This window comes from Aquarana catesbeiana, linkage group LG01 (assembly GCF_042186555.1).
Source record: "Aquarana catesbeiana isolate 2022-GZ linkage group LG01, ASM4218655v1, whole genome shotgun sequence".
NCBI lineage: Eukaryota > Metazoa > Chordata > Amphibia > Anura > Ranidae > Aquarana > Aquarana catesbeiana.
This window is the reverse complement of record NC_133324.1, coordinates 25,595,461-25,739,639: the sequence shown is the minus strand read 5'-3', so window position 1 is coordinate 25,739,639 and position 144,179 is coordinate 25,595,461. Positions and strand designations below refer to the sequence as shown.

The following is a 144,179-nucleotide window of genomic DNA, read 5'->3' as shown; positions in this document are numbered from 1 at the left end:
ACCCCAGAAGAAACAACATCCAGTACGATCTTGTCTCCACAGAACTTTCTTTTGATTCAACCTGATCTAAGGTCTTCTCTTGAACAGGCCTCCCTCCAATGCCAGGAACCAGAGACTTCCTCTCTAAGAAGCCAGGGGGGTATCTCTGGTATCGGGACAAGATCTTTGTCCCACAACAAGCCAGAATCCAGGTCTTACAAACTTTACATGATCATCAACTTGCTGGCCACTTCGGTGTACGGAAAACTTTGGATCTTATTCAGCGATCCTTTTGGTGGCCTACCTTGAAAACTGATTGCAAAAAGTGTGTAAGCTCCTGCACTACCTGCCAGCGAAACAAGGGGTCCAACATTAAGTCTTGGGGTCTGCTACGTCCTTTGCCGGTACCAGAACAACCATGGAGGAATATATCTATGGACTTCATAGTAGAGCTGCCACCCTCTGAAAGATTCACCATGATTCTAGTTGTTGTAGACCGTCTTTCCAAGATGTCACACTTCGTGCCTATGATAGGTACTCCTTCTGCTGCAGACACAGCAAAGGTCTTCATAGGAGAGATAGTCAGATTTCACGGCCTTCCTAACAGCATTGTGTCTGATAGAGGCGTCCAATTTACTTCCTAATTTTGGAAAGAGCTCTGCAAAGTTTTGTCTATTGAAGTTTGCCTATCCTCTGCCTATCATCCCCAGAGCAACGGTCAGACTGAAAGGACTAATCAGACCTTAGAACAATATTTACGCTGTTTTTGCTCCACTTCCCAGGATGACTGGTCCTTGTTACTCCCCTGTGCGGAGTTCACATACAATAACTCAGTACACTCAACCACTGATCAATCACCATTTTGGGCCAACTATGGGTTCCATCCTTAATTTCTACCTAATGTCATTCCAGAGACCTCAGTTCCAGCAGTTCAAGACAGGATAAAACCATTCAGACTAACTTTCAAACTCTCCGATTAACCATGCAAAAGGCCCAAGAGGACTACAAGGAACAATATGACAAAAAGAGGGGGGAGAGCCCTAGCTTTAAGGTTGGAGATGAGGTTTGGCTCTCCTCAGCAAATCTTAAACTTCCTTGTCCTTCCCGGAAATTGGGACCAAGATTTATTGGTCCATTCAAGGTTAGACAGGAGATTAATCCAGTAGCTTTTAAACTGTCACTCCCGAGTTCCTATAAAGTGCACCCTGTTGTTCGTGTCTCCTTACTTAAAGCTGTTATCTCTAGTCCTTTTTCAGGAAGGAAAGAAGATCCTCCGCCTCCATTTTCTGTGGAAGGTAAAACAGAGTATGAAGTTGAGGCCATCTTGGACTGGAGAGGTAGGATCATTCAATTTCTTATAAAGTGGAAGGGTTGCCCAGCAGAAGAAAGTTCTTGGGAACCTGCAGCCAATATACATGCTCCTAGACTTTTGCAGAGATTCCGAGTTCGTTCCCCCGAAAGATGGGCCCATTTGGGCATCTGGAGGTTGCCCCTTGGGGGGGGGGCACTGTCAGTGTAGTGGTCAGTGTTGTGTAGTGGACAGTGTAGTGGTCAGTGTAGTGTAGTGGACAGTGTAGTGTAGTGTAGTGGTCAGTGTAGTATAGTGGTCAGTGTTGTGTAGTGTAGTGGTCAGTGTAGTGTAGTGGACAGTGTAGTGTAGTGGACAGTTTAGTGGTCAGTGTAGTGTATTGGTCAGTGTAGTGTAGTGGTAAGTGTAGTATAGTGGACAGTGTAGTGGACAGTGTAGTGGTCAGTGTAGTGTAGTGGACAGTGTAGTGGTCAGTGTAGTGTAGTGGACAGTGTAGTGGTCAGTGTAGTGTAGTGGACAGTGTAGTGTAGTGGTCAGTGTAGTGTAGTGGACAGTGTAGTATAGTGGACAGTGTAGTAGAGTGGTCAGTGTAGTGGTCAGTGTAGTGTAGTGGTCAGTGTAGTGTTTTGGTTAGTGTAGTGGTGAGTGTAGTGGACAGTGTAGTGTAGTGGACAGTGTAGTATAGTGGACAGTGTAGTATTGTAGTCTGTATAGTGTAGTGGACAGTGTAGTGGTCAGTGTAGTATTGTAGTCTGTATAGTGTAGTGGTCAGTGTAGTATTGTGGTGTAGTGTAGTGGACAGTGTAGTAGTCAGTATAGTGTAGTGGACAGTGTAGTATAGTGGACAGCGTAGTATTGTAGTCAGTATAGTGTAGTGGTCAGTGTAGTGGTCAGTGTAGTGTAGAGGACAGTGTAGTATTGTGGTCAGTATAGTGCAGTGGTCAGTATAGTGCAGTGGTCAGTGTAGTGTAGTGGTCAGTGTAGTGTAGTGGTCAGTGCAGTGTAGTAGACAGTGTAGTATAGTGGTCAGTGTAGTGGAGAGTATAATGGTCAGTGTAGTGTAGTTCTCAGTGTAGTGGTCAGTATAGTGGACAGTATAGTGTAGTGGACAGTATAGTGGTTAGTGTAGTGTAGTGGACAGTGTAGTATTGTGGTCAGTATAATGTAGTGGTCAGTATAATGTAGTGGTCAGTGTAGTATAGTGGACAGTGTAGTATAGTGGTCAGTGTAGTATAGTGGTCAGTGTAGTGTAGTGGTCAGTGTAGTGTAGTAGACAGTGTAGTATAATGGTCAGTGTAGTGTAGTGGACAGTATAGTGGTCAGTATAGTGGACAGTATAGTGGTTAGTGTAGTGGTCAGTGTAGTGGTCAGTGTAGTATAGTGGTCAGTGCAGTGTAGTGGACAGGTTAATGGTCACTGTAGTGTAGTTCTCAGTGTAGTATAGTGGTCAGTATAGTGTAGTGGACAGTGTAGTTCTCAGTGTAGTGGTCAGTATAGTGGTCAGTGTAGTGTAGTGGACAGTATAGTGGTCAGTGTAGTATAGTGGTCAGTGTAGTGGACAGCATAGTGGTCAGTGTAGTTCTTAGTGTAGTGGACAGTATAGTATAGTGGTCAGTGTAGTGTGTAATGGTCAGTACTATTGTATTTGAAGGGACTTGGGGAGTGATAAAAGTCCGCAGGTTGGGGGGGGGGCGCAAATTACTTGCCTTGCCCCGGGTGCTGACAACCCACGCTACGCCACTGCCACGAGTTGACTAGATGTTGCATTAGGCCGCGTTAAAGCATCAACAAATTGCACCGAAGCCATTCGCTATTTGCGATATAATTTATTTCGGATTCGGTTTTATTCGTAATCGCTTTGAATGGAAATTCGAATGCTTCTGAAAGTTGCAAAATTTAGACTAATTTCGATTTCAATTCAAATTCATTCGTTATTCCTGATTAGGGATGAGCCGAACACCCCCCCGGTTCGGTTCGCACCAGAACCTGCGAACGGACCGAAAGTTCGCACGAACGTTAGAACCCCATTGACGTCTATGGGAATCGAACGTTCGAAATCAAAAGTGCTCATTTTAAAGGCTAATTTGCATGGTATTGTCCTAAAAAGGTTTTGGGGACCCGGGTCCTACCCCAGGGGACATGTATCAATGCAAAAAAAACTTTTAAAAACGGCCGTTTTTTCGGGAGCAGTGATTTTAATGATGCTTAAAGTAAAAAAAAAAAAGTGAAATATTCCTTTAAATATCGTACCTGGGGTGTGTCTATAGTAGGCCTGTAAAGTGGCTCGTGTTTCCCGTGTTTAGAACAGTCCCTGCACCAAATGTCATTTTTAAAGGAAAAAATCTCATTGAAAACTGCTTGCGGGTTTAATGTCATGTCGGGTCATGGCAATATGGATGAAAATCAGTGAGACAAACGGCATGGGTACCCCCCAGTCCATTACCAGGCCCTTTGGGTCTTGTATGAATATTAAGGGGAACCCCGCACCCAAATTAAAATAAGGAAAGGCCCTATATACTCTGAACAGCAGTATACAGGCGGTGCAAACAAGACAGGGACTGTAGGTTTGTTGTTAAGTAGAATCTCTTTGTAATTTTGAACGGGTACATTTTTAAAGCGTTTAGCTCCAGCCAAAAAATCTTTTTTAAGCTTTTTGGAAAACATAGGGAAGGGTTATCACCCCTGTGACATTTGTTTTGCTGTCTTTCCTCCTCTTCAGAAGATTTCACCTCACTTTTTGTCCCAATGAAAAATGTTTTTTGAAAATTTGGGTTTTTTGTGGAACAAGGATTGGAAAGCATCAGTGGAAAGGAGAAATTGTTTTCCCATATTAACTCTTACAGGAGAGAATTTCCCTTCCTAGGGGTAGATTTCATCTCACTTCCTGTTGTCTCCTTCCGTTTGCAAGTAGGAGTCGTTTGTAAGTTAGATGTTTGAAAGTAGGGTCCTGCCCTATATACTCAGCAGAAATTTGGGCCTTAGGTGTTGCTGTGGCCACAACACTGTAAGCCCTCACAGGGCCCTGCTGTGAAATATTAGATCAAGAATTGTAATGACATGCCCCTGTTGAACAGGAGCTGAAAAATTAGGCCTTAGGCACTGGTGCTGGTGCCACAACACTGCAACCCCTTACAGACACTCTAGTTGGAACGCAGGAACGAGCCCTGCTGCAAAGTATTGCATCAAAAATTGTAATTACACGCCCCTGTTAGACAGGGGCAGAAAAATTGGGCCTTAGGCACTGGTGCTGGTGCCACAACACTGCAACCCCTCACAGACACTCTAGTTGGAACGCAGGAACGAGCCCTGCTGCAAAGTATTGCATCAAAAATTGTAATTACACGCCCCTGTTAGACAGGGGCAGAAAAATTGGGCCTTAGGCACTGGTGCTGGTGCCACAACACTGCAACCCCTCACAGACACTCTAGTTGGAACGCAGGAACGAGCCCTGCTGCAAAGTATTGCATCAAAAATTGTAATTACACGCCCCTGTTAGACAGGGGCAGAAAAATTGGGCCTTAGGCACTGGTGCTGGTGCCACAACACTGCAACCCCTCACAGACACTCTAGTTGGAATGCAGGAACGAGCCCTGCTGCAAAGTATTACATCAAAAATTGTAATTAACACGCCCCTGTTAAACAGGGGCTGAAAAATTGTGCCTTAGGCACTGGTGGTGGCGCCCAGAACCAAAAATGTTCTTACAAGCTATCAGCGTGATGATTGAGGAGGAAGAGGATAATTACTCAGGGATAGTCACTCAGCATCAGCATAGGCAGTCTTTGAAGGGATCTGAGACTTCAAAAAAAATTATTCGGTTACATCAGCATCAGGTGCTTGGTAGCTGGTGGTGATCCAAGACTCATTCATTTTTATGAAGGTCAGCCGATCGACCGAGTCGGTGGACAGACGCACCCTGTGATCGGTTACCACGCCTCCAGCAGCACTGAATGTGCGTTCCGAAAGAATGCTGGATGCAGGACAGGCCAGTAGCTCAATTGCATACTGTGCAAGCTCTGGCCAGTGATCCATCCTCAAGACCCAGTAACCCAGAGGATTTTCGGTGGGAAAGGTGTCCAAGTCTGATCTTGCCCCTAGGTATTCCTGCACCATGTAAAACAGACGCTGGCGATGGTTGCTGGAACCGATCATACCCTGGGGCTGCGGACCAAAAAATTGTCTGAACGCATCGGTCAGACGGCCACCTTCTCCACCGCTCCTTCTTTGACTGACCGAAGCCTCAGCAACACGTTGTCCAGAAACAGGAGTTTGTAACCTCCCAGTCTCTGGGAACGCATTGCACAGACCTTTCTGCAAGGCCTCCCGAAGATGTTTCATCCTCTGCTCCCTCTGCGATGGCAAGATAAGGTCCGCAACCTTACCCTTGTAACGTGGATCAAGGAGGGTTGCCAGCCAGTATTGGTCCTTCTCCTTGATACCACGAATACGAGGATCCTTACGCAGGCTTTGCAGGATCAGGGAGGCCATGCAGCGTAGGTTTGCTGAGGCATTCGGTCCGGAGTCCTCTGGGTCACTAAGGACGACAACGTCCGCAGCCACCTCCTCCCAGCCACGTACAAGTCCATGTGTTTCTTGGGACTGATCCCTTAAAGACTGCTGCTGATGCTGAGTGCCAGGCTCCACCTCCATACTGACACAATCTTCCTCCTCCTCCTCCTCCTCCTCGTCCTCTTCCTGTGTGATCAGCGGGCACGCAGGAACACTGTCTGGATAAAGGGGGCCTTGAGAGCTAAGGAAGTCCTCCTCTTCCTGCCTCTGTTCTGCCTCAAGTGCCCTGTCCATTATTCCACGCTTCCACGCAGCGTGTGCTCCAACAGGTGGACAAGGGGGACAGTGTCACTGATGCATGCACTGTCACTGCTCACCATCCTCGTGGCCTCCTCGAATGGTGACAGGACAGTGCATGCATCCCTGATCATGGCCCACTGGCGTGGGGAAAAAAAACCAAGCTCCCCTGACCCTGTCCTGGTGCCATAGTCACACAGGTACTCATTGATGGCCCTCTGCTGCATGTGCAGCCGCTTCAGCATGGCCAACGTTGAGTTCCACCTGGTGGGCATGTCACAGATTAGGCGGTTCTTGGGCAGGTTAAACTCCTTTTGGAGGTCCGTCAGCCGAGCACTGGCATTATATGACCGGCGGAAATGCACACAGACTTTCCTGGCCTGACTCAGGACATCCTGTAAGCCCGGGTACCTGCCCAAGAACCGCTGCACCACCAAGTTAAGGACGTGAGCCAAACAGGGCACATGGGTCATTTGTCCCTGTCGGAGGGCAGCGAGGAGGTTGGTGCCATTGTCGCAAACCACCATTCCTGCCTTAAGTTGTTGTGGCGTCAACCACCTCTGAACCTGCCCCTGCAGAGCTGACAGAACCTCTGCCCCAGTGTGGCTCCTGTCCCCCAAGCACACCAGCTCAAGCACCGCATGGCATCTTTTGGCCTGCGTACTTGCGTAGCCCCTTGAACGACTACGGAGCACCGCTGGTTCCGAGGAAGAGACCATGGAGGAAGAAGAGGAGGGGGTGGAGGAGAGAGGTGTGTCACAATCAGCATTTTGGAGGCGTGGTGGCGGAACAACCTCCAACACTACTGCACCTTGTCCTGCATCCTTCCCAGCTGCCAGCAGAGTCACCCAATGTGCCGTGAAACTTAGGTAACGTCCCTGTCCATGCCTGCTGGACCATGAGTCAGCGGTAATATGCACCTTACCGCTGACCGCCCTGTCCAGCGAGGCATGGACATTGCCTTCCACATGCCGGTAGAGAGCCGGAATCGCTTTCCGTGAGAAAAAGTGGCGTTTGGGTACCTGCCACTGAGGAACCGCACATTCCACAAACTCATGGAAGGGGGCAGAGTCTACCAACTGAAAAGGCAGCAGTTGAAGTGCTAGCAATTTTGCCAAGCTAGCATTCAACCGCTGGGCATGTGGATGGCTGGGAGCAAACTTCTTTCGGTGGTGCAGCAGCTGGGGCAAGGAAATTTGCCTGGTACAATCTGACGTTGGTGTACCAAAAGCAGATTGCCCACAAGTACTTGGCTGTGACACACCTAATTCTACACCTTCATTCCTCTCACTGCAGGTCTCAGAGAGGACTGGAGGTCTAGTGGGGTTGGAAATCTCAGCTGATGAGGAGCAAGGAGAGATCCTCTTTGTTCTTTGGTGTGGGTCTTTTAGATACGCTTGCCAACGAACTGCATGGCAGGTCAACATATGTCTGGTCAAGCATGTGGTACCCAAGCGGGAGATGTTTTGGCCACGTGAGATACGCTTGAGACATATGTTGCAAATAGCAGCGGTGCGATCTGATGCACTCGTCTCAAAAAAGGCCCACACCAAAGAACTTTTTTAATAATGCGCAGAGACTGCAGCGCCCTGCACATGTGGAGCTTTGGGGTGTGATGCAGTCAATGTGCTGCCCTTAGGCTGGCCCCTGGAGGGCATCCTGCCTCGTTGGTGATGTGCCGCCTCCTCCTCCTCCTCCTCCTCCTCTCTCCTATCAGGCACCCACGTTGAGTCAGTGACCTCATCATCCCCTCCCTCCTCATCACTGGAGCAAACCTGGCAGTATGCTGCAGCAGGGGGAGCATGACTGCCAGATTGCTGTCCTTCTTGGGCACCCCCTCTGTCCGTGCTCATGTTACTGCCTTCATCGAGCTCAGTATCATCATCAGAGCCTTCCAAACGCTGGGCATCCTCCTGGAGCATGTACCCAACACTGTGGTCAAACAGTTCGAGGGAATCCTCATGAGGACATGGTGGAAGAGGTGGAAGAGGCCGCTGCTTTGCCAGACAAAGCACCCTGGGCATGGGTGAGAGAGGATGAGGAGGATGAGGACGGCTTGGTCATCCACTCGACCAAGTCTTCCGCATGTTGCGGCTCAACACGGCCAGCTGCCGAAAAAAAGGCCCAGCGTGTCCCATGGCCACGTGCTGATGAGGATGCACCGTCTCCACGACCAGCACTAGACACAGAGCCTGCTTGCCCTCTCTTATTGGCTTGTGACTGTCTGCCTCTCCTTCTTGGCCTTCCAGACATACTAATGGCCTGTAGCTGCACTAAGCTGGCATAGAACACCAGTAATTTTCTTCAGGTAGCTTTATATACTGTAACCAGACAAGCCTGCCTGTCAGTAGGAAGATAACAGGAACGGATCTAGCTGAACACTGTGAGCAGGACGCACTGTACTAAATGTAAATAGTCTAGCTGCCTGACCGTGGTACTAATAGGATCTAATAGAACACCAGTAATTTTCTTCAGGTAGCTTTATATACTGTAACCAGACAAGCCTGCCTGTCAGTAGGAAGATAACAGGAACGGATCTAGCTGAACACTGTGAGCAGGACGCACTGTACTAAATGTAAATAATCTAGCTGCCTGACCGTGGTACTAATAGGATCAAATAGAACACCAGTAATTTTCTTCAGGTAGCTTTATATACTGTAACCAGACAAGCCTGCCTGTCAGTAGGAAGATAACAGGAACGGATCTAGCCGAACACTGTGAGCAGGACGCACTGTACTAAATGTAAATAGTCTAGCTGCCTGACCGTGGTACTAATAGGATCAAATAGAACACCAGTAATTTTCTTCAGGTAGCTTTATATACTGTAACCAGACAAGCCTGCCTGTCAGTAGGAAGATAACAGGAACGGATCTAGCTGAACACTGTGAGCAGGACGCACTGTACTAAATGTAAATAGTCTAGCTGCCTGACCGTTGTACTAATAGGATCAAATAGAACACCAGTAATTTTCTTCAGGTAGCTTTATATACTGTAACCAGACAAGCCTGCCTGTCAGTAGGAAGATAACAGGAACGGATCTAGCTGAACACTGTGAGCAGGACGCACTGTACTAAATGTAAATAGTCTAGCTGCCTGACCGTAGTACTAATAGGATCAAATAGAACACCAGTAATTTTCTTCAGGTAGCTTTATATACTGTAACCAGACAAGCCTGCCTGTCAGTAGGAAGATAACAGGAACGGATCTAGCTGAACACTGTGAGCAGGACGCACTGTACTAAATGTAAATAGTCTAGCTGCCTGACCGTGGTACTAATAGGATCAAATAGAACACCAGTAATTTTCTTCAGGTAGCTTTATATACTGTAACCAGACAAGCCTGCCTGTCAGTAGGAAGATAACAGGAACGGATCTAGCTGAACACTGTGAGCAGGACGCACTGTACTAAATGTAAATAGTCTAGCTGCCTGACCGTGGTACTAATAGGATCAAATAGAACACCAGTAATTTTCTTCAGGTAGCTTTATATACTGTAACCAGACAAGCCTGCCTGTCAGTAGGAAGATAACAGGAACGGATCTAGCCGAACACTGTGAGCAGGACGCACTGTACTAAATGTAAATAGTCTAGCTGCCTGACCGTAGTACTAATAGGATCAAATAGAACACCAGTAATTTTCTTCAGGTAGCTTTATATACTGTAACCAGACAAGCCTGCCTGTCAGTAGGAAGATAACAGGAACGGATCTAGCTGAACACTGTGAGCAGGACGCACTGTACTAAATGTAAATAGTCTAGCTGCCTGACCGTGGTACTAATAGGATCAAATAGAACACCAGTAATTTTCTTCAGGTAGCTTTATATACTGTAACCAGACAAGCCTGCCTGTCAGTAGGAAGATAACAGGAACGGATCTAGCTGAACACTGTGAGCAGGACGCACTGCACTAAATGTAAATAGTCTAGAAGATAACAGGAACGGATCTAGCTAAACTGAATACAGTGTATATATATATATGCAACACCTGGGATGCATATATATACACAATACACTGTAAGTGCAGCTAACTGACTGACTGTTCTGCCTAATCTATCTAACTCAAATCAAATGACACTGTCTGTCTCTCTCTCTCTCTCAATGAACGCCGGAACACACACTACACAGGGCCGCCGTGCAGGCGGCCTTATATAGTGTGGGGCGTGTACTAAATCCCCTGAGCCATAATTGGCCAAAGCCTCCTTGGCTTTGGCCAATTATGGCTCTTTGTTCAGGCGGCGCTGTGATTGGCCAAGCATGCGGGTCATAGTGCATGCTTGGCCAATCAGCAGCAAGCAATGCACTGCCATGCCGCAGTGAATTATGGGCCGTGACGCGCCACATGAATTTGGCGCGAACGGCCCATATCGTTCGCAATTCGGCGAACGGGCGAACAGCCGATGTTCGAGTCGAACATGGGTTCGACTCGAACACGAAGCTCATCCCTATTCCTGATATTAGAGAGTTACAGTTTTTTACCAATCAGCTGATTCATTGCGGGCTGGATTACTGGCATGGAGTAATTTACAGTCCAATCAGCTGCTTTATTTTGTGCTGAAGGTTGGATTAAGGGCAAATGTTCACTGCATTCTTGGGAACTGAGTGAGAAAGGGAGTTTGAGCAGAGGAGAGGAGACAATATTTGAGAAGCAGCAGAAGAGAGTCCAGTCTAGGAAAGTTGTTGTCAAGATGGATTCAAGCTCTCAACATAAGGTTCCTCCTCCTGGTACTAGCAGCAGCAGTGACACAGCAACAACAACCACCACCAGCACCTGTGAGTTTGTACCACCATTGTCTGTGTCATGTATGTCAGCATCTGTATTGCTAGGCCCAGACAGTCATACTTCCACCACAAGTACTACACAACGTTCCAGTAGTTGCGTTAGGCCTCACAGGAGTGGCTTTTCAAAGGGGAAGCAAATGAAGCAGCAGGAGCAGATTTCCTGTCCTGATTCAGGCTGATCTAGCAGCTGCAAGAGGCCAAGCTCTGATACTTTGACTAGCAGTAGTGCTATGCTAAGGCCACCCTCCAAACAGAAAAGGTCAGGGAAGGAAACTGTTGATGGTTCAAAATCCCCTACTAGCAGGGCTGAGAGGTCCTGCTCTGAGACAAGGAAGCAGTCGGCATATATTGCATGTCGTCGTCTTTTTCAGGATCTTCCCCCCAAGAACAACCTGCACAATTACTACTAGTGCCAGTTGTGTCACCACGACCTCTACTATAGGCACTTTGAGAAATGTGGTGACACCAAGTATTTTTTACAGGAAAAGCCTGACAGTACCACCAACACAGGCTTTTGATTCTGAACATCCATTTAAGCAGCCTAAAAGTCAAATATTAGAATATGAGCAAGACATTTTGTGCGCTCATAGTCCCACCACCACCACTCCCATTGGCACCACCATCACCACTGAAAAAATTACATCTGCAGGTCATAAAAGTAATGAGGGAGATTTTTTAGTCCCATTTCCCATTAGCTATGTGAGAGAAAAGGGAATTCAGGAGGTCCCCCCCAACATCTGATGGTGATAAATCCTCCTTTGCAAACATGGAAGATTCAGATTATACCTTACCTTTTAATCTCAATCAGGAACCAAATATTTATCCAATAGAATATTCCCCTTCCCATATTAAATTTGATTCCCTACTGTTGTATTCCCCTGAAAGAACAGACCGGTGGCACCTGCCTCTCCTGTTCCGGTTGAGTCTCCCATAAACATTAGAGCCGCCAGCACAACTGTTAGTCAAGTAACCTCCTTCACTATCCCTGACATCAGTCCACCTCCTGTTTTATCACAAAAACACAGCAGCATAGCAGAGTGTACAGGTCGGCCAAAGTCAATATTAAGGAACTTGCTCTAGCATCTGCGGCTGAAGAGGAAACTCTCTCTAAAAAATCTTCACCACACAGTGACAGCGCACGTCGTGTTAAAATTTGGGAGCATTTTGTGACAGTTGGTGATGGCCGCACAGCTGCCTGTAAACTATGCGGCAGAGAAGTCAGCTGTGGGAGACTGTTGGGTCATCTCACGAACGCTGGGATGAAGCAACACATCCTTAGCCACCATAGGCCAGTAGTGCTGAGGGAAGAAATGGGTGTGGCTCCCCATCTACCACAACTATTACCAGCAGCAGTGTCACAGTCACAGCCACTTCTGGAGCTGCAGGTCATACTAAAATGCAAAATAAATCCATACAGCCCACTATTGAACATTTTGGTGGGTTACATTACCGGGGAATGTCAAAACAGCAGTCACGTAAAATTACGCGCCTCATTGGACAGCTTATAGCTGTTGGGGGGCTTATTTCAATTTTGTGGAAGGGGAGCCCTTCAAGCATCTGATGCAGGCTGTGGAACCACAATACCAGGTCCCTTCATGCACCACAATTAGTAGAACTATAGTGGCCACGCTGTACCGGTCACCTGTTGGGGTTTTGAAGGATTTGCTGGGGAAGGCCACTGGCCAATCAATGCACTTTACAACTGATTTATGGAGTGCTCCAAGTGGCCAGCATGCCTTCCTGTCCTTGACTGCCCATTGGTGGAAGCCCAATGTATAGCAAGATTTACAACCACCTCCACAAACAATTGCAAGGTCAAGAAAAACCTCAAGTGCTATGGTCGCTGCCACCGTGCACAAGACAGGATTGCACTCCTTCCTCCTCCATGCTGAGGTAATGGATCAGCAGCACACATCACAGAATATTCTAAATGCACTTCAGAAAATGATAAGGAAGTGGCTAGGGGAACAGGCAGGCATGAATGTCAAAATGGGATTTGTTGTCAGCGATGGTGGAGCTAACATGACAAAGGCTATCCATGATGGAAGATTTGTTGGTGTGCGCTGCTGTGCACACATCCTGCATCTAGTCGTTAGGTCTGCTCTCAAAGATAACACTAACAGTGGAAGGTTAGCAGCACTTCTAGAGTTGTGCCGCAAAATTGCTGGTCACTTCCACCGTAGTGTGAAAGATAGATAGATATGCTAGAGCGTATACTTGAGCAACAGAGGGCAATTCAAGCAATGGCATGCAAACATTTTATTTGTATTGCCAGACCACTAGGCAGGGAGTAATGGGTCCTGATTGACCAAGTTGTCACAGTGCTCAGGCCTTTTGAGGATGTCCCTGACAATTTAAGCCAAGAGAGCGCTAGCCTGGCACAAATGGTTCCCCTCTTTGCACACCTTTCAAATAAAACTGATTCCTTCCTTTCCAATAGGGAACGATTGCCTGGTGCCAAAATACTTGCTGAAGTTGATGCCCTTCTGAGGAGGCTGAAGGAGCAACTCAGTTGGCGCATAAAAGAGCTCATTGACTCTCACCCCGAGTTCATGTTAGCCACAATTTGTGACCCCAGAATAAACGGCAAGATAGCACTCTGCAAAAATACTCTCACCACCTGGAGGGATAGATTAATAGAGAGGGTACGTGAGAGGGAAAGGAAAATGGGAATACAGTTAGAGGAGGGAGAAGAAGAGGAGCTGGAGATATTTCATATTCTGTTACCTGATACTAGCAGCACTACTGCCAGTGCTCACTCCACCAGAGCATCAGCTTTTTGGGCTGAGGCACTTGACAGTTTGGTGGGACCCACTAAACAGCCCCCTAGAAAAGAAAAAACGGCTGGTGACATAGTTAGGACTTACCTAGCGGAACCTCCTTTGCCCCCAGTACAGATCCCTTGAGTTTCTGGGATGAGAAGAAGGGTGTGTGGCCTGCTGTGTCCTCGGTAGCCCAGGAGCTTCTTTCCTGTCCCTCAACCACGGTCCAAAGTGAATAGGTGTTTTCTGTATCAGGAAATATATTATGCCCTCAGCGCTCACAATTGCTCCCCCAGCTCTTAGAGCAAATGGCTTTTTTAAAAGTCAACCTGCCACTTCCGGTTCCGGCGCCACATGAGGAGGAGGTAGCGAGCTCCAGCTCCCGCAGCGCTCCTCACTAATCTGCCTCTCAAGCCGGCTATTGCTCCGAGGAGACCCCCCATCACAGTGCGGACATACAGCGGGCTCCCATGGATCGCTTTGTGGAGCGATCGTACGCTCGGGCGGTCACATCCACGATCCCCACCGGAGGAGATACAGCGGTGGACACAGCCAAGATGGCGGCCGCCCCAGGCATGATGGAGCAGGCACACACGCAGCCACAGCCACAACCACCGCTCCCCTCAGCTCCTGACATACAAGGTACAGACCCTACCTCCCCTGCTGGAATTGCACAGGCTGTAGTCACGCTGCTGGGCCCCACTCTCACAGCTACAGTGGATGCAGCAGTCCATAGAGGGTTAGAGCAGTTACATATTGACCTACAAGCACAGGCACAGAGAATCAATCAGGTAGAGGATAGGATTTCCTCCCTGGAAGATGAACTCACAGCCTCATCTGCAGCAGTAGCACGTCTCACAGCTACTAATAGGGACATATGGGACAAACTCGATGATTTGGAAAATCGTTCGAGAAGAAACAATTTACGCATCATTGGTCTGCCTGAATCAGTTTCCACACCACAGTTAACCAATATATGCGCAAAAATTATCCCAGAACAACTGGGCCTTCGCATTCCCTGCACTATTGAACGCGCGCACCGCATAGGTCAATTCTCAGAATCACGTGCCAAACCCCGCCACGTTATTGTAAAGTACCTCAACTACGCGGACAAGAATGCCATAATGCAAAAGTTTCGTCGCTCACGGTCTTTAATGGTTGATGGCGCAAAACTCCTACTTTTTGCAGATTATTCCATAGAGGTAATGAAGCAGCGTAAAGCGTTTTCACCGATCTGCTCCACCCTTCATCATAACCAAATCCGGTTCTCTTTAGCCTATCCGGCTGTCCTCCGCATCCAAACACATGAAGGAGAACACCTCACGTTTCATACCCCTGAGGAGGCGGAACACTTTCTCGCCACCCGAGGCACAGAAATGGAGCATAGCAACATTGAAGAGAATTCACCATCATCATCACCATCGACAGCGAAGGTACCACCTAAACAGCAACGCAGCCCCACAAAACCTCCATACAAGCGCAGCCGCTTTACTAACCAAGACGACCGCTCTGCAAATCGATGAAGGACTCCAGGAACTTTATCTAACCATCTACATTTCCTCGGATGGGTAATTTTACCCCCCATTGTCTCTAACCTGTTTTCTTCCTATTTTTTTATGTTAGCCTGTTTTAGGTGTAATGTCTTACACGGTTGCTAGTATTTGTTAGCTAAAGGCCCTGTTATTATGCCTCCAAGCCTGGTTTACCACTACCCACCGCCCACATACTCTGTTTACCCAAAAGGTTAACATAATAACTCAGGTGATCTCCATGGCTATAGACCCCTAACGGGGCAGACCATTTGATTAAGTCACCCCCTTATTTTTGCACTTCATTATTTTAGCTGAGCCCTTTATTTGACACAGATACAACCAACACTTCCCCTAACCCCATACCCTGATCATACCCCTCCCTCCCTCCCCTCTCTCCCCCCTTTTCCCTCATCTCTTCCTCCCTTATCCCACTCCTCCTAGCCAAAATCATGCTCATATGTGAGGATCTGGCGGGTCGCTGAGAGGCATTATGGGTAGTTGTATCCCATGTGGAAAAAAGTGAAGTACACTGTTTGTAGTTTGTTACGCCATAACTGTAATCCTGCTTTGTTACAGCTTAATACCTATTGCTTAATACATTTGCAATTCATGTTTGCCTTACTAGTACCTTTTCTCCTATGTGACCTACAGTTTTTGGGTGATTCCCGTATGGTTGACACTGTACATGTCAGGAGGCTCCCTGATCAGCCTCCCATGTATCGCAACTATCATATCCAACCATGTCTTTTTCTGCCGACGGGAGTCACCTGAAATTTATATCATGGAATGTTAAGAGGCTCCGATCCCCAAATAAACGTATGTCCATTCTCAGACATCTACGGCGTCTTCGAGCAGATGTGGCCCTATTACAGGAGACACATCTCTCCGCAGACGATTTAACACGCCTTCAAAAAATGTGGGTAGGTTCTGTATACGGGTCCCCTGCAATAGGCCGCAAGGCCGGTGTAGCTATTTTAATTCATAAAAACCTACGACACTCTGTCAGAGAAGTGAGGGCTGACGCCTTAGGCCGCAAACTGACCTTACATATGACCATAGGTGACAAAGCCGTAGCTATCACTAATATCTATGCTCCCATCTCTCCAGACACTTCATTCTTTCAGGACATGGTTCAACGGATTCTCACGGGCTCTGAGGTATTGCATTTAGTGGGCGGGGACTTCAACTCTGCCATGTCCACACTGGCAGACCGCACTTATCTCCCTAAGCAAAACACAAGGCCCGGTCCCTCCCATACACCAGACGCGACTCCCTTAGCACACTCTATTGAATCTATGCAGTTTGTAGACATCTGGCGCCTGACACATCCAACTGACAGAGAATATAGTTTCTTCTCGCCCCCACATAATACCTTCTCTCGTATAGACTACTTCTTTGTCTCCCCGGCCCTAGTATCTGTAATAAACACCCCAGACATTTACGATGCCAGAATCTCAGACCACAGCCCCATCGCAGTCCATATGACACAACTCACACCCTCAACTCCTTCCCCTATCTGGCGTTTCCCTTCATATCTGGCGGATAATGAAGACTTCCGACAAGTCTTGCACCAAACATGGGAAGAATATATTTCCACAAATGGGGCACATATCTCTGACCCAAACCTCTTCTGGGAAGCAGGTAAAGCTTTCCTACGGGGCAAAATCATCTCGTACACCGTACAATTTAAAAAACACACTCGACAACAGTATATGCAAGCAAGCGAATCTCTACGCCTAGCTCATGACAAGCTAACATTAGACCGCACCTTAGCTAATATACAGGAATGGAAGCGGGCCAAGTGTGCCTTTGATCTCTGGGCAGAACAGCACGAAGCTGCTAAAACCTCGTACTCTACCCTTCACTTTCACAAATTTGGCAACAAGGCAGGCAGAATGCTAGCCAGACTATGTTCAGGACCAAGACGTCCTACACATATCCCAACCCTGAGAAATGCTTCCGGCTCGTTAGTTACCTCACCTACCGAAGTCAGCAAACTACTTGCAGATTATTATACTGATCTGTACCGTGCAGACCCAATGGATCAACCTGCCGTGGAAGCTCTGCTTGACAAGATACGCCTGCCCAGGCTTCAAACGTCACACTTGGAGGCACTTAATGCGCCTATTACCTTAGAAGACATACAACACATGATCAAATCTATGGCCTCTGCTAAGGCTCCGGGTCCCGACGGGTACACTGCGGAATTCTTCAAATTAACGGCCGACTTCATCCCCAACACACTGAAGCATGTATATGCAGCCATGTGGGACGGAGGTCCTTACCTCCCCACAGGGACACAAGCTCATATTAAACTAATCTCAAGGAAAGGAAAGGATCCCTTACTTCCAGGCTCCTATCGTCCAATCTCATTAATAAATGTAGATGTAAAAATCCTGTCTAAAATTATAGCATCACGTTTAGCTCTCTTACTTCCGTCCCTCTTACACCCAGCCCAATCAGGTTTTGTCTCAGGACGATCAGCCACACTAAATATACGTAAGGTCTTAATGGCGCTAGAATACGCTAAAACACACCCCGATCAAGATGTAGCAATCATGTCCCTAGACGCCGAAAAAGCCTTTGACAATATTGGTTTTTCATGGCTTTTTACGGTAATGGAAAAATTTGGTTTTTCAGGTCAAATCACAAGGTTCCTCGCACAAATGTACGCCTCACCAACGGCACGCCTTGTTACCCCGAACTTTATTTCAGACACCATCCCCTTAGCGAAAGGAACGAGACAGGGATGCCCCCTATCCCCGTTGTTATTCAACATTGCGATTGAACCCTTATCTAGAATCCTCAATTCAACCGAAGGGGTTAGTGGCATCACCTTGGGAAACCAAATACTCCGCTCTGCACTGTTTGCGGACGATATTTTATTGTTCTCTACTGACCCCGTATCAGACTTTGACAGACTTAAACAAATATTTACGACCTTCTGACTCTGCTCAGGCTTTCGTATAAACTTTGATAAAAGTGAAATCCTAACACTACACCCTCGACTATCCACTAAATGGATACATTTGTCCCCGCTGACCATTGCACCTCATCATATAACATACTTAGGAATACATATAGGCCGAGACCCATCTTCCTTATATATACTCAACTATCCTCCCCTGGTGGCCAAAATTGTTCGGGAATTGGAGGCTTGGGGTGCCCTTCCCCTCTCGCTTTTTGGGAGAGCTCATCTTTTTAAAATGGTATCATTTGCACGCCTACTGTATCCCATGCAAACCATACCTCTACTACTGAGGCATTCAGACGTGCAGAAACTTCAGAAGGCTGTGACAGCTTTCCTATGGTCTAGCAAAAAACCGCGCATCGCGCTTCAAAAACTATGTCTCCCGAGGAGCGAGGGCGGGGCGGGGCTCCCTAACATTCATTTTTATAATTTAGCCTGCTTACTTAGACAGGGTCTAGACTGGTTAACAGGAGGGTCCAAATACTCCAACTTTGCCCTTGAGGACTCTATGGCTTCTCCATACGACCTTGCAGGCATCCTCCACTCCAATCCTAACAGCCTGCCGCACCACCTCAAAACCAGCATATTGTTCAGGGACACTGTCATCGCCTGGAGGGAGGTCAGAAAACTACTTGGTCTACCTTCTAACATCTCGAAACATCTCAAAATACAAGGCAACCCTATGTTCTCACCTTCCACTCTACATAAAGCTTATACCCAATGGCAATCCAAAGGACTCATGAAGATAACCTCGTTATACCAAAACAATACAAGCAAGCTCAAACCATACCAAAATCTGATGCGGGAATTCTCCCTGCCACCAACTCACAGCTTCTTCTATTACCAACTCACGAATTATCTGAAAACCTGCTATGGTCCCGAGACTGATCCTTTTAAACCATCCTTTATTGACAACCTACTGCAAAGCAAAGATTACTCTATCTCCAACATCTATTCTCACCTCATTCAGCACCAGTCACGGAAGTACCGCCTCACGCCTTTCCAAAAATGGTCTCATATACTAGGAGATGAGGACCTACCCGACAAAATCCTTGAGGGATATAGGCTCATCCGGAAACTTACGATCTCTGAAACATGGCGTGAAACTCAATTCAAGATTATCCACAGAGCATACTTCCCATTCCGTTTCAACAAAGAGGACCCGTCTCAAGCTCTATGTCCATGGTGCTTACTGCCACGTCCTACGCTGCTCCATAGGCTTTGGGAGTGCTCTGCTATTAACAGCTACTGGAACGATGTGATAGCCTACATTAATAAAATCTGCAATATCAAATTACATAGAGACTGCCTACTATGCCTGTTTAGCATCACCCCTCCAGCATCCTCTTCGTCCGCATTGGACTTTTCAAACATACCACACTGGGCCCATATCTGCCTTCTTGTAGCCCGCAGGACTATTATGTCCCACTGGATAACGACATCGCCGCCCAGTCTGCCTGCGGTTATAAAAGCCTTGACTTCATTATTCTATCTAGAAAGATTGGACCTCATCAAGTCGAATCTCCGCTTTACCCCACGATTTTTTAAATGCTGGAGAAGATTTCTGGAAGCCACATTTCCTCAACAGACCATCCAAGACATAATGCACCCATTTAGATATACAGAATGGTACCTGACGAGAGACATCACTAACTCACTCGGCAAACTTAAAACTCCTCCGGCCTCTGATCCTTCTTCATTCAAACCACCGTAAGCGGCCTACAATCACTTGAAGCTCCTTGGCATCCATCAACTTCAGCTATTACACTCTGGGACTATATTCACCCAAATAAAATGTATTACCTAGACCATATTGTAGGTTATCTAGCTAGATAGGCTCATAAGTCGCCTCCATTCCCTAAAGGTACGAAAATGTAGGATGAACCTTTTTGGCAACTTCTTGCCCAATGTTAGTGACAAGCTGGCAAATGTGAATTGCTTACCCCCCTCCCCCTCCCCTCTCCCCTCCCTTTCCCCAGCGCTCCTTATAAATATGTTTATGTTTAGATAGAACGTGCATTCTATATAAAGAATAATTGTGTATATTCATGCCTTACAATTGTTCTGTACAATGTCTTCTATGAATATATTTTGAAAAAATCAATAAATATTTTTCAAAAAAAAAAAAAAAGTCAACCTGCCAAAGCTTGGTTACCCTGCTCTTGACTTTACTCAGTCTACATCATCTATGGTAACATAATCTCCACCTAACCCAGTCCCACCGTCTCCCCTAAGGTCATCATTCCATGCCAAATCATCACATGTCGCATTCTGACCATTTCCGTGAGGGCTTAAATGTCAGATATGGTAGTTACTGTATGTCTGACTTGTACCATCCTATGAAATTTAATGAACATCTGAGGTGGTCAGGATGAAAACAAAGTTCCATTTGGTTTGTTTGTGGTGATTTGGCATGGAATGATCCCCTACTTAACATGTCCCCTACATGTTAAACTTCAAACCAGGTATTAATGAATTCAAATAAAGGTTAAACAAGGACAGCGAATGCAAGTCACCAGTCCATATAGCAAAGGCGTCATCAATGAACCTGTACCAAACTGTACAGTGTTTATGGAATAACGTACAATTAAATATGAACGCTTGCTCAATCATGTCTGTAGATGCATTATTGTAAGGGGGTGCTACATTACTACCCATCGCTGCCCCGGCTAGTTGCAAATAATAAATATCCTTAAATAAGAAGAAATTTTCCTCTAGTACAATAGTTAATAAATCCAGGAGAAACAAAATCTGGGCAGAGGTGTATTTTTTCGAATTAACTAGCAAACGTTTGCAGGCTTCTATACCTAGACTGTGTGGTATAGCTGTATATAGATTGGTAACATCCCATGTAACCAGCAGTGCATCAGATGGAATAACAAGAGACTGAATTTTATTTAAAAAAAAACAGAGTGTCTCTTATATATGAATGAGTCCTTATAATGAACGGCGTTAAACATGTATCCAAATATTTAGCCAAAGGCATAGTCACTGATGCAGTGCTGGACACAGTGGATCTGTCCGGAGGATTAATGGGATCTTTATGTATCTTAGGGAGCACATACTGTTAGGGAAATTTGGCTGTAAGCTATGCACACAGCCATATCTCCTGTGCTAATAAGCACCCATTTCCGCCTTAATGATATAATGTACCTTACATATCAACCCACGCATCCAAGTAATCAGACACCATCACACTCTTGCGTTCTCATCTCAGCATGGCTGCCTTTTCTCAGCCAGCCAGCCCTTTTATTTACACATCAACAGGAAGTCCCAAAACTACAGGGTTGTGCCTCCAACAGCCAAACGCCTCCTACAAAGTTTGTGACCTCACAGGAAATGAACAACACAGGATGTAAGCACAGGACATTACCAAATAAGGACATGATACAATAGACAATATTACAGTTCCTTGTGGATGGGACATTATCTGCAAGTGTACGCTCATGGCACCCCAAATATGTTGATCAGGCATACAGGGGTGACAAGAGCGCACATCCACAAAACCGATAATGTGTGTGCAGGGTGAACAAATCCCCCCAGACGATCGTTCTGTGCATTGCACAGGGGCCCTTCGCTGGCGGACATGTCCTCACTCCGCAAACACCTCTCTCCAAACAACAGGAAGTTTTCCACTACCTAACAGGTTTCAACCAGTGTCAGTCTGCCCCAGTCAGCTCTTTAGAGCGGGCTGTAAGAGAACGAACACTGGGAGACTTATGACAATACATTAAAATACATCTCCATAAAATTTTCCATACCAATACATGATCGGTGTTACAGGATGTTCCGAAATGAAATAAATTTGTGTATTGACATCAATGATATTATTTTGTACTGCCTGACCAACAACCTTTTTAATCCTATTCAAAACATGCTGTGGGATTAGTTTGCAGATGTCTATACACCTTGGGATCTGCCAACTGTCTGTGAATTTCCCGCTCATATTATATAGTATTTGTATGTTGTAATATGTTGGCCGATTTATGTAGGATATTGTATTAAAGTACCATATTGACCAGAAATTCAGTTGAGTTGTCCAAGGCAACTGAATTTTAACATATCAAAGGGACAGCTGAAGACCCTTTTGATGTGTTAATCTTATGCAAGTCTACCTAGGTGTGTGAGGTATGGCCTGTTATCCTAAATGAACATTTCAAAGGGTACATTGTTTACATACTTAAGGATGATGTAGGACCATAGAAGAAGTATTTATTGATGGTAATTAGACTTGAGGGGGTATTCATGGGAAACATTTGGTTGACCTAGTAGAACCACGGCACCAATGTAGTGATATAGTATTGTGGGTAGATAATTAATTAGTAGTTATTATAATGATGATGTAAGTACTCTTCCACAGCAACCCGATTCTTCCAGAGAGTGCAATTTATTGACTTCCAACACAGAATAAAGTCCAAAGTCCACAGATGACAAAACTCCAACAGAGTAAATATAACTCAGAGTCCCATTTTTCCTAGACCTGCGCCTTCATAATCACACACACACAGTACTGACTGAATGCCAGCTTGAATGTCCTCTCAAGTACTGGTCTGACACTTGGGGGGGTTCTGTTAGGTCAACTAAATGTTTCCCATGAATACATCTTTGCTTTAGGACTAAAATTGAGCCCCTTGTTTAAAACCTGCAATTCAATGTCACTCAATGAAACAGAAGAAATATTGTGTACCGCACAGGTGATTAAGTCCTTTGTCTGTTCCTGCTCCTTGTTGCACCGGCTCTTGTTGTAACGCCTTCGGTTTTTCTTCCTTCCTCTCCTGCACGGGCGTTTGTAGAGCCCCGTTCCAAAAAAGAACTTCTGGAGGCATTCGTTGAAGACCTTCACCTTCTTTCTTCTTTTTTACCCCTCTTTTCCAATGTGCACTTTGCACATCCGCATTATCTCACATTTCTCACTACAATATTCTTTTACCATTCCACACTTCACACATCCACCTCGTTTCCAGTCTGGCAACTCCAGTATACTCAATCCCTTACTTTATCTACTCAGATCCTTATCCGTCATGTTTACAGCTCCCCCGGGTCGCCGCCGGAGATCACCTCTCGGCGGCGTAGCCCTGCGCCTGGTGTCTGCTGGGACATGGTTAAGCGAATTTGCTCCCTCCCCCTTCTAATTTTTTATCAATACCTAGCTTAATTTTGATGCTTTATTACAAGATTTTACTGCTCATGTCTTTTTGGCAATTACATTGTGTTCTCCTTGTTTCTTTTTTGATTAAACAGTTGAAACTTATCTACAGATTTCCTCCTTATGAAGCGGCTCTGGTCCGAGAAACTAGTCGAGGATAATGATTTCTGTGACTAATCACTCTACTGCATATTTTCCCCCTTTGGGGCTAATGATTTTACTGGTTATATACTGGTTATAAATCTGTACTGTTATCATGTTTTATCGTGTAACTGTTGATTGATTTTTTCTGCATCAATAAAATCAACTGTACAATTCTTACATTATTGTTTATCACCCATTTTTGTATTAATTTTTACTGTACCGCAATAGTCCAAATGCCCTTATGTCCTTTTGGCAGCCTGATTGGGGACCAGGCTCCCAACTTCTTTAAATACTAGATTCCTGGATGATGGTACAAGCTTTCAATATGTCTACCCTAGCAACTTACCATAGAGGCCATTAATTTCCTTATATTCATTGGGTGGATAACACACCCGGCACGCTGACGAGTGAGATCTATTGGGGAGTGCTTAGAGCGGATGTGGTTATTTCCTTGCCCTCCACCTTGTCACCCCCATTTTTTCCCCACCCCTCCAGTCTCAATAAACCCCCATTGACTTATATGTTTTTCGATGGGGGGGCTTCTTATTTTACACATGATACCCTCAGTATATTACTTCATAAACAACTAGCCCCGACGCAACCATTCAATTCAGACGCCCATTGGTTTGGCTAGACATAATCTTACATTATTTTATGGGCTACCCGCCCAAATTTCACATGATTTATTCAATCATGTGTTTTATGTTCTCAGCCCTTGTACATATATTGTCTATGTATATTCAAGTTTTTCCATTGGTCTCTGTCATGTTTGTGCTTGTATCGGTCTTTTAGGGTATTTTTCCCTAATTACGTATTACTATGTTTGATATAATATTTTCTATCTTTATTATTGAACAATTTTTACATAATCTACATTGTTGACTACTTCATTTTTATATATTTACACTGGAGCCTTTCTGCTTCCCCCTTTTTCCTGTCCTGACGGGCACCGACGCGGGGCCCTCCGCCTGTGCTCTTCCACGGCGGCCCGGTGGGATCCCTGACGGATGGGTCGGTCCCGGAAACGGGGCCGATCCCTCCTCTTGCACTGGCCCTGGCAGAGATTCTCTCCCCCTTGGCCTCAGGGATGGTGCGCAGGCGCACGCGATCCCCTAGTGCGTGCGTCATGTGGTATCCCTGGCCCTGTGACGTCATGCGCCGGCATTCTTCCGGCGTCTGGTCAGCGTCACACGGTTGGGAGCTACAAATAAAATGTTCATTGACGGTCTGGACTCTTGAACCCGGGATCACGTATAGCAGCTAGCTCCCCATAAGTTATCTAGGAACAATTAGCGCAACCATTCTTACTATTGCAGTCCCTTAATTTTAGGTACTGATATTATTGTTTACCTGCTATTGCTTCCTTTTCCTATAGGTGCCTCGGATTCGGTGGTTATATTCTATTATGTTTCCACCCTCCGCTGGTAGTCCCTAGCGTTACTTTTGACATCCACACTACGGCATCCGCCCTTCAAGTGGTGCCTTTCCCGGGAACACCCAAAATTCTTATATCATTATCAGGTATCATCGTTGCCTTTTACTCACCCTATCCTTCAACATGATCCCCTTCTCCCTCCTTCTCCCCCCCATTCTTCCCTTCCCCCTTCCGTAGCCTCTTTCTTTTCCCCTTTCCCCCCCTTTTCCTCCCCCCCTCCACTCACCATCTTGCTCTTCTTTTTCCTTTCCCTTTTCTCCCTTCCCCCCCCTTTCCTTCCTTCCCTTCTCTACGCCTTCCTTCACTTCCATTGTCACCTAATTCCTCAATGTTTCACATATATTTTATAATATATAGTATACAATTTATATTACATCATTATTTTTTAATTTTCAATTGTTTTCATATTTTTTTTTCACTTTTATTCACATACTATTACTTTCACCTTCTTTCTTCTTTTTTACCCCTCTTTTCCAATGTGCACTTTGCACATCCCCATTATCTCACATTTCTCACTACAATATTCTTTTACCATTCCACACTTCACACATCCACCTTGTTTCCAGTCTGACAACTCCAGTATACTCAATCCCTTACTTTATCTACTCAAATCCTTATCTGTCATGTTTACAGCTCCCCCGGGTCGCCGCGGGAGATCACCTCTCGGCAGCGTAGCCCTGCTCCTGGTGTCTGCTGGGACATGGGTAATCAGATTCGCTCCCTCCCCCTTCTAATTTTTTATCAATACCTAGCTTAATTTTGATGCTTTATTACAAGATTTTACTGCTCATGTCTTTTTGGCAATTACATTGTGTTCTCCTTGTTTCTTTTTTGATTAAACAGTTGAAACTTATCTACAGATTCCCTCCTGATGAAGCGGCTATAGTCCGCAAAACTAGTCGAGGATAATGATTTCTGTGATTAATCGCTCTACTGTATATTTTCCCCCTTTGGGGCTAATGATTTTACTGGTTATATATCTGTACTGTTGTCATGTTTTATCGTGTAACTGTTGATTGATTTTTTTCTGCATCAATAAAATCAACTGTACAATTCTTACATTATTGTTTATCACCCATTTTTGTATTAATTTTTACTGTACGGCAATAGTCCAAATGCCCTTATGTCCTTTTGGCAGCCTGATTGGGGACCAGGCTCCCAACTTCTTTAAATACTAGATTCCTGAATGATGGTACAAGCTTTCAATATGTCTACCCTAGCAACTTACCATAGAGGCCATTCATTTCCATTCAATATTATAATGGATCCCTACCAGATTGGTTTATATTGGAAGTCGTGGTTGCTGTACCTCTCCTTGGGTTTGTTACACCGAAAGCTCGGTTGTCTCATCAGGCATATGCCTAGTTGGGTCTAACCTGGTAAGCCTCTTTCCTCACGGTGGTGGATTATCTATAGACAACCAGTTCACACAGATTCATAGTCATGTTATTTATTGCCATTATTATATGGACTATATGCACTTTATATGCAATTTTATCACCATTGTTGTGTATTATTATTTTTGTTGTGTATATATGATATGCACATTTATATACTTTATTCATTTTTGATTGGAAAATTTCACTGTTTATTCCACCATCATTAGTGCTGCACTATATTACTTTACATGATTACTGGATAGGCATGATTCTCTGAGGAAGGGCGTGATCTACAATAGCCTGAAACATTATATATCATGTTTGCCTGAATATAAGCATGTCGTGTTGATGTATTTCATAATTTTTTCCAAAAAAAGATATTTTGTGCAGCAATCCCATCAACATTATATATATATATATATATATATATATATATATATATATATATATATATATATATATATATATACATATATATATATATATATATATATACATATATATATATATATATATATATACATATATATATATATATATATACATACATATATATATATATATATATATATATATATATATATATATATATATATATATATATATATATATATATATATATATATATATATATATATATATATATATATATATATAAAAAATATTTATTAATTGATCAAACATATATACAGTACATAACCCCCCCCCTCTATTTTTCGTTCTCCTTTTTTATTTTATTTTATCACATTTGGGTTGTGGTGTTTGTATTTATTATATTTAAGGAAATTAATATTTATTTAATTAACACACTTTTCTGGTGGTAAAGCCCATTAAAGTGGTCTGCACCTGATTCAAAAATCCCTGCCCTCATTACCAAAACATGAGACAGATTATATAAAAGATTGCGCTGTCTCATAAATACAGAAAAAACTCCTATCAGAAAAGTTATAACAAACACAGTTTATCAACTAGTGATTAATGAAAAGTTCAATAAACAAGTGTCCATGGGTATCAGAAAATCCCAAGCAGACGGTCTAGTACAATTCTGTTAAAAATGTATTAAAAATCAAGGTTTGCGTTTGGCCTAAATTAAAGCAACACTGCTGCACCAAATAGGACCTGAATACTGTACCACACAAATTCTGTAAAAAATATCAATGGTGTGCTATCTCAAAAAAGCAAAATTTGAATGTAAAAATCACCTGATACTTATTGACTTTATTTGGATGTTTATGTTTTACCATTTATTTATGAATTATTAATCATTTATTACAGATGTTATTCCATTGGTATTTCTGGCATTTCTAGTTCTGGCACAAACTAAAAATAAATAAATAAAATAAAAATATTTTTTTTTTATTTCCAGATATAATATTCCTGCTTAAAAGAGAAGTTTGTTGTGGTGTTTATGAAACCTTTACGCACTTTCACTTTTTTCCTTTGCTTATTTTATAAATGGTGTTTTGGTTCTCGATTGTGTTGCAATGTCATTGTTTCCTCTCAACTGAATAAATAAAAAAACAAAAAAGAGAAGTTTGGGAATTGAAAAAAAAAAAACCCAAAACTCATACTCACCTAAATGTCTACAGCACCAATTCAAGCTGCAGCTGTCCTCCACCACCTCTAAGACCAAGATCAGAACAATCAAACAGTTTTGTAATTATATCTTCTATTAGTAAGCCATGTGGTTATATCTTACTACTCTATGGTCCTTTGTTCTTTCTCCTACCCATTATTATTCTGAGGTGCTGCCTTTGGATAACTATTGAAGGACCGTGGAGGTGATGGAGTCAGTGGTATCCAGAGTGGTGGCCCCTCAATTGGATGATTCCTGTGCTGTTGATCTCTTATCATTTGGAGATCATTACAATTTGGTAAGGGAACTGGCACGCTTGTCTGTGAGGTGGTTTGGGATTTTCACACATGGACTTTCATCATTTTCAAGATTCACATTTGGATTTTTATGTTTCTCTATGTTTACTTCTTTGTTATGCACAAGTGAATTATATTATGTGACTGCTTTTTAACTATTTATGTGATGCACATTGTTTAAGTAAGTTTTATTAAAAGTTAATTAAATTTTTTTTGTACGGTGACATAACGTATAGGGAGGAGGAGCTGGTGACATCACGCCACAACCGGAAGTGAGCGGAACACCATTTTGTTGGAGGTACACAGAGGTTGCATTCTTAAGGATACACACTATTAACCGGCATTGAACCAAGCCTATTTACAATCTGCTCATCCTCAGTCAGTTTCGTGGACGTCCAAGGCCACAGGCTCCCTAACCTGTATCCCTGAGGGAGAAGCTGTAAGATTTATTAGCTGTAGTAATATGGATGCTAAATGTTTTAATGCCTGCTGAATTCAGAGATTTGACCAAACATCCATGTAGTTCAACCATTCTCTGAACCTCCATTCAAGCAAAATTCACTCCAATGGTAGGTTTAGAACAAACTGGGAACCCCTTCCATACTTTTATGTTTTTTGTTTTTTTTTTATAAAAACAATTCTAAAAAGTAAATACACCATAATGTCTGTTTATCAATATTTTCACAAAAGATTCAAACATCTTTCACCCAATAATCACACATTTTGTATAATAGGTTTTGAATTGAAAAATGTGTAAATCATGTCAAAAAAGCATGAATCTTGTGTGTGATTTGTGAAATTTATAAATAGTAAGAATAAAAAAGTGGGTACATTATCTTTAAACAGTCTATTTCAAGTTTCTATTCAGATAATTTTTATATTGTCTAATAAAGGGTAACCTCCCCCCCCCCCCCACACCACCACCACCACCAAAAAAAAAAAAACAATAAAAACATATAGAAGCATTTGAGTACGTGAGTACATTTTGTGTTTTGCTTTTTCCATCTTATTTCCTACATGTTTTGGTATATTTTATTATTATTTGTGGTTCTTTAGACTATAGCAAAAAAAGAGAATTGTTTGCGCGTTTAACAAGTGCATGCTTGTGTTATTATCATTTTTTTTTCAAGTTGCTATTTAAACTTTTTTACCCTATTAGTAAACAACAAAATACACCCCACAATAACTGAAAAAAAGACCCCCAAACAATTTTTCATTTCACAGCATTCATGAAAAAAAAGCAAAACAAAAATAATATTTAAAAAAAAATGGGGAATTACTATGTTTATATAAATTATTAATATGTTTTAGTTTTGTGTAACTTTTAAAATATTTTGGTGCATTTTTATGATTCTGAGTTTTTTTTAAACAGTAGCAATATTGCAAAAAACAACATTTGCACAATTTTATACTGGGCTTTTCAACCTGTTATTTGAACTCTCTTTTGCTATTTAAAAAAACCTCAGGCTACAAAGTTACAAAAAAATTGTAAAGGGAGGGAAAGCACATTCAAATTATTTTAAAATTATTTTATTGTATTACCTTTTTTGTAAGTTTTGAAAGTCTCTGCTGTTTATTAACATAACCCAATAATTCTAACGTGTTGTGAAATGACAACATGGCGAGCCATCAACTGGTCCTTAGTTCATGATCTCCATTCTAGGCCAATAATAAACCCTGAAAGATGTATCAATAAAACTTCTTCATCAATGGCATGAAAAAAAACAATTGATTAAATACAATGCAGATTCTGAGAAGGTGAAATTAGGACATGGCTACCCGCCATTTTGTCATTTCATAGCAGAATAGAATGAGCAGGTTGAAAAAAATGAAATCCTATTGCTTCAGTAACATTGGGAAAGCAAGATCCTTGTGTCATATTGACAATGGCTTCCCACAAAGAGTATGGGGGTGACAATGGCATAGCAAATATGATTATTATTATTATTATACAGGCTTTATGTAACACCAATAGTTTGTGCTGTACTTTACAAAATAATGGGATACAAGTACAATTACAATACAATCAAATACAAGAGTGTTAGGCAGGCCATGCATGGAGTAAATTTCATTCCTGCAACCATCAGCCATTACATTCTTCCTGTGGGGGGGGGGGGGGGGGAAAGCAGTCCCCACCAAGAGAAGTCAGTGAATATTGCTAGAGGCTGTACCAGCCGCTAGCGATAATCGCATATAAAATCTGTCAGTAGACATGTGCATATCGTTTCGTTCCGAATTCTTTTTTTAATGAATATCGACAAATTCGTTAATTCAGAAATATCCGAATTAACAAATTTTTCTGCATATTCGAAAATTTGTATATTCGCACATTCGTACGTTCCCGAATTAGTAAATTCGTAAATTTGCACATTCGTAAATTCGCACATTCGTAAATTTGCACATTCGTAAATTAGCACATTCGTAAATTCGGACATTCGTAAATTAGTAAATTCGTACATTCGTAAATTCGCAAATTAGTAAATTCGTCCATTCGTACATTCGGAAATTCGGAAATTCGGAAATCTGAAATAATTAACTAATAATAACTTAACTATTACTAACTATTAAATTATAGGTATTGTAATATCTTTTCAAATTTGGCTGTTAGTGAATGTAACAAATACAAATTTATCCGAAGTTATGAATTATCAGAAATAACGAATGCCGTATCCAAATGAATGGAACGTAATTAATTAATAATAATAAATAACAATAACAATAATAAACTTTTTATTATTATTATTTATTAGTAATTTGTTCGGTTCCATTTGTTTAGATGCGACATTCATTATTTTGGATAATTCGTAACTTCGGATAAATTCGTATTCGTTACGTTCGCTAACAGCCACATTTGAAAGGAAATTACAATACCTATATTTTAATAATTACAGTAGTTACTATTTCAGATTTTCTAATTTTCTGGTTTTCGAATTTCCAAATTTCTGAATCTTGTAATTTACGAATATACAAATTTTGTAATGTACGAATGTAGAAATTTACGAATGTGCGAATTTACTAACTGCAATCATAACGAATGACCCGAAAAATGAAAAAAAAAAAAAAATGAATGAAACGAAAACTAAAACGAACACATTTTTTGGCAGTGCACAAGTCTATCTGTCAGGCTGGTTGTACCCAAGTTAATTGATCAATCAACTTGGTACATTTAGCCTGCCTATATAGTAGTTCCTCAGTTCCTGCTGAACCGGCTCAGATTCGAACCATCTATGGACGGCCTTAGGAGGGACCTGCTCATGAGATCTTACAATCTAAAGGGAAAGGCACATGATACAAAAGGTAAAAACTGTGTGTGTATGGGTTGTTTGAGAAAGTAAAAAAGTTTAGTTGTTAGGCAGATAGGCTTGCCTGAAGAGATCAGTTTTCAGGCAGATAGTCTTTTCGGTTGGGGTAATGAATTCCAGAGGACAGGACAGGTTCTAGAAAAGTCCTAGAGGGGAACATGAGCAGAAATGATGAGGGAGATAAAGATAAGGGGATCCTGGGAGGAGTGTGGAGACAGTTTTGTTGATTTTGAGACATGGTTGGTGATGCAGCTGGGGGCAGAGTTATAGATGGCTTTCTAAACTGGTAATAGTTTTAATTTTATTTCTTGGGTGATTTAAAGCCAGTGGACGGATTATCAGAGGGGGTTGGCAGACACTGGGGGTTTATTATTATTATCAGAGAGGCGTTGGAAGACATTGAGTATTTTTATTATTATTATTAGTAGTAGTAGCAGATACTGAATTATTACATTTATATTGGCTAATTTTGTTGGAAGACACTGGAACCAAGGAGCAATTTAGTAATTTTTTTTCAAAAATGTCCCTGTTATGATTTTAAAATGTACAGTATGTAGTAGATTTATTAAATTGTAATACCAGAGTCAAGGGCAAAGATAGCAGATTATTGTGGTACATTGTGTGATAGTCTTATGACAATATTTCACAAAAAATGTGGAGATGGGGACAAAATAGAGTCTGAAATTATGTATTTTAATTTTAATATAAAGAAATGATTGAAAAATAAACCAATGTACTTTTGGCATACCAAATTCCTTGAAAGATACATTGAGGAAGGCTACAACCCCTTTGGCCTTGAGGTTCATGTGTTCCCAAACATATCTAATATTGGAAAGTATTTTAAGACTTGATGAGAGGATAATTTGAAATTATGTTCACAGAACATGATGATCCTCCTAATTTCTGAATATTAGGAATACATGAAATGAATTGACACAAAGCTATAATATTTGTTCACTCAGGGAATCAGCCTCATGTCCCAAAGACTATTTTCTAAAAAGAATAAAGAACTTAAAGAGGGACAAGATGGCTTTTTCCCAGGGCAGGGCCTACCAATGGTTGAATCAAAGACAATTAAATCAATATACCAAAAGAAGGGATGCGCACAGACAAACCTGTGCATAATGATTCCTTCCTGTCTCATATCATTGTCTCCTTCTCAATCTTCTCAAATTTCTTTCTCCCAGAGCAACAAATATCCAAGGAAAAGCAAACATCATAAAGGTCATGGGTCACTTGCATGTGATCAGGACAAAAAAATGCAAACAAACAGGTGGGGTTCTTGCGAGCCACAAGTGGACCAATGCCTCTAAGGAGTAAAACAACTATGTTTAAAGCAGCAAACACTTCACCACATTTCATTCTGTGTATTTGAATATAAATAAAATCAATTGTGCTCGCGCTAAAAATGTGAATTGAAAAAAAATATGAATATATATATAAACTGAGTATAAAATATAAACTAATTGTGAAAAAATGTTAAACCATAATTAGTATGCTAATAAAAACATACATGTAAAAATATATATATATATATAATGTGCAATCCTTATATATAAAATTCACAAAGTGCATCCACATAAAAGTGCAATCCTTATATAAAATGCTGAAAGTGCATCATGCATGAATATAGACCTAATTAATAAGTGCAAATCCTGTGACAATCAAGTGTCCAAACAAAATACGATCAGTAGATTCAAACTGAAACAAAGAAGTGCAAGAAAACAGTGTCCATGAATGAAGTGTTCATCAAGCTTCTCCTGAAAAGTGTCCAAATCACAACAAGCTGGATGTGCTCTCCCGTGATCCCCCACTTGTGCTTGTGCTCACCTCTATTCCTGTGACATGGTAGTTAAACAGTGTCAAAACATGCATTGGGGCCACTACTGGGCTCACTCAGGATGCAATGATGTATGTCCAATCCTCACAGGTAAAACATCATTCATAAAAGAGAAAAAGAAAGCTCCATGGTGTAATATAGTAAGGGATTTATTTAAAGTAAAAGAAGTTCCTCCAGGAGGGTACTCATAGTATGCAGGTGCTACAGTGCACCAAACTATACAGGTGTATTTCGTTTAGCAGCGGCTCATATGGCGTGCGGTGTGGTGTATATTCCTCTCCTTCCCTGCTGACAGCTCCGTCCTACCCCTCCCCGACGCGTATTCGGCACAGGGATCACGTGCCTTTCTCTGGGGGATATCGATATATCGATTGCACTTATTAATTAGGTCTATATTCATGCATGATGCACTTTCAGCATTTTATATAAGGATTGCACTTTTATGTGGATGCACTTTGTGAATTTTATATATAAGGATTGCACATTATATATATATATATATATATATATATTTTTACATGTATGTTTTTATTAGCATACTAATTATGGTTTAACATTTTTTCACAATTAGTTTATATTTTATACTCAGTTTATATATATTCATATTTTTTTTCAATTCACATTTTTAGCGCGAGCACAATTGATTTTATTTATAGGACAAAAAAATGACCACCCTTTTGGAATTAATTGGGGGTGATAACATCACACGAGGGGACACACAATTCAGTTTTCACACAAAATAGAGAAGGTCATTATGGTGGTGGGACATCTGGTAATTCTGATGGAAGGACACAGAGACACAAACGTGAATTGGGCACAGCCCGGATATACCACAATCACTCCTTCTCAATTCAAAACTCTCAATGGTTTTACTGAGCTTGGATTTCACAAAACGAACACAGGAAAAAAAAGAACAGGGATCAAACAATTCATTGTGCATGTAGCTGGGTTCTGCCACCTGTGTGCCGCTCTCTCTTTCACAACCCCGGCTGCTGTGTAAGTTTCTTAGAGGAGCACAGAGTAGGGTTGCCACCATTTCTTCAAGCCAAACCTGAACACTTTAGTGGCACACAGCAATTGTTTTTTTTTTAAGGGGGGACACTGGATCTTGGTATAAAATGGAACTCTGATGTAAGGGGTTTCCTACTCACCAAAGCCCCCACTTACATCAGAATTCCCAGCATTACACCTTAACTGCTTCCCGACCGCCTCACGCAGATATACTGCGGCAGAAGGGCTTGTACAGGCAGATTAATGTACCTGTACGTTGCCCTTTAAGAGGTGGCTCGTGGGCGTGCCCACCGGGAGCTCCATAACCGCGGTCGCGGGTCCCGCGGACCCGATGTCTGCGGGGATACCCGTGATCGTCTCACGGTGAGGAAGAACGGGGAGATGCTAATGTAAACAAGCATCTCCCCGTTCTGCCTAGTGACACTGACACTGATCTCTGCTCCCTGTAATTCGGGTGTGGTGATCAGTGTAGTGTCACACACAACCCCTGCCCCCCCACAGTTAGAAAAACTCCCTAAGACACACTTAACCCCTACAACGCCACCTAGTGGTTAACCCCTTCACTGCCAGTGACATTTTTACAGTAATCAATGCAATTTTTTAGCATTGATCGCTGTATTAATGCCAATGGTCCCAAAAATGTGCCAAAATTGTCTGTGTCCGCCATAATGTTGCAGTCACGATAAAACTCGCTGATTGCCGCCATTACTAGTAAAAAAAAAAAATTATCAATAAAAATGCCATAAAACTATCCCCCTACTGGAAGTGACGCTGTGGCTCTGGGGAAAGCACTGCCCATGTCCTACAGTGGTGCCAATAAAAAAACTCCAAGACAAGGACAATGGCTTTAAGATGGGAGTGTTGCAGCGCATTGCTTTGCACCACAAGGACTCCCAAAACCAGGCAAATGCGGCGTCTCACCTGCAAATCACGTGATTGCATAGACACCATGCTGCCCATAGTGCACTGCGTCCGGCGCCCGTACACAGTAGACATGTGCGCCATCAATAAATTCATTTAATTTTGTTCCGTTCCATATTAAAATTAATTTGTAATTCATAATTCGTGTCCGAAATTCAATTCGGATTCGTACGAAATACACATTTTCGTTAGGTTCGTAAACTTTTCGTAACAATAATGAAAGTTCGTTATGATAAATGTATCATTATGAGGGGCTCCCACCATCCCTGTGCTGTGTTGACTTCCTGGGTTTTTAACTTTTAGGTTTGTTAACTTTTCATAGCAATAACGAAAGTTCGTTATGATAAATTTATCCGAAGTTCGTAAACGAAATTTCGTATTTCGTACAAAATTTGTAAGCATAAAAATTTGTATTTCGGATCCTCACGAATGTACGAATTTCCGGAAATTTGTACGAATTTCCGGAAATTTGTACGAATTTCCGGAAATTTGTACGAATTTCCAAATCGTACGAAACTAATCACACATGTCTTGTACACAGTGCATTTAACCACTTGCCGACCGGCTCACACCGATATACATCGGCAGAAGGGCGCGGCTGCGCAAAATGCTGTACCCGCGGCAATTGGATTAGTTGCAGAACTGATCAGTCTTCAGGTCCAGGCCTGACCAATAAAATGCCTCCTCTGCCTGTGAATTGTAAACACAGGCAGAGGAAGTGATGTCACCTCCCCTCCTGGAATCCTTTTCGGTTCCAGAGAGAGGAGAGAGGACATCTAAACATGAGTTGCACTAACACTACACTGACAAAGTATACGTAGGCACACATTTCACCCCCCAATAGCCCCCCAGCTAACCATCTTCACTCCCTGTCACTGTGTCACCAATTGCAGTTTTCAGATTTTTCACTGATCACTGCATTGGTGTCACTTGTGACACTAAGTAGCGTTAGGGCAGCTAGTAGTAGTCCCAGGTAGCTTTAGGTTACCCCCATTAATCTCCTAATAAAGGTTTAACCCCTTGATCACCCCTCAGTTAACCCTTTCCCCTATTTTCTGATCCCCGTATTAGTGTCACGGGTGACGCTAGTCAGCCAGTCAGCTGGTTAGTTTAACCGTCAGGTTTTTATAGCGTCAGGGTACCCCCATATATTACCTAATAAAGGTTTTAACTCCCTGATTGCCCCTAGTTAACCTTTTTACCCTCTCTCACCAGTGATCACCGTATTAGTGTCACGGGTGACGCTAGTTAGTTAGTTTGTTTTCTATAGTGACAGGGTACCCACCGTATATTACCTAATAAAGGTTTAACCCCCTCATCACCCGGCTGAGCATGACAGATGAGAGCGAAGGGGGAAGCCACCTCACTGGCAGATTCAGGCTCAGTATAAGAACCAGTAGACAGTAGCAGCACCCTGACAGATAGATCTGATGACGGAATAGTGGTCCCTACTAAGGTCAGGCGTACCCGACCCCGTTCTTCTGTTGTTGAGGTGCAAGAACCGCAGGGCTCTCGTATGGAGCAGAGAGCCAGTACTAGCGCTGCTCATCCTTCTGGTGAACTGACAAGCACCAGTGGCCTAGTACATCCTGGTCGTACATCCAGCACTGCAGTATCATGTGGTGATGTGGCGAACCCTATAAGTGCAGTTCAAGCTGGTGTGGTGGCTAGCACAAGTAGTGTCCCGCAGCCACCAAGAAGACAAAGACAGGCCCATAAAGCTCATAGTGCCCTTCCTGCAGAAAATGCCAACCCTAATTGGGAGCCTACCACTTCTGCAGCATCCATACTTCCCCCATTCACTGGCCAACCCAGAATTCAGGTAGAACCAGTTGATTTTACGTCACTTGATTTGTATTCACTGTTTATCACGGAAGAACTCTATAGATCCATTGTGGACCAAAGCAATTTGTATGCTGGTCAATTCATTGCTGCTAATCCCCAGTTGACCCTTGCCAGAGATTGGAAACCTATTACAGTTTCCAAATTTAAGACCTTTCTGGGCCTATCCCTCCTCATGGGCATAACTAAAAAAGTGAGTTGCGGTCATATTGTTCCACTGAGCCAATTCACCATATGCCTGTGTTCTCTGCTTCCATGACCAAGGCTAGATACGAGCAGATCTTGCGGTTCATGCATTTTAATGACAATGAACCCTGTCATCCTCAGGGTGACCCTGGATCTGATCGGCTCTACAAAATTCGGCCCCTTGTAAACCACTTCAACCAACAGTTTGCAGCCTTGCTTACTTTCGATCAAGTTGTTTGCGTTGATGAGTCCCTGATTACATTTTCTGTCTGCTTGTCTTTCAAACAGTCTCTCCCCAGCAAGTGTGCCAGATATGGTGTCAAGTTGTATAAGCTCTGTGACAGGGCAACAAGCTATACATATAGATTTATGGTTTACGAGGGAAGAGATAGTCAAGTGGAACCCGAGAACTGCCCAGATTACATAGGCAAGATTGTTTGGGACTGTTTGAGACACACACACACACACCATCATGCTTTGAAGATCAGAAGCCGCCACTCATGATACAAGAGATTTGCCAGGAGATCCATTGCCAATGGAGATCACAAACATACAATAACAGAATATAAGTAACTTTTAAGTGTATTTGTACTGATATAGTCTATAGGCTGGGTGTCACCCTTATTTGGAAAGGGGTACCACTTGTATGTGAACAATTATTACATGAGCATGCCACTTTTTAGTCACTTGATCATGGAATTGGCACATGTGGTACCGTACAATCTAAGCTTGTTGAATCCTGACTTAGACTGGGGGAGAGAGCCTGCTTGAAGTGTAATAATTTGCTTGCAGTGAAGTGGAGGGATAATCAGAATGTTTTCGTTCTGTCCCCCCTTCACACAGATACGACAGTCCAAATTGAAATGGCAACTGGTGTTGTGGAGAAACCCCTCTGTATCCATGAATACAACCTTAATATGGAAGGGGTGGACCTCAAAGCCCAGTTGATGGCGCCCTACTTAATATACTTATTCCAGTTGGCTCTGCTGAACACTTATGTGCTATACAAAGTGTCAGGATGAACTGGATCCTTCCTTAAATTCCAGGAAGAGCTCATCACAGCCCTTCTGTTTCCAGACGGTGCTGTGGCCCCACTTCCCAATCCAAATGCAGTGAGGCGGCTGCATGAGAGGCATTTTCCGTATGTCCTCTCTGGTACCCCTACCCAACGATCACCCCAAAGAAGAAGATGTGTCTGTAGCAAGCGCGGATATGGGCATGACACCCGCTATTATTTTCCCTCCTGTCCTGGCTAACTTGGTCTCTGCATTGGTGAATGTTTCCAATGCTACCACACACTAGTGGAGATGGCACACTAGTGAAGATGCCATCTCCACTAGTGTGTGGTAGCATTGGAAACATTCACCAATGCAGAGACCAGGTTGGCCAGGACAGGAGGGAAAATAATAGCGGGTGTCATGCCCATATCCGCGCTTGCTACAGACACATCTTCTTCTTTGGGGTGATCGTTGGGTAGGGGTACCAGGGAGGACATACGAAAAATGCCTCTCATGCAGCCGCCTCACTGCATTTGGATTGGGAAGTGGGGCCACAGCACCGTCTGGAAACAGAAGGGCTGTGATGAGCTCTTCCTGGAATTTAAGGAAGGATCCAGTTCATCCTGACACTTTGTATAGCACATAAGTGTTCAGCAGAGCCAACTGGAATAAATATATTAAGTAGGGCGCCATCAACTGGACTTTGAGGTCCACCCCTTCCATATTAAGGTTGTATTCATGGATACAGAGGGGTTTCTCCACAATGCAGTGGATGCAGTGTGGTATACTAATGGTGGGCATACCCGCCGATCAATCTCTTTTTTTCATGCAGCCCACAGGCTGCATGAAAAAAAGTTTACAATATATGCCCAACAAGGACCAGCAACGTACTGGTATGTTGCTGGACTTTGAGTGGTTATACCAGAATGATGTCTGCAGGTTTAGGTATCATCTTGGTATCATTCTCTTCAGCCAGCGTTGGCTTTCATCCTAGTGACTAATTAGCCGCTAGACTGCTTTTACAAGCAGTGGGAGGGAATGTCCCCCTCCTCCCACTGTCTTCCATGGTTTTCTCTGGCTCTTCTGTCCCACCGGAGAACCTGAGCATGCAGCTGGTGATTCCGCCAGCTGACCATAGAGCTGATCAAAGACCAGAATGGCTCCAATCATCTCTATGGCCTAAGAAACAGGAAGCTGTGAGCATTTCATGACTTCAGTTTCGTGGGATATAAACAGCACTATTGGGAAATTGGGAAAGCATCTTATCACACAGATCTTGGTGTGGTCAGATGCTTTGAAGGCAGAGGAGAGATCTAGAGTCTAATAGACCCCATTTTTTTTTTTTAAAAGAGTACCTGTCACTACCTATTGCTATCATAGGGGATATTTACATGTGATAACAATAAAAAATCTTGTGTCATATGTAAACAGCTATTGCACCATGCATGTGAGGTATCACCGCGAATGTGAGATCGAGGGTAGTAATTTTAGCAGTAGACCTCCTCTGTAAATCTAAAGTGGTAACCTGTGAAGAAAAAAAAATTGCGTTCGAAAAATATCTGTGCAAATACTTTGTGAAAAAAAAATTGCAACACCCACAATTTCAATCTGTAGGGCCTTTACTTTAAAAATATATAGAATGTTTGAGGTTCAAAGTAATTTTCTAGCAAAATTTTTTTTTTTTTTAATGTAAACAAAACGTGTCAGTCTTTGTCTTCAAGCGGTTAGAAGAGTGGGTGATGTGTGGCATAAGCTTCTAATTTTGTGCATAAAATACCAGGACAGTTCAACCCCCCCCCCCCCCCAAATGACCCCTTTTTGGAAAGTAGACAGTCCAAGCTATTTGCTGATAGGCATGTTGAGTCCATGGAATACTTTATAATTTGCCACAAGTTTCGGGAAAATTACAATTTCGTTTTTTTACACAATTGTCACTAAATGATATATTGCTCACACATTAAATAGGTATAAGTGGAAATACACCCCAAAATACATTCTGCCATTCTGCTGCTTCTCCTGAGTATGGGGATACCACATGTGGGACTCTTTGGGAGCCTAGCCACATACAGGACCCCAAAAAACAATCACTGCCTTCAGGATTTCTAAGGGCGTAAAATGGTGGTTTTACTCCTCACTACCTATCACAGTTTTGGAGGCCCTGAAATGTCAAGATAGCACAAACCCCCCACCCCCCAAATGACCCCATTTTGGAAAGTAGACACCCCAAGGTGTTTGCTAAGAGGCATGGTAGGTATTTTGCAGCTCTCATTTGTTTTTAAAAATGAAGAAAGAAAAGGAACACTTTTTTTCTTTTTTAAATTTGTCAAAAAGTGAGATCTGCAAAATACTCAACATGCCTCTCAGCAAATAGCTTGGGGTGTCTACTTTTCCAAATGGGGTCATTAGTGGGGGTTTGTGCTATCTTGGCATTTAATGGCCTCTGAAACTGTGATAGGCAGTGAGGAGTGAAATCAAAAATTTACACCCTTAGAAATCCTGAAGGTGCTGATTGGTTTTTAGGGTCCTGTACGTGGCTAAAAAGTCTCACACATGTGGTATCCCTGTACTCAGGAGAAGCAGCAGAATGTATTTTGGGGTGTAATTTCACATCTGCCCATGGCATGTTTGAGCAATATATCATTTAGTGACAACTTTGTGTACATTTTTATTTATTTTTTTGTCATTATTCAATCACTTGTGACAAAAAAAAAAAAAAAATATTCAATGTGCTCAACATGCTTCTCAGCAAATTCCTTGGGGTGTCTTCTTTCCAAAATGGGGTAATTTGGAAAGTTTTGTACTGCCCTGCCATTATAGCACCTCAAGAAATGAGACATAAAACATAAACTAAAAGCTGCATAAATTCCAGAAAATGTACCCTAGTTTGTAGACGCTATAACTTTTACGCAAACCAACAAATATGCGCTTATTGATTTTTTTTTTTTTTTATGTGGCTGAATGCATTTTGGCCAAAATGTATGACTAAAACTGAGTTTATTGTATTTTTTTATAACGAAAAGTAGAAAATATAATTTTTTCTAAATTTTCAGTCTTTTTTTTTGTTTATATCGCAAAAAATAAAAACCGCAGAGGTGATTAAATATCACCAAAAGAAAGCTCTATTTGTAGGGAAAAAAGGATGCAAATTTCATTTGGGTACAGCATTGCATGACCGCTCAATTACCAGTTAAAACAGCGCAGTGCCAAATTGTAAAAAGTGCTCTGCTCAGGAAGGGGGTAAAATCTTCTGGGGGCTGAGGTGGTTAAAGGGCCTTTTTATTTTTTGTTTTATATTTATTTTTGGTGACCAGCTTTGGGCTTTGCCCGTGCGCCCCCTATGGACGGGCCGCCATTGGAACATGGAGTGGTGAGTGGAACTACAGAGCATAATCCTTTACTGCCCACAGTTAATGCAATAGAAACTGATCCTAACTTAACAGCCCATCAGCCATACTTTGTATACAGCCTTAAAGAGACAGGTTTATATGCATCACCTTGCCGAAAGGCCCTAATGATAGATAGCTAATACTGACTATTAGGCGCCGAAAACTTGAAGTCACCTCCAGGCGTACCCCTTGTCAAGAACACAACACTGCGCTCTTCTAAAAATGCACAAAAATCTGGAGAACCCCCCTCCCGCCCTAGTGAGACCAATAGTGTCAGGCAATATTGCCGGGTAATGGACTTACTTCTCAGACCCTGTGTTTTGACTTTTGAGCATACTATCATATTTAAGATACCATTCATTTTTAAAAATTATTAATGACCTTCACAATATTGCTGGTTGCTGTTCATGTAGAGGCTCTCTATAGCAGCATACCACATCAGAAAGGTATTGAAATAATGTTCTTTTCTACAATGATATTAACAGTAACAATGTAACTACAATGATTTCATTTTAGGGGCCCTTGCTTTCATCCCATACTACAACTTCTTTAGTTTTGGTGGGTGCAAAGAGGGGAGGAAAGAAGATAGATACAACACAGAGGGGTGACATTTTGAGGGAGGACAGAAGACTAAAGAGACCCCAGGGAAAGGGGCAAATGGCTGACCCAACATGAGACTCAGAGTGTATGCTCCGGTAAGTATATTATAGGAAGATAGTAGTGTTTTGTCAAAGTTAGCCAGTAAGTAATGAACCATCCATGGATTCCACAGTTGTTTGTACTTACTTATCCTATCCAGGAGGACTGCCTCAACTTTGGCATGTATCATAGCCCGTGTGATTCTATGCATAGTTTTGAGGATGCTAAGTTGGGGTGATTTCCAGGCCTTTGCAAAGGTTTGCTTCGCTGCAGTGGTAACATGCAGTAAAAGTATGAATTGATGCTGGGTCAAGTCCAAAGGTTTCTTATTTAGTAGGGCCATGGCTGGGTCAGTGCTTACAGGGCAATTAAACAAAGTGGTAAGGATATGAAATAATCCAACCCAGAAGGTATGGGCTTTTCGGGGAGTCCCACCAAATATGGTGGTGTCTACCTGCTTTAGGACATCTATGGAAGCAGGAAAGGTGTAAGATGGAATAAATCTAGCAATTTGGGCAGGGACCAGATACCACCTGATAGGAACCTTGTAGTTTGTTTCTGTAGCCACCATGTTTTGCAAAGAGAATTTTAGTGGCGGACCATATTTTGGCCCAGTCAATAGCTTTCAACTGAAGGCCCAAGTCTCACTCCCACTTGGCAACATAAGGAAGAGTTGTGTGGGGTGGGAAGGAGGGGTAGCAGTTGAGCGTATAGGCTAGAGATAAGACCTCGAGCGCGGGGATCATTTTTGCATGTTCATTTGAAACCAGTCATAGGAAGGAAGGAGTCTATTCATAAGTTAGGGGTGAGAAAGTGCTTATTTTGAGGTAACGGAAGAGTTCTGGGCCTGGAATTCTGTATGTCCCACAGAGGGCAAGAAATGGCCTAAAGCTGTTTTATAAATTGGTCAGTGGAAAACCATAATCAAAACTAAGTAGGAGCGGTCCATGCAGGGTAAAAGGCTGGACTGGGCATAAAGGACAGAAAAGGGTTATGAGGGGACTTCAGGCAATAATGAGATTTAATGCTGTCCCAAAGATTCAAGTAATGTTTTGGAGCGGCCGGCAATCCCCAGAACATAGCCACAACAGGCTAGCAACCAACAGAGGATTGCAGTCCAAAGATTCTAGGGCAACCCAGAGTGGGATCTCATGCACCTCATGGTATTTAGGGGGTTGTGCCAGGTGTGTTGTTTGGTAGTATTTAGTGAAATTTGGTAACCCCCAGGTCACCTTTGAGGATGGTTTTGGACACACGGGGTCTGCCCTTGCCCCATACATAGAAGAGCACTCAGTACTGTAAGATATGAAGAAAGTAGGATGGGACTGGAATGGGAAGGACACAGAAAAGATATACAATTTTTGGTAACATTTACATTTTGATAATATTAATCCTTCCTACATCACATCAGGGGTAAAGCAGACCAAAAGGTCATAAGATTAGTGAGGTGAGTTAGCATGGTGGGGTAGTTAAGAGGGGTCGGCAGTCAGCTTAATGCCTAGGTAAGAGGTAGAGTGTTGTGACCAAGGGAATGGCAAGGTCTCACACGGGTGGTTGGGGGTAGAGGAAGGCAAAGTTATATTAAGCGCTGTGGATCTGTGAGGGTTCACAGACTGCCGTGAACTGGTTCAAGGAAGTTTGGGGCAGTTTAGGGGAAGACAAGAAGACGAGAATATCATCTTCGGATGGATACAATTTATGAAGTTTTCCACCAAGCTCTACACCCTTAATATTGGGTTAGCTTGAATTAGCTTGAATTAATTGGGCCAAATGCTCGATAGCCAGGGCAAAAAAGGAACAGAGACAGAGGTCACTGTAAGTATGACCCAGAGACCATGTTGAAAGCCTTCCTATTGTCCAACGAGAGAAAACAAGTGGGGGTACATCTTGAGCAGGCTGCATGTGTCAGCAGAATTGTCTTGCGGACGTTATCCTGAGCTTGTTGGAGAGGTATGAAGCCCACTTAGTCGCTGCAGATCAGAGAGGTGGTGACAAGATTCAAGTGGGTAAATAGGACTTTGGCCACAATTTTGATATCAGGGTCAAGGAGGGGGACTATTAGTCCATGAGCTATCATCAGAATGGGGTTTAGGGAGTATGGAAATGATAGCCATCAGGGTATACAGGGGGACAGAATGTCCATCTAGAAGTGAATTGAAGGCACCTACTAGCAGCAGTGCTAACAGAGTAGCAAACTGTTTGTAATAGGTGACTGTGAAGCCATCTAGACCGGGACGCTTGTTAGACTTCAGCAACTTGATCATATTAAGGATCTCCAGTTCTGAGATATGTTTCTCAAGGTCTACATGCTGGAGCAAGAGTCAGGAGGGCAGTTTTAGAGAATAGTGTGCTCGCTTGGGCTTCACCATGTTTACGGAATACTTGGAGTGCTCTTGAAGGGTTACTGGAGTAGGAGTCTCTGGTGATTTATCAATTTTTGTTGTTGATTTGTGCTAGCAGGGTGTATGTGGAGGTCCGAAAAATGAATTATGAATGACTCATTCACCCCTATTGGGCATTCACATTCCATCCTGTGACGTAAAAAATTTCATTTTACCAAAAAAACATCTTTGAGAAGTATACTGTATCTTAAAAACGAATAATTCTATCTAACTACTGAAAGTGTACAGGATATAAAAATAAAAGAATAAACTAACTCTATTAGATCAACTACGCTACCTGTTAGAGATGTCCTATTTTCAGATTGATGTTACTATATTTCTGTTCCTTGTTCTGAAGTGTAAATTGGTCCCAGTCGATGTTACTATTATTGTGTTCTTTGTTCTGTAGTGTAAATCGGTGTCAGTCGATGTGTATAAAGCTCTGGTGATTGTGTCTCCTCCCGGGCAGAGCTGCCGGTGACTGAGAGGACCTGCTGTGTGTCATGAAATGTTCTCCTCTCCTCTGTGTCTGTTATCTGCTGATACTCGTCCTTTTCATCACATACTATGGAGTTGTATGGACCCGGAGCTCAGCACTTCAATGTAGACTTCATATGTCAAAGCCAAGGTTTGAGTATGAATATCACAAGGAAGGAGATTTCATTATTGGAGGATTAATCTCTGCTCACGTGTACAGCCAGTATACAGCTCGTTTCGCTTTTGGGAGTGGAGGTATAACTAGTCCACCAGGCGATTATGTGTGTGAAGAGTAAGTCTCTTTTTCTCATATTTGCTCTCTCTGTATAACTCAACAAAGAAAATTACATTTTTTTATTGTCACTGTAAATATTTTATGAGCATTTAAAGCTGTTTTTACTGATGTTTTATATATTTTCTCATTATTTGGTTACAGTCTGTGTTGCACCAATATACAATGATTACATTTGTCTTCCATCATTTTTCGTCTTCAGGCCATGCTGGGATTTCTAAAAAATAATAATGTCATGTATGTAGTTATGGCTCCTGCAGACTGAAAATCTCAATGGTTCTTTCTTGCCAGGAGAGAGGGAGAGAGGGATAGAGGGAGGGAGGTGTGCAGTCATGTAATAGCTTGTGTGTATGATCTTCTACTTATCAGGGCAGATCACAGTAAAGACTATTCACAGAATAGCAATAAGCCAGCCTGGAGAAAACTGGGATTGGATGTATAAATCAGTGGATCTGACACTTAACAAATACTCATTGCACGTGAATATTTACTGCAGCTAAATGTGTTTTTAAATGACAGTGATTGATTAACCAACAGTGAATGTTTGTGAAAGTCACTTGTACTGCTTTATAATGATGACCCTTAGGGTTTCCTCATGCTCACCATATGCTGTCACCAGGGATGAGCTGAAATTGAGGTTTGCATTAAACTTTCAGCCTCCTGTGTGACTGGAGCCAAGCATTGTATACAGAAGTTGTATTTGCACGTTGTAATAATCTATATTTTATAACTTTCTACTTTCAGTGGTTCCTAAGAAAGCAGAGGGTGCCAACACCTGGCACTTCCATAGGAACTGTTGGCATCAATGAATATTGCCTTACATTACCATATTTGTTGAATGATGGAACCACTCTCCTCGCTTACCCCTTAAATACCGGTAGTTAGAAAGTTCACGTAGCTGTCATTGGGTCAGGAGTAGCCATGTTCTGTGCCAGGTCCATCAGTTTTTTTTTTTTTTTCGATGAGTCAGCTGGCATCTTGATGATAGATTTACAACAGGGGACATTTTTGGGGGATTTTTTTTTTTTAAAAGGACCTGTAAAATGTTTTGGTTTCTATATTTCTAAGTTACACCCTTTTTTTTTGTGAATGACTAGGGGTACTTTCTAATGTGGGGGGGAGCATCAGGGGGTTTCTTATTAAAAGGGGTTTCCAGATCCTGATAAGACCCCTGCTTTCAAACCCCTCACAACCACTGGGTCAGTAATATGGGAATAAGAATCTTTGCCAGGGGGTGCCCTGGTATGGTATGGTCCAGGAGGGGGGCTCACCCCTTTTCAAGTCAACCAGGCCCCATGCTTAGATTAACCACCTGACATCCGCGCTATGGCCGAATGACGGCCACAGCGCGGACCTGAATTCCCAGGAGGCCGTCATATGACGGCCTCCCCTGTGCACGTGCCCTGGTCTGGATAGGAGGGGTGTTTAAGTGCCCAGTAAGCAAGTGATTAAGAGTTTGGTACACATTTTTAGGGGGGACCCCATGCATTTTTTGTTTTTTTTGTTTTTATCTGTACCGGACTCAAAGAATAAAACCTTTTTTCATTCTTGCTGTAGGATGTGCCAGATTTACAAAGAAAAATATGCGCCTCAAATGACGTCTTGATGACGAAACGCGTAAGGCGTGGTCACGTTGGTACTCATACGTCGCTGTATAGTCTATTGTTGGTTCGCTTCCAGTTTTTGGCTGATCGGCTGTGGAACGCACGCCGCTGCCTCGCCACTGTCTCCACTATCGGCTCTCCACTAGCCGGCGGAACAGTGCCATCTTTCAGTTAGACTTTATTGCTTTAACTTTTTTAATCATTCCATTTTTATGTTAGCTGATTGGCTATAATAAATAAAAATATAATTTTGGCTTTACACTATGGGGCTCCTTTCTTCTCCATATATACGGATACGCTCTGGTGGACTATTTTAAAGGAGCAGTGACTACCCAAAACAGGAAGGGGATCGCGGATTTGTAGAAGGGGACACCGATCGAATTCCATCAATGGATTTATTTTCACTTGCCCATTACCCCTGCAGGGGTTGGGTCTTCCGGTGAGTGGGGACACAAGTGGGGGTTCCAGAAGAAGATTTTACACTACGATCACAATAATTTTCATGGGATCTTTTTGGACTGCCAAGACACTTTTCACCGTTTTTCTTTTCATTTTTTAGAACTTTATTTTGCTTGGACACTTACACTATTTGCACTTGATTTTTTTGACAATTTTGGTACACTATTATACTAAGTATTTTTTACACCATTGATGCTATTTGTGCATTTTTTAGACATTTTTGTGCATTTCTCTTGCATTTTTGTTTACTCACGCTATTATTATGCACATTTATACATTGGTATATTTTACTTTTTTGAGTGCATGTATCTCTTTTATGATTATTTACAACGCATTTGCACTTTTGTTTTTTATACTATGTGATGTTTTATATTTATGATATACACATGACATGCTTTGTTTAACATTTGTTCATTATCTTTCCCACATATTATCACCACACATTCCTTGTTAATACACACTTTTGAACAGCGCCACATTCCCCACTAGAATTGGGCTAACTTTACTGTTTTTTTTTTTTAAAGCACAAAACTGTTTTGTTTTTAAAAAAAAAACAAAAAAAAACGCGTTCGAAAAATTGCGAGATAAAAAGTTGCAACGACTGCCATTGTATTTTCTAGGGTCTTTGCTAAAAAAAAAAATATATAATGTTTGGGAGTTCTATGTAATTTTCTATCAAAAAAATGATGGTTTTTACATGTAGGAGAGAAATGTCAGAATTGGCCTGGTAGGCAAAAATGGTTAAAAAACAAAGTGGGTAAAATATGTTTGCCATAACTCCATCAGTATCACCAGTAAAGCAGCTTCATTATTATCCTATTAAAGAAGAAAAGAATGTGCGCTGCATTTCAAGACTTCATCATTTTCCACGCCACAAATGTTAATTCTACAATACGAACGATGGTTTACAAGACTGAACCAGTCGTTCCTTGATTCTGAGCATGCGTGTTTGTGCTTTCGACTTTTGTGTGAGGATTTCTGTACTGACCATCTGAAAATCAGACGTTGAGTTCACATCCGAAAAAAATGTTATGGTCTGCACATCCAGCTTTTGTCTGACGAAAAAGTCAAATCGTTTGTCGAAAGCACCGTACTAACGATCCAAAAATCCGCACACAGCTCATCGTACAAATTTTCCCTTCTGATTTTCCTACCGTGTGTAGGAGGCCTTAGTAGTTGTGATGATATGTACAGTTTGTCTAACACATGTCAAAGTTGCAAAATTGTGTTTAGGCATTAACATGTGTTTTACCCTTTGTTGCAAAGGGGTTCAATTGTGGGAAAATTACGCTGCTAGCTTCTTTTTAACATTAAATCAGCACACAGATCCAATGCCGGCTGGTGGGCAACAATTTTTTTGGGGGGGAGGGGCGCAAACAAACTGATAAATTAAAATCTTAGTAATGCAGGACTGTAAATAGCCATTTATCAGGTGATTATGTTTTATTACTGCTAGATAAAACTGTCCCCAATATATGCAGCCTCACTGTGCCTGTCATGTGCAGCCTCACTGTGCCCGTCATGTGCAGCCTCACTGTGCCCGTCATGTGCAGCCTCACTGTGCCCATCATGTGCAGCCTCACTGTGCCCATCATGTGCAGCCTCACTGTGCCCGTCATGTGCAGTCTCACTGTGCCCATCATGTGCAGCCTCACTGTGCCTGTCATGTGCAGCCTCACTGTGCCCGTCATGTGCAGCCTCACTGTGCCCGTCATGTGCAGCCTCACTGTGCCCATCATGTGCAGCCTCACTGTGCCTGTCATGTGCAGGCTCACTGTGCCCGTCATGTGCAGCTTCACTGTGCCCATCATGTGCAGCCTCACTGTGCCCATCATGTGCAGCCTCACTGTGCCCATCATGTGCAGCCTCACTGTGCCTGTCATGTGCAGCCTCACTGTGCCCATCATGTGCAGCTTCACTGTGCCCATCATGTGCAGCCTCACTGTGCCCGTCATGTGCAGCCTCACTGTGCCCATCATGTGCAGCCTCACTGTGCCCGTCATGTGCAACCTCACTGTGCCCATCATGTGCAGCCTTACTGTGCCCGTCATGTGCAGTGTCACTGTGCCCATCATGTGCAGCTTCACTGTGCCCATCATGTGCAGCCTCACTGTGCCTGTCATTTGCAGCCTCACTGTGCCCATCATGTGCAGCTTCACTGTGCCCATCATGTGCAGCCTCACTGTGCCTGTCATGTGCAGCCTCACTGTGCCCATCACAGTAGGCCAATCACATCCATATTTCAAGTAAAAGAAAAGAAAACACACTCTGTCCCCATCAGAGTCCCCCTTTACATTTCATGTCCCCATCAGAGTCCCCCTTTACATTTGATGTCCCCATCAGAGTCTCCCTTTACATTAGGTGTCCCCATCAGAGTCCCCCTTTACATTAGGTGTCCCCATCAGAGTCCTCTTTTATATTAGATGTCCCCATCAGAGTCCTCTTTTACATCAGATGTCCCCATCAGCATCCCCCTATACATCAGATGTCCCCATCGGAGTCCCCCTTTATATCAGATGTCCCCATCAGAGTCCCCCTTTACATCAGAGTCTGCCTTTACATTAGATGTAATCAAATATATTTTATTGAAAATGTTTTTAATTTATATCTACATACAGTACTGTATATTCCATATATACAAATAACATACCCCCTCCCCCTTCCCACACATACATTGATGCATCGCTCTCTTACCCATATTATTAAACCAATTAGGCCATTTTTCCTAAATATAAACATATTGTACATTTATTTTTTATTTCCACATTTACACACCAAAATGATGCGAAAGCTCTATTCACCACCCTCTCATTAGAGGTCAGTCCTAAAGTATCCACCCACGGTCCCCAAATTTTCTCAAATTTCCTAAACCTCCTTTTTTTGTAGACAAAATTTTCACTTGTTACAGTATTTTTTGCTATTTTAACCCATTCTATATTTGTTGGAGGGTCTGGTACCAGCCATCTCTGTGCAATGAGCTCCCGAGCCTGAAATAAACACCTAAGCACCACAATTTATATATTATATGACAATGTCTCCTTATCCATATAGCCCAATATAATGACTTAGGATCCAGTCCCAAGGACTCCTCAAACACAGAATGTATGCTATCAAGGATATCTAACCAATACCTATTCAATTTTTGACATATTCAGACCATATGGATAGGGTCACCAGTCAGATCCCCACTAGGGATGGGCCGAATGGACCCCTGTTCAGTTCGCACCAGAACTTGCAAAAGTTTAGACCCGAATAACGAACCCCATTGAAGTCAATGGGACCGTCAAGAATCAAAAGTGCCCTTTTTGAAGGCTTATATGCAAGTAATTGGGTGTACAATGGTTATAGGGGTCCGGGTCCTGCCCTGGGGGACTTGTATCAATAAAAAAAAAGTTTGTGAAAAACGTCATTTTTAAATGAGCAGTAATTTTTTGATTTTTAAAGTGAAAGCCTAAAAATGAAAAATTCCTTCCAATATAGTGTCTGGGGGGGTCCCCTTAGTCTACCTGTAAAGTGGCAGATCTGTACCATGTCTAGAATCTGCTGCAGCAATAATTTCATTTATAAAGCCAACAAAAAATTACATTTACCCTGCAAGCTGCCTTTATTTTGCTCAGCAACAGCTGGGGAGCCAGTCTGTATGATGAGGCCACAATGTAGTGCATTCGGAACAAAATTAGAGATTTTTTTGGATACATTCGGGTGTCACTTTGACTTTGGATAGAAGTAACGGGTGCGTAAAAATTGGTCTTTGGGTGTCGGTGGCGCCTTCCCACCGTAACCCTATAGAGGTACTCTTGATGAAAGCAAGAATTGGCCTTGCTGTAAAAAATTGCAATGATATGCATCTGTCAAAGGCCCAGAAAAATTTGTCTTTGGGTGTCGGTTGCGCATTGACACTGTAACCCTATAGAGATAAATGAAAGCAAGAATCGGCCTTGCTGTAATAAATTTCAATGATATGCACCTGTCAAACAGGTGCAGAAAAATTACTCTTTGGGTGTTGGGGGCGCCTTCCCACCGTAACCCTATAGAGGTGCTCTTGATGATGGCAAAAAAAATTGCAATGATATGCACCTGTCAAACAGGTGCTGAAAAATTGGTCTTTGGTTGTTAATTGTGCCCATGAAACCTATTACAAAAACATTCTTCCAGATGAAATGATTGAACACCCTCAAAGCTAGGCAGCCTCAAAGTCCTGCAGAAATTCCACATCCCAAAAAGACTTAATCAGTGACATTGGCATCAGGGGCTTCATAGCTAGTAATCTTGGACTGATTTATTTTTTATAAATGTCAAGCGCTCCACGGAGTCTGTGGACAGACGCGTTCTATGATCAGTAACGAAACCTCCTGCAGCACTGAATGCCCGTTCTGAAAGCACGCTGGATGCAGGGCAGCCCAACAACTCAATAGCATACTGGGCAAGTTCTGGCTCATGGTCTATTCTCATGACCCAGTAAGTCAGTGGATCGTCAGCTGGAAAGCTCTCCATCTCTGTTTTGGCCCCGAGGTAATCATCCACCATGTGATGCAGACTCTGCCGATGGGATGTGGAAGCTGGAAGCTGGAAGCTGGGTGGGGAGGACTAAAAAAATTCCAAAATGCCTCACTTAGGCGGACGCCTTCTCCAGCGCTCCTCTCTTGACCAACAGAAGACTCAAAGCTACATTTTCCATGACACTGTAACCTACTGGAGTCAGGAAAAATGTTCAATAAAATCCTCTTTAATGTGTCCTCAAGAGATTTTATCTTCTGCACTCTGTAGGGATGGGAAGAGTTCTGAGGCCTTCCCCTTATAACGGTGGTCAGGGAGGGTTGCCAACCAGTAATCATCCTTCTCCTTTATGCCACGTATTCTTGGGTCCTTTCGCAGGCTTTGAAGCATGAGGTTGCTCATGCGCCTCAAATTTGCCCAGGCTTGAGAAACAGACTCTTCGGGGTCACTCAGGATGACAGCATCTGGAACTTCCTCCTCCCAGCCACGTACTACTCGCAAGGGTCCTGGTATTGGAAAGCCATCGCTTACAGATTGACGCATGTCTTCCTCTTCTTCGAAGCCTATGAAAGTGCCAGAATCCTCCTCCTCATCCTCCTCCCCTCTCTCCTCCTGTGTGTTCTGCGACATAGGAATGATGGTGTCTGGATAAAGTGGGCCTTGAGAGGAAAGGAAGTCCTCCTCTTCCTCCTGCTGCTCTGCCTCCAGTGCCCTGTCCATAATGCCACGCAGAGTCTGCTCCAGCAGGAACACAACAGGGATTGTGTCACTGATGCATGCACTGTCACGGCTCACCATCCTTGTGGCCTCCCCAAATGGTGACAATACAGGTCATGCATCCTTAATGATCAGCCATTGGCGTGGGGAAAAAAAGTCAGGGCCGTCTGAGCCTGTCATCGTGTCATATTCGTACAGGTATTTGTTGATGGCCCTTTGCTACATGTATAGCCACTGCAGCATTGACAGTCGAGTTCCACCTGGTGGGCATGTCACAAATCAGGCGGTTTATGGGCAGATGGATTTCCTGCTGAATTTCAGCCAACGGAGCACTGGCTGTGTATGACCGCCTGAAATAGCTACAGATTCTTCTGGCCAGCATTAGCAAATCTTGCAACCCTGGGTATGTATTCAGGAAAGGCTGCACCACCAAACTGAGGACTTGTCGCAGGCATTGCACATGTGTCAACTTTCCCTGTCTTAGGGTGGACAAGAGGTTTGAGCCATTATCAGACACCACCTTTCCTGGCTCCAGCTGGCATGTTGTGAACCACCTCTGGGCCTGTCCCTGCAGAGCTGCAAGAATCTCTGCTCCGGTGTGGTTCCTGTCCTCTAAGCACACCAGCTGAAGCACTGAATGGCACCTTTTAGCCTGACTCTGGGAATAGCCCTTTGAACGTTTAGGGGGTACCTGATGTTCATATGAAAATTCTGCAGAGGAGGGCATGGAGGTGGCAGAGGAGGAGGGGGTAGAGCTCACAGGTCTGGCATCATCACCACCAGCTGTATGGAGACGTGGGGGCACAACAAGCTGCAGCACCGAGCCCTGTCCTGCATTCTTTTGAGTTGCAAGCAGTTACCCAGCGTGCTGTGAACAAAATGTATCCTCCATGCCCATGCTTGCTGGACCACGTGTCAGTAATAAGGTGAATTTTACGGCTGACTGCCTTGCCCAACGATGCCAGAACATTCCCTTCCATGTGATGGTAGAGAGATGGAACGGCCTTATGTGAAAAGTAGTAGCGACTGGGAACCTGCCATTGTGGTATAGCGTGCGAATTCACGGGAGGGGGCAGAATCCACCAGGCTTAAAAGCAGAAGTTGGAAAGCCAACAGCTTTGGCAAGCTTGCATTTAGACACTGGGCATGTGGGTGGCAGGGACTGTATTTTTTTTTCTGCTGCAGCAGATGGGGCAGAGAAATTTTCCGGCTACAGTCTACAGCTGGTGGTGTGCTTATGGCAGATGTGCTGCTAGGACCTCGAATACCCTCTGCTATACCATTATCCCTGTCAGTGGAGGCTGCTGAGAGGTTATGACTCGGTATAGCAGGGGCAGACTGAAATGGTTAAGGAGGAGGAGGAGGGACAGATTTGTGCCTCTTTTGTGTGGCTTTTAGGTGCTCTTGCCAATGGGCTGAGTGGTTGGACGTTAAATGCCTTGTTAAACATGTGATACCCAAATGGTTGGTGTTTTACCATGTTTGATGTGCCTGAGACATAGTTTACAGATAGCAACAGTGCGATCTGCTGCAGATGTGCTGAAAAAGGCCCAGACAGCTGAGCTTTGGGGAGTGGGCCGGGAGATAACAGCTGCAGAATGTGATGGAATAGGGTGACTGCTCTCTACTCTTTCTTGATGTCAGCCTCCTTGGATTTGTGCCGCCTCACCTTTGGTTTCCTCTTCTGCTCTATCTGGCACCCAAGTGGCATCAGTGACCTCATCATCAGCATCATCTCCATCTCCTCCATCTTCATCATTACCACTGGAGACAACTTGGCAATACGCTGCGGCTTGAGGAATGAATGCCAATTTGTCTACCAGTGTTCCTCCCTCTCTCTAGGCTCATGTTCCTGTCATCCTCAACCTCAGAACCAACATCTGAATCCAGTAATGGATGAGTATTATCAAGGAGAAAGTGGCTGACGCTGTGGTCAAATAACTCAGCTGACTCAATGACTGATGTTGGGGCTATGGCAGGAATAAATGTGGAAAAGGAGGCAGGTTTATCCACTTTTGGCAACTGCAGGGGACTGAACAATTGTCTGCTTGCATGACAGAGGATGAGGAGGATGAGGAAGGTTTAGTAAGCCAGTCCACCACCTCCTCTGTATGCTGTGGCTGGATAGCACAGGCAAACTCACTAAACAGAGGAAATGATGCCCTGCCTGAGGACTGACCACCACGTCCACCTTTGCCTGTGGACACATTTGTTGCTGGCCCCCTTACAGTGCCAAGGGAACATCTGCCTCTCCTTGTTGTCCTCCCAGACATTATTGGGAGGGAGGGGGTCGTGCTTATAAGCAAATGTAAAGGAGAAGTTGAAATCTGTATGTAGATGCACTTTAATCAATGTAAAGAGGTGTTTGGTGCATTTTAATTTGAGTATTCACACTACACAGACACACTCCACGGATACACTATAATATAATGCAATATAATGAGTTAAACGTACAGTGACACACAGTGTCCTAAGACTCCCTGGCCAATCGGGTCTCAGGACCCACTTCTTGATTGGCTGGGAGAAGAATCAGGAAAACAATAGTAAATATTAATTTGCATTTGTCACACTCTGCACCCAAGCCCACCCTTTTTTGAAGCCAATTAGAGCCTCAGGCTCTAATCAAGTGCTTCAAAAAAGAACAAACCCCATTGAAATCCATGCATCCGGCAAACTGCATGTAGATTAGGGGCCAGGCGCATAGATTAGGGGGGTGGGCCGCCACTGCTGGGGAGGTGAGGGGACTCATCAATAGACAGAAAACTCATAGGGATCCTAGGACTCCTGGGATCAGTGGCAATGCTGGGGGATGGGGGGATGTGATCAGTGGCAATGCTGGGGAAGTGATGGGATCAGTGGAAGTGGTGGGGGGGTGGGATTAGTTAGGAGGCAGTTCACTGTGGAAAATTCTGAATCAAGTAGAGCCAAGCTGGCATTCTTTGGCAAGTATATGGTTGTATGGTTGGGGATTCTACACTGACCACCAATGTAATGGGGAATTTACAATGAACAGCAATGTGAGGGAGGATTTAGACTGACCACCAATGTGAGGGGGGATTTGCACTGACCACCATGTAACGGGGAATTTTACGCCACCCACCATTATAATGAGGGATTTCTACACTGACACCAATGTAATGGGAGCCTTTACACCAACCACCAGTGTAAGGGGTAATATACAATGACCTCCGTGTAAAGGAGAATTTATCCTGACAACCATTGTCAAGGAGATTTGTACTGACTACCAATGTAAGGTGACACTTCTACACCGACCACCAATGTTAGGGGGATTTACACTGACCACCAACATAAAGGGGGATTTACACTGACCATCACTGTAAGGGCAATTCTGCACTTGCCACCAATGTAAAGGGAAATGATCACCAATAATAATGGTACATGGTACACTGATCACCAATGTGATGAAGAATTTACACAGATGACCAATGTAATGGGGGATTTTACATCAGCAACCAATAAACAGGATTTCTATATTGGCCACCAATGTAAGTGGGAATTTACACTTACCACCAATTTAAAGGGGGCTTCTGCATGGACCACTATTGTAAGGGAGGATTCAAAACTGACCACAAATGCATGTGTAGCGCTGACAAATTTTTCCTTAATTTAATGTAAAAGTATGGTCAGTACATACCTTGGTATTTGGCACCATCTAGTGGCCAACATGACTTCCTTTTGCTTTTGTTTTAAGAACCTAGGGAAACGTTACAGGAAGTGACTGTTTACATTCTACAAAGATTCACCTACCCAGAATGCCGATTGATTTCCCCAGGAACACTCAGTACTGCATGGCATGCTGGGTAGGTTATAAAAGGGCTCTTGGGTCTCTTTTGGATGCGTGGCCTGCCTGTGAAGACCTGTGCGGAGGTGTTTCAGAGAGCGCGGCCTACACCTACTGCGGATCGGCACAATCAGCGACTCAGCTGTGTACCAGTGAGCTGTAGAGACACTGGGACAGAACTGGGAATGATCCAGAGATGCCTGTTAGAGCCATCAGAGGGTCCCGGTCTATCTTGCAGGGCAGAGCTGTGTAACGGCGCCGGCTGGCGGAAAGCAAGACCAAGTGCACCGGAGCGGAGCTGTTCTATTACACAGACCTGGTTGGGTGAGAGGGCTGCTGCCCAAAGTTTTCCTAACGCACTTTTACACACCTGAATCTGTAACACAGTGTGCTGGCACCTGTAGTCCTACACAGGAGAATTGAAGGAACTAGAGACTGAGTTCAAATAGGCCTCAAGCCTACCCTTTACTGCACTATTAGCACTGTGTTACGTGAAGTTAATTGCATCGGAGACAGTTGCAGGTTACTATGCTACAAGGATAATTTTCAACATCTACTTTATCTAACCCTGGTTTATTTAACTATTTGGATTACAATTTATAATTCATAAATAGCTAGCAGAAGACAGAAGACAAAGAAAAGACTGCCTCTTTCATTGCAAGGCCTTGCATCCTATTTCTGGTTAATAGAGAGTTTACACTCTAAAGCAGGGGGAGCTCCCTGGGGATTGCATTTGTGCTTTATTTAATAACGTTGTCTTCTTGTGGTTACAAGGGCGCACTGGAAGTGGGAAGGTGCCCAGAATTAAGGTATTTCCCATTCTGGCATCATTGCACTTGGAGATGCACTTCCAGGGACCAGTTAATATAACTTGATGTGTACCAATTATTGTGTGCACTTATTGGGCTATTGCACTATGTTTGTGTGACAGACCAAATATTGTAATACTACTTTTATACCAATTTCAGTAAAATTACATTCCTGGTTGAGTACAATTTGTGTGGAGTGTTGTTCCTTTTACAGCAGGTGGAACTTCGGATACCCAGGCAATAACAAAGGTATACTATTGTTGTATTGTACATTGTGGGGTCCTTTACTATTAGCTTCAGACTAACACTGCACCACAGCTGTGTCAAGGGGATTGAGTCAAGTCATTGTGGGTGTCAAAGCAGAGTACCGGCCCAATCAAATATCAGCAGCTCCTTCGGGGTCAGTGCTACACACGTTTGGATTTTTTTACCAATTTACCAATATAAAGAGGAGTTTCTAAACTGGCCACCAATGTAATGGGGATTTACACTGATCACTAATGTAATAGGAGCATTCACAGTAACCACCAATGTAAGGGGCAATCTGCTTACCTTTGCAGAACAGGCTGATGTTAGGCTTAATGACCACAGTTGTAGGCATGACTTTCCAGCATGCCCCATTACCTCCCAGTGGGCAGCATTCAGCAGACTTGATGGTGGATATGACATGTAAGGTCTGCAGGTGAGTCATCTGTACACAGCAATAGGGCAGAACTAGGCAGCATTAATAACAGAACTTCACACTGAGATATCGGACACAGCACGGGTCTAAAACTTCAAGGGACAAGGGCATTTAAACTAAGATAGATGGCAAGTATGAGGCAGCTGCTTTGGGCCCCAGAACAATGATGGGGCCCAGGGCAGCTGCCTCTTTTGCTCTGTCATAAAGATGGCCCCGGTAGCAATAAACAGAGCCCTGTTCTATCTCTTTCCATGACCATATCACACTGAAAATGGTAGCTTTGGGGAGAATATTTTTATAATATGGGGTGGGACTAAGAGCAATGAGCCATGATTGGGCACAGTCATCATTACTTTTTCCAACCATGGCTTTGACAGTGCTCTGTGCCATGATTGGGCAAAGCTTTCATTGCTTCAGTCAATTAGGGTTTCCAATGCACTGTGCGGCGGAACAGTGCATTGTGGTCGGTCAAACTGATACCCTCCAGTGCTGCTAATCAGTGCCCACCAGTGCCATCTATCAGTGCCCATCAGTAATGCTAATCAGTGCCCACCAGTGCCACCTATCAATGCCCATCAGTGCTGCCAATCAGTGGCTCCTGATCAGTGCCCACCAGTGCTGCCTATTATTGCCCATCAGTGCCACCTATCAGTGCCCATCAGTGCCACCTATCAGTGCCGCCTATCAGAACCAACCCTCCACGCCACCTATGAGTGCCAATTAGTGCTACAGTAAATTTTTGTTTGTTTAGCAAAAGATAAAAAAAAACCCAGTAGTGGTTAAATAACACCATAAGAAATCTGTGTAAAAAAAATGATAAAAATTTCATTTGAGTACAGTGTTGCATGGCTGCGCAATTGTCATACAAAGTGTGAGAGCGCTGAAAGCTGAAAATTGGCCTGGGCAGGAAGGGGGTGAAAGTGGCCAGTAAGAAAGTGGTAAATGTACTGCTCCAGTAATACAATGTCCCAAGATGCTTGCATTTCCACCATCATGACATTTCTCAATCTCATAAAGATTCCTCTACATAAAAAATTACTCTCATAAATATTACTCTACACAAAAGCCTGGATAAACCACCGAGAAGGCCAATATTTAGTGGCATAGTCTCTGTGACATCACATATCGGAAGGTACATTGTTTTTTTTTTTTTTTCTGCAGCCTATGGTGATGGGGACCCCAGATTTCCTTTAAAGATACCATGCAAAGTATTAATGAGCTTTCCCAAATTAGGATAGAGGGAGATGTTTTGCTAGTGACAGCGGATGTCTCCTCTTTGTATACCGTTATTCCACATTCTAAAGGGTATGAGGCAACTAAACATTTATTGGATTTAAATGAGAGGGTTCCTTAGAAACAAAAGGAGTTCATCTTAGACATATTACAAATTGGAAAGGAACGTAATTATTTTTATTATAACTTCTTCCTAAAGCGCAAGGGCATTGCTATGGGGGCTAAGTTTGCCCCCAGCCACAACAATTTATTCATGGCACTGTGGGAAGAGCGGGCTATCTATGCCACCAGGCACCCCAAATTGCTGTTTTGGTTGCCTTATATAGATGGTGCCCTCTTTTGATGACAGGGTGACGACATTTCATTACATGAATTTATATGACAACTGAATTCCAATACCTGGGGTATTAAGTTTACTTACAATTGGGACCACCAGTCAATTAACTTTTTAGATTTGATAATCTTTAGAGAACAGGATCAACTTCTAACCAAAACATCATTTAAAACTATTGATAAAAATGTATTTATACCCACTGACAGCTGCCATCATCCCTCATTGTTGAAAGCCATTTCAAGGGGACAGTTCAGGCGTATTCGCCTGAATTGTTCTAAATTTGAGGACTTTCAACATCAGGTGAATACTCTCAAGGAGAGATTTTTACAAAAGGGATATGCACCTGAATCTTTAGAGAAAGACATACACATTGTCTCCCAATTGAATCGCCAGAATCTCCTTTTTCCTAGGAAAAAAGAGAGGTTTTACTGCTTTTACTGCTTTTCCAAAACAGCACAGATAGGTGAACAGGATCCTGGCCAAACATTGAAAAATTTTAAAGGATGACAAGGTTTTAGGCCCTGTGCTTCCTGATAGACGTCAAGTTGTCTTCAGGAGCGCATGCACCCTGAGAGATTTAGTGGCCGAATGTAATAGAAAGATCGCTCAAGGTTAGTGTGTTTGAGAATTTAACTGTGTTTTACCCATGTAGGAGGTGTAACATCTGTCTCCACTCTAGAACTGTAAGGACTTTTAAGTTCACTTCAAGTGTCACGTCCAAGGAATATGCCATCAAGGATTTCATCACGTGCCAGATTAGGGGGGTGGTTTATATCCTAACTTGCCAGTATAGTCTCCAATATGTGGGGAGGACCACACGGACACTGATGGCACAGGTTAGAGAACATCTGGCCAATATCAGGAAAGGTTTTGGGGGACATAGTGTGTCCTAGCATTTCTCTCAGTGTCATCATAATCTCCAAGTTGGTAGGTTATCACTATAGAAAAATACACGTCCCATTGGCGCGTGAGTAATATGAAGAGACAAATCTCCCGCAGAGAAATCCAATGAATTTTTTACCTCATATCCTTTCATCCCCTGGGGCTTATTATAGAGTAGGACATCTACTCCTTTATTAACAATTTTTGGGGTTTTGGGGGACATAGTGTGTCCCAGAATTTCTCCCAGTGTCACCATAGGGACCCCTCCAAGTTGGAGGTTATCACTAAAGAAAAATACATGCCCCATTGGCACTGGAGTAATCTGAAGAGACAAATTTGCCACAGAGAAACCCAATGGGTTTTTTACCTCAAATACTCTCGTCCACTGGGGCTTTTTATAGAGTAGGACATCAACTCCTTTATTAACAATAGTTGAATTCCATGCAAGTGTCTTTTCTCTTTCTCCTTTTTCCTTTTTTACGGCAGATTTTGTGTACATCGAGGCTTATTTTTAGAAAAAGTATAGATGGCTTGAATATTATGCATCATTTATTTTTTGCTTCCCATTTATTGTATTTTTGTTCATTTTAGTCATTTTCATTAAGCCTGTTATAGCATTTTTTATTTTATTTTTATTTATGGAGGAATTACTCAATGAGTAGAGGTTAATTACCCCCACAGGAGAGCGTTTAACACCCATCTGAATAAATTGTATTAGTCCTCTGACTCTATTAAATTGAGGTATATAATGCTGATCCTGCTATTCTTTTAGCTTAGTAGATCATAGATGATTCTAGGACGTTTGTGTCCCCATATAAAGTATGTACAGGCTTTTCTATAAGCTAGGAAGAAGGTTTTGGAAAGTTGAATGGGGATTTTCAGAACGTAGAGAATGCGGGGAAGAATATTAATCTTTATTACGGCAGCCCTACCAAACTAATAAAAAGTCCCTTTGTGCTAAGTATGGAGATCATGTTGAATGTATTTCAGTAGAGGTAAGTAATTCAGTCTAAATCAGTCTTTCAGATGTCTAGGGAGTTGTATTTTGAGATACATAATGGATTGTGTCTGCCATGTAAAGGGGTATTTGAATACATTGGAGGTTGGTAGTGAAATTTTTAAGGCGTAGGATTCAGAGAAGTTAATTTGTAAATTGGACAGTACTTTATAATGGGCAAAGTCACTGAGTAAGTTGAGAATGATAAGGTGTGGTTCAGACAAAAAAATATGTCATCTGCAAATGCCGTTATTTTGTGCATTCGTCCCAAGACATCAATTCCTTTAATGTTGGGATTAGCCCTAAGGCGTCGCAAGAGGGGACAGCCTTGTCTGGTACTTTTGGAGCATGTGACAAATGAACAGTGTTGATTCTCTACTGGTCTTCTTCAGACACTTTGAAAAAAAGGTATTAAACTGACCTCTTTTCCCTACGTATTTTTGTTTGACATTATAGTTGAGTATAGGTTTCCTTAGCCATATGACATCCCCATTAGTACTAGTTATCACAATACTGTACCTATGGAGACCTCATTATGGAATTTCCAGACCAGGATGTCTATACTTTAGTGACTCAATCAATTTTATATTTTCATATCATTTCTATTCTTTCCCATTTCTCTACTTCAGAGGCATATTTCTTGACAACACTTGATTCCACTAACAAACTAATCCCCAAGTGTTGTATTGTCTTACCTGTTTACTACATTACTATATCCGTACCTTATTGTGCCACTTATACTGCAATAGTCCTGGAATATAAACCTTGTATTACACCTCATAAAATTTCTCTTCTGTCTTAAAAACTGTCAATAAAAATATACTAAACACTAAATTTAAATCATTATTGTTTTAAAAACATTTTTGTGTTAGTTTTGTGGGATGTGGCTAAACTGTAATCTCATAAGCAACCATTTTTGTTTCCATTTAAACTCTCTCAATATCCTGCAGGTTGGACTTTGAAGAGTATAAAAACATCTTGGTGATGATCTTAGCTATCAATAAGATTAACAAGGACCCCAATCTTCTGCCCAATATTACCCTGGGCTATCATATATTTGATACTTGTAATGACCCAATTAATATTTTGGGATATGCCACAAAGATATTGTCTGGAGAAAAAAATGCTCATAACTATTACTGTAAGGAACATGGAGAAATGGCTGGTTTTATTGGTAACAGTGAATTCTATTCAAATAATGCACTGGCTCAGTTACTTAGTCTATATCGGTATACACAGGTAAGTGATTACTGCAATATATTATGTATGCAATATGGTGTGTCCAATAGATGACTCAGTACAGTCTAGGTGGAATTTTTTTTCCAGTCTTACTTTTCTAGAATGAGTACAGATCAGAATTAACAGAGCTTTGAAAAATGCAGGTGCACAAAACATTGCAACCCCGGGGACATTATTCGGTGATCACTATCCTCACAGTCCACTCAGTCCCACCACTTTTAGTTACTAATTGCTTGAATGAGAGAGCCATCCAGGTGGCTCAATCCCACCATGTCTCTTTAGTAGGTTCTTTGAGTTGCTTTCTGGTGTTTTGGATCTAGTGCCCAGAATATTAGCTCAACAATCAGAAGCTATAAGAAAACTATTTGTTTACATCTTCTTTAAGTAGTTGCTTTTAAACTGGTCAGAACTGTATGTAACTGGACATCTACCAACATTACTGTATTGTATGTGTGATGGATCTGTACAGGAAATCATTTACCTTAGTAAAGTAGTCAGTGACTCCCAGTGATGGGAGTAAGTCACACATGTGCAAGTCACAAGCAAGTCTTAACCTTTGACTCGGTTAAATTGATGATAGGCAACCCCTATCCTCATATTGATTAGTGGTTCCAAATTAATAATAACTACTACAGTAGGGAACAGACACAAAAGATACGCTCAGCATCTTTCCAAATTACTGTTCTGCTTTATTATGATGCAATTGAAGGTTTTTATGCACATGATTATGTAGGTATCACATTAATATTACAATTGTACATTTATGGTAACAAGGGGCGTTACATAGGCAGGCTAATTCTAATCAGGACTCGAAAGAATGTAAACATTTACTGAAAACATTATTAGTGCCGTGTGCACAGTGAGGGCAGAGTGCAATACATACAAAATACAATACAATTATATACAGAACTTACAAATTTCCATTACAGTCTCCCCTCTTTTGATCAATATTTTGATCACTAACCATACCTGCTATCACCTTTAACCTGGAACCTCCACACGCTTAGGTGGAGGTAGTCCTGGCCAAAGAGGCAAAAAACTCCATTGTGGAGAAAATAATAGCTGAGCAACTTTTTCATTACAAAATGACTTTTCATTGTGAAAAACAATTGATTGATAAGACATATTTACAGAGTACTGGCTGTACACTCCTGTGGCCAGAATGGCCTTCTAGCTGAATTGTGGACATGCTGACTTATCAGCATATGTAAACACAGACAATTCTACATATAATGGAAGACATACAAAAGACAAATATGACTTCAACATGGCTAAACTATTTTTCAAATATATATATCCCTTACAATTAAAGTAATTGAATCAAAAAGTACCCTAGACTGTGATCACAAGAGGGAAACAAATCAAACACAGAGATTTCTTTAATTTAGTCATTTTTGCAGTGTCTGGTGTGGATCCAGGTGACTTTTCCTTCAAGTTTTGCAAAAACTGTACATGAAATAGATGCTGTATTGTGTCTCCAAATATTTCCTTATATATAAATGTCTCTTAACAATCCAAAAGTCACCTGGCTTTAGTTTTAGATCCTTCCAAACATTTAGGATCTGGAATTAGGGAGAAAACACATAAATAAGTTTGTAAAAAACCTTAAAAGATCATCAGCATTCTCCGTGAGATCCGAATGGAGGACTTCAGCTGCTGAGACAAAATATAAGCAAGTGAGTAACACACTCCCAAACAAAATCTCATAGGGAGAGAGTCCAATATCCCCCTTAGAGGCCTGATAAAATTTAAGAAAACATTCAGGCAAAAGTTTTCTTTTTCTTTACTTTGTCCGCTATATTGTAGACAGTAGGGGGTGTAAAAATAAAACCTCAAAACTTCTAGTAAGGACTCTCCTATAAAAATTATTTCCTCTGTTACTCTCTGTACTTTCTGCCCTCTGTACTTACAAACTACTTCTGATAACACTTTTTACTGTGGCCTTTGCAGTAGCATTTGCCACTGGACATCCAAGAAACATGTCCATACAGACAAATGCATACTTGTAAGATCCTAACTTGGACATCTGGATATATCTTTTTTGTAACCTCTGGAAGGGATGTTCAGCTTTTGGTAACACCTTTGGTAACAGGTAAAACAAGAAGTGGTATGTTATAAAAACAACTGTGGAGAACTCTGGCTCTATCCCATGCTCATTTACTAAGGCAGCCATAACTGCTTGTGACTGATGACACAGTCCATGTGTCAAGCTGGAGGGAAAAGAGTGGCTGGCAGACATAAATGATCACCTTTTCCAAAGTCCTGTTTCATAAGAAGTTGCCCCCTGTGGACCACTTGTTCTTCTCGTTCTGGGGTCCTTAAAGTTGAATTATTAATCCCAGCTATACTGGGCCAGAACTAGGGTGGAATCTGTGAGTTGCACAGACCCATCAAGTGTCCGGGGCTGTAAATGCAGCATCCTTAGTCACCTGGTCTGCTTCCATGTGTGAAAGTTAATATGGCTACCTCAGCAAGAACCTGGAAGGCTGAAAACAGCCAATCAAATTAACTTGGCATGCTTGGTTGGTTTACCTGCCGAAGTAAAAACAAACTTCTGGCCCTTCAAATGGAACCAAAAGCTCTCTATATCTCGACTATCTATATAAATATACACTCTTTTTATAGCTCACAGGCTTTGCTAAAACATGGAGCTCTGCTTCTTGAGCTGGGCAAAAAGGATCCAATGACTTTGAATACAGAGTATCCTTCTGGGTGATAAACTGCATACTCAAATCTACAAAAAATTAAATATCTGGGTCTTCAGGGAGTGTGTCCTGCACTGGACTCGCAGCAGCTGATTCCTATGTCATCAATTTAACACATGCGTCTTTTCCTTTCTTTTGAATAAATGTACGCATTTTTCATTGTTAGATTTGTACATAAACAAACTCATATTTTAAACCTTTCATTAGACAAACATTTAGTTAGCTGTAAATTTGGTGCACAGAATGTCGGACCATTGACCAAAACAATATCTAACTTTGTCTAATAGCACCTTTGCATAAAAGCTACAGCTCTGATATATCAGGGTGAACCCTTCATTACCGAGTCCAGATTGCATAAATATATTACAATGTCTTGTTTTCTATCACACTATTTGTGTAAGAACTCCAGTTTCATGTTTCAAAAGACAACTTTTTCCTGGCAATATTATAATAAATGATAACAATACCCTGCGGTCTCATGGAGAGATGTCCATAAATCCAAAACTATTCTTCTGCTTATACCACTGTACTTACAAGAAAAAGGGGCACATCATTTCACAATCCACACATTCTGCTTTGGATTTCAAAAATAAAAATAAATAAAAACAAAAGGACCAATCTGTATGATGGACCAGAAAGCATCAAAAACTATAAAACAACTGGCTGCAGGCGGCATCTATCCTAACAGGGTGTGTGGACTTGATGTGATGGGTCTGTTATATTTAAATTTTATTTATTATTACTCTCACATCATGGACCGCACATCAAGTTTTCATCAAAAACCTTACAATATCATTTTTGTAGAAAAACTTCTTATGTATCCCATCCATCTTGGCTTTGTTAAATATTATGGCAGCTTTATTCAAAATAACAACCTCATCTTAATCTTTTTTTCTCTCAATAAGGGCTTATTGAATAAATGTAAAATTACAAAATTGTTATCTTAATCTAAACTAATCCCATTTTTACAAATTTCCCCAATAACCTGGATTTCATTTCCAACCAAAGGTTGTCTAAACCAGTTTCATTATATCTATATAATTGTTAAACTCATATTAGAAATGAATACTCATTATTACTTAATTTTACTTAATTTCCCTTTTTTAAATGCACTGTTTCCACTATCAAAGGATATTCAATTTGTGTAATACACGGTTAAATGTAACCTTCATTTTACCATGTTTGGAAAACAGATTCAAAATAATTGTGATCACATTGTTTACCATTAGATTCGTTAACCCGGCACATTTTGTTATAAATGTTTTGTCTAAAAAACAGAAATTGGCATGGTGTCCTTCCAGCTTATCACTGACCTCTCATCCCAGCCACATTTCTTTCAGGAGAGCACAAAGGAGGGGGTCACATCTGCGTACATGACACACACAAGCAATAGAACTAAAGGTCCCAGCATTCGCACACACATACACCAATATCTCTCTAAAATCGCTTACATTTTTCCCATTTGTACACAACACATGCATATCATTCTCTCACTTTCTTTTAACTCTTTAATATTTCCCTGCCTAAATTCTGCTTTTCTATATTTTGTTTAAATAACTTTTATATCTAGCTTCTATGATTCTATGATCAGATGGGCAGCCACAGTGCTCATCCCATCTTCCCTCTCTGACAACATATAAAGTATTCTGTTTTACCTCTCATTTCTCTGTTTCTGACTTTTACTAGTTGTAGTGCCTGATCCCAAATTCATCCCACAACTTAACATGAAATTGTCCCTTTCTGTCTAGTTCTAATGTCACCCTTGATCCATCCTGCTCACATAGATAGCTGTTTCTCTAGCTGTTCACTCTGCATGATTCTTAGTCCCTGTGAACCTTGGTAACCCAGTTACCCAATGTGGATCACTGTCAACTTTAACCATTAATCTAGGGGCTCAGTATAGGCGGAACCACACCTTTGGCTTCATATATAGCGCTCCTCTTGCGCTGGGCATTTTTGAGGGTCTCTTACCCTTCATTCCCTTACTTAATTCAATGCCCATAATGACTGGCCAGTCTTCTCTCTTCTCTACGTGTGCCTATACCTTCTTGCCTCTAAACTACTTTATCTAGCAGATGTACTACATATACCTGTGAACAGCACTATTCTTCCCTTTCTTATCTATAACACTCCAATGGACAATAGACAGTGACAACATAACATATAACCACCAATCAATACAGTTTGATTAAGAGGAGTAAAATAGGTACCCTTTGTCCCGAAAATGCCTTACCGATCAAGGAAGTCTAATAACTCAAATGTAAGCAAAAGGCTTACCTCAGTCGGCTGATTATCAGAAATTCCCGGATTGTCTCAAGCTCCTCGTTTCGGATACTCAGGGTCACCTGGAATCCCCTCCTAAGGCAAAGCTCGCCATGCTGACTCGGTTAAATTGATGATAGGCAACCCCTATCCTCATATTGATTAGTGGTTCCAAATTAATAATAACTACTGCAGTAGGGAACAGACACAAAAGATACGCTCAGCATCTTTCCAAATTACTGTTCTGCTTTATTATGATGCAATTGAAGGTTTTTATGCACATGATTACGTAGGTATCACATTAATATTACAATTGTACATTTATGGTAACAAGGGGCGTTACATAGGCAGGCTAATTCTAATCAGGACTCGAAAGAATGTAAACATTTACTGAAAACATTATTAGTGCTGTGTGCACAGTGAGGGCAGAGTGCAATACATACAAAATACAATACAATTATATACAGAACTTACAAATTTCCATTACACCTTCAAGTCACAAGAAGTCCCAAGTTACTGTGGCGAAAAGCAAGCAAGTCAAGTCGAGTCCCTGCTAGAAGTCAAGCAAGTCAAGTCAAGTCATTTATTTTGGTCAAGTCACAAATTAAGTCAAAATACTGATCTACCCCGAAGCCGGGACTCGGGGGGAGCTTTCTTTTGTGGGGGGGGCAGCTTTTGCCTAGGCCAAGACACAGCACTGGTGGTAACCAAGTCATTGCAAGTCAAATAGCCCAAGTCAAAGTCAAGTCGCAAGTCATTAGTGACAAGTCAAAGTCAAGTCGAGTCATTTATTTAATTTTGTCAAGCAAGTCGCAAGTCCTCAAACAGGTGACTCGAGTCTGACTCGAGTCAAGTCATGTGATTCGAGTCCCCCACCTCTGGTGACTCCCTTCACAATTAAGCATCCTCACCAGGTGCCACCATTACTTCCAATTTGGAATCTCACCATCCATGGATGGCAGCTTTAAACAAAGTCTATCCCACACTGTGAATCTCTTGCAGCCTACATATATAGGGATGGGGGGGGGGGAGCAAAGGGATCACAGATCCAAGAAGATAAAGTAGAAGCCAGTACATCAATTTACAAGCAGTAAAAATCTTGGTTTCCTGAGGCATAACACCAATGAAATGTCATGTCAGCACAGGGACCCATACATTGTGGTGAGAAGCAATGCCAAATAGTATGAGAACTAAATATAGCACAAATTAATCAATCAAGTGATGGCATTTGTTCATGTAAGTAATACACATAGCTGCTGACTGAAGCCCCATTTATGAGTAAAAGTTAGGAGGAAATCAATAAGAAATGCCCACACTGGGTGTAGAGTTAGAAATTTTGGTAACATATAGTTTCCCGTTCACACCTCCACTCCACCCGTTAATAGGTAACTGTGAGTGATCACCTGGTGTCATTATATGGTGCTAGTATAGGGCAAGGGGGTGGACCCCCCAGAATCTTGTGGCTTTTGAATGCAAAGGAAGAGAACCAATAGATCATCATAATTGGAGAAGAAAAAAAAATGAGGTATCGGTCAATATGCATTAAAAATGGTTATCCCATAAAGCAAGCAATAATGGCATTTGGTGCAATTAGCAATGCAAAAAATGAAAATGTGCAATGCAGAACCAAAGGATAGAGGAAACAATGTGAACAGGAGAACACACAGAGCAATATCATTAAATATGGAAAAACACACAATAACCAAAATAATAATTACAAAAAAAAGTTTTAGAAAATTGAAAAAGGAAGCAAAACCAACAAGGACATGTAGGAAAGATAAGTGGATGTACATAAATTTACAAAGTAAAACCTATGTAGGTTTTAGTGAACAAAGAGAGAACAAGACACAATCAACTAGAGTATCAACTGCTCTTTCCCAAACAACATTGGCTAAAATGAAAGATTATACCCCTTTGGGACTTTAATTTCAGCTTAATGTATACTACAATAGTTGTTGAGTGAATGGTTCGGCCCGAGCATGAGTTTGAGCTGAATATAGGCTGTTCACCTGTTCGCTGAACACTCAAATTGTTTGGGGCGTTCAACCGATTGTTTGGCCCGCCGAACGACCTCAATGCATTGCGCTGCCGCACAGTGCATTGGAAGCTCTGATTGACTGAAACAATGAAAGCTTTGCCCAATCAGGGCACACAGCACTGTCAGAGCCATGATTGGATACTGTCATGATGACTTCATCCAGTCATGGCTCATTGCTCTTAGTCCCACCCACACTATAAATCTATTCTTTCAATAGAGGCCATTTGCAGTGTGATATTGGCATGGATAGAGATAGAACAGGGATCTGTTTAGCGCTACTAGCGAGTTAGTGTGCTATAGTGCTTCTATTGTCAGTGTAGAGCAGGGATCTTCAAACTACGGCCCTCCAGTTGCTCAGGAACTACAATTCCCATCATGCCTAGTCATGTCTGTGAATGTCAGAGTTTTACAATGCCTCATGGGATGTGTAGTTCTACAACAGCTGGAGGGCCACAGTTTGAAGATCCCTGGTGTAGAGTATCAGTTAATGTGAATCTAGGCATAGTTCAGTGTGATTGTAGTGTAACAGGGCAGGTTTACTGCAGTATATTTCAGTGAATTAGTGCACGTTTAATGCAGTATATTTCAGTGCAGTATATTTCAGTGCATTTGATTTTAACCACTTGGCTACTGTGCACTTAAACCCCCTTCCTGCCCAGACCAATTTTCGTCTCTCAGCGCTATCACACTTTGAATGACAATTGCGCGGCCGTGCAACACTGTACCCAAATTACATTTTTATAATTTTTTTCACATAAATAGAGCTTTCTTTTGGTGGCATTTAATCACTGCTGGGTTTTTATTTTTTGCTTAAAAAAAAACAAAAAGAGACCAGAAATGTTGAAAAAAAAAAAAACAGTTTCATAGTTTGTTATAAAATTTTGAAAACAGGTAATTTTTCTCCTTCATTGATGTGCGCTAATGAGGCTGCACTAATGGGCACTGATAGGCTGCACGGATAAGGCGGCACTAATGGGCACTGATAGGTGGCAGAGATAAGGACTAATGAGGTGGCACTGATAGGTGGCACTGATAAGTGGCACTGATAGGTTGCATTGATCGGCACAGATGGGTGGCACTGATGGGCACTGATAGGCACTGGTAGGTGACACTGATAGGCAGCACTGATAGGTGGTACTGATGATGAGGCACTGATGGGCATTGATTGGCAGCACTGGTGGGTATTGATGGGTGGCACTGGTGGACAAAGGTAGGTGGCACTGTGGGCACAGGTAGGTGGCACTGGTGGCACTGGTGGACACAGATGAGGCAGCCGCAGCTCTCTGTGTGAAGGACCAATGTTCCTCTAACAGAAGCCAGTAATCTGCTTTTTTTCCCCCTTATGATCACAACGTGAGGGAAAACAAAAACAATTACTGATCTTCTGTTTACATCACGTGATCAGCTGTCATTGGCTGACAGCTGATCACATGGTAAGGAGCCAGGATCAGCTATAGCATGGGCGGCAAGTAGTTAAGCATCAGTAAACCACTGCTCATTTAAAAATTATGTTTTTTGTAAACTTTTTTTCAGTGATACATGTCCCCCAGGGAAATACCCGGACCCCCATAACAATTGTATGCCCAATAACTTGCATATAAGCCTTCAAAATGGCACTTTTGATTTTGCCAGTTTGGGTCCCAAAGACTTTAATGGGGTTTGTTATTCGGTTCCGAGCATGTTGTTCAAAAGTTTTGCTGCGTACCGAACAGGCGGTCTTTCGGCCCATCCCTATACCACACATTAAAAAATTCCTAAATTCATCATATTTGTGCTAAAAAACCTATATGGTAGCTCTGACAAAGCCATAAACATGATCCCTCATACTGAATAATTCATCCATACAGAAACATGTAATAACCATCCAATGAATACCCTTAACAGCCCCAACACATTTCAATCATTCCAATCCAAGATCTTCTTCAGGGTGCCTTTGGTAAGAGGGAGATCTCTAGGTAATAAATATACAAATAATTGGCATGATATCATGTTTAATTACAAAAAAATTATAGCAACAAACTACATGCTCTTATACTTACAAAACTTCAAATCAAGAAACCCTTGCCCATCAGAGCATCCTTAAATGATAATGTTCACCATTGCGTCCTGAACTGTGGTGGATGAAGGTGTTGTCTGGGGGTACATGGGTGATCACATAAAAGTTGAGTCCCAGGAGCTAATCACAGAAAAAAACACATAATGCAATATATATTCAGCTGAACCATGCTGCTGTCAAATGTCAAAGGATCAGATGCTGCAATGCTGAAGACAAAAAGGGTTGACAGTGCTAAGGAACTGAACTGGAATTGATGGATAATGGCTGCAATGAACCACATGTATACTCAAAAATAGGTATGAGCCTAACACCCCCCAGTTCGGTTCGCACCAGAATCTGTGAACGGACCGACAGTTTGCGTGAACTTTAGAACCCCATTAAAGTCTATGGGACTCGAACGTTTGAAAACAAAAGTGCTAATTGTAAAGGCTAATATGCAAGTTATTGTCCTAAAATGGGTTTGGGGACCTGGGTCCTGCCCCAAGGGACTTGTATTAATGCAAAAAAAAGTTTTAAAAATTGCTGTTTTTTTGAGAGCGGTGATTTTAATGATGCTTAAAGTGAAAAAAAAGTGAAATATTCCTTTAAATATCATACCTAGGGGGTGTCTATAGTATGCCTGTAAAGTGGCGCGTGTTTCCCATGCTTAGAACAGTCCCTGCACAAAATGACAATTTTAAAGAAATAAAAGTAATTTAAAACTGCTTGCGGCTTTAATGTAATGTTGGGTCCTGGCAATATGGATGAAAATCAGTGAGACAAACGGCATGGGTACCCCCCAGTCCATTACCAGGCCCTTTGGGTCTTGTATGGATATTAAGGGGAACACCGCACACAAATTAAAAAAAGGAAAGACGTGGGGCCCCCAGGCCCTATATACTCTGAACAGCAGTATATAGACGGTGCAAACAAGACAGGGACTGTAGGTTTGTTGTTAAGTAGAATCTGTTTGTAATTTTGAACTGGTACATTTTTAAAGTGTAGCACCAGCCAAAAAATCTATTTTAAGCTTTTTGGAAAACATAGGGAAGAGTTATCACCCCTGTGACATTTGTTTTGCTGTCTGTGCTCATCTTCAGAAGATTTCACCTCACTTTCTGCCCCAATGACAAATGTTTTTTGAAAATTTGGGGTTTTTAGTGAAACAAGGATTGGTGACAAAGCATCAGTGAAGAGGAGACACGTTTTTCCCATATTAACTCTTACAGGAGAGAATTTCCCTTCCTAGGGGTAGATTTCATCTCACTTCCTGTTGTCTCCTTCCGTTTGCAAGTAGGAGTCGTTTGTAAGTTGGATGTTTGAAAGTAGGGGCTTGCCCTATATACTCTGCAGAAATTGGGGCCATAGGTGTTGGTGTTGCCACAACACTGTAAGCCCTCACAGTTACTCTTGGTGGGTGCAGGAACGGGCCCTGCAGTGAAATATTATATAAAGAATTGTAATTACATGCACCCGTTGAACAGGGGCAGAAAAATTGGGCCTTTGGTGGTGGTGGTGGTATTGTTGCCACAACACTGTAATACCTCACAGTTACTCTTGGTGGGCGCAGGAATGGGCCCTGCTGTGAAATATTAGATCAAGAATTGTAATTACATGTCCCTGTTGAGCAGGGGCAGAAAAATTGGGCCTTAGGCACTGGTGTCACAACACTGCATCCCCTCACAGATGTTATAGTTGGAGCGCAGGAATGAGCCCTGCTGCAAAGTTCATCATCCATCGCACTTCCATAGCCACGCTGTACACGGAGAAGCCGCATCATTAGCTGGGCATTTCGGATCTGGGTCCGCATACAAGCTTAACTAGCTTGCTTTTTGGTAAGCGTGAATCTCATGTGGTGGAGGATCACTGTGAGCGGTGTTTATTTCAAGTTTTCCACACAAGCTTTTACTGTGAATTATTGAGGGAATTTTTCCTTGGGACTTTCCTTAATTCCATAGAAGATTTCTTGGATTTCCTATTCTATGAACTTTGATATGCACTAATAGATTTGTATGCACTCATATATTTAATCATGTTATAGCGCAGTTTTTTCCTTGTTTGTTGACGTGAAAGAGATGATCCACCCAGTGGATTCCAGCTGCTTCCTATTGTTTAAGCGAAATATAGGGTAAGATCCAGGGTTCTCAATGGGTAATGGATATGATGTTGTAAAGGTCCCTTGAGGGGTTAGGTTATGGGTTTCCTCAATGCTAAGATGGAAGCATGGGTAGGCAAAGGGAGGGATTTAATATTCTGTAGGATCCAGGAATCTGCCAACAGAAGGTAATATAATTTACCTAGTGTGTGAGTGCAGTTTCAATGTCTTTCCATAGAATGTCTTGGAGAGTTTGGAACCCAGTGGCATTGGGATGCAAGTTGAGAGGCATAGAAGTAGTCCTTTATGTCAAGTAATCGGAACCCACCCACCCGTCTATGTTTAACAAGGTGATGATAGGCACACCTAGCTCTCCTACTCTTCCATATGAAGGTTTTCAATATCAATTTTAATGAAGATAGGTAAGGAGAGGTTAATGGGATCCGTAGTGTGCGGAAAATGTACAAAGTTTTGGTAAGGACTTGCATTTTAAATGCTGCCAACCTCCCAAGACATCTTAATTTTGGCAAGTCGTTGTGTATCTCCTCATAGTGTATGAATCAGAGTTATAAGACTGGCATCTGTTAATTTTGTGGCAGAGGAAATCAAAGCGATTCCCAGGTATGGGATGCTCTGGTCAGCCCATGAGTATGGTAGTTGGGATGAGAGGTGTTTGCAGGTTGTGATGTGGACACCTAGGTATAGAATTAAGGATTTTGAGAAATTTACTTTATAAGATACACTGCTAAAATCTTGTAAGACTTGTTGGGCAAATTGGAGTAAAGTCAGGGGTTTAGCCAGGATAAGAATTACATTGTTTGCAAAAATATTTATCGTGTGAGGTCTGCAAGGTGATGATAGGCACACCTAGCTCTCCTACTCTTCCATATGAAGGTTTTCAATATCAATTTTAATGAAGATAGGTAAGGAGAGGTTAATGGGATCCGTAGTGTGCGGAAAATGTACAAAGTTTTGGTAAGGACTTGCATTTTAAATGCTGCCAACCTCCCAAGACATCTTAAGTTTGGCAAGTCGTTGTGTATCTCCTCATAGTGTATGAATCAGAGTTATAAGACTGGCATCTGTTAATTTTGTGGCAGAGGAAATCAAAGCGATTCCCAGGTATGGGATGCTCTGGTCAGCCCATGAGTATGGTAGTTGGGATGAGAGGTGTTTGCAGGTTGTGATGTGGACACCTTGGTATAGAATTAAGGATTTTGAGAAATTTACTTTATAAGATACACTGCTAAAATCTTGTAAGACTTGTTGGGCAAATTGGAGTAAAGTCAGGGGTTTAGCCAGGATAAGAATTACATTGTTTGCAAAAATATTTATCGTGTGAGGTCTGCAGTTGCATTTGAAACTGTAAATATGTAGATGAGACCACATAGATTCTGTCAATGGCTCAATCATAAGATTGAAAATTGACAGAGATTAGAGGCATTCCTACCATTGTAGATTGAAGAGGACTTAAAGAGGAGTCCAGATGTGAAGAAGTGGGCAGATGGGGAAGAGTAGATAGCTAAAATCGCAGACATAATTGGACCTGAGAAGCCAAACTTGGTTAGCTCTAGTGGACCTGATCAAACACATTCTCTGCACCAAAGCAGCAGAGGGGGAGTTTGACTCAGCTCCATGTGGTGAATGAGGTTGATCAGTTGAATGGTGGCCTCAGGTGCCTGTCTGCCTTTGATAAACTCTGATAAACCCTAATAAACCCTAATAATCTGGTGGCTAGAAGTTTGGTATATATGTCTGAATTTAAGAGAGAAATTGGGCAGAAATTTGCAGTCGTGTTTGGGCCTTTTCCTGGCTTCGGAAGAGTCACAACATGTGCCATTAACATTTTAGAGCGAAAAGAGGCAGTTTTGGTCACTTTGATAAAGACTGAAAGTAAGAAGGGGGTGAGAGTGTCTTTGAAGGTTTTAAGGTGTTCGTTGGTGAGGCTGTCTGGGCCTGGTGATTTCCCTAGAGAATTAATAATTTTATTTTTTTATGGTTCAGTTAGAGGGCCATTTAAGGACTGTAGTTGAGAGTCATTCAGGGTTGGAAGGTTAATACTAGAAATTGATGGATATCTACTTCTTGAGGTGTATTGGAGTCATGGTTCAAGTTATAAAGGGATTCATAATAGTCAGCAAATGGGATCCATGTCTTTGTTCTTTGGGCTTTCAGTCTGTTTGCTAGGAACTTACCCATCCTATTAAGTGCATAATAGTTCCGTTTCATATGATGCAGATATTTGTCATGGTTCTCGCACAATAGCCTTCTTAGATTAAGCCTCAGTTGTGTTAGTGAGGTTGACGTAAGAAATGGGTGGAGAGGCTTTGTTTAGAGCATCTGAGTGGATTTTAGAGATAATAATATACATTTTAACAGAGCTGGAGCCGAGTCAAATCAGAAAACCTTTTTATACAGGCCTTATGTGCATTCCACAAGGTGAATGGATTAGTATTAGAAGACTATTGTGTGCAAAAAAAACTCCTGCAAGTGTTTGGTAATAATTTTTTTAAACCAGACATACACAATGGGCCGTTGTCCACTGCCACAAAGGGCATAAATATAGCAGCATTGTCTGACCATGCGATGTCAGAGATGGTGGATGAGGACACCTTCTATAATAATAACTTATCAACCAGAAACATATCAATACGCATATACGTGTTGTGTCGCTGGGAGAAGTATGCAAAGTCGCGTTCATTTGCATGAAGGCAACGCCACGCATCATGAATGTCCTCTGCATGAAGAAAACCACACAGTGAAGGCGAGTGACCTTTCAACCGTGGCATCCATGCTGGGATCAGCCACTAGATTGAAATCCCCACACACAACCAGGTAACCCTGTCGCACCTTTGAGATTTTGGTAAAAAGCTTACGCAGAAATTTTAATTGGTGCGAGTTGTTAATAGTTGTTAATAGTGCAAAGAAGTATAATATATCTGCCTTCCGGATCTAGAATAGCTACAGTTAGGGATTAGGATACACAGTCACTGATGGCTATCATGACTCCCCTCTTCTTGGCGTGAGTTGAGGCCATGATAATATGAGGAAAGCTTCTGTGGGAACAGTGAGACATAGAGTCTTTATGAAAATGGGTCTCTTGTATAGCCACAATGTCAATTTTGTTGGAGAGTGCTTCTTTCCAAAAGGAGTGGCACTTCGCTGGGCGGTTCAAAACAGACGTTTAGGAACTAATTTTCAGCTGATATGGAAGGTGATGATGCAAATTGAAAGGAAAGAGTTGACAAGAGTATGAATCACCATGGATGGTAGGATGAGGGTTTTCAGGAACAGGGATGAAGGAATATGCTCCGTATAGATGAGAAGATACTGTGATGGGAACTGTCCATGATGTACAGCCAAAATGAAGTGTAGAATTGAATGAAGTAAACAGATGTAGCGCTAAGGTTTGCAACTACCGGGAACAAACCCTGGATCGTAGTAGGGAGGAAACTGAGCAGAACTCCAATAACACAGTCAGAGACTGCCAAGAGTGAATGAGAAAAAAAAGCTGCTAAAAGGTAAAGGGAGGTAAAAAACAAATAAAAAGAAAAAATACACCTGGGCCCACAAGCGCAGTGGTAACTGCAGAAAGTCATGGGGTATAGGGTACAGTGAAATCTACTCCTAATGATTCCAGAGTTCCCCTCTGGTAACCGGGCTAGGTTTTAGAGAAGAGGCCTCTAGGTGATTCACAAGGAAAATTATTTCCTGGACACAACTTGCCATTCAGAATGCACGTGTTTAGATGGATGATGTGGAGAACCATTAGGAGATGTTCATGTTTCTGGTATGATTCCCTAGTTCTTAAGGAGTTTAAGACCTTCGTCCAGTGGGGTGATTATGTATAATTTCTTGTTGTAAGTCACACTCAATTTTGCAGGGTACTTCCATTTGTATATGCGTTTGTTATTTTGCAGGATTTTGGTTATGGATTTCAGGTTGCGGCAAAGTTGCAGGGTGTATTGGGAGAAGTCCGGAAGGACCTGAAGGTTCACAGCTTGTGCTGGTAACTGATCAACACAGCAGAAGTCCTCTAGTAGTTTTTATTTCACTTGAAAAAAATGTATCCTTAGTAGAATGTTATATGGCACTTCTGAAGGGAGGAATAATGGTTTTGGAATATAATGTATTCTATCAATAGTTAGACTTGCGGATGTAAGATTAGGCAGCACCTCATTGAATGGATTGTGAACAAAATTAGGTAATTGAGGGGTCAGTACTGATTTGGGAATACCCCTGATTTTTAGATTGTTGTGGCATGATCTATCCTCGAGGTCAGCCACTTTTTCTTTCATAGAGCTCAGTTCGTCCTGGTGAATTGCGTGGAAGTCTACTAAGGCATTTAAAAAAGTAGTGACTTCACACATTTTGTCTTCCATGTGGCCTACTCTGCCCCCTATCCACTGCAGTTCAAGCTTGTATTGGTTAAGAGAGGAGAAATAATCAGATTACAGTGAGGCTCGGAGGGAGGGTAGCATTTATTTCAAGGTAGTGTCAGACCTGTTGTAGGAAAGGTTGCAATTGGGTCAGGCCATGGGATGTCAGCCTGCAGTTTGGGCTGATCGTTACTCACATCCATTAGTTGCTCTTCCTCCTTCATCCTGCACAGCTGATGCTAGAGGTCTGGGACCAGTACTGGAGCTTTGGTCTCTGACACCAATTTGGCTGAGTCAGGCACATGTAGAAGGGAAGAAGCTGGGGAGTTTTTTAACCTGCACTCATCCTGTCAGCGCCGCTGCATAGCGATGGAGGCAGCAAGTACTCAGCTGTCTAATGCCCGGGAGCAGAGTGGAGCTCCTTAATTAAGGGGCCATCTTACTGAATGGATGCCACGACCTCCCGAAAAACATATTTTTTAGTTATTTGGGATGATATGAACTATTATCATGTTTCATAGATTATGTTAATTTTGTGGTAGTATTAGGGTCATTAACTTTATTTGAAAAAGACCTTTATTATATTGATTTATTATATTACCCCAACTTCTCATAATCCTGATATGTGTCTGTTGTATCTGTGTGTTAAATTGTATTCTCTTTTCTTTGTATTGCTTTATTTGTGCAAAATACTTTCCTATTGCAAAAAAAAAAAAAAAAAATCGCTAGACATGAGAGCACCCCCATCCCAGTGTGGTCAGTTTTCTGGTTGTGCTGGGAGAACAGTCTGCCCGTCCTACAATGGCCAAGACTTGTGCTAATATGCCCCCTCCCCCCTGCCCAGCTCTTCACTGGGAAGGAGCATATCCCTCTATAGTGTGTACTTGTCTCAATCCAGAGCACTAAGTTTAATTTATGTCTGCTGCCTCCTTCCTCCCTCCCTGCTATCTGTATGAGTCACTTCTGACATGTTTTCCTGACCCCAAGATAAATTGGTGATGGGGAGGGAGCTCCAGTAGATTGACAGCCTCAGCTCTGTTCCTGTGTGCTAACTAAAGGGGGGGGGGTCCCTTCCCTTAAATCAGCTCTAAGAGCTCTCCTTACTGAGCTCTGCAGAGTGTATCTTCTGCTCCAGACCTTTTTTCTAAACTCTCAGACAAGATTATAAAGTCAGCACTTTGAATTTATGTAGAGAAGAGATACTGGCGGTAAACAGGTACAACTTATGTGGAAGGATTTGTTTCATCTCTGTGTATCGCCCGAGGCCAGCCACTTCACTGGGTGTATGGAATGCAGTGTGTACTCTCATAAACCTAGATCTCTATGAATAAAAAATCTGACAATTACTTCTTTTTATTAGAACAGAAAAAAATAAATATGATAAAGAGATCTTTGTGTGCCATTTATATATTACTTTTCTCATGTTTCATTGCTTGAAAAACAGGGCAGCACAGTGGTTTAGTGGTTAGAACTCTCACCTGGCAGCCACAGCACTACTGGCTTGGAGTTTGTATGTTCTCCCTGTGCTTGCCTGGGTTTCCTCTGGGTACTCCAGTTTCCTCCCACGTACCAAAGACATGCTAGGAGGCTCATTGGCTCATGTCTAAATTGGCCCTAGTATGTGTATGTACAGTATCTCACAAAAGTGAGTACACCCCTCACATTTTTATTATATATTTTCATGTGACAACACTGAAGAAATGACAGTAAATTGATTCAATGTAAAGTAGTGAGTGTAGAGCTTGTATAACAGTGTAAATTTGCTGTCCCCTCAAAATAACTCAACACACAGACACTAATGTCTAAAGCTCTGGCAGCAAAAGTGAGTACACCCCTAAGTGAAAATGTCCAAATTGGGCCCAAAGTGTCAATATTTTGTGTAGCCACCATTATTTTCCAGCACTGCCTTAACCCTCTTTTGGTCATGGAGTTCACCAGAGCTGTTGAGTGTGTTGCGTTATTTTGAGGGGACAGCAAATTTACACTGTTGTACAAGCTGTACAATTCTGGATACGACACTGAGCACGTGCACTTAACTTCTTTGGTCGACCATGACGAGGCCTGTTCTGAGTGGAACCTGTCCTGTTATACGGCTGTATGGTCTTGGCCACCATGCTGCAGCTCAGTTTCAAGGTCTTGGCAATCTTCTTATAGCCTAGGCCATCTTTATGTAGAGCAACAATTATTTTTTTTTTCAGATCCTCAGAGAGTTTTTTGCCATGAGGTACCATGTTGAACTTCCAGTGACCAGCATGAGAGAGTGAGAGCGATAACACCAAATTTGACAAACCTGCTCCCCATTTACACCTGAGACCTTGTAACACTAATGAGTCACATGACACCGGGGAGGGAAAATAGCTAATTGGGTCCAGTTTTGGACATTTTCACTTAGAGGTGTACTCACTTTTGTTGCCAGCGGTTTAGACATTAATGGCTGTGTGTTGAGATATTTTGAGGTGACCGCAAATTTACACTGTTATACAAGCTGTACACTCACTACTTTACATTGTAGCAAAGTGTAATTTCTTCAGTGTTGTCACATGAAAAGATATAATAAAATATTTACAAAAATGTGAGGAACCTTAGATTGTAAGCCTGTTGAGGGTTAGGGACTGATATAAATGTACAATATACTGTATATATGTGAAGCGATGCGTAAATTGATGGCGCTATATAAGTACCAATAATAAATAACATCACATTAAAATATTTCCCAACATATTATCCAGATCACTTACCGAGTCACTGACACTAGTCTGAAAGATGGAAACATATATCCAACTTTATTCCATATGACACCAGATGATCGGGTCCGTTTGAAAGCTGTTATTAAATTATTGCAGCATTTTGGGTGGAACTGGGTTGGAATAATAATATCAGAGGATGGCAGCGGTGATGAGGAGTCCCAAGAACTGAACAAGATGATGAGAGAACATGGAATCTGCATAGATTATATCATTCAACTCAAACGAAAAACAATTAATGATTTTCGCACATCAGGAATAATTACCAAATCAAAAGCTAAGGTCATCATAGTGTGCGGAACTTCCATAACTCACTTTTATCATTTTGTTTTTCATTTACACTCTTTTGCAGAAAATATCACATTTATTTTCCCACCATCATGGATTAAGTTAACTGATTTATATTATTTGAAGTATACATCACTTAACTACAGCTTCATATTTGTGTGGCCACGAGAACAAAAACTAAACCTGGATGTTTATACCAAAGGTGTCACCTTCTCCAGCTGCCTAAATGACCCCCTACTGGAAGATATTTGGGTTTTATGGTTTCAGTGCCTTTCCCCAAACCCACATAAAAATTTCTATTTTCCAAAAGCCTATCAATGTACAGGTGTAAGAGATGTTTCAACCTTATTGGCTTCTCATACAACTCATCCCTCCTTTATATACACGGCTGTATATGTTCTGGCCCATGCTTTACATAGAATGTTCATGAAGAAAAATAAATCTGAGCAAAATGGATTCCAGCACAGAGTAAGTTGGATAATAATTGTTTAGATTACTATGATATACCGAAATACCAAAAAACAAAAAAAAAGAGCTGTATAGACAACCAATAGCTAACTCTTTATAATTTATTAGACAAATACAAAATTCTAAACAGCACTTAAAAGGGGTTGTAAAGGCAGAAGGTTTTTATTTTAATGCATTCTATGCACATCTATGCAATGTATTCTATGCATTAAGATAAAAAACCTTCTGTGTGTGTAGCAGCCGCCCCAGCACCCCCAAATACTTACCTGAGCCCCATCTCTATGCAGCAATGTAAACAAGTGCACGACTCTTTCTCCTCTTTGGCTTAGACACAGCAGCGGTGCCACTGGCTCCCGCTGCTGTCAAAGTCAGTTAGCCAATGAGGAGAGAGAGGAGGTGGGGTCAAAATGGACACACAGAGCTGCAGCTCTGCTCGGGTGCCCCCATAATAGCAAGCTGCTTGACAGGAGGGAGGGGCCAGAGCACTGAAGATGGACCCTAGAAGAGGAGGACCCAGACTGCTCTGTGCAAAACCAACTGCACAGAGCAGGTAAGTATGACATGTTTGTTATTTTTAAAGAAAATTATAAAACAACTCCCCTATCCCCACTAACCCACCCCACAATGAAATCTCCTTATTCAGATCACTCAATGTCCCCCATAAAGCAAAGTGATCCTCCCACCTGGATCTGGGACAGACGACTCTTATGCCGCGTACACACAACCGGACTTTTCATCAGAATAACTTCTGACGTTTTTTTCAACGGAATTCCGACAGAGTTCCGCTGAAACGGACTTGCCTACACATGATCACACCAAAGTCCGATCGTTTAGAACGCGATGACGTACGACAGGACTAGGAAAAGGAAGTTCAATAGCCAGTAGCCAATAGCTGCCCTTGCGTCGTTTTTGGTCAGTCGGAAGAGCATACAGATGAGTGGTTTTCCCGATAGGAACTGATTCCATTGGAAAAATTTGAAACATGTTCTATTTCTAGGTCCGTCATAATTTTTGAAAGAAAAAGTCAGATGAAGCCCACACACGATCGGAATGTCCGACGGAATGATTCAGTTTGACCTTTTCTGCTGGAAAATATCCCCCTAGATCAGTGGTTCTCAATCTTTCTAGTGCCGTGACCCCTTGATAAATTTCCCAAGTTATGGGAACCCTTAACAGTAAAATTATTTTTGTAGCGTGGGTTGTCAGCACCCAAGACAAGTAATTTGTGCCCCTAACCCATGGACATTTAGCACTCCCTAAGCCCCTTCCACTCATACAGTATTAAAACCCCTTATGGTACATTTTAGGATGTACCACTCTTTCTCTTTGTTCTCCTTTCTTTCCCTTTTATCTCTCTCTATCCTAATTTCTTGATTTTTTTCCTCATCCCTCTGTCTAGCCGTCTTTCTTGTTCTTTCTCTTATTCTTTCTCTCCCTTTTTCTTTGTTCCTCCCCCTCTTTTCCTCTTCCTTCCATGTATCCTCTATTTTTATTCCGTCTCTTACTCCTTGGTGGCGGGGAGTTTGGATGAGTGGCAATGCTGGGGGGAGTTCTGATAAGCCAACTTAGGTGCTCTTGATCAAGGTCATCTGCTGATCTGAGAACTGTAGTGAGGACTTTTAATGGCAACTATAATCACAGGTAGTGTTACTCACTGTGTCTCCGGCTTCACTGTGTCGTCGATTTTGTGGTGTCTTGTAGCAGTGACACCTATGCCGAAATCAGGAGATAGAGTCTCCTCCAGCCCCTCTCACTTGGCATTCCTCACCAGTCAGCTGACCTCTAGTCTTTGCTCCCCCCCAGCCATGCTGTGAACTGAATGGGCGGCTGCGAAGAGGCTCCAGGGGCAGCTCTGCTGGGTGGCTGCAAAAAGGCTAGGAGAGCGGTGTGGGCTTCAGGAACAACCCAGGATTCAATGACCCCTGGCAAATCATTATTCGACCCCCGAGGGGGTCCCAACCCCCAGGTTGAGAACCACTGCCCTAGATGGACCCTAACTAAAGCACCTGCATGTTCATAGGGCATGAACCCCCTGTGAGTCACAGTGCCGGATAACCTCCCAGGGGATCGTGCATCTGGTCCACACTGCACCTTAAAAAGCTTGATGGGCATGTACAGTGCAAAACCCTAATGCCAGGAGTCCCTGATGGAAATCCGATTTGGTATACCACCGCTGGTGACAACACTGAGATAATAAAGGCTGACTAGATCCGTTCAATGAATACAAACTGCCGGCTGACTCACATAGTGTATGTAGTATATGATAAATCCCAGGAAAACAGCAGGCTGACAGTATGGCCTAAAAACAGAAATCAAAGTGCAATTGTCAGCTGAGCTAAAGTTCATAAAGATTGCATGGGTGTGTGAACATAGATATTAGGCAGTCCATCCATTTAAGTAATGTTATATGCAGGGCTTTTTTTCTCAGAGAATAGGTGCAGGAACTCCCCCTTTTGGGAGTTACCCATTGTCTTTGCCCCCACCTACCTCTGAGCATCTGTTCTTGGTTTCACCCCCTACCCACCTCCCAGCACTACCCCTTTTAGAGAATACAGAACCAAGTAACATTTGTGGTAATTAATCTGTATGGAATTTGTTATTGATAACAAGAAAAGCAGTAAAATAGACCCCCACAGCCAACAACAATAGACCCACCAGCAACAATAGATCCCCCCTGCAACAATGGACCACCTACAACAAAATACCACCCAGCAACAATAGACCCTCTAGCAGCCAGATATAATAGACTGCTCCCTCAACAGTAGATCCCTCCCAGCGACAACTGATGCCCCAGCAACATAAGACTCACCCCAGCAAAAATAGATCCCCACTAGCAACAATAGACCTCCCTAGCAGCAATCAACCCTTCTGCAGAAATATATCCCCTACAGCAACAATAGATCCATCAGCAGTCATCATCAATAGACACTGTAGCACAACCCAGCACTCCTTGCCATTACATACATTCAGTGGTGAAGGTGCCAGAACTGCGTTCCCCTGTGTTCTCACTGAAAAAAAGCCCTGCAAAACTATCACGGTAAGTACATGCTGTATATACTGCAATTAGTGTGGTCATGATTCAGACTCCCACCTGCATTTCTGGTCTGGCCCATGCTGCTGGGTACATCCCAGTATGTGGGTAATGTCCTAGCACGGCCGATGGGACCAGTATAGAGGCGCAATGGGGTCAATTACTCACTGTCCCACCATGATGGATCAGATTCCGAGTCATCTGACATCCAAATAGATCCTCCAAAAATGGAGAGAGTATGTGGTTGTCTCGCTGGCAATGGCAGATGTAATATCAGTCTGCAATACATGTGGCGGCTTCATAGTTTCATGTGTCTCAAGGTTCAAGCAAGTGCTGTATATGGTCCAAACCATGCAGTGCAGCAGGGAATGGGGGATCAGTTCCCATGTCTACATGTATCGCTCCACCCCTGGTAACTTTGTCAGGACATATAGAGCATTAAGCTGCTGCTGAGTTAAAGGAGGACTCCACACCATTTTTTTTTAAAATTTTGGCTGGGGTTCCCCTTAATATCCATACCAGACCTGAAGGGCCTGGTATGGAATTTAGGGGGACCCCCACGTCATTTTTTTAATAAATTTTGGTTCGGGGTTCCCCTGTGGGGAATTCCCATGCCGTTTTTATCAATGAACTTTTATGTGTATTGTCGGACCGGCAATTCATTAATAGCCGCGAGTAGTTTAAATGCCTTTTTTTCCTTTGAAATGTCATTTTGCTGTCAGACTGTTCTAAACACGGGAAACATGCGCCCCTTTACAGGCATACTATAGACACCCCCAGGTACAAAATTTAAAGGGATATTACAATTTTATTGTTTCACTTTAAGCATCATTAAAATCACTGCTCCCGAAAAAACGGACGTTTTTAAAACTTTTTTTTGCATTGATCCATGTCCCCTGGGGCAGGACCCAGGTCCCCAAACACTTTTTATGACAATACCATGAATATAAGCCTTTAAAATTAGCACTTTTGATTTCTCCCATAGACTTTTAAAGGGTGTTCCGCAGCATTCGAATTTGCCGCGAACACCCCAAATTGTTCTCTGTTCGGCGAACTTGCGAACAGCCGATGTTCGAGTCGAACATGAGTTTGACTCGAACTCGAAGCTCATCCCTAGTGATCAAATACCACCAAAAGAAATCTCTATTTGTGGGAAAAAAAGGACGTCTATCTTGCTTGGGTGCAACGTCGTATGACCGCGCATTTGTCATTTAAACCGATGCAGTGCCGAATCGCAAAAAATGGCCCGGTCATTCAGTAGCCAAATCTTCCGGGGCTGAAGTGGTTAAAAATCACCCCCTCCTGCACACCGAGCCCCACAAATCTCTGAAATCCATAGGGCGGGTCTATGCTCTGGAGCTAAGTGGGTGGAGTCGTGATGTCACCACCTCTACACTCCCCTTTGGCCAGGCAGCGTCGCGAAGGAAGCAGAGCGCGTTCACGGCCTCCTATGACTCCTGCACAGGTGCTACACAATGCAGGCTGTAGTAATAGATGTGAGACACTATGAAAGGGGGATGATGATGCTGGGAAAGTACACTGAATGTCTCTCTCATACTAGTGCATGAGATAAGGAAATGAGCTGTCACTCACAGCAAGGGGGAAGAAGGACTGGTATGTCTCTGTCTGTCCGTTTTTATCTCACTGAAAGAAGATAAGAGGATTGCTCAGTGCTGAATTAACTCTTTGTGGGAATGCTGGGCACAGATGACATGAAATCATATGCTGTACCAGGTACAAGCCTTAATTAAAAAAATGTTTGTAGGGTTTACATCCACTTTAATGCATTCAATGCATTAAGATGAAAAACCTTTTGTTCTGCAGCTGCTCCCCAGACATGGGCAGATCCAGGGAGAGGGCAACGGGGCAATTGCCTCCCCCTGACAAATTAGTGATAAGCCGGCAGGTGAGTGAGTGCCGCGGCTGGGCCAGCCCAGTCAGGGGGTGAGTGAGCGGGCGGATCGGTGGGTAAGTGAGCGGGTGGGCCAGTCATTGGGTGAGCTGGCAAATAGGACAGTCAGCAGGTGAGCGGGTGGGCTGACCAATCAGTGGGCCAGTGGGCGGTGGAACAGAGAGATGATATCACTGCAGGTTCACCCTCACTGTGTAGCCGCAGGCAACAGAGAGATCACATCATCTCTCTGCTGCCTGACTTCACTCTGCGACACAGCAAGTGTCAATCCGCACCTTAGCAGACAAGTGACAATTCTCAACGTGTGGCAGGTAGCGTGGCAGGTGACGTGGCAAGTGACAATCCGCAACTTGTGATAGGTGACGTGGCAAGTGACAATCTGCAATGTATGACAGGTGACGTTGCAAGTGACAATCCGCAATGTGTGGCAGGTGACATGGCAAGTGACAATCTGCAACGTGTGGCAAATAATGTGGCAAGTGACAATCTGCAACACATGGCAGGTGACAATCCGCAACGTGTGGCAAGTGACAATCCGCATCTGGTGGCATGTGATGTGGCAAGTGAAAATCCGCAACGTATGGCAGGTGACATGGCAAGCGAAAATCTGCAACGTGTGGCCTGGCATGATTCAGGAAAGGGGGGCACTCGCTCGTCCCTCTCCTTTCCTGACCTGCCAGGCTGTGTGCTCGGATAAGGGTCTAGTATTGATTGACCGCAAGTCAATTGAAATGTGATTTGACTAATTGTTTTTCTTTAGAAATGTATTTTTTGCTGCAGCATGTTCTATATAAGCTACAGATGTGCCACTTTAAAGGCAGGCTAAGGGGACCCTCCAGGCACTATATTTAAAGGAATTTTTCATTCTTATTGTTGCACTTTAAGCATCATTAAAATCACTGTTCCTGAAAAAAATGATTGTTTTAAAAAAAAATTGTTTGCATTGATACATGTCCCCCAGGGCAGTACCCGGGCCTCCATACCACTTTTATGGCCAATTACTTGCATATAAGCCTTCAAAATGGGCACTTTTGATTTTTCCTGTTCCGCTCCCATAGACTTCAATGGGGTTCACTGTTCAGGTTAGAACTTTTTCCCTGTTCGGGAGTTCTGCTGCGGGGGTGGGGTCGGCCCATTTCTAATGGTAATGTGTGTTCTGTTTTCTATGAAAAGCTGCACAAGTATGTGAGAAATGTTCATTACACCGACCCAGATGATGGTGAGATCTTCTTTAATGAGAGAAGAGAAATTCCAACCGATCTTATTTTACAAAGCTGGATTTCTTTTACCAATGGACGTCCTTCATACAAAACAATTGCCACCATTCAAAGCCCAGATTATGTTCCTGAACAATTTCCCAATGTGAGTGATCCCGTCTTCTGGAAAAAAGGCAAAGTAAGAAATCACTTTATTTTCTGTTTATATTGTTTGCTGATAAGGTTCATAATTCAGATTTATAGAGATTTTCTGGTCTTAATTTAAGATACGCTAGCCAATGTGCCTCTCCATGAATGGGGTCATTTTTGGAGCCATTGAATATTTTTGATTGTAAAAAATTGGTGTACATAAATATTCTTTATTTATTTTCTATGTGAATATGTATGTGTTATGGAATAAAGTTGTCAGAGGAGGTACTGGAGGGGCTGTAAATCTCTGACATAAATGACATATAGGTGTGCACACCCTATTGCATTAAGGTGTGCACCCCAAAGCTCAAACACACGTGTGTGTGTGCATGTGTACATATACTGACAGTGTCAGTAGAGCAATTGACGGTGTCAGTAGGGTAGAGTTTGATGTCAGCAAGGCAGTGGATGGCGTCAGTAGTTTTTATTTTTATTGTTTTATTTTTTTATTATTTTTTACAATTTCAAAAAAAAAATTGGGAACCCTGTTAGGGTTTTTTTTGTGAAATATCAGGGGTCTAAATAGGGGGAATCTGCTCCACACGGGGTGAATAGGGTGTGCCCAGGCACACCCGGGACACCCTGTGTGCACGCCTATAGACATGGAATATAATTATTAGGGATGGGCAAACGGTTCGCAAAGCATAAGTGTGGACCTAACTTTGGTTGTTCGGAGAACAGCGAACAATATGCGGTGTTCAGAGCAAATTCGAAAGCCGCAGGAACACCGTTAAAGTCTATGGGACATTAACATGAAAAAACTACAGACAAATGGGCTTACCTTGTACGTCCCTTTGAATTTGCCACCTTGCGGGTACATGCCCACTGCACGCCACGGGAGCGTGCCCGTGGGTCTCACAAACTCAATGTTCGGCGGCGACCCGCGATCATGAGATGGAGAGGCAGAACAGGGAGATGCCTATGTAAACAAGGCATTTCCCTGTTCTGCCTAGTGACATGACAGGAAGCTAGTGCTCCCTGTCATCGGGAGCAGTAATCGCTGTCATGTCACTGGTAGCCCACCCCCCCACAGTTGGAATCACTCCCTAGGACTTAATCCCTTGATCGCCCCCTAGCGTTTAACCCCTTCACTGCCAGTGTCATTTATACAGTAATCAGTGGCTATTTTATAGCACTGATCGCTGTATAAATGACAATGGTCCCAAAATGGTGTCAAAAGTGTCTGATGTGTCCGCCATAATGTCACAGTCCTGATAAAAATCGCAGATCGCTGCCATTACTAGTAAAAAAAAAAAAAATAAATAAAAATGCCATACAACTAACCCCTATTTTGTAGACGCTATAACTTTTGCACAAACCAATCAATATACGTTATTGCAATTTTTTTTTAATAAAAATCAACATGGGGACAAGATGCTTTGGGGAGCTACCCCAAAGCATCCTCTCCATGTTGAGGGCATGTGGCCTGGTATGGTTCAGGAGGGGGGGCGCTCTCTCGTCCCCCCATTTTTCCTGCAGCCTGCCAGGTTGCGTGCTCAGATAAGGGTCTGGTATATTAAGCCATTTTTTTTATTTTGGTGCAGGGTTCCCCTTAAAATCCATAGTATGGATTTTGGGGGGACCCCTATGCCATTTTTTGGGGGCTTCAGGGTTCCCCTTAATATTCATACCAGACCCAAAGGTTAATGGATCCATGCCCTTTTTTTCCTTGTCAAAAGAAGTTTATTGAGTATACAATGTTATAAAGATACATAAAGTAAGTTTACAAGGATCTATAAAGTAAGCTCATTGTTTTACAGTAGGGTTTATATAGGTAAATATCATGAAATTTCAAATATTAAACATTGGGTTCACGTAAACCTAAATTAAAGATATATATCATTTCCTTAGTTACTTTTGTAGGTATTTAAATGATTTATACCTACTATACATATTGTTTACAAGTAGAGTGTATATAGGTCAAATAAATTCTGATAATGAGCTTTAATCGTAAGGTGGAGAAAAGGAAAGAGAAAGAAGAAAAAGGGTTGAAAGGTAGAGGTATGGTCCACAAGGTTGTCCCGCTCGTTAGTTTATTATTCTTTTTAGTTCTCTTTGAAGCCTTAGAATGGGTGTCTCTGTAAGTCATTTAATCTGTTACCATGGCAACAGGACAGAGTCATTGAAGTTTGACAGGAACTGTTGTTTTATCCAAGGATGCCAAAGTTTTTCAAATTTTGTAATTTGATTTTGATCGATGGCTACCATCTTAGCATGGGACATTGCATTATTCATTCTGTGAATTGTTTCTGCTAGTACCAATGTAGGAGATTTCCATGCCTTGGCCACTGTTTGTTTTGCAGCCGTTATTAGTTGGATCATAAGTTTGAATTGAGAGAGTGTTAACCATTCTGGTTTTAGATTAAGTAAAGTTAAATATGGATCTGGTTGTATTATTTTTTTAAATATTTTAGATGCAATCACGAAGACTTCCTTCCAGAAGGTTTGGATTACTGGGCACGTCCACCATATGTGTAAATATGTACCTATTTCTGGGCATCCTCGAAAACAAAGAGCTGAGGTATTAGGTGAATATTTTGCCACTCTAGCGGGTACAAGGTACCAGCGAGTTAGGACTTTATAATTTGTCTCCAGTGCTAAGATGTTGGGTGAAGATGACTTAGATGTGAGCCATATGTTAGACCAGTCCGTGTCTTCTAAAGTTCGTCCCAGGTCCTCCTCCCACCTCTGAACGTAAGAGGGTCTATTAAGATTTGCTACTCCATATAATTGATTATAAAGTGATGAAATTGTACCTTTAGCAAATGGATCTTTTGTACAGATTGATTCAAAAATGGATAATTGGGATAATGGTGTATCCCCCTTTAGGAATGGTGTATAGAAATTTTTGATTTGGAGATATCTAAATATCTCAGAGTTTGGTAGATCATATTTTTCTCTAAGCGATGGGAATGAAAGGAATGATTTAGATGCTATGAAGTCATTTAGTGTCTGAATGCCTGATGTTGTCCAAGCTTTAAAAGAATTTGGGTAGATCCATGCCGGATAAAAGGCCGGATTTCTGATAAAAGAAAGGAGAGGATTGTGTGGAGATTGTAACTGATATTTGGTTTTTAGTTTATCCCAGAGAGATAAGAAGTGTTTGGTTATGGGATTATGAATTTTAAAGCGGTCTTTAGGATCAAGCCATTATAAATTTGATATTAATAGAGGGTAATTTTCTGAAGCCTCTATAAATACCCATAATGGGATTTCCTGTTTTGCATGGTATTTGGACAGACTGGCCAAATGTGCTGCTCTGTAGTAGTTAGTAAAATTAGGGTATCCCAGGCCTCCTTTATTTTTGGGAAGATGTAGTGTGTGTATAGGTATACGTGGTTTAGAAGAGCCCCATATAAACGAAGTTGCTCTTTTTTGTACTATTCTCAAAAAATAGGAAGGAATTGGAATAGGGAGGACTCTGAATAGATAAAGCAATTTGGGTAGAATAGTCATTTTGATTGCATTAATCTTCCCTATCCAGGATAAAGGAAGTTGCGACCATTGTTTTATTAGATTTGTGATCTGTCTTAATACAGGAGGATAATTGGTTGAGAATAAGTCAGAATGAGATGCTGTTAAATGAATTCCAAGATATGGGATTGATTTTTCTGCCCATGTGAATGGGAGTGCAGCCCTAGCCGGGATCAATTCCATGTTTGTGAGTGAAATATTAAGCACTAGGCATTTCTTAGGATTAATTATAAGGTCGGATAGGGCTGCAAATTCATCAAGAGCTGGTATTAAGTTAGGACCAGAGACCTGTGGTGATGATAGAAAAAGTAATATATCGTCTGCAAATATACATAATTTGTGTGTAATACCTCCTACTTCAATGCCAGTTATAGTTTGGTTTGTTCTGATGTATTGGGCCATGGGTTCGAGTATAAGGGCAAATAATAAGGGAGATAATGGGCAACCCTGTCGGGTACCTCTTTCAATATTAAAGGCTTCAGATTTGTATCCAGCATATTTTATATAGGCTTTGGGTTTATTATATAATGCTTTGATCCATGTTAAAAAGTGGGGTCCAAAACCCCATTTTTGTAATGAATATTGCATATATTGCCAGGATACTGTGTCAAATGCCCTCTTAATATCGAGAGATAGAAAACATAAAGGGATTTTCCGTTTTTTAGCAATATGTGCCAATAACACTGCCCTGCGTATATTATCGCCTGCCTGTCTATTTGGCATGAAGCCTACTTGATCTCTATGTATTAATTTTCTTATAATGCTATTGAGGCGTTTTGCTATTATTTTTGCTAATAATTTAATATCGAGGTTTAACAGAGAGATAGGCCGATAATTCACACAGGAAGTATCATCAGAAAGGGGTTTTGGGATCATACAAACAATTGCCATTAGTGTTTCTTGCCGAAAAGAATGTCCATCTAGAAGTTTGTTAAAAGTTTCAGTGAGAATGGGAGAGAGTATTTCTGAGAATGTTTTATAGTATAAAGCCGAGTAGCCGTCTGGGCCTGGTCTTTTGTTAAGTTTTAGGTCTTTTATGGCATTAGCAACTTCATCTATAGTTATAGGCTCATCCAAACTGTTTTTTTGATTCTGAGATAACTCAGGTAAGGTTATTTTTGAGAAGAAGGATTCAGCCTCTGTAGGATTAAATTCATTGTTTGTCTTGTATAAAGTTGCGAGATGTGAGTGAAATTTATGGACTATTTTAACTGGATTACAAGTGTAAACATTTTTTGATAATTTCAAACGTATTGGTTTGAAAGATTTGTTAGTTGAATTTAATGCCCGAGCCAAATATGTACCTGGTTTGTTTGTATTCATGTAGAAATTGTGTTTGGAGCGTTTGAGGGATTTATCAACTGACTCAGTGAGAAATAGATCGTATTCCAATCTAGATTTTTCCAGATGAGATTTTGTACTCTGAGATGGATTATCTTGAAATGATATGTAGGCTGCATTAAAATTGAGTTCTAGTTTTTTTGCTAGATTTTTGCGTTCCCGTTTAAATAGTGCCATTTGTCTTTGTATTGTACCACGCAAGACAGGCTTATGAGCTTCCCACAGTGTTATTGGGGAGATGTCTGTTGTATTATTAATTGATATGTATTCCTTTAAAGCTTGTTCAATGGCCATCTGATGTAGTGGGTGTTTGAGCATTATGTCCGGTAAGTACCACGTTGGGTCATGCGCTTTTGGTATGGCTGAGGCTATAGTAGTGTATACTGCATTATGGTCAGACCACGGAATCGGAATTATATCTGATGCAATAATTTCTGGTATCATTCCTATTGTTAGAAAAATATGATCTATTCTGGTGAAGGTTTGATGAGGGTGCAAGAAATAAGTGAATTTCTTTTTCATTGGGTTACTTTCTCTCCATGAATCTACCAGATTGTATTTGGAAAGAAGTTGAGAAAAAGGTAATCTAGAGGTTATTTTGGATGGTGTAAAAGGTGATTTATCTAGAAATGGGAGGAGGACCTGGTTCGAATCCCCACACATTATCACTGTTCCTATTTTGTGTGTATTAATCACTTGTAATATATGTGAGAGGAATGGTGTAGGTTGTTTGTTAGGAGCGTAGTAGGAAATCACCGTGATTGCTGTATCCATTATATAACCCATGAGTATCAGGTATCTACCTTCTGGGTCTTTAATTTCTGATGATAAGGTGAATGGTGTGGATCGGTGAAATGCAATTAGAGTTCCCCTTTGCTTGGTACAGGCAGAAGCCGTGTAAATTTGTTGATAAAAAGGAGAAATATATTTTGGAGTAGAATCTTTGGTGAAGTGTGTTTCTTGGAGGCATACTATGTGAGCCTTCTTGTTATGGAAAGTACGGAAGGCTTTGGTCCTTTTTTGAGGGACATTTATTCCCTGAACATTCAGGGAAAGTATATTCAGTGGTGCCATGGCAACAGATCAAATAGTTTTGACTTACTTTTTGTTATGCAGAGCTGACTGCGCAGATCAACCTGTGTGGACTGAAGAGATGAATAGATAGAAAAGAAACCAGTGAATTCTGGAGTAAAGAGTAAACAAAAAACATATGAGATTAAATGATACATTGTATAAATTATTTTTTGCAAGTAATCACAATTTACCCGTGAAAGAGAATAAATATCTCTCTCAGGGGAATAAGTGCCTTCGTCACACTCCCACATAATATGATTGGGAGAATGAGGAGGGCTAATGGGGGTACACGGATCTTCCGCTTACAGGAGAGAAGTGCTATGTCAAAAGACATCAAAATGATGTTTCATTAATTGGAGTGCAGAATATAGTTTTTGTTGAAATTATTTATTCCAGGGTGGTTGTATATGGTTAGTTTTTCCCTAGGCTAAATAATTCAGTTAGAAAGGTACTGTTAATAACTTTGGTATTGATGAAGATAGTTTGAATTATTTTGGGATTTTAACCCTTTTAGAGTAAACAATTACATATTTTATTCATATGTAACTGTTTAGATATGTTAACTCATAAAATTGAGGTTGTATTGCTTCAGATTAGAATAAACAAAAACATAATTCTAGGAACTAGTTAGGTAATAATATATTTGTTTTAAGAAAAGAAAGAAAAAGCTTCCATTACTTCTGGATTATTGAACATATTTGTCCTAAAAAGTAATAAATCTATTGTTATTACCTGATAATATATAACTGAACAAGAATTTCCTTATTTCACTTATATATTCTAAGGCTATATGAATCAGAAGTAATAAGAAATATAACTGGAATGTAACATGATCCCACACAGTGTGTGACTATCAGAATGCAGTTACATTCAGTTATAAATATAGGTTTTTTATAGAGAACCATCTCTTAGTATAATAAATGAAGAGATATCAGGAATTAGGATGTCAGTCCATTGAATCTTCTTGGTCCATGGATGATGTGGCATAACGGCCTCTTTTGTGAGAATGATGATTCCCATTTTGTTCTGAAATTTTCTGGGTGCTGCCTGAAGGTGAAGATGATGCCATTCTTCTGCGTGTGGGAGAGTTGCTGCTTGTGGGTTCTGTCAGATTTAATTTTAAAAGGGTTTGTTGTAGTTCATCTGCTGATCTGCTTCTGTAAATTGTACCTTGGTAGTTAAATCTGACTGAAAGGGGGAAGTCCCATTGATACATAATGTTGTGGCGTTGCAGTTCCATTAGTTGGGGTTTCATGGATCGTCTTTTAGTAATAGTAAGTTGGGATAGGTCAGCAAAAATTTGATAATTGTGTCCTTGAAAATTAAGTTCCTTTTTTTCTCTTGCAGCAATTAGTATTTGTTCTTTCGTTCTGTAATAATGAAATGTTGTGATTATATCACGTGGGGGTCCATCTTTCTTTTTGGCTGTGAGGGCTCTGTGTACTCTGTCCAGTTCTAAACGTTTAATAGGGATATCTGGCTTTAGTTCTTGTAATAGAGCAGTAATAGTAGATTGCAGGTCTGTCACAGATTCAGGTATTCCCCTTATGCGCAAGTTTGAACGTCTGGCTCTATTTTCGTAATCTTCTAGCTTAGTTTGAAGTATTAAATTCTCTTTTTTTAATTGTTCCAATTCTGTTATATTTTCTTGGGTAGTAATTTCAATTTCATCCATTTTTATTTCTAGGGCTGCGGTGCGGTTTCCCAGCTCTCTTATTTCTTTGGTTAGGCTTTTTGTTATTTGGTCTGAGGTTTGTTTTAAAGCCTTATGAAGCATCTTTTCAAATTGTAATAATATTACTGGGGATACTGAGGAGGCTTGTGGAGAAGTTTGTGAGAGGATTTGTTCTGTATCTGACTCAAATGGAGAGTCTTGCTATGACATTTTCTGTCTGTGAGAGCGCCCTGATGCTGTATCTTGTGAGGTGACTGGAGCTGCTTCAGCTGCAGTGAGTGCCTGTGAGCTCTTTGTGAGGTGATTTTTATTTCTGCCACGGTTTCCTCCCAGTACCATATTTCCTGCCCAAACTTTCACAGTTTGTTCCCTGGGGCAAAAAGGTTCAAATGGATACCTTTTGAGCCTGCAGGCTCCGCTTTGTCCTTCTCTTCTCTCCTCAGCGGTGTGGAGCTCTAACAATGCATGTCTGCTCCGCTAGGCTCCGCCTCCTGCTCCTCCATGCCCTTTTTTTCAATGAGCTTTATCTATATTGTCGAGACCTGACAATTCATTACAGCCGCGATCAGTTTTAAATTACTTTTTTCCTTTAGAAATGTCATTTTGCTGTGATACTGTTCTAAACACGGGAAACATGCGCCACTTTACAGGCATACCATAGTCACCCCCCAGGCACAAAATTTAAAGGAATATTTAATTTTTATTGTTTAACTTTAAGCATTATTAAAATCACTGCTCCCGAAAAAACGTCTGTTTTTTAAAACTTTTTTTTGCATTGATACATGTCCCCTGGGGCAGGACCCGTGTCCCCAAACACTTTTTATGACAATAACTTGCATATAAGCCTTTAAAATGAGCATTTTTGATTTTTCATGTTCGTGTCCCATAGACTTTAACGGTGTTTGTGTGTTCTCCCACATTTTTCGCCTGTTCGGATGTTCTGATGCAAAACCGAACCGGGGGGGGGGGGAGAATAATAATTAAACATGCAATGGTGGAATCGAGAAGTTCAGGATGTCCTTATAACATGTCCTCAGCACCCCATGAAAAGTATTGAAGATATATAAAAATAAACTAAAGGTATCTATCTGGTTGCCTCTTTGTGTTTTCCAGGTTATTGCTGAAAATAAATCCCATAGGAACATTCAGAGCTTCTAGAGGTGTCTCCTGAATAAATGGTGTCTGATCTAATTTGACCAAGCAGGAACACCTCTGCTAATTGGGGACAGATTATATACAGTGACATTAGTAGATGTGACAGTTGTGGGATATTATTAGGTGTGACAGTTGTGGGATATTATTAGGTGTGACAGTTGTGGGATATTATTAGGTGTGACAACTGTGAGATACACAGAACAGACACAGTAATACAGACATTGGTGAGAGCCAACCGGAGAACTTAATGAACCAGCAGTTGGAGACCTCAAGACGGTTGTGTGCAGGATATCGAGCTACAGGAAGATCAAACAGCTGCAGAGAAGCTGAGCTGGGCAAGGCCAGCGAGAACTGCACATTTACTGCCCTCCGTTTCCTGGTCACCCAGGCTGAATGCCGAGATAAGGGTCTATTATGAATTATTTATGGGGACACCATGCCATTTTTTTCTTGTTTTTTCTTAAAGGAGCAGTATACTTTGTTTACCTAAAATATGTATTGTGCCATAAAAAAAACAATATGCCCCCCCACCCCTAGAACCTTATCAAGGCATGCAGTCTAGGTGGCCAGGAAAAGGGGAAGCAACAAGCATGCAGCCCGCCTTTTGCACTATACTGTACCAGACTACATATGCCCCCCTTTCAAGGCACCAAAGGGAGACAATGATCTCATTGGAGGGATAAGTACCTCATCTCCACATCCATTGCCCCAAAAAGATGTGTTTTTAAGAGGACTTATCAGAATCTGGAAGCTCCCTTTGGAATAAGGATGTCCCCAGATACCCCAGCTCCTGGGTCAATTAGTGCCGATGATATACTATCCCTCTTTACAAAAAAACTTACAAAGTAAATCAAAACTAAAAATATAAAAAACAAACAAACAATGTTTTCTGGTGAAAATCCAATTTCAATTATATTGTCCAGCTACCACCATGACCCACCAACATGATAATCCATCATGATTTTAACCTATTGCAGTGCCACTGCAAAATTACCTATTCCAGCCAGCTGCTGTACGTAAACCAACTGACCAGAGATAATGGGTGCTCAGAGAATAAAGACAGCAGAGAGCAGGCAGATTTCATCTGGAATTAAGTACTTCAGCCCCGGAAGGATTTACCCACTTCCTGAACAGCCCATTTTTTGCAATTCGGTACTGTGTCGCTTTAACTAACAATTGCGCGGTCATGCGATGCTGTACCCAAACATTGTAAACATGGTATTTGATCAGCTCTGCAGTTTTTATTTTTTGCGCTATAAACAAAAAAAGCAACAATTTAAAAAACAAATATTTTTTACTTTTTGCTATAATAAATATCCCCAAAAATGTTTTTAAAAATCAAATTTCTTTGTCAATTTTGGCTAATATATATTCTTCTACATATTTTTGGTAATAAAAATTGCAATAAGAGTATATTCATTGGTTTGTGCAAAAGTTACAGCGAGAAACTGTAGGGGGATGGAACTGACTTAAGGAGAAGACAGATCATTGTTCCTAACTAGTAGAAACACAAAATCTGTCTCTCTTCTCCTCACAGAACAGGGATTTGTGTGTTTACACACACACGTCCCTGTTCTGGCTCTCATGCCCGCGATCGCGCATCGGTTCCCCGCCTCCGGTGGTGCACACGCACCTGCTATCCCTGCTTAAAGGGCCAACATACAGCTATGACGGCTCACGGGAATGTGCCGACATGCCACAGTATAATGACGGCCACAGTATGTAGTTACTTTTACTAGGATGCAATTCCAGAGGAAGAGAGCGTTCTTTTTTTTTCTGGAAGTTAAAGATTTTTGTCTTTTTTTCCAAGACTGATGACAAAAAAAAATTGTACAGGTATTTTTTCTAGCATGAAATTTCAGGGGCAGAGATTAAGCAGATTTTGTATAGAAATAACAAATGTGTGTCTTTTTCAGAGACTGAAGGCAGAAAAATTGTCCAAATTGGTAGCACAGCTTTTAGTCATTTTTGATAATCCAGGGATGTAGAGAAGAGGTGCTTTAACAGAGGGTCCACTTGGGAAGGTTTTCTCTCCATGTTGAGAGCATGTGGCCTGGTGTGGTTTCAGAGGGGTGCACACACTCATCATTCTCTTTTTCTGGCCAACCAGGTTTCATGCTCTGCTAAGGGTCTGGTATGGATATTGTGGGAACCTTACTATAACACTCATCAAAACCCTCTTATCCAAAGCTTTTCTGCCCTTTTCTGCCCTTAATTCCTTACTTCACCACCCTCCACCCACCAACTTGCTTACTGCCCAGGAAATTGCCAATCATTTCAAAAACAAAATCAACAGAATTTGTGATGAGATATCTAGCGTCCAGCTTTCTCCCCCAGCCAACACACCAGGTCCAACACCACACTCAATACTTTCCTCCTTTAACCCTGTTACCACTGAGGAAGTTGCTAAACTCCTTTCCATGGCCCACCTCACCACCAGTCCGCTGGACCTTGTCCCCTCACAATTAATGTAACCAACTTTCTACTCTACCCTAAACTCTGTAACCAACATCTTCAACCTTTCCCTCTCCACTCAAACGTGCACTGGTTACCCCCATACTTAAAAAACCCTCACTGGACTCCACCTGTATGAATAACTTAAGACACATCTCCCTGCTTCCATTTGCCTCCAAGCTTCTTGAATGCCTTGTCCACAATCCCTTGAGTTGCTACCTCACTGACAACAACCTTCTCAATCCCCTACAGTCTGGCTTCCACCCACAACATTCCACTAAAACTGCTCAACTAAAACTCACCAATGACCTACCAAATGCTAAAATCAATGACCAGCACTCCATACTCATACTTTTGGACCTTTCTGCTGCCTTTGACACAGTTGACCACCCATTCGTCCTCAATAAACTATACTCTCTCTGCCTCCGTGATTGCTTTTTCCATCTCTCACCATTATCTACCATCTCTACCAACGCTCACCAACTCCACCAACTCTCACCATCTCCCCCACTCCTCTTCGCTTCCTTTTTCTGTTGGGGTATCCTAAGGCTCTGTCCTTGGGCCCTTCTTATTCTCTTTCTATTCATCTTACCTGGGCTAGTTACTAACCTCCCATGGCTTCCAATACCACCTCTATGGTGACAACAACCAGATCTATATCTTGACTCCTTAACTCACCCCTCAATATCTTCATGTATCACAAATTTGCTGAGCAAAATATCAATATGGATGTCAAACCACTTCTTGAAATATTTTCTCCTCCCTGATGCCCCACCCGCCCGGCACAAGGGGAGCCGTGACAGCTGGAAGGATCCAACGTAGGGTGAGTGCGGACCTGGGAGAGCCCACCTGCACCCCCCAAAATCCTCCAGCACTAGCCGCTACTGAATATCCCTAAATATTTCATGCCTACCATTTCCCAGTAATATGGGTAGTGGGTTCAGAGAGATTCTTTCTGTTGTAGGGAAATGTTTAGACCTGGGATATGTGATTTAGTTTCATTCAATTTATAATAGGAAATGTCACAAAAAGCACAGAGCATACAGTATGTTGGACAGTTGTGAAGGTCACATCTAGATAGCATGGAGATCCCATCATCAGCAAACAAGCGCATGTTTATGTTCCCTTTCCCCCATTTTTATGTCTAATAACCCTGATAACTGATGGCAATGGTTCAATTTTTATAGCAAATATAATATGTGAGAGGGGTAACCCCGTTTCATAAGCAGGACAATTTGACTTTCTTTGGGCTGCTGACACACACCACGTGGTTGCCGTTTTTCATTTGTTACTTGTACCACAGGTCCTTATACATCCTTATATAAATTTTTGTCCTGTCTTATTGGATCCCCCTGTGTGCCCCTGCTGAATTGTCCAACTTACCTTCAGCTCCCAGACTGAGCATGTCCTTTGGTGCCCCTCTATGTCATTGGCCGATTTTGAACATTCTTCTGGTTTCTGTTACTCTTTAGACTTCTATGTTGGTGTATACATTGGATGTTATTGTCTCCTGATGAAGTGAACATTGTTTCACGAAACGTGTTGAGATATATTTCAACATTTACCTATCTGTCTTTATGTGTAATTTTGCTTATATGTGGAAATATACATCAACGTTGATATGTGTTTTTTCTCATTTTTATACCATGATATACTGTATGTACTGTGCATATTGTCTATTTTTAACTTGAATATGACATAAAAATTTTATGTAATGAGATATTACTTTTTTTCTTGGGCAACTTTAACAAAATTCCCATGGGCATTTTTTCTTTAAATTAAACAATGCAGCCATCTGCTGTGAAAAAAAATCAGCCCCAAGAAAAGATCAGGCCAAAAATAGATCAGGTCAGAAACAAGTGGATGTTATGCTTTGAGAACCCTAAAACTAAAACCCTACCAACATAAAATACAAAAATAAGAAAAAAATGGGAAAACCCTAAAACACCCCCCAACCAAAGCCATCTAATTTTAAAGAAAAGTCTTGCAAAAAAGTAGTTTAACCTAAAATAGAGGCCCTAACAGCATCCAATATAAATCAATAAACACCCCAAATGAATGAAAATCCTGAAAAAACTGACCCCTGAATGGATCTCAGACCTGAAGAAATCACAGTGAACTCATGGTAGAGGCAAACATGAACCTCATTGTATTTGTAGCGCCTAGTGTCTATAGCCTTGTGAGATATGGTGGACCTTTAAAAATAATAATAATTATAATAATAATAATAATAATAATATCTGATTTCAGGTTCCGGTATCTCGATGTTCAGATCCCTGTTTACCTGGCAGCAGAAAAAAGTTTGGATCTTCAATTCATAAATGCTGCAATGAGTGTGCCCAATGTCCAGAAGGAGAGATGTCCAGCATTTCCGGTAGAGTTTGTATTTGTTAGTAAGTTATTGTTGGACTGGGCAGAGGGTTTCACAGTGGGTAAAGTGTATCTCAGCGAATAAGATATATGAAGAATATCTCTGCAATGTGTTTCCCCATGTTTTATCATTTTAAAGACCCTGCAAGTACCGAAGTATACCTTTTGATCCTTCCAGAAATGCACTCAGCTCATAATTGTTGTAAGTTGACACCCACAGGAGGTTTTGAACAGAAATGACAAGAAATGGTGTCAGCCCTGTCCAGCTCTAGTTTGCTACTACTATATACACATTATATTTAAAGTTGACCTCCCATAGCCCTACAATTCTACATGAATCAGTACAGCAACAGAATATTTGTTTCCCCTAAAGATCCACATTTATCATAAACAAGCCATCTGTGAGCCCCAGTCAGTGACTTTGCTTAGGTTAAGATGCTGTCATCAGTCTGCCTCAGGCAGGAGGAAGCATTTCCCAGGTCTCCTCTCCATAAATGATCAAACTGCAACATTGTAACTTTGTAACTTGAGCTCTTAATTCCATCCTCTATAACAGGGATCTCCAAACTTTCTGAACAAAGGGCCAGTGTACTGTCCTTGAGACTTCAGGGGTGCTGTATTGTGGCCATTGGGAGTAGAAAATGTCCTGATGACAGTGGAATGACATTGTTGGTGTCATTGGGAAGAATTACCATATATACTCGAGTATAAGCCAAGTTTTTCAGCACATTTTTTTGTGCTGAAAAAGCCCCCACGACTTATACTCGACTCTCCCTGCCTCACTGTGCCCATCTGCAGCCTCATGCACCTGATCTCCCAGCGCTGTGACATGCAGTCTAGTTGGCGGCCGTCCAGTGTAACAAAGCCCCGCCTTCTCCTCGTCCGTGATAGGCGGAACACTGACTCACTGCTGGAAAACTGAATCAGTTTTCCGTCATGAATGAGGACGAGGCTTTGTTACACTGGACGGCTGCCGACTAGACTGCATGTCACAGCGCCGGTGTTCTGGAGGTCAGGTACATGAGGCTGCAGATGGACACAGTGAGGCAGGGAGATGGTACAGTGAGGCTGCAAATGGGCACAGTGAGGCTGCAGATGGGCATTGTTGACCCTCTTTTGTACTTACAGTAGCATTTCTCACCCTAGGCTTATACTCAAGTCAATATGTTTTCCCAGTTTTTTGCGGCAAAATTAGGGGCCTCGGCTTATATTCGGGTCGGCCTATATACGGTATGTCCTTTAATTGGAGTCATTGGGCTCCATTGTTAGTGTTATTAGGAAAAAATGTACCCCATCACTGGTTTCACTAGGAGGAATTGTGTTCCATCTTTGGTGTCATTGGGAGCAATTGCTCTCCTTCATTGGTGTCATTGGGAAAAATTGTACCCCATCATTGGTGTCATTTCGGAGGAATTGTGTGCCATCATTGGTGTCATTGGGAGCAATTGCACTCCATCATCGGGAGGAATTGTGTCCCCTTCAGTGATGCCAGTGAGGGGAATTATGCCCCTTTGTTGGTATCGGTGGATGAAATAGTGCCCCAAGGACTGGATAAAAGCAAGCAAAGGCCCACATTTGGCCCCTGGGCCCCAGTTTGGAGACTCCTGCTATATAACAATAATATAGTTAATGAAACTTTCACTTTAACCCTTTTGCTGCCAGGTTCGTATGCCGTATGGACCTCATTCCTCATTCTGCTATACGCTCATGGTCAATTCAGTGACCATAAACCTATAGCAGAATTGTTCAGCAGACTTTGCTGAATGATCCTATAGCTCAGATCAGCGGATTACAAACTGCTGATTAGAGTTATTCACATCAAATATGACACCCTCATGCTGCCCCTGTTTAAAGCCTCTCCACCTCCCGCGGCTCCTTTCTTTTCCTCTAAAAAGAATGTCCACCCCTTCTTTTCTATGTTATGTATCCCCCTTATTCCCCCTTGCATCGATTTCTTCTCACACTGATCTGACCCCCCCCACAAACCCGATCCCCTGCGCCTACCCTCGAGAAGCCGGCTTCCCTCCTCTGCCACTCCCACCAGCTTCAGGGGCTGCAGGGGCTTAGAGGGGATCCCACTATGTCCCCCCATCACTCTGATCACCCTCCCCCGCAATGGTCTCCCCATCTCCAAGCCCCCTCTGTTCTTGACATCATTCCCTCCTTCCCATTCCATCGCCTGTAGCTGCTGACCAGTGGCTGTCGTTGGTGGGTGAGGTTGGGGCTGGGGGAGGCTTGGTAAATAAGTGTTTACCAGTCCCCTCCTTTTACCACAATGGACACAGGCAGTGATCACTACAAATCACTCTTGTGTCCACTGATAACTGAGCATTGTAAACCAAGTTTATTAAGTGTCAGTTTATGGATGAATTTGGAGTCTCTATACAGACTCCTTATTCATTCATGTAATGTGTTGCAGAGAAAGAGACTATCTTCCGTTCCTTTTATTTGTCTCAAAAAAGAGACATCAGGGGTCTGTTCGGACCTCTGATATATCTGCTAAAAAAAAAATTACAAAATATTTAAAAATATAAAAAGTTAAAAAATAAAAACAAAAAAACCACATAAAGGCCCCTTTCACGTGGAGCGGACTCTGACAAGCAGATCCACCTGCTCAGCGAGGATCTTAACCCTGATCCCTGCTAAAAACACTGATGACAGGTCGCTGTCCGCTCCACTGATGCAGAGTAAACACGGGCACAGCACGGTGTTCTCTATGGGGTGAACAGATGGAAACGGATTGCCTGTCTGTTTCCATCCAATTGTCATCCAATCCAATCTGCTAGACGAATGGGGAATGGATCCCCATCCATCTGTATTTGGCGGACCTGATCAGATCAAATGCAGGCAGGTGTAAACGGACACATGTCCATTTACATCCACCTCTCCATAGAAAACAATGGGCGGTCCGATCAGGTCCGCCTGAAAAACAGACAGGCGGATCCGATCAGCCTGCTTGTGTAAAAGAGGCCTTGTTTACGCAGGGCATACACAGCGTACACCTTTGCTAAGTCATGTTTACATGTACAGGGATGCACAGGTGTTCCTTGCATCCCTGTGTCGGCAGTCCCATTGATGCCATTTGGGATGTAGCAATTGTACGAACAGAGCCATTGCTCCAAAGACAACATCCATGTTGTAAGTTTGAATTTTGTAAGTTATGTTGTTTTTGTGATCACTAATAGTGATTTTTGTGTATTTAGTGATTTGATGAAAATTTGTGCAATTATTGCAGGGCGCAAAAAAATAAGTAGAACTTCTTTTTTTTTTTATTGTATAGGTCATGTGCTTTCATAAAATTTATGGTTTGAGAGACCTTTTACAAATCCTGAAAGCTGTAAGCGAAAAATGGTAAACTCCAGCTTTTTAGATTAAATTGTTTTTATTTACTGCTTTGTGTACCTTCAGTTTTCACCATTTCACAAAAAGATGCAATTTAAAATGTACAAATATTTGTTATTTATTAACTCAGTATACTTTTAATTTTTATATTTAGTAGGAATTTAGCAGGAATTTTGTAAATGTCGCCATGTATGAATCCACTAATAATGATTTTAGTATATTTTTAATGAAAATATTGTTTGATTAACATTTGCGCAAACATTGATGGGCCTTAAAAATCAGTAGCACCTTCTTTTTATTCTACTGGACATATGCTTTCAAAAATGTATGGTTTGGGGGGTTCTTTTACAAATTCTGAAAGCTGTAAGTTGAAAATGAAAACCTTTTATATTTAGAAGTAAATTAGCAAAAAATTTGTAAAATTTGCTTTGTTTGTTTCTGCTAATTAGGGATGAGTTGAACACCCCCCCCAATTCGGTTCGCATCCAGAACATGTGAACGGACAGAAAGTTTGCGAGAACTTTTGAACACCGTTAAAGGCTATGGGACTCAAACGTGAGAACGCAAAAGTGCGGATTTTAAAGGCTAATATGCAAGTTATTGTCCTAAAAAGCGTTTGGGGACTCAGGTCCTGCCCCAGGGGACATGTATCAATGCAAAATAAAGTTTTAAAAATGGCTGATTTTTTTCGGGAGCAGTGATTTTAATGATGCTTAAAGTGAAAAAATAAAGTGAAATATTCCTTTAAATATCATCTATAGTATGCCTGTAAATTGGCATGTGTTTCCCGTATTTAGAACAGTCCCTGCACAAAATGACATTTCTAAAGGAATAAAAGTCATTTAAAACTGATTGCGGCTGTAATTTAATGTCGGGTCCCGGCAATATGAAAGAAAATTATTGACAAAAACGGCATGGGTAACCCCCCAGCCAATTTCCTTTGGGTCTTGTATGGATATTAAGAGGAACCCCACACCCAAATTACAAAAAGAAAAGGCGTGGGGCCCCCAGGCCCTATATACTCTGAAAAGCAGTATACAGGTGGTCCCAAGAAAGACAGGGGCTGTAGGTTTGTTCTCAAGTTGAATCTGTTTGTAATTTGGAACAGGTACATTTTGTAAGTGTAGCTTCAGCCAAAAAATCTATTTTAAGCTTTTTGGAAAACATAGGGGAGGGTTATCACCCCTGTAACATTTGTTTTGCTGTCTGTGCCCCTGTTCAGAAGATTTCACCTCACTTTCTGTCCCAATGACAGTTGGATTTTGAAAATTTGGGTTTTTTAGGGAAACAAGAATTGGTGATAAAGCATCAGTGGAGGAGACACCTTTTTCCCATATTAACTCTTACAGGAGAGAATTCCCCTTCCTAGGGGTAGATTTCCTCTCACTTCCTGTTGTCTCCCTCCATTTGTAAGTAGGAGTCATTTGTAAGTCGAATGTTTGAAAGTAGGGGCCTGCCCTATATACTCTGCAGAAATTTGGGCCTTAGGTGTTGATGGTACCAGAACACTGTAAGCTCTCACAGTTACTCTTGGTGGGCGCTGGAACGGGCCCTGCCGTGAAATATTATATCAAGAATTGTAATTACATGCCCCTGTTAAACAGGGGCAGAAAAATTGGGCCTTTGGTGGTGGTGTGGTGGTGTTGCCACGACACTGTAAGCCCTCTCAGTTACTCTTGGTGGGCGCAGGCATGGGCCCTGCTGTGAAATATTACATCAAAAATTGTAATTACACACCCTTGTTAAATAGGGGAAGAAAAATTGGGCCTTTGGCAGTGGTGTGGTGGTGTTGCCACAACACTGTAAGCCCTCACAGTTACTCTTGGTGGGCACAGGAATGGGCCCTGCTGTGAAATATTAGATCAAAAATTGTAATTACATGCCCCTGTTGAACAGGGGCAGAAAAATTGGGCCTTAGGAACTGGTGCTGGTGCCACAACACTGCAACCCCTCACAGATACTCTAGTTGAGCACAGGAACAAGCCCTGCTGCAAACTATTACAGCAAAAATTGTAATTACATGCCCAGTTAAACAGGGGCAGACAAATTGGGCCTTAGCCACTGGTGGTGGTGCCCAGAACCAAAAATGTTTTTACAAGCTATCAACATGAGCAATGTGGAGGAATAGGATAGTCACCCAGCATAACAGGATAGTCACTCAGCATCAGCATAGGTAGTCTTGAAGGGATCTCACATTAAAAAAAAAAATATTCGGTTACATCAGCATCAGGTGCTTGGTAGCTGGTGATCCAAGACTGAATCATTTTTATGAAGGTGAGCCGATCAACCGAGTCGGTGGACAGGCGCACTCTGTGATCGGTTACAAAGCCGACAGCAGTACTGAATGTGCGTTCCAAAAGAACGCTGGATGCAGGACAGGCCAGTAGCTCAATTGCATACTGTGCAAGCTCTGGCCAGTGATCCATGCTCAAGACCCAGTAACCCAGAGGATTTTCGGTTGGAAAGGTCTCCAAGTCTGATCTTGCCCCTAGGTATTCCTGCACCATGTAAATCAGTTGCTGGTGATGGTTGCTGGAATCGATCAGACCTTGGGGCTGCAGACTAAAAAATTGTCTGAACACATCTGTCAGAAGGCCACCTTCTCCACCACTCCTTCTTTGACTGACCGAAGCCTCAGCAACATGTTGTCCAGGACCAGGAATTTGTAACCTCCCAGGCTCTGGAAACGCATTGCACAAACCTTTCTGCAAGACCTCCCGAAGATGTTTCATCCTCTGCTCCCTCTGAGATGGCTGGATAAGTTCGGCAACCTTACCATTGTAACGTGGATCAAGGAGGGTTGCCAGCCAGTAATGATCCTTCTCCTTGATACCACGAATCCAAGGGTCCTTTCGCAGACTTTGCAGGATCAGGGTGGCCATGCAGCCTAGGTTTGCTGAGGCATTCGGTCTGGACTGCTCTGGGTCACTAAGGACGACATGATCTGCAGCCATCTCCTCCCAGCCACGTCAAGTCCATGGGTTTCTGGGGACTGTAAATGATCCCTTGAAGACTGCTGCTGTTGCTGAGTGCTAGGCTCCACCTCCATGCTGACATAATCCTCCTCCTCCTCTTCCTGTGTGAAGGGTGGGCCCGCAGGAACACTTTCTGGATAAAGGGGGCCTTGAGAGGTAAGAAAGCCCTCCTCTTCCTCCCTCTGTTCTGCCACAAGTGCCCTGTCCGTGTGCTCCAACAGGTAGACAAGAGGGACAGTATCACTGATGCATGCACTTTCACTGCTCACCATCCTCGTGGCCTCCTCAAATGGTGACAGGACAGTGCATGCATCCTTGATCATGAGCCAATGGCATGGCGAAAAAAAGCCAAGCTCCCCTGACCCTGTCCTGGTGCCATAGTTGCACAGGTACTCATTGATGGCCCTCCGCTGCATGTGCAGCCACTGCAGCATGGCCAACGTTGAGTTCCATGGGCATGTCACAGATTAGCCAGTTCTTGGGCAGGTTAAATTCCTTTTGGAGGTCATCCAGCTGAGCACTGGCATTATATGACCGGCAGAAATTCACACAGACTTTCCTGGCCTGCCTCAGGAGATCCTGTAAGCCCGGGTACCTGCACAAGAACCAAATTAAGGATGTGAGCCAAACAGGGCACATGGGTGAAGTGACCCTGTCGGAGAGGAGGTAGATGCCATTGTCGCAAACCACCATTCCTGGCTGAAGCTGGTGTAGTGTTAACCACCTCTGAGCCTGCCCCTTTAGAGCTGACAGAATGTCTACCCCAGTGTGGCTGTTGTCCCCTAAGCACACCGCATGGCATCTTTTTTGCCTGAGTGCTTGCGTAGCCCCTTGAACTCCTACGGAGCACCGCTGGTTCCGAGGACAAATCTATAGAGGAAGACGCCATGGAGGAAGAAGAAGAGGAGGGGGTGGAGGAGAGAGGTGTTTCAGAATCACCACTAGTAGCATTTTGGAGGTGTGGTGGCGGAACAAGCTCCAACAATACTGCACCCTGTCCTGCATCCTTCCCAGCTGCCAGCAGAGTCACCCAGTGTGGCGTGAAAGATAGGTAACGTCCCTGTCCATGCCTGCTGGACCATGAGTCAGCGGTAATATGCACCTTACCACTCGCCGCCCTGTCCAGCGAGGCATGGACATTGCCTTCCACATGCCGGTAGAAAGCCGGAATCGCCTTCCATGAAAAAAAGTGGCGTTTGGAAACCTGACACTGAGGTATCGCACATTCCACAAATTCACAAAAGGGGGAAGAGACTACCAGCTGAAAAGGCAGCAGTTGGAGTGCTAGCAATTTAGCCAAGCTAGCATTCAGCCATTGGGCATGTGGATGTCTAGGACCGAATTTCTTATGCAACTTCTTTCTTTCGTTTAGAAACTGGGGTAGGGAAATTTGACTGCTACAATTGGACGTTGGTGTAGCGATAGCAGATTTCCCACAAGTACTTGGCACGCCTAATTCTACACCTTCATTCCTCTCAGTGCAGGTTTCTCAGAGAACTGAAGGTTTAGTGGGGTTGAAGCAAGGAGAGGTCTGCCTTGTTCTTTGGTGTGGGTCTTTTAAGTACGCTTGCCAATGGACTGCATGGGAGTTCGACATATGTCTAGTCAAGCATGTGGTGCCCGAGCGGCTGCTGTTTTGGCCACGCTTGTTACGTTTCAGACATATGTTGCAAACAGCAATGGTACGATCTGCTGCACACATCTCAAAAAAGGCCCACTCCAAAGAACTTTTGGAAAAACGTGCAGAGTCAGCAGTGCCCTGTACATGCGGAGCTCTGCGATGTGATGCAGTCAGTTGGCTGCCCTTACGCTGGCCCCTGGAGGGCATCCTGCCTCTTTGGAAATGTGCCTCCCCCTCCTCCTCCTTCTCTCTCCTATCAGGAAACTACTTAGAGTCAGTGACCTCATCATCCCCTCCCTCCTCGTCCCTGGAGCAAACCTGGCAGTATGCTGCAGCTGGGGTAACACGACTGATAGTTTGTTGTCCTTCTTTGGCACCCCCTCTCTCTGGGCTCATGTTACTGCCTTTTACAAGCTAGGTACCATCATCAGAGCCTTCAAAACACTGCGCATCCTCCTGCAGCATGTACCCAACACTGTGATCGAACAGTTCGGGGGACTCCTCCATGCATGATGGTGGGGCTAGGGAAGGAGTAACCGATGACCTGGAGACAATGGAATAGGCCGCTTTGACAGCTGCATTGGCAGCCAAAGTACTCTGAGCCTAGGTGACAGAGGATGAGGAGGATGAGGACGGCTTGATCATCCACTCATACCAACTCTTCTGCATGTTGTGGCTCAACAGAGCCAGCTGCCGAAAAAAAAAAGGACAAGCATGCCCCACGGCCACATGCTGAGGATGCATGGTGTCCATGACCAGCGCTGTTGGCTGTAGACACAGAGCCTGCTTGCCCTCTTTTAGTGGCCTGTGAGCATCTGCATCTCCTTGTTGGCCTTCCAGACATACTGTATTTGATGTATTTGTAATTTATTTGAATAGATACACCAGGAATGGCCTGCAGTGAGATGTAGTTGCACAAAGCTGGGATGTGTGTGTATATATACTGAATATACTGAAGCTAACTGAATCAACTGCCTGCCTGTAGTATATTAGGAAGAGAACAACAGGAATGGTCTGCAGTGAGATCTAGCTGCACAGGATACAGTACTAAATATACTGCAGCTAACTGAATCAACTGCCTGCCTGTAGTATATTAGGAAGAGAACAACAGGAATGCTCTGCAGTGAGATCTAGCGAAACTGTATACAGTGTATATATATATATATATATATATATATATATATATATATATATATATATATATATATATATATATATATATATATATATACATACACAAAGCCTGGAATGTATATATATATATACTAAATATACTGGAGCTAACTGAATCAACTGCCTGCTCAATCCATCTAACTGAATTGCCTGCCTGCTCAATCTATCTAAATTAAATTAAATGACACTCTCTCTCTCTATCTCTCTCTTTCAACACCGGAACACACTACAGAAGGCCAACGTGCAGGTGGCATTATATAGTGTGCGGCGTTTACTTAATCCCGTGAGCCATAATTGACCAAAGGCACCCTGTCTTTGGCAAATTATGGCTCTCTTCACTGCAGGCGCTGTGATTGGCCAAAGCATGCAGGTCATAGTGCATGCTTGGCCAATCATCAGCCAGCAATGCACTGCAATGACGCAGTGCATTATGGGCTGTGACGCACCGCTCAAATTTGGCGCGAATGGCCTGTAATGTTTGATCTTCGTCAAATGATCGAATAGCCAATGTTCGAGTCAAACTCATATTCGACTTGTACTCGAAGCTCATCCCTACTGCTAATAATGATTTTAGCACATTTTTAGCGAAAATCTTGTTTTGGAATGAATTTCAATGCACACAAAGACAATATATTACCCAAGTGTTTGTAATATATAAAATGTGGTGTTTCACCAGGTAAATAGGTACCAAACATGTCACACTTTAAAACTGTGCACGCTTATGAAGTGGCGCCAAACTTTGGTATTTGAAAATATCCACAGGCGATGATTTATAAGCCTTTATTGGTTACCAGTTTTGAGTTACACAGGAGGTCTGGTGCTAGAATTATTGCTCTCACTCTGATGTTTGCGGCGATACCTCACATGTGTGGTGTGATAGCCGTTTACATATGCGTATGGGACCAAAGTGTGCGTTCCCCTTTCCATGCAAGCAAGGGGGACGGGGGCACTTTAAAAGTGTTATTTATTTATTGGTGGGACCCTGGTACACTGACAGATGTTTTTGTGCATGTGTACACTATGACAGATGTTGATCGTCCACCAGCAGATACTGACAGATGTTGATGTTGCAATTGAACACTATTTCAGATATTTTTGTGCACTGGTACAGATGTTGATGGGACATGTACATTGTCACAGATATTTTGTGCACTGGTACACATATTGATGGGACATGTACACGGTGACAGATGTTTTGTGCACTGGTGCAGATGTCGATTGGACACTGACAGATGTTTTGTGCACTGGGGACACTTAGACAGATAAGAAAAAATTGGAGCAGCACTAAAACGCATAAAAAACACAAATGTAAACGTGAAAAACTGAATATGAACCAGTTAATGATGATTGGTTATGCGAAAAGGCATAACAAAAAAAATGAATCAATAAGTAAATAAAATCCAAAATTGACATTGATAAAGTCCAAAATTGTATAACATGTGTGATGGTAGGATATACACATCCACAATAAAGGTATTGTAAAACAAAGTCTGTGAACACGGGTGAGCATAAATAGATGAATAATCAGTGACAAATTCCTCCACCGCAAATAATGTGCTAACACCATAAGGCAAGCTAGATGAGCTTGCGGCCAATTACCCAGCCGGGCCTTTATTCAGGGGTGATTTGAATACGGTACCTCCAAATGGTCGGTATGATGTAAAGGATATAGTCAGCAGACAGCCAGGATACCCCGATCAGGCAGGTCCCATAAGGAGTGGTCAAATGTTACCCAGAATGAAAAAGGAACTCACCAAAGCATAATTCTGATAAAGTACCATTTAATAAAAATGTAAAATTAAACTTACAGCAATGAATGTTAAAAACAGCAAAATAGCCGGCTATGCGAATGCCCATCAGATACACGCGATGATGTCAGCTCCTCCCCTTTTCTTTTTTATGCACATTTTGTCATATAATGACGTTGTCTGGGGCAAGGGCGATGCACTGACGCATCACGTTATATATAGAGCCAGACAAAACCAAGCCTTGATGTGAGTCAGGACTGGGAACATCAAGCATTCTGCACAGAGGACTGGTAAAAGCCAAGTCTGCCATGCTAGAAGCTGGCAAAAAGGTTAAAACCTAATTAAAAATAGGGCAAATTAAAAAGAGGATGAGATATTTAAATACACAAAAATAGATCTGAGATCTAAAATTAGCAGTTAGGATTATTAAGTCTAAATCAGCACCCAAAAAGCCCATAATATTTGTTAACTTAGCCGTCAATCCCCGCAAAATATCACACGGAAAAAAAACTATACCCAGTGAGCGCAGGGTATGGCCTCAAGGCTAACAAGGACGTAGCTGGTTAAGGTATTGTTTGGGATAAAGACACACCAGAAGTGATATCGCAGCCAACCTCATCAAATCCTAGAAAATTGGTATATATATTCAAAAAGTTGAATGAAAAATACCAAAAAAATGAAAAAAAATTATTACACACTTTTTTGCCCCACTGTACAGAAAACATATGTATTTTCAAATATGAGAATTTTACAAATCTGTCACCCCAAATTGGCCAAAGAAACCAGTGAATCCCGGACATGATGTTTAATTAAAGGGCCATATTGGCAATGAAATGGTGAAAAAAATGGTGAAGAAAACCTTTCGGCCCAAACCTGACAATCAAAAATGATCAAGCTGGGGATGTCTCACCACTGACCCACATCGAGATCACAGCATCCACATTAGTAAAAAGTGATCAATAATGACAATATCAGTTAGTCACAGGTTTGTGAGGAGGTGCTCATGCTGACGTGACACGTCAAAACGGGGGGAGGGGCCTGATGGCGGCGCTGGTGTGAGGGAGCGGAGGCGGGCTGGATGGATCGAACGGCTCTGAGACAGAGCGGGGTGAGAGCCCACTGTGATACCGACAAAGGGAGCGCGGAGACATCCCCCCTTACATTGGCTGGAGGCAGCTGGATCTCGTCTGGGTCGGGCGGGAGCAGATGGGAGTGGAGCACGGGATTGAAGACGCAGGTACGCTTAGTACTATCTGAGGAGCAGCAAAGCTTTGTATCATCCCGGCGGGTCGGACGAGGCTCGCTGCTGTACAGCCTGATGCATGGCATTCTCTTCTACATGACTCCCCCGTAGCCCTTCTCACCTCCTAACAAGTGACCCGGAGCCAACCCTGTTTGAAAGGGGACAAGATGAATGGATGCTACACACACCGACAGCTAGTGAAACCAGCGGACCAGGACGTCTCTGGCACTATGTAACTACCAGCTGTGTAGCGGGTGTCCCACAGTAAACAGATTATATCGGGAGGTACGGATATACGACAAGGAACTGCAGTGTTAAGCGCTACCAAGGTATCCTTAAAGAGACTTAAAGAGACTTGTTTGATAACGTTGCCTACTGACTCTATGGTATACTGCAAGTTTTTTTTTGCGCATCTGTCTGCCGATCCTCTTGAGTCAGCAATTTATATCTAACACTTAGTGGGATGGTTAATTATGCGAAACATTGATAAACATACTACCACATAGAGATTATAGTACAGAGTTAACAGGCTCTCGAAGAAATATCATATTTTTAGCTGATGCCTAGTCTTTTTTAGACATAACTCGTAAGATCTGTTGGACACTTTACTTTCCTGTTTCTCCCCTTATCAAGAGAAAAGCACAGTGCATTTCTACAGCGGAGCCTGACAAAATATAAATGAATAACATTCCCAGCAAGATCTTCTGCAGGTTCCGGGAGCTCCCTGAGTGGTGCCGAGGCTGGGGGTGAGTGGGAGAGATCCCTCATTGCAGGTCAGCGAAGGGGGAAGAAGAAAGTTTGGAAGGGTTTCCTTTACCTTGCCAGAAGAAAAGGGAAGGAAGGAAAAAGGAAGAAAAAAAAAGAAAGAAAAGAGAAAAGAAAGGGGAAAGAAAAGAGTCTAAAGGAAAATAAAAAAGAAGGGGATAAATAAAGGAGGTAATATGAGAGGCCGATCACAAAGAGCAACAGAGCCTAAGACCCCAAGAGAGAGTCTAAGTTCCAGTACAATTCAGAAATATCTCAAGGACGTGAGTTCAAAAAGTCCCAGACCGGAAAAAAAACAAACAGGAAGAAAAGAAAAAAAGAAAGATCTGGTGAAACAAAAGGGAGAACAAGGTGAGAGGTCCAGGGAGGAGTTGGAACAGGAAAGAGAGCCTGAACTCAGTGAAATGGATGAGCAAAGAAATATTGCATTAATTCCAACTAAATTGGAATTGCTGGAAATGTTCTCCAAGCTAGAAAACTCTATAAAGTCAGAGATATTGAATGTACGGACTGACATGGGCCATTTGCAATGGAGAGTAGAGGTGGCAGAGGAAGTATCAGGAAAACAGGCTAAAGAAATACTAGAATTAAAAACGCAAATGAGGAAAATGCAGAGCGACTACCGAAATTTGTCATATAGATTGGAAGAACAAGAAAATCAAAGTCGCCGTCAAAATTTGCGGATTAGATCCCTACCAGAACAACAGAGTGAAGACCTGGTGATTAAAATGAAAAAAATCTTTAATCCAATCCTGGGCAGATGGGAAGATGAGGCCCTAAAGATAGACAGGGTACACAGGATTAGAAAACCTCCAAATCTGAGACAGGATACACCCAGAGATGTAATTATTAAATTCCACTCATATGAAGAAAAAGATAAGATTTGGAATAGACTTCGGGGAGCCCATCCAGTTCGTTTTGAGAGCACGGAATTACAAATATTATCCGACCTATCAGCAGGAACCCTGGCGAGGAGAAGGCAGACCACTACTTGAACAACTGAGAAAGGCCAACATAAAGTACATTTGGGGGTTTCCTACATCCCTAATAGTACTGAAAGAAGGAAGATAGATTAGGCTGAGTTTCTTGGAAGATCTCCAAGACTTTTGTGAAAATTTGGGCATTCCTGTACCAGACATTCCTAGATAAGAGTTACAGGATCCTATGTTCCTAGAGAGGACTTTTTTTTTGCTTTTTGAGCTTATTTGTAAAGGTTTTATTGGATCTAAATTATAAACATCTTGAATCTGAGTGGAGGGGGGATGCTAAATTATTATAGATAAAAAGCGATGTTGTGGGGGGTCTCGGGGAAAAGTGCAGCTTGGTTTGGTCCGACCGCTTTCACCCCTCCCCCCCGCTCAGTGGCCATGATCGGAGTCCTACCCTGAGTGAAGAAGTGCGTAGGATGGGATCAGCTTCGATTCGCATCTGTTGGCTTAGGGTCGGAACACGGCCGGGGATTGAGGGAGGGGGGCTGGGGGGAGTTGGGGTGGGAGGGTGGGGATGGAGCTCTATCCTGCAGGGATGGGTACAAAATTCCTTTAGAAGACTGATTATGATAGCTATACAAAATCCCTTATTAGACCAAAATAAATGACAGATTTAAATTTTTTATCATATAATGTTAAGGGCCTGAACTCTCCAGTTAAGAGACATAAAGTACTAAAAGAACTTCAACATTACCTAGCAGATGTGGTATTCCTTCAGGAGACCCATCTAGCTCTGGATACAAATATTAAACTATATTCTCCTGCATTGCCGACTTGGTTCTATAGTGATACACCCATAAGGAGAGCCAAGGGGGTAGCAATAGGGTTTTCTAGATCGTCTAAGTTCTCTTTGACCAACAGATTGATGGACCCTGAGGGCCGCTATCTCTTTCTTAAGGGTAAGCTGGGTAATAAAATCTTCAATCTAGCAAATGTTTACTGTCCAAATAAAAACCCAATCGGATTCTTTAACCAGGTACTAGTTAAGTTGATGGCGTTCAAGACGGGGGAGGTTGTCCTGGCGAGGGTCTTCAATTTTTGTCTTAAAGGGGTTGTAAAGTTATTTTTTTTTTTTAAATAACAAACATGTTATACTTACCTTCACTGTGCAGCTCGTTCTGCACAGAGTGGCCCCGAACCTGGTCTTCTGGGGTCCCTCGGTGGCTGTTTCAGCTCCTCCCCGCAAGCATTTACCACCTTAATGCGAGGGCTCGCATGGTGGTGAGTGCTTGCGGGCGCGCTCCCGTGATACAGCCGGCGGCTATAGCCGCTCGCTGTATCACTCGGCCCCGCCCCCCGGCGCGCCGCGTCATCGGATGTGATTGACAGCAGCGCGAGCCAATGGCTGCGCTGCTTTCAATCCATCCACTGCAGCCAATCAGCGACCAGGCTGAGCTGCAATGAAGATGACGAGGACGCGCAGCGAAGATTCGAGGCGTCAGGTAAGTAAAACGGGGGGCCTGGGGGCGGCGGTACTGTCAAAAGTTTTTTCACCTTAATGCATAGAATGCATTAAGGTGAAAAAATTTTTACCTTTACAACCCCTTTAATCCTTCCTTGGATAGTACGTCCCGGGCACAGGGGACAAATAAGGCTCAATTAAAAATGATCGGGCGTAAGCTGCACCAATGCTATATTATGGATGTGTGGAGAGTGCAGCACGCAAAAGCAAATGACTATACCTTCTTCTCCCCTGTGCACGGGACGTACTCAAGACTAGACTATATCATGACTAACTATAGCCTACTGGACCTTGTGGAGGAAACTAGAATAGAAATAACCACGTTATCTGACCACTCTCCGATCTCAGTGAGGATTAGAATACCGGGGACCCAAAGACAACATTCTCATGGAAGATAAACGAAAATCTATTAAAAGATGATAAAGCGGCAGAAACAGTGCAGAAAGAAATTGAATTCCTTTTCAAGGTTAATGATACAGGGGAAATACCCATTTCCACACTTTGGGAAGCTCACAAAGCTTATATTAGGGGGCTCCTCATATCCATCTGGGCCCGGGAAAAAAAAAGAGAAAATAAAAAGAAGGGAAAAACTTATTGAGGAAATACATTTATTAGAACAAGAACACAAAAAATACAAGGGACATCATCAGGAATGCTTTCACCAACTGGCTATTAAAAGGGAGGAGTTAAGAGACAGCATGGAGCAGGACTCTAGGAGGTCCCTAAATAAAATAATAAGAGATAGACATCTTTGGGGAAATAAGTCAAGTAAACATCTAGCAAGGTTACTGAAAAAGAAAAGAGATCTGAATTTTATTGAGGAAATTCAAAATAAAAATGGTGAGGCAGTTTTTACAACTAAAGAGATAGCAGAAGAGTTTAGGAAGTACTTTGAAGCCCTGTACACTGTAGGTCAAAAGGGACATCCGGAACAAAGAGAGGACAGGAAGGTGGAAGAATTCTTGAACGGAGCAGGAGTGGTAGGTCTGACTGAGGGAGACAGAAATGACTTTGATAGACCTATAACAGAAGATGAAATCTATGCTGCAATAAAGGACTCTCCCGTGGGAAAAAGACCAGGCCCAGACAGATTTACTACTTATTATTTTAAAAAATATAAAAAAATATTAAAAAATCTTGGTTCCGAAGCTCTACCAATACTGGAATGACCTGGGTACCAACTGTGAAATGGGGGGAGATGCTTTATCTGCAACCATTACCCTGATATTAAAAGAGGGCAAAAATAACATGTTGTGCTCTAGTTATGGACCCATCGCCCTACTAAATGCCAACACCAAACTTTATGCCAAGGTCTTGGCAGGCAGGTCGAAGGATAAAATGACTACCCTGGTGCACCCAGACCAGGTAGGTTTTATACCTGGAAGAGAAGGCAGGGACAATGGAGTGCGATTATTGCTCCTTCTTAAATCCGGTGGGTCCCCAGCTCTATTCCTGTCGATGGATGCCGAAAAAGATTTCGACAGGGTAGACTGGGGACTCATGATAAAAACATTTTAATATATGGGAGTCGGACCAAGATTAATTACATGGTTAAGAATAATATACAATCACCCACCGGCCGATTAGATGTGAAGATGGCTATAGGCCACTTGAGCAGCTTTGCAAGAGAGAAAAATCAAGAAATAATATCTCCCGACTTTATAAAATTCTAATGTCTAAAGAGGAACTGGATGTGCCTCCCTATAGCAAGAAATGTGAAAAGGAATTAGGTATACAATGTCGTAAATATACTTTAGAAAAAATTTTGAAAATGACACACGGTTCTTCAGTTGATACCAAGATGTCTGAAACAAATTTTAAGTGCTTAGCAAGGTGGTATGTGACACCAGACAAAGTTGGCAAATTCCAACCGGAAAAATCTGTGGAATGTTGGAGAGGGTGTAAAAATATTGGTACGATGGCTCATATATGGTGGGAGTGCTCCATCATTAAAGCATATTGGAAGAAAATTATTCAGCTAATAAAGGTAATTACTAATAAAACTATATCGGAAGATCCATGGACATGTTTATTCCATGGGACAGACGAGCCAATTAAGCAATATCAAACATCTATTGTCCCTATATTGCTGAACGCCGCTAAGAGTCAGATACCGAAAAAATGGCAGGAATCAGAGATTTCTAAAACTCGAGAATGGCTTTTTTGTGTTAACGAAATCTATAACATAGAGAGTTTGGATTGCACAGGAATAGACCCAGATGAGGTGGTTGAATGAAAAGATAAATGGGCAGGGTGGCGGAGGTTTAAAAACATGTGGAGTTATGTCGAGGAGATTATTGGTTAAAGCATTCAGGGTTTATAGATAGGGAATTATTTGAGGAAATCAGGTTTTCTGTTTGCACAATAGAATAACTGCAGGATGGTGGTGGGATCTTAGTTTAAGAGGGATGTTAGAGAAGCACTTTTTCAAACTGTATGTCAATGTATGGTTTAAGTTTTGTATTTGTAAAATATAAATAAAGAATTAAAAAAAAAAATAGCAGTTAGTCAGGCGTTTACGTCCACATTTAAACCGAATGGGGTATAACATTTAATTCTGTGGACCCAAGACATTTCCAATTTGGAAATACTCCTAACCAAGGAGCTGCCTCTCCAGTGGGGGGTGGTATTTATAAATCCCCATAAAAATGGTCTTAGAGGGATGTTTATTGTATACGAAAAGATAGTGTTTAGAGACCAAATGCTTTAGGAAGGCATTTTTTATGTTGGTGATATGTTCATTCAGTCTGATGGAGAGGGGTCGCTTGGTTCTGCCCACATATTGAAGGCCGCAAGGGCACTGGAGCAGATACACGACCCCCTCTGTAGAGCTTGTGATAAAAGGTTCTATCTCATGCGCTTTCTGTGTACTGAATGAAATAAACTTTTGGGTACGTCTTTGTGTGCATCCATTTAAGGAGAACACCTGACATCGTCTACACTGGTAAAAGCCAGTGAGGTTTTCAAAAAAACCTCTCTTGATGGCAGGAGGATCCAAAACATTTGGAGCCAACCTACCTTTTAGTGAAGAGGCACCCCTAGGAAAAACTTGCGGCCTATCTGGTAGGACTGAACGCAACAGTGGGTTGTTGCCCAAAATATGCCAGTGCCTTCTAATCAAGTTTTTGATACTTTTATGCTGCACCGAATATGTTGTGACAAAAGGGACCAGGGAAACCCACATCTCACGAGGTAGTCTCTCTGTCAATAAATCTCCTCTGTTCATGGTTTTAATCTCATCCAAAGTGTTTTTCAGAAAGTCATTGATGCACCCCTTCTCTACGAATCTCTTCGTTAGGACATTGGCCTGTTTCAAAAATTAGTCAACATCAGTGCAGTTATGCTTGATGCGCAAATATTGACTCTTTGGAACAGACCGGAGACATGGCTCATGATGACAACTGTCTACCAGTATATATGAATTTCAATCCGTACTTTTAAGAAAAGTTGAAGTGGTAAATAGATCATGAGATATGGATATATTGAGGTCCAAAAAGTTAATACTGGATTGACTCGCCTCAAAATTTAAATGAATGCCCTGGTGTTATCATTGAGATGTTCCATAAAGAGTTCAAGTTCATCTGGGGTCTTATCCCACAGGAGGAGGATATCGTCGATGTACCTAACCCACAGCCTAAGCTGGAGTCTCCTGAAAACATAGACGACATCCTCCTCCTACATAGCCATAAAAAGGTTAGCTGAACTGGGGGCATATTTAGCCCCCATGGCAACACCTCGATCTTGGCAATCAAATTGCTTTTCAAACCAAAAATAGTTATGTGATGCCGCATATTCTAACAGTTCCATAATAAAATGAATCTGTTCATCCAAAAGACCAGAATCACGTCTAAGGTAATACTCCACGGCAAAGACACCCAAGTCATGAGGTATTATCGTATAGAGTAATGTTATGTCAGCCGTAACCATCCACATATTAGCAGTGGGAGTGTGACTGGTCAAACGATTAATCACGTGACTTGAATCTTTGATATGGGAAGGCATCTTAGCAGTCAAGGGCTGAAGAAAAAAGTCTATATACCTGCCCACCCGGGATGTGATAGAATCAATACCACTCACAATTGGAGGTCCCGGGGGGGGAAGTAAGGTGTTTATGAATTTTTGGTAGGTAGTATATGATAGGGGTGCGAGGTGCTTTGGGAATGAGATACAATTTCTCTTTCTTATTAATAATTCCTTGTGCAAACCCTCTTTGTATGATATCATCCAATTTTTTTCTGATAGGTGATCTTAGGGTCAGAAATGAGTGGGGCGTACGTATCACGGTCACCCAAAATCCTAAACATTTCTGGCATATAATTACTCCTATTAAGTATTTAGATCCCCCCCTTGTCTGCAGGTCTGATGACCAGTTCCTTGTTGTCACACAAAGAGTCCAAACCTGCCTTTAAGTCCTGATTTGTCCTTGCGTTTTTAATGGGCATCTTATCAAGATCCCTAAGTAAGATGTCTTTAAAAACCTTGATAGAAGGAGCTATTGCCCCAGGCAGGTTAAACAAAGAAGCGTTTGCAAGCCCTGAGCGTTGATAATCAGTGAACACCTTCATAGTGTCTTGAATGGGATTAGAACGCATATAACGCTTAATGTTTGCATATGAATTTGTGTATATCTATATAAGTCTCAAATTTATTGAGCTTATGTAGGGGTGCAAACTTGAGACCCTTATCCAGCACTAGTTTCTTGGATTCACTCAGAGTTACTGTGCTTAGATTAAAAATGCCTGCCCCAATTATAGCCTTTTTCTTTTTAATTCGTACCCATCTCCCTCCTCTATTTCCTCTCTATGGTCTACGGCTCATTTGGTGCCCTGACCGGGCCTTTGAAAACCCCACTGCTGTGGGTCTTGCCCAAATGAGCCGGGGCCACCATGTTCTAAACCACCACCATTAGCAGAGTAATAGGGCACTATAGGGGCACCATTTCCTCTTGGTAGATAGGGGGCTTAGACAGATGTTCAAGGGACAGTGGTGCTTTATGTACTGTGTGGATGGCTGCAGTCTTTGTGATTTGTGACAGCTCTCTGTGTAAAATCACCCTTTACACACAGAGCTATCATAGAGGCTGCAGCATCCCCCGCTCCCACCCCTGCACTGAGTTCACACTGAGACACACATGTGTCTCTGTTTACACTTTGAAGGCTGTGATTGGCCATAGCCATGACATGATCGGTAGGGCCAATCACAGCCATCACAGGATCGCACCACTGCGTGACCTCGTGGGAGCATCTGTTTTGAGTGATGTATGGGTACGTCTACTCAGAAAGTGAAGCTCCCACCTGGCCATTTATGTACATTGGCCGGGTGGGAAGCAATTAATAAGATGGCAAAGATATCTTCTAGAGTCTTTTTGTGCACTGTAATGTACATTTCTGATGTGTTTATGTAATGTTGGAGGGTTATAAGAGAACCGGATCAGGCTCAGTTCATGGGAGGTTGGGTGATCTAAGCTGGAGGTCTTTGAACACCTAATTTAGCAGTGAATCACATTTAGTCTTCAGGGCTAATCAGCAATCTAATGCTCAAAAAAGGACACGGGGAACTAGGAACTGTCATCGGGACATGAACCAATGTTAAAAAAAAAAGAATATTGTTCAGCAGTAAAGAGGAGTCTTTTAATGCCATATGATGTTTCCCCATCTCAATATGACCCACAACCTGAGGAGGTTTCCCCACTACACTAACAACGTTAAATCACACATCCCCTTACTGTGACTGCTGCAATTAAACAGACAGCCGGAGGTCCTAGGTGATGTTATTGGCCATATACATTCATGACTATGTTTGATCAATGGCACTTCCCAGGATCCTCAGTAGGGAAAGAGGGTCAGTGAACTAGACAAATATGTTTGTTTGGTGGTTCAAAAAAATGCAAATAAGTTATGTTTAAATATGAGTTTTAGCCCAAATCTTATTCCTAATCCTGAAGATCTCAACCATCCTTGACATGTCATGAACAAAATTAAATCGTTTCAGTTTATGTGAATAAAAGGGATTTGTGACCTGTCCCAATCCTAATGCAACAGTGATATGCCTCCATCCCTGCTTTGTATGAAAAGAAGGAAAATAGTGGACGGGACTTTAAATGAGGCATATCAAAGAGTCGATGGTGATTGTTGGAAGATAGATTTAATTTATTTTAAAGACAACATAAAATCAATAATCCGTAGTGTCAAAATATAAATGTGCAATAATATAGACTGAATATTTGTAATCACACAGGATTTACATAGTAGTATTCATATAAAAATATTTAATATAATTGAACGTTGGACATGATATGGTTGATACAAAAGATCAGATAATATACATAATTAGTACAGTCAATACAGAAGTCAGTACTTGAGAGAATTGGGAATATAACAAATTTATTGGAGCATCCATTAGTTGGAAACTCAACGCGTTTCTTGGCTTTCAACCAATCATCAGGAGTCAGATGCATAGAAAGCTAAAAAATAGCAATAAAATATCTATTAGGAAATATGGCCCTCTATATAGGTGGGAAATAGGTAAACAAGAAACACCTGTCTCCATATTACTCAGAGAAAACCACGGAGCGGTCACCACTCTCAGGAAGGGTTAGGTCGGTAGACTGGGTCATATAGTCTCACCCGGGGTTGAAGCAGTGAATATCCCCCAAGAAGAAAACTTCAAACCCGAGGAAAAAAATGGCAGCCAAAGACACTGAAACACACCAACACACCACTACATGGGAGCAGGCAAGCATGCTGCAAGGCACACCCAGTTCTGGAAAAAGAAGGGGGGGGACAGGTGTGAGTGAGTGTGTATGAATGGTGAGGGTAAATGTCCATACATATACACCAAAATATTGGTGTGTGTATGTGTGAATGCATATAAGCCCAATAGGAGAGGTGGACCAGCTAAGTGTGGAATATAAATAGGGCACAACTAAGATCAAATAGGCTGTGTGTGTATCAAGGTGTGCTAATAAAACAAGCCAAAAAGTAGGAAAACAAACTGACAAGCTAGTGAGTAAAAATTAACATAATAACAAAGTGAGTACCTGTCTGGGAAAGCTGTGACGCATGGAGGTCACCACGCCGCTGAGGTAGTGCATGGAGTGAGCCAGTGAACGGCCTCTACTAAATACCCCGGGTTAGGGGTGTGTTCATGCCAGCATCATGTATGGGCATCAAGGCAGTGTGTGGGGGGACACCAAAGGCAATGGGTGCCCGCCCATCGCCCATCGCTGTGGCGCAGAATGGGAAGAGTGCACATTCCCGCAGCACAGCGTCGATTGGCGCCTCGTGCGGGATGTGAAACCATGACACTGATGCGTTGAGGTCACCACCCGCCCCATCATATGACGAGGATGGGGGGGGGTAGTGAACTGAGCGCATCGCAACCCTGGGAATGAGACCAGTACAGCCAGCCCCGACCAACCACATAGGTGGAAATTACCGAGAAAGCCAAGAAACGCATCGAGTTACCAACTAATGGATGCTCCAATAAATTTGTTATATTCCCAATTCTCTTATGTACTGACTTCTGTATTGACTGTACTAATTATGTATATTATCTGATCTTTTGTATCAACCATATCATGTCCAACGTTCAATTATATTAAATATTTTTATATGAATACAACTATGTAAATCCTGTGTGATTACAAATATTCAGTCTATATTATTGCATATTTATATTTTTGACACTATGGATTATTGATTTTATGTTGTCTTTAAAATAAATTTAATCTATCTTCCAACAATCACCATCGACTCCTTGATATGCCTCATTTAAAGTCCCGTCCACTATTTTCCTTAGTTTCATCTTATGTTTTATAATTAAGGGTTTATTTTAATGAAAAGGACAGTATAGTAATTTGGGATTCATCTTATTTATTTTTTAGGTTTCTATGTTTTATAAGCAGATGTGTTTTTATATATGTCAGGGGATGTTATACACAACATCCAATGCAGGTGATCAGATCGCTGGGCTACACCAAGGAATCAGGGACAAACGAGTAAATAAAGAAAGTATGTTTATTATTAATGATAAAGATACACGTGAAAACAAGACAGCAAACCAAAAACAAGAAAATGGTGAAAACACAGCAAACCCCCAAACCCACCTAACTATCTATCTAACTAACTAATATAATACACAAGCAAGGAAACCAACATGAAATAAAATATAAGGCATGGGCCAAAGCGACAAGGGAACAGAAACCAGGAATAATGAAGCAGACCAAGGAGCAGGGAACAGGAAACAGGGTTCAAGGTCAGGATACACAAACGGGGTTCAGGAACAAACAGGAACAGGCTGGAACAAGAGCAGGTACTGGCAGGGACAAGGGCTTAGCAGAGGAATACTGAAGCACTGAGGTTAGTTCAGGGTGGGTTTATATAGTCCAGCAAAACCATGACAGGTGTGCTTGATGACAAGTCTGCACTCCAGGCAGGGAGACCCCCGCTGGTGGCCACTGGAATTACACCCTTTTGGTGTTGAATGTAATAGTGCCACCAGCAGGAGAAACCGGAGATGACACCGTTCCTGACAGTTCCCCCTCCTAAAGGAGTGGCCTCCGGACACTCCATTCAGCCCTGGGTACGACAGTCCGAGTGGGTGCAGAAACACCTTAAAATGTTTCCCTACAGAGTCTGCGGACTTCTTCGCACTTCCAAGGTCAGAGTCTTTTAGTTCACTGGGGGACGTGCCATCAGAGTCTGAAAATAGGACACGTACCCCACCACCCGGGTCAGGAAGTTTGGATCTGGAGATGAAAATTAGCAGGGTAACGGGAAAGAAACCATCGGAGGCAGACCACACAGGAGCATTACATTCAAGCCAGGCGACAGACAGGATTGACCCAGCGGCAAGATGGCCATCAGTCAGGAACAGTTTTAGCAGGCACCATGTCATCAGGCTGAGCAGAAAGCAGAGGTATATCACGCTGGGCAGTGGCACATCCGCATTGAACTGGGCAGCAGGCAAAAGCACATCGAGCTGGGCAGCAGGCAAAAGCACATCGAGCTGGGCAGCAGGCAAAAGCACATCGAGCTGGGCAGCTGGCTCATCAAGCTGGAGAGCAGGCACTGGTACTTCCGGCTGGAACACTGGCACCGAGACATCAGGCTGGAGGGCTGGCACATCAGGCAGAACAGCGGGTACTGGCACAACAGGCTGAACAGCAGGTACATCGGACTGGATAGCAGGTACTGGAACTTCAGACTGGACAGTGGGCACAGGTGCTGGCACATCAGGCAGAACAGCAGGTGCAGTGGACTGAATAGCAGGTACTGGAACTTCAAACCGGGCAGCCGGTACTGGAACTTCAGACTGGACAGTGGGCACAGGTGCTGGCACATCAGGCAGAACAGCAGGTGCAGTGGACTGAATAGCAGGTACTGGAACTTCAAACCGGGCAGCCGGTACTGGAACTTCAGACTGGACAGTGGGCACAGGTGCTGGCACATCAGGCAGAACAGCAGGTACTGGCACAACAGGCTGAACAGCAGGTACATCGGACTGGATAGCAGGTACTGGAACTTCAAACCGGGCAGCTGGTACTGGAACTTCAGACTGGACAGTGGGCACAGGTGCTGGCACATCAGGCAGAACAGCAGGTGCAGTGGACTGAATAGCAGGTACTGGAACTTCAAACCGGGCAGCCGGTACTGGAACTTCAGACTGGACAGTGGGCACAGGTGCTGGCACATCAGGCAGAACAGCAGGTGCAGTGGACTGGATAGCAGGTACTGGAACTTCAAACCGGGCAGCTGGTACTGGAACTTCAGACTGGACAGTGGGCACAGGTGCTGGCACATCAGGCAGAACAGCAGGTACTGGCACAACAGGCTGAACGGCAGGTACATCGGACTGGATAGCAGGTACTGGAACTTCAGACTGGACAGTGGGCACAGGTGCTGGCACATCAGGCAGAACAGCAGGTGCAGTGGACTGAATAGCAGGTACTAGAACTTCAAACCGGGCAGCCGGTACTGGAACTTCAGACTGGACAGTGGGCACAGGTGCTGGCACATCAGGCAGAACAGCAGGTACTGGCACAACAGGCTGAACAGCAGGTACATCGGACTGGATAGCAGGTACTGGAACTTCAAACCGGGCAGCTGGTACTGGAACTTCAGACTGGACAGTGGGCACAGGTGCTGGCACATCAGGCAGAACAGCAGGTACTGGCACAACAGGCTGAACAGCAGGTACATCGGACTGGATAGCAGGTACTGGAACTTCAGACTGGACAGTGGGCACAGGTGCTGGCACATCAGGCTGAACAGCAGGTGCAGTGGACTGAATAGCAGGTACTGGAACTTCAAACCGGGCAGCCGGTGCTGGAACTTCAGACTGGACAGTGGGCACAGGTGCTGGCACATCAGGCAGAACAGCAGGTACTGGCACAACAGGCTGAACGGCAGGTACATCGGACTGGATAGCAGGTACTGGAACTTCAGACTGGACAGTGGGCACAGGTGCTGGCACATCAGGCAGAACAGCAGGTGCAGTGGACTGAATAGCAGGTACTGGAACTTCAAACCGGGCAGCCGGTACTGGAACTTCAGACTGGACAGTGGGCACAGGTGCTGGCACATCAGGCAGAACAGCAGGTACTGGCACAACAGGCTGAACAGCAGGTACAGCGGACTGGATAGCAGGTACTGGAACTTCAAACCGGGCAGCTGGTACTGGAACTTCAGACTGGACAGTGGGCACAGGTGCTGGCACATCAGGCAGAACAGCAGGTACTGGCACAACAGGCTGAACGGCAGGTACATCGGACTGGATAGCAGGTACTGGAACTTCAGACTGGACAGTGGGCACAGGTGCTGGCACATCAGGCAGAACAGCAGGTGCAATGGACTGAATAGCAGGTACTGGAACTTCAAACCGGGCAGCCGGTACTGGAACTTCAGACTGGACAGTGGGCACAGGTGCTGGCACATCAGGCAGAACAGCAGGTACTGGCACAACAGGCTGAACAGCAGGTACATCGGACTGGATAGCAGGTACTGGAACTTCAAACCGGGCAGCTGGTACTGGAACTTCAGACTGGACAGTGGGCACAGGTGCTGGCACATCAGGCAGAACAGCAGGTACTGGCACAACAGGCTGAACAGCAGGTACATCGGACTGGATAGCAGGTACTGGAACTTCAAACTGGGCAGCTGGTACTGGAACTTCAGACTGGACAGTGGGCACAGGTGCTGGCACATCAGGCAGAACAGCAGGTACTGGCACAACAGGCTGAACGGCAGGTACATCGGACTGGATAGCAGGTACTGGAACTTCAGACTGGACAGTGGGCACAGGTGCTGGCACATCAGGCAGAACAGCAGGTGCAGTGGACTGAATAGCAGGTACTGGAACTTCAAACCGGGCAGCCGGTACTGGAACTTCAGACTGGACAGTGGGCACAGGTGCTGGCACATCAGGCAGAACAGCAGGTACTGGCACAACAGGCTGAACAGCAGGTACATCGGACTGCATAGCAGGTACTGGAACTTCAAACCGGACAGCTGGTACTGGAACTTCAGACTGGACAGTGGGCACAGGTGCTGGCACATCAGGCAGAACAGCAGGTACTGGCACAACAGGCTGAACAGCAGGTACATCGGACTGGATAGCAGGTACTGGAACTTCAGACTGGACAGTGGGCACAGGTGCTGGCACATCAGGCAGAACAGCAGGTGCAGTGGACTGAATAGCAGGTACTGGAACTTCAAACCGGGCAGCCAGTATTGGAACTTCAGACTGGACAGTGGGCACAGGTGCTGGCACATCAGGCAGAACAGCAGGTACTGGCACAACAGGCTGAACAGCAGGTACATCGGACTGAATAGCAGGTACTGGAACTTCAAACCGGGCAGCCGGTACTGGAACTTCAGACTGGACAGTGGGCACAGGTGCTGGCACATCAGGCAGAACAGCAGGTACTGGCACAATAGGCTGAACAGTAGGTACAGCGGACTGGATAGCAGGTACTGGAACTTCAATCCGGGTAGCTGGTACTGGAACTTCAGACTGGGCGGCATACAGGAACACATCAGGCTGGAACAGATCAGCTGGTGGGGAGGCAGGATTGGATACTGGCATGATGGTATGGGTTGGAAAAAACTTCCGCTTCTTTTTGGTTTTAGCCACTGGGGATCTATAAGTGGGTACAGGGCTGTAGGTAGTGAATGCAGCTGGTAGAAGCGAAGAGTGAAAGGATGGCAAAACAGAGGGAGTAGGTTTTGAAGGGAGATTTAGTGGAGCTGATGGAGGCAGTTGAGAAGCAGCAGGGGAGTTAAAGGCAGGGTAGGTGCAGCAGGAGGAAACAGGGTACTGGTATTTCATTGGTAGAGAGGTATATTCGGAGCTAACAGAAGCTGAATGCGACAGACTTGACCAGGCCTGTATTAATGATTGCACTGAATCAGGTTTGCACTTGGTTTGTCTGACCAGAGACTGCACTGATTCAATGCATTTTGCAAGCACCTGCCGAGGACAAGCTGAATATTGTTCAAAAAAGAATGCTGAGTCATCCTCCAACAGCCAAACTAAAGATTCTACCTGAGCTGCACTAAAAGGGGGTGTATAGTCATCACCTCCCTCAGCGACATCAGACAGGGCCAACTCAGCACAGATCTGAATTAATGGTTGCACATCTTCAAACAAAAAACTGCCTTGCTCAATAAAAACATGAGCTAGGCGGATGCATTCTAACAACTGTTCCCTAGTGTATTCAGTCAATGTCTGATAACAAAAGTCTCTGTCATCAGTTGCCAGGAGCGATAAATACAAAATACTTTCAAAATCCATCTTTCAACAATAGCTGGGACTCAGGTCCCAATTCCCAGGTGCAACCGATCTGATTGTATGGCTTCAGTATTCTGTCAGGGGATGTTATACACAACATCCAATGCAGGTGATCAGATCGCTGGGCTACACCAAGGAATCAGGGACAAACGAGTAAATAAAGAAAGTATGTTTATTATTAATGATAAAGATACACGTGAAAACAAGACAGCAAACCAAAAACAAGAAAATGGTGAAAACACAGCAAACCCCCAAACCCACCTAACTATCTATCTAACTAACTAATATAATACACAAGCAAGGAAACCAACATGAAATAAAATATAAGGCATGGGCCAAAGCGACAAGGGAACAGAAACCAGGAATAATGAAGCAGACCAAGGAGCAGGGAACAGGAAACAGGGTTCAAGGTCAGGATACACAAACGGGGTTCAGGAACAAACAGGAACAGGCTGGAACAAGAGCAGGTACTGGCAGGGACAAGGGCTTAGCAGAGGAATACTGAAGCACTGAGGTTAGTTCAGGGTGGGTTTATATAGTCCAGCAAAACCATGACAGGTGTGCTTGATGACAAGTCTGCACTCCAGGCAGGGAGACCCCCGCTGGTGGCCACTGGAATTACACCCTTTTGGTGTTGAATGTAATAGTGCCACCAGCAGGAGAAACCGGAGATGACACCGTTCCTGACAATATACCCCGATTAACAATAACTTTATAGCTACCTATCTGATATTGAGTAAGTAGTACTTACTCAATATCAGATAGGTAGCTATAAAGTACTTACTAAGTACCCCTTTTGCCTTCAAAACAGCCCTGACCCATTTAGGCATGGACTCCACTAGACCTCTGAAGCTATGCTGTGGTATCTGGTACCAAGCCATAAATAGCAGATCCTTTAAAATTGGTTGTAAAGGCAGAAGGTTTTTTATGCTAGTGCATTCTATGCATTAGGATAAAAAAACCTTTTGTGTGCAGCCCCCCTAATACTTACCTGAACCCCATCTCAATCCATAAATGTCCATGAATGCCTCAGCCATCTGGGACTCCTCCCCCTGATTCGCTGAGACACAGCAGTAGCGCCATTGGCTCTTGCTGCTGTCAATCAAAGTCAGTTAGCCAATCAGGTGAGAGAGGGGGCAGGACCGAACTAGGGCTCCATGTCTGAATGGACACACGGAGCTGAGGCCACCCCCATAGAGAGCTGCTTGCTGTGGGGGCACTCGACAGGATGGGGGGGCCAGGAACTCTGAAGAGGGACCCGAGAAGAGGAGGATAAAGGCTGCTCTGTGCAAAACCTCTGCACAGAGCAGGTAAGTATAACATTTTGTTATCTTTATAGAAAAAACAGAGACTTTACAATCACTTTAAGTCCTGTAATTTGGGAGGTGGGCCCTCCATGAATCGAACTTGTTTTTTCAACACATCCCACAGACACTCCATCGGATTGAGATGTGGAGAATGTGAGGCAAAGTCAACACCTGAAACTCATTGTGTTCCTCAAACCATTCTTGAGCCATTTTTGCAGTATGGCAGGGTGTGTTATCCCGCTGAAAGAGGCCACTGTCATCAGAGAACACAGTTTCCATGAAAGGATGTACTTGGTCAGAAACCATGTTTAGGTATTGTAGGTGGTACACGTCAAGTAGCATCCACATGAATGGCAGGACCTGATGACTCCCAGAAGAACATTGCCTAAAGCATCACACTGCCTCCACTGGCTTGCCTTTTCCCATACTGAATAATAGTGTAATTTCTTCTCCAGTTAAACAACGCACATGCAACCGGCCATCCATATAAAGAAAATATGATTCATTAGACCAGGCCACCTTCTTCCATTGCTCTGTGGTCCATTTTTGATGCTCATATGGCCATTGTTTGGCTGTAGAAAAAGGGTCATTGGCACCCTGGCTGGTCTGCAGCTATGCAGCCCCATACACAACAAATCGCAATGCTAATTGTTTCTGATTACACATTAATTTCGGGGACAACATGCCCAATATACCCCACCAGATGCCACTGTAATGAGATAATTAATATTACTCACTTTAACTGCCAGTGGTCATAAAGTTAAAGCTGATAGGTGTATATTATAAAATTATATATATATATATTTTTTTACTATGTATTAATAAAACCTTTATTTTAAAAATAAATATATTTTATGAATATATAAAGAAAAAACATTTTTTGTTTTGGATAAAGTGGAGAAGGATTAGACCCAAGTCTTTTTTCTATTTGTGTCACCATTGGGGAGAGTCACCTCTGCATTTGTTATAATGACTGGAAGTGATGGGAAATCCTAATCTTATGCCGTGTACACACGAGCGGAATGTCAGTCAGAAAAAGTCAGATGGGATCTTTTCATCGTATATTCCGACCATGTGTATGCCCCATCGGACTTTTTCCATAGAAAATTCAAATGGACTTAGATAGAGAACATGTTCTAAAGTTTTCTGACGGAACTAATTAATATCGGGAAACCCGTTCGTCTGTATGCTGTTCCGACGTACCAAAAACGACGCATGCTCTGAAGCAAGTACGAGACGGAAGCTATTGGCTACTGGCTATTGAACTTCCTTTTTCTAGTCCTCTTGTACAAGTTGTACGTCACCTTGTTCTGGACGGTCGGACTTTGGTGTGTCCGTGTGTATGCAAGACAGCTTGAGCAGAATTCCGTTGGAACTCCGTCGAAAAAACCTTCAGACTTTATTCCGACGGCAAAACCGGTCGTGTGTACAGGGCATAAGAGTTGTCATGAGACTGATAGATAAGGAGAAAACTTTCAATAGGGACAACAATTCCCTCTCTTTTGGGAAATGACCTCTTCCTGTGGTGTCTCCAGGGAATCTACCTCAAAAGGTCACAGACTGCATAATATTGCCTTACAGGTGTTTTAACCCTTCCCCATTTAATCCAAAAAAGCTTGGCATTGTCAATTGAATACATAACTACACATTCCAAAATCATTATGCATGTTCAGAAACAAAGTTCAGAGTACTGTCCATGATACTTTTTTATTTGCACTTACTGTACATACATTTTCTCAGGACACGCCTTCGGGGTATGTCCCCTTCTTCAAGGTCTCTTTATCTATATCTTGTATATAAGGATGCGGCACTGCTACAATGACTTTGGTTATCCTCCCGCCCCCCTTCTTCTTCTTCAAGGTCTGAGCAGTACTGATTCACAAAAGGTCCTTCATAGTATGGTCCGGTTGTGAGAATTGATGTCCCACAGAGATTGTCTCTTTTTTTAACCACTTGCCGAGCGGCTCATGCCATTATACGTCGGCAGAATGGCACGGACAGGCATGTATAATATATACCTATACGGTGCCTTTCTGATGCGTAATAGTGGGCACGGGTCGTGGGTCCCGCGGACTCGATGTCCACGGGGATGCCCGCAATCATCTCTTGGAGAGGGAGAACAGGGAAATTCCGATGTAAACAAGCATTTCCCCGTTCATCCTAATGAGAGGACACTGATCATAGTTCCCTGTGAACGGGAGCGGTGATCAGTGTCATATCAGATGTAGCCCCTCCCCCCCACAGTTAGAACACATCCCTAGGACACTCTTAACCCCTACAGTGCCCTCTCCTGGTTAACCCCTTCACTGCCAGTCACATTTACACTGATAAAAATCACTGATCGCCGCCATTACTAGTAAAAAAAAAAATTATTAATAAAATTGCCATAAAACTATCCCCTATTTTGTAGACGCTATAACTTTTGCACAAACCAATCAATAAATGCTTATTGCGATTTTTTTATCAAAAATAAACTAATAAACTGAGGAAAAAAAAAACATTTTTATTTTTTTGGGGGCTATTTATTATAGCAAAAAGTAAAAAAAATTGCTTTTTTTTCAAAATTGTCACACTTTTTTTGTTTATAGTGCAAAAAATAAAAACTGCAGAGGTGATCAAATACCACCAAAAGAAAGCTCTATTTGTGGGGAAAAAAGGACGTCAATTTTGTTTGGGAGCCACGTCGCACGACCGCGCAATTGTCAGTTAAAGCGACGCAGTACCGAATCGCAAAAAGTGCTCTGGTCTTTGGCCAGCCAAATGGTCCAGGGCTGAAGTGGTTAACATTCTGCTAAAATGTTTGTGAATCAGTACTGCTGAAACCTTGAAGAAGGAGACATACCCCAGGGCTGAAGTGGTTAACATTCTGCTAAAATGTTTGTGAATCGGTACTGCTGGAACCTTGAAGAAGGAGACACCAAAAGCGTGTCCTGAAAAATTGTATGTTAGTGCAAATAGAGAAAGTATCACTGACAGTACTCAATTGTTTCTGTCAGTGTAGTAATGCTGCTACAATCACATCAAGCATTATGAGTGTTATAAAGAGTAAATACAGCAGTAGATTTTGCCATTCAGCCCCCTGTTCAGTGGGAGCATTTTTACTGCTTCTGTTTATGACAGTTTCCATTGTCAATGGTTCCTAAGGAAGTGGGGAGTGCTGGCACCCACATAATCCCTAGCAACTATTGATGTTACTGTCACATTGTCCCCAGCCATGTAAGCAAAGGGGATAGCGGTGACATCACTGCCCAAAAAGGACCACTGGCAATGACTAGAAATGTGCAATTCGTTTAGTTCCAAATTCGTTTTTTAACAAATTTAGACAAATTGGTTGATTCGGGAAATTTTTAAACTAACGAAAAAATTTTCTGAATATTCGTAAATTTGAATATACAAAAATTCGTAAATTCAGAAATTAGAACATTCAGAAAATAGAAATGTAAAAATCTGAAGTTTTGTTAACTTACCTGCTCTGTGTAATGGTTTTGCACAGAGCAGCTCTGCTCCTCTTCTTCTTTTAGTCCCCCGCTGGTGGTCCTAGATCCTCCTCCCTGCCGAGTGCCTCCAATAGTGCCTCCAATAGGCAATGGCTCCTGCTGCTATGTGAGCCAATGAGAATTTTGCCCTTAGAATCACTTTAATTTCTGTTGTGGGCTGACATCTCACAACCCTTTGTGATGTCAGCTCTGTCTAGTTCCCTTTTGCTAAACTACTCAAACCATCCCCCTATCCTATTCTTCACAACATAGAGACTAATCACTCTATAGACTCAAGATAAGAACTAGGAGGGCTAATTAGACTGTTCTGAGATAGCACAGGATCAACAGGTTTTTTTTTTTTGCACTTATTGAGCAGATATAACAAAATGTTTTCAGTGGTATATTTAACGGACTAAAAGGTAACAAAGCATTGTGAGGATTTTCAGGCAATTTAAAACTGAAATTTCCCATTATCACATTTCTTGTGCTTTCCTTTTTTCTTTTTACTCTTTATTGTGTCTTCATGACACCAAATTTTTTTTTATTTTTTTTTCCGCACTTGCCAATAGACAGTCTCTACATATAAGGGTACAACTGTGTCATAGATTAATATAATTTATTATATTTTCCTTTAAGCCCAGTAAACACGGGCTGAATGTCAGGCATTTGGCCCCTGTAAGACAGCCGGTCCGACAGAAGCAGGCATGACTGAAAAAGGTCTGCCGATCGGCTCCCGATCAGGGCACCAAGCTAAGGGCTAAATGCGCTCACCAGAGTGTTCTGGCGGGGCTGGCCATCCCCCTGTCAGAACACAAAAGCTCAGCAGAAGAGATTACTGTACTAACATCACATTGTTAATACAGTGGCTCCTTTGTAGCTCTCCAGTTTTTTTTTTCATTCAACCCACTGTGTGTACTAGGCTTAGGTCTCCCCCAATGCATTGATGGAAATCCCATCAAGCTGTGAGACAACGCAAGACAATTCATATCCTCAGAAGCTCTGACCCAGATGCTCATTGTGTTTGTATTTTTCTTCCTGCAGACAGTGAAAACTGCATGAAATGTCCTGAAGATGAATGGCCAAATAAGAAGCAGGATCGGTGTGTTCCAAGAGTGGTGGAATTTCTCTCCTACACTGATGATCCCATTGTTGCAGTATTTTCAGCTGCCTCCATCCTCTCTTTTCTTCTGACTGGTTTAATATTGAGGATATTTATACATTATCAGGACACCCCCATTGTTAAAGCTAATAACCGTAACCTGAGCTATCTTCTCCTGGTCTCCATCATGCTGAGCTTCCTCTGTGTCTTCTTGTTCCTCGGCCATCCAGTAGATGTGACCTGCATGCTGCGTGTAACCTCATTTGGTGTCATCTTCTCAGTTGCTGTCTCTTCTCTACTTGCCAAAAGTATCATGGTGTGTATTGCTTTTAAAGCCACCAAACCTGGGAGTCCCTGGAGGAAATGGATGGGAGCCAAACTGCCCAATTCTATCATTTGTGTCTTCTCACTGGTTCAAGTCCAAATCTGTGTCACTTGGTTGTCTATTTCTCCTCCCTTCCAGGATCGGGACACTCACTCTTATCAGGGGAAGATCATCATTCAGTGTAATGAGGGTTCAGTTATCGGCTTCTACTCTGTCCTGGGATATATGGGGCTTCTGGCAGCTGTGAGTTTCATTATTGCTTTTTTAGCCAGAACATTACCGGACAGTTTTAATGAGGCCAAGTACATCACCTTCAGCATGCTGGTGTTCTGCAGTGTCTGGATTGCCATGATCCCGGCCTATCTGAGCACCAGAGGGAAATACATGGTGGCCGTGGAGGTTTTTGCTATAATGGCATCAAGTTCTGGACTTCTTGGCTGTATATTTTTCCCAAAATGTTACATAATTCTGTTCAGACCTGACCTGAATACAAAGACATTTATCCGCTAATATGTATGGAGCAACACTGGGTTACCAGTAGTTATAGCATTATCTCTATTATTGTTAATTTTAGTATTATACTGGTGTATTGAGAATGAACACTGTTAAAGCAGAGCTCCAGGCTCCTTCAGAAAAAAATAAAAGTCAGCAGCTACAAATACTATATCTGTTGACTTTTAATATTAGGACGCTTACCTGTCCTGGAATCCAGCAGTGTCCTCACCCCAGATGATTTTTCAATTGGCTCTTGGGTGCTGCCATCGCCATTCCTTGTAAGGGATACTTGCGGCTTCACAGCTGACTCTTTACTGCACTTGCATAAAGTGTGCTGCTCTTTGTAAATGGCCCGACAGCGGGGGGAAGGAGGAGGGGGGCCGAACTTCAGGGGGACTTGCCGTGGCCAAGTCCCCAGGAAGTGGAAGCGTTTATCTCTCAAAAACAGGTATCTGCTCTCCCCAAAAGATGGCAAATGTGGCAGTGGAAAGGGGGAGGAAGCAAACAAGTGGAGCTTTCCCTTTTGGGTGGAGCTCCGCTTTAAAAATAAACATTTAATAATTACCTCTCTGATGGATGGTGAGTTTAATTTCTGTACTGGACACCGCTGGTATCAGACACTTTGGGTTTGTTGGAAACCTTGTCCCCTGATGGGTGCAGTGGTTCCTCCAATCACCCGTTCCATTATTACAGAACAATGTAGTCACTTAGTGAGGAAGAACCACTGTGACCAGAGGAGGACAAAATATCCAAATCATCCTAAATTGTCAGATACCAGAGACACCCATCACTCTTCAAGAGAGGGAGAACCTTCCCGGAAGATAAATATTAAACATGTTCTTTTATAAGCTGATTGTAATGTATTTTTAGTGTCAGGGTCACTTTAATTATAATGTATGTAGATGTAGCCAGCGATATTAATGCATTAATTTTGCTTTTTTATATTCAAAAATCATTTTTAATATTAGTTACAGTTGATAGGGGCATATTTTACATGATAAGTTGACTTCATTTTAATGGAGATTTTCTTTAAAGAACCTAATAAAAAAAAAAATCCTTCACCCTGTATATATTTCTTTGTAAACTGCTGCCACAAGGCAGTATTCATCTTCCCCATACAATGCTGCAGAGACAAGACTCCTACCCCACACCTTGCCAGATCCTGATATGAATTGTTCCAAAGCTAAAAACAGGTTCCAGGTGCTCATTGATCAATCATAGGTTTTATTCTTAAGAAGGCAGTAAACCTTATAATTATGTTAGATTAATGAGTTTTCAATTAATGTTCTTACTCATAATGATCCCATAATTGATCCCAACTACGACACTACCTGCTTGGAGTTTGCATGTTCTCCCTGTGCCTGCGTGGGTTTCCTCCAGGTACTCCGGTTTCCTCCCACACTCCAAAGACATGCTGGTAGGTTAATTAGATCCTGTCTAAATTGTCCCTAGTATGTATGAAAGTGAGTTAGGGACCTTAGATTATAAGCTCCTTGAGGGTAGGGACTGATGTGAATGTACAATGTATATGTAAAGCGCTGCGTAAATTGACGGCGCTATATAAGTACCTGAAATAAATAAATAAAAAAAATAAATAAAATAATTGGGTATTTCTGCCATATCCAAGATCTTCTAGTCAGACGTGTCAAAGAAAAAGTTAAAAAGATTAAGAAGTAACAATCCTCCTGATCCCTTCCTATAAGTGTTCTAATCATACACCCTAAGAACAACACTGCATACAAATAAAAAATATATAAATAAACCCCCAACATATGATATATTACTAATCAATATTCCTTAAATAAATACTGTACTGGTGACCCCACAATAGGGATAAAACTTTTTCGCAGAAGAGAGTTTAATAAGACTCGTGGCCACTCATTACAATTAGAAGAAAAGAGGTTTAACCTTAAACTACGTAGAGGGTTCTTTACTGTAAGAGGGGCAAGGATGTGGAATTCCCTTCCACAGGCAGTGGTCTCAGCGGGGGGCATTGATAGCTTCAAGAAACTATTAGTTAATCACCTGAATGACCGCAACATACAGGGATATGTAATGTAATACTGACACATAATCACACACATAGGTTGGACTTGATGGACTTGTGTCTTTTTTCAACCTCACCTCACCTACTATATAAATATACCGTATTTATCGGCATATAACACGCACAGGCGTATAACACGCACATTCATTTTAAGAGGGAAGTTTCAGGAAAAAAACTTAAATTTTAAATAAGGAACTTTGAAGCAAAATAAGGATCAGTGCCCATCTGCAGCTTCACCATTGCCATCAATGCAGCCTGATCAATGCCCATCTGCAGCCTCACAAGTGCCATCAATGCAGCCTCACCATTGCCATCAATGCAACAGCCTCACCATTTCCATCAGTGCAGCCTGATCATTGCCCATCTGCAGCCCAGAGGGGACAGGGAGGGGGGCGGGACGAGCGCCAACAGATTACATACAGATTACATACAGTGAGAATCTCCTATGATAGACAGAACAGTGGTCCAATGGAGGCCCAGGAGACGGGAGTTCCTATTACAGAGGCCGCCAAGTAAACAGGAGATTCTCACTTTATGTAATCTGACGGTGCTCGTCCTGCCCCCCCTCCCCCTCCCTGTCCCCTCCGAGGCAGCTAAAACTGAAGTATTGGCATATAACACACACGCTATTTGCACCCAATTTTCATGGTGAAAAAGTGAGTGTTATACGCCAATAAATACAGTAATCATGCTTACACAAAACATATTAAATGTGTGAATAATAAAGTGCCAAACAGTGTGGGATGAATACATAGATCTCCAATGATTTCACATACAAAAACTCATCCCACAATAAAAGTGCCAAAGAATGTGCAAAACAATCAAATTCCCTTAAATCATGTACAACGTGTGAAGATCAAGTCCCCCTCCAATACTAAGTGCAATAAATCCCCTCCTCAGTGACACGGAAGAAGATTGCTCCTTTGTGTTCTTCAAACAATCTCTTCTTGACCCCTCAATCCGTCACCCACTCACCTTATAAGTCTGACCTCTTCAATGAATAAGTTGGTCATAGAGTACTTGTATATAAAAAATCAGCTGGGTAACTCAGATCCACATAGACACATATAGTCAGTCACACATGAAACAAAAGCACACTTTTCTATAGAGAAGCCCTGCTTCAAAAAAACAGTTCAGCGTAAAAGAGAGGTCCTATCAACACCAAATAATAATCAATATACCTGAAAAGAAATACAAACACCAAAATCCCCCCCCCCCCCCTCCTGAAACAAGAGCCAAAAGAATGGAAAGCAATCCTGGAAAAAAAAAATATTCATACGTTGCCTCACAGAGGTGATATCTACAAGGAATATCACGTAGATGAGAGTAGAGAGAGGGGGTCTCTAATTGTTACAAAGACCATTTCTGAAGGCCAGAGAAAACTAGATTTCCATGGATGAACTGAATAGTGGACATTCTGTGCTATTTGTACATTGGAGAGGGTGGGAGCCCTTAAAAGGACTGAGGAACCGAGTCTATGTACACACCAGGAACTAACACATCACTAAGCACACAGACAGAAACTTCACCTTTGATAGAAGTGAGAAACAAATGCTGGTCCAGACCCAGTCATTTTTCCACCCACCGTTTTAATATTATTTATATTTTTTGTTTAATATTTTTTTATAATTTTCCTTTTTTATATTATTTACATTATTTTTACTTTTTTCATTGCTCTGGTAAAGCAAACCATAGCAGGGAAGGCAAGAGTGCAACTAAAATGCTTTCAAGTGATCATATGTTTGGATGACTGGGTGTCAGGAATGTACCATTGGCTGGAGGTGACAAGTATGCGCTTGAGCTACTAGACTGCCCTGCTGTACATGTCATGTAAGTAAGGGACAAGACCTCTATTAATAGATAAACAGTAGCCCAGAGTACCCTAGTACATATCTTCAGCCCAGAGTACCCATCTACAGCCCAGAGTACCCGAGTACCTATCTGCATCAAAGAGTACACAAGTTCCTATCTGCATCAAAGAGTACCCGAGTACCTATCTGCATCAATGAGTACCCAAGTACCTATCTGCAGCCCAGAGTTCCTATCCCCAGTACATCAGATTACCAAAGTACCTGTCTCAAGCCCATCTGAGTACCTATCTGCAGCCCATCAGAGCATCGAGTACCTGTCTCAAGACCATCAGAGTACCCAAATACCTGTCTACAGCTGATCAGAGTAACTGAGTACCTGCCTCCAGCCCATCAGAGTAACCAAGTACCTGTCTCCAGCCCAGAGTACCCATCTACAGCCCAGAGTACCCAAGTACCTATCTGCATCAAAGAGTACCTGAGTACTTATCTTCAGCCCAGAGTATTTGAGTACCTATCTGCATCCCAGAGTTCCAAGTACTTGTCTCCAGCACATCAGATTACCAGAGTACCTGTCTCAAGCCCATCTGAGTAACTATCTGCAGCCCATCAGAGTACCCAAGTACCTATCTGCAGCCTATGAGAGCACCCAAGTACCTATCTGCAGCCCATCAGAGTACCCAAGTACCTGTCTCCAGCCCATCAGAGTACCTATCTGCAGCCCATCAGAGTACCCAAGTACCTATTTGCAACCCATCAGAGTACCCAATTACCTGTCTCCAGCCCATCAGAATACCCAAGTACCTGTCCCAAGCCCAGCAGAGTAACCTAGTACCAGTCTCCAGTGCATCAGAGTAACCGAGTACCTGTCTCCAGCCCATCAGAGTAACCGAGTACCTGTCTCCAGCCCATCAGAGTACCCGAGTACCTGTCCCCAGCCCATCAGAGTACCCAAGTACTATTTCTTTTCATTTTGGATAGAGTAAGGGAGGGTTATAACCCCTGTCAGATTTTTTTTTTGCTATCCATGTCCAAGTTTGGAAATTTTCTTTCCTTTCACTTCTTGTCCCATAGCCAAGCAGGAAGTGAGAGGAAATCCCTGCAAATTAAGGGAATCCCTTGCCCCCCCTTCCAAGGTCACTAAAATGAGTGTCCCCATTAGAAGATTCCCCCTCTATTACTTTTCTGAGGACATCCCAAACTTTGAGATTTTCTTTTACTTTCACTTTCAATGAAAATGGTAAACCGGACATAGAGAGGGTGAATCTCCTTAATGGAGACACAGACAGCAACAACAGACAGGTGTTCTGATCACTCTCCACTCTATCCAAAAGTAAGAAAAAAAGTTTTCCCTTTATTTAAACATTAATAGCTTAACCGCTTCTGGACCAGCTGCCGCAGTTATACTACGGCAGGTTGGCTCCCCTGCACGAAACTATGTAGCTGTATGTTGGCTCATGCGGTCCGGATAGCAGCCGCACAGCGGGGGGGTGCCGATGCTTGTGGCCGACGGTCGTGATGACCGCCGGCCACGAGTAAACGTGACCAGGAGACACAGAACAGGGACGAGTGTATGTAAACACACACTTCCCTGTTCTGTTCTGACAGGAGTGACAGATCGTGTGTTCCTATTAGCTAGAAACCATGATCCGTCACTTCCTCTAATTAGTCCCCTCCCCCTTCAGTTAGAATCACCTCCCAGGGAACACAGTTAACTCCTTCACCGCCCCCTAGTGTTAACTCCTTCACTGCCAGTGACATTTTTACAGTAATCAATGCATTTTTAATCGCACAGATCGCTGTATCAATGCCAATGGTTCCAAAAATGTGTCAAAATTGTCTGATGTGTCCACCATAATGTCGCAGTCACGATAAAAATCGCAGATCAGCGCCATTACTAGTAAAAAACTAATAATAAAAATGCTATAAATCTATCCCCCATTTTGTAGACGCTATAACTTTTGCGCAAACCATTCAATATACGCTTATTGCGATTTTTTTGACCAAAAATATGTAGAAGAATACATATCGGCCTAAACTGAGAAAAAATTAGCTTTTTTTAAAAAAAAATGGGGATATTTATTATAGCAAAAAAGTACAAAATATTGTGTTTTTTTTTCAAAATTGTCACTCTTTTTTGTTTATAGCGCAAAAAATAAAAACCGCAAAGGTGTTCAAATACCACCAAAAGAAGGCTCTATTTGTGGGAAAAAAAGAACGTCAATTTTGTTTGGGTACAACGTCGCACGACCGCACGATTGTCAGTTAAAGTGACGCAGTGCCGATCACAAAAAATGCTTTGGTCAGGAAGGGGGTAAATTCTTCTGGGGCTGAAGTGGTTAAGGACCACCCCACATACATTTACTGAGGCAGGGCAGCCCTTTAGGGGTACCTATGCGTGATGTCTTCCATCAGCTCTGGGGTGTGTGATTTGACACAGCGGGAGCCAATCAGCGGGTCCGATAGCCGCTGGGAACCTGACGATCGTTCACAGAGAGGCAGAACGGCGGTTCTGTAAACAAGGCAGACCGCTGTTCTGCCAGAAAGGAAAATGGAGATATCATGTTTCTGCTAAGCAGAAACATGGATCTCTGTTTTTCTTTAGTCAAAGCACTCCCCTACAGTTAGAAAGCACTTATAGGGAACACATTTAACCCTTTGATCGCCTCTGATGTTAACGCCTTTCGTGCCAGTGTCATTTATACAGTGACAGTGCATTTTTTAGCACTGATCACTGTATTAGTGCCACTGGTCCCCAAAAAGTGGCACTTAGTGTCAAATATGTCCTCTGAAATGATTGCCGCCATTACTAGTAAAAAAAATAAAAAAAAAAATTAAAAAAGTCCCTAAATCTATCCTATAGTTTGTAGACCCTATAACTTTTGCGCAAACCAATCTATTTTTTCGTGTTTTGTTGCCTCACAACCTGGAATTAACATGGATTGTGTGAGGATTTGCATCATTTAATTTACAGAGCATGGCCACAACTTTAAAGATTTTTTTTTATTATGAAACAAACAACAAATAGGACAAAAAAACAGGAAAAGTCAATGTGCATAACTATTTGCCACGAAACGTCCCACACTTTGCTTGAGTGCTTCCGTCATATACCACTTCCTCCCAGTCTGGATACAGATATCAGAAAATCCAACCGCTCACAAAGCACAAAACAAGGTGACACTTGTTTCACTGCTAACATGGACTGTTTATTTAGAATCAAAATTACAAGTCTTTATATACCATTAGAGGAGATTCCCCCCTCCTGCTCATATTACTCTAACAATACAACTGTGACCTAATTAACATGAGTTAGTTTACTAAATCATTTACCCAGACTAGGTTACTACGTCTCCTAGCTCATTGACTATTCAATACACATTACCATAAACATCAACACAGGGTTAATTAGAACAAACAACAATGTGTAGAATACCCTTAGAAGCTGTGGTAAGCCAGGCTAGACTCATTTACATTAAACACATTATAGCAGACATCAGATAGGTGAGTGGTGTTGATATTAGCATCTCCTCACAGTATGTGTCCCAATAGTATGACTCAGTCACTATTGCTAATATGGCAAATACAGGGTCCCCAGAGTCTGTGTGTCCTGGGGGACAAGTACCCGAAGCCAAAGTAACAACACCTCAAGGGTACCCCAAATGGCAGGGCCCATAATCTGTAGGCGAGAGGCTCACATTCAGTCCTCTCCAAAAGCCTCTGTCCCGGCTAGGTCTGTCACACTATTCACCCCCCTAAAGTCAATACTTTGTAGAGCCACCTTTTGTGGCTATCACAGGTCCAAGTCGCTTTGGATAAGTCTCTATGAGCTTGCCACATCTTACCACTGGGATTTTTTCCCATTCCTCTTTGCAAAACTGCTCCAGCTCCTTCAAGTTGGATGGTTTGCACTTGTGAACAGCAATCTTTAAGTCTGACCACAGATTTTCTATTGGATTGAGATCT

At 42.5% G+C, this 144,179-nt stretch overlaps 1 protein-coding gene across 1 annotated transcript; it reads left to right on the top strand.

Moving 5' to 3' along the window:
• The first annotated feature begins 45,230 nt into the window (after positions 1 to 45,230).
• On the top strand, positions 45,231 to 136,376 carry LOC141133902 (vomeronasal type-2 receptor 26-like). Its single transcript, XM_073623545.1, has 6 exons — positions 45,231 to 45,385; positions 62,352 to 62,640; positions 80,884 to 81,654; positions 87,771 to 87,992; positions 101,427 to 101,550; positions 135,484 to 136,376. The coding sequence occupies exons 1-6, from the start codon at positions 45,231 to 45,233 to the stop codon at positions 136,374 to 136,376; spliced, it is 2,454 nt and encodes an 817-aa protein (XP_073479646.1).
• The last annotated feature ends 7,803 nt before the right edge of the window (positions 136,377 to 144,179 follow it).

Coding starts and splice junctions, on each gene's coding strand:
- LOC141133902 (XM_073623545.1), top strand. CDS start 45,231: ATGTCAAAGCCAAGGTTTGAGTATGAATATCACAAGGAAGGAGATTTC. Junction 45,386..62,351: donor GGCGATTATGTGTGTGAAGA/GTAAGTCTCTTT, acceptor AATATCCTGCAG/GTTGGACTTTGAAGAGTATA. Junction 87,993..101,426: donor TCTTCTGGAAAAAAGGCAAA/GTAAGAAATCAC, acceptor ATCTGATTTCAG/GTTCCGGTATCTCGATGTTC.